The sequence below is a fragment of the Tripterygium wilfordii genome, chromosome 17, assembly GCF_013401445.1.
Source record: "Tripterygium wilfordii isolate XIE 37 chromosome 17, ASM1340144v1, whole genome shotgun sequence".
NCBI lineage: Eukaryota > Viridiplantae > Streptophyta > Magnoliopsida > Celastrales > Celastraceae > Tripterygium > Tripterygium wilfordii.
In genome coordinates, this window is record NC_052248.1 from 8,945,118 (window position 1) to 9,074,144 (window position 129,027).

The 129,027-nt window shown below is 37.7% G+C and overlaps 3 protein-coding genes and 6 long non-coding RNA genes across 15 annotated transcripts; 2 read left to right on the forward strand and 7 right to left on the reverse strand.

The window, feature by feature from the left end:
* Positions 1-22,479: 22,479 nt before the first annotated feature.
* LOC119982126 lies at positions 22,480-25,431 on the reverse strand. The gene is made up of 2 exons (XR_005464279.1): positions 23,544-25,431; positions 22,480-22,836 (listed from the first exon to the last, which is right to left on the reverse strand). It is a non-coding gene; the product is annotated as an uncharacterized LOC119982126 (long non-coding RNA).
* Positions 25,432-25,601: 170 nt separating this feature from the next.
* On the reverse strand, positions 25,602-27,985 carry LOC119982125. Its single transcript, XR_005464278.1, has 2 exons — positions 25,807-27,985; positions 25,602-25,727 (listed from the first exon to the last, which is right to left on the reverse strand). It is a non-coding gene; the product is annotated as an uncharacterized LOC119982125 (long non-coding RNA).
* An 8,366-nt stretch (positions 27,986-36,351) lies between these two features.
* On the reverse strand, positions 36,352-38,177 carry LOC119981695. Of its 2 annotated transcripts, none has more exons than XR_005464224.1 (4): positions 38,020-38,177; positions 37,832-37,902; positions 37,696-37,754; positions 36,352-36,388 (listed from the first exon to the last, which is right to left on the reverse strand). It is a non-coding gene; the product is annotated as an uncharacterized LOC119981695 (long non-coding RNA). The 2 variants fall into 2 exon arrangements; XR_005464225.1 differs by lacking the exon at positions 36,352-36,388 and adding an exon at positions 36,936-37,062.
* A 2,014-nt stretch (positions 38,178-40,191) lies between these two features.
* On the forward strand, positions 40,192-45,398 carry LOC119982659 (protein FAR1-RELATED SEQUENCE 11-like). Its single transcript, XM_038826142.1, has 4 exons — positions 40,192-40,349; positions 40,537-41,546; positions 42,919-43,362; positions 44,497-45,398. Exons 2-4 carry the CDS (start codon positions 40,575-40,577, stop codon positions 45,070-45,072), a joined length of 1,992 nt encoding a protein of 663 aa, XP_038682070.1. The 5' UTR covers positions 40,192-40,349; positions 40,537-40,574; the 3' UTR covers positions 45,073-45,398.
* Positions 45,399-48,498: 3,100 nt separating this feature from the next.
* Positions 48,499-59,856, reverse strand: LOC119982755 (zinc finger CCCH domain-containing protein 19-like). 6 transcript variants are annotated; one of them, XM_038826292.1, is made up of 13 exons: positions 59,747-59,856; positions 59,153-59,290; positions 58,264-58,343; positions 57,445-57,632; positions 55,429-56,323; positions 55,243-55,355; positions 54,496-54,555; positions 52,964-53,014; positions 52,277-52,347; positions 51,700-51,950; positions 50,345-50,461; positions 49,476-49,566; positions 48,499-49,372 (listed from the first exon to the last, which is right to left on the reverse strand). In XM_038826292.1, exons 2-13 carry the CDS (start codon positions 59,248-59,250, stop codon positions 48,844-48,846), a joined length of 2,544 nt encoding a protein of 847 aa, XP_038682220.1. In that variant the 5' UTR covers positions 59,251-59,290; positions 59,747-59,856; the 3' UTR covers positions 48,499-48,843. The 6 variants fall into 6 exon arrangements, with proteins under 6 accessions (XP_038682220.1, XP_038682218.1, XP_038682217.1 ...); XM_038826290.1 differs by lacking the exon at positions 59,747-59,856 and adding an exon at positions 59,428-59,707 and having other exon boundaries at positions 48,499-49,366; XM_038826289.1 differs by lacking the exon at positions 59,747-59,856 and adding an exon at positions 59,428-59,706.
* A 3,791-nt stretch (positions 59,857-63,647) lies between these two features.
* On the forward strand, positions 63,648-73,977 carry LOC119981878. The gene is made up of 6 exons (XM_038825020.1): positions 63,648-63,877; positions 63,965-65,261; positions 65,438-65,674; positions 68,642-68,775; positions 71,872-71,948; positions 72,572-73,977. The coding sequence occupies exons 1-6, from the start codon at positions 63,648-63,650 to the stop codon at positions 73,975-73,977; spliced, it is 3,381 nt and encodes a 1,126-aa protein (XP_038680948.1).
* Positions 73,978-80,083: 6,106 nt separating this feature from the next.
* Positions 80,084-84,541, reverse strand: LOC119982202. Its single transcript, XR_005464305.1, has 3 exons — positions 82,170-84,541; positions 81,643-81,859; positions 80,084-80,385 (listed from the first exon to the last, which is right to left on the reverse strand). It is a non-coding gene; the product is annotated as an uncharacterized LOC119982202 (long non-coding RNA).
* An 18,609-nt stretch (positions 84,542-103,150) lies between these two features.
* On the reverse strand, positions 103,151-104,385 carry LOC119982156. The gene is made up of 3 exons (XR_005464303.1): positions 104,360-104,385; positions 103,347-103,426; positions 103,151-103,203 (listed from the first exon to the last, which is right to left on the reverse strand). It is a non-coding gene; the product is annotated as an uncharacterized LOC119982156 (long non-coding RNA).
* A 16,440-nt stretch (positions 104,386-120,825) lies between these two features.
* Positions 120,826-121,867, reverse strand: LOC119981737. Its single transcript, XR_005464242.1, has 3 exons — positions 121,823-121,867; positions 121,560-121,621; positions 120,826-120,884 (listed from the first exon to the last, which is right to left on the reverse strand). It is a non-coding gene; the product is annotated as an uncharacterized LOC119981737 (long non-coding RNA).
* Positions 121,868-129,027: the final 7,160 nt, after the last annotated feature.

Below are 129,027 nucleotides of genomic sequence, written 5' to 3' on the forward strand. Positions count from 1 at the left end.
ATCTGTCCCAAAACAGTTTTTAAACAACCCAGAATTCCTTGCTTGGATTTTTTCTTTACAGAAGACACCCGAAACAGCCTTAGGAATTCAGGCACAAAAGCAACCAATTGTTGCATCCCTAGTTGTTCCTACAACAAGTTTAACACTTCAAGAATCACAGCCAATTTTAAAACAATCTCCAGTTGATTTAATATCTGCTGCTGAGATTGCTTTGGCCAGAAACAGGTCCTCTGGATCTGCAAAAATTTCACATTATTTTACCAAACCAACATTTTAAAAAGTTATTCTCATGGAAGGAGAATACCATTATGAAAATCCACAAAAAGATGTTTCAAAAATATTTCCTACAAATTGGCAATATATGCCACAGGATTTAAGAGAAACCCAAAAATTTTATGAATTCATATTAGTGGATTCTGATTCAATCTCTATCAAAAAATATCATTCTGCGGATCAAAAAATTATCACTCATTGCACTGTTCAAATTCTGCAAGTCATAACACCCTCCAGCTGGGACAAGATTTGAACAAACCAAAACGTTTTTCTCAAAATTTTGATCCCATAGGATATAATTACTGGGTTTACCAAGAAGCATGGATAAAGGCATTCCTTTATCAAAATGATATTCAAAAACACTCTTGGTTTTTCTATTTTAAAATTAATCAACGATATGATTTTCCATATTGGTTTAACGAATGGTGGAGGTATCATGGACCCGTTCCACAAATTCTTCCAAATATTGTCCAGGAAGGGTTCGATCTTTTCAAAACAAAATTCCAACCCAAAGATAAAATGTTACCACCATTATTATATTTCTTTTCCACATTTGCAATATCATGGATATCCAACCGGGAATACGGTTATCATACTGAATCCAGTTCACAAACTTTTCTTATACGAACTTTTAAATGCAAATGGTGGGATAAATTTAATGCTTACAAGGCTTATCTCAAAAATGTCCTTATATGGCTCTCGCAGCAGCCTTCCCAAAACAAAACTCTTGAAAAGGACCACCAAAATTTCCTTGGTATGAAATCCTTTATCAGCTCAAAACTAGTTTCTGCCAACTCAAAAAATGAATTAGCTAACTTACTTGAAAATACCCTTTCTGAATTAAGGAACCATACCACTCAACCGTCGGTAAGATCGTCCACCCCCAAAACTGATAAGAATTCTTTAAAGAGCTTTAATTCAGACGATCTCCTTGATGATTAAAACTGTTCAAACCCAATAAATGGTTTGGCTATTCCACCACAAAAGGTAGGTGGTAAAGAAATTATCAAAACCGTTGATAGCTGGAGACTTTGCTAAAAAGTTCACAAATCCCATTGGGTACCTATTCAAATCTAGGTTAATGATTTGGCTATTCCACCGCAAACGATAGGTGGTAAAGAAATTATCAAATCCGTTGATAGCTGGAGACTTTGCTCAAAAGTCCACAAATCCCACTGGGTATCTGCAGCAGTTCCTGTCACAATATATGAGAAGACCAAAAAGATGACCAAATAATGAAAAGTTGGTAAAAGCTACAGGACGTCGTCAAGTCTACAGTATTCGGGCAAAGCAACAGGAAAAAGTCATTTGTGGTGAAAGCTACAGCAAAAGTAGGTTAAAGGAAAAGCAAAAGCAAAACAAATCATTTTGCCATGCTCTCTCCATCTATATAAGGAGAAGACATGTAGTTTAGGGGGCGGAACTTCACACAACACAAAACACCTATCTCTTAAAAACCTCCCTCTTCTGAAGTCTCTTAGGAGTTCCTCCGTAGTAGGTTAGTTTTAAATAAGCTTTCATATATGCTTGCATACATATATGTCTGCACAAGTTTACAGACAGATATCATAGATATCACAAGTTGTCTGTAAGAATTAAATTATGCATCAATTATATACATATATCTTTGCATATACATATATGTATTTAAAGACACAAGTATACAGACCTCTCTAAGTCTGTAAGTCTTCAATTATATGAATCAAGATTTAAATTTTATATACAAATAGTTGGCTGGTTCTACCGCCTTCAATTTTCTTATTTATGTTTATCAATTAATTGGCTGGTTCTACCGCCTTCAATTCAATTATTTATGCTTCAATTATTTATCTGCTACCTCCACAGGATGGTTTAACCACCGATGGAAGGTTTTAAACGCTTTTTATTTATCCAATTATGTTTACTTTTATTATGTTTATTATTATTCTGTTTATTGTTAGAATTAATTTTAATTATCTTATTTGTTTAAATTTATTTAGATTTCTTTATTTATGTTTTGTGATAGATCTACTTTAAGATCTATCCTGCTTATCAATTACCTATCTTAGTCTCCTTGCTTAGTCTCCTCTCCGCTTGCCTTGGTCCTTGTCGTTTTGGTATCGGAGCCAGAGGCAAGTCCTTTATCTAGTTAGGTAACAAATGTTTGTCTCGGTCTGGGTTAGTACTAGCCGTGATTTTTGAGAGTGCCTGACGGGTGCATGAGACAGCACTGTTGCTGGTGAGGTGGCGAGGCAGTAAGTCCCAAGGGCGTGGCAGTAAGTCTAGGATCACGAAGAAACGGTCGGGGGCACTCCAAATAATTTGTAGGTTCTGTACCCGAGGCTCGAACATGAGTTCTCTATCTAGATCGATGTCTACCTCCAGCTCAGTATCTGGCGATAGAGTCGTCAACACTGAGGAGATTAATCTTGAAAATTTAGATAGGTCAATTGATACTTGGGATATTCCCCGAGTAGAGATTAACAAAATTTATAACAAAGAATCTAAATTATTAATTTTAAATAGATAAGATTATACAATTAAAACAGAAGAACGTGATGTTCCTCTTTTCAAAAGTCATGAAACAATTAAGTTGTTTACCACAAAATCAATAGCCAAACATAAGGCTAAGTACAATTATCTCCATATAGGATTAGTTCAAATAGGTGTCAAACCCTTAACAAGAGAAGGATTAGATACCTCTATCCTATTATGTTTAAGAGATTGTCGAATGTTAGATTTCAATAATTCCCTTTTAGGAACGGTGGAAACAAGTTTATGTAGTGGTCCAATCTATTTTGATTGTTACCCGAACTTCTTCGTCTCCTTAAGTGATCAAAACCTTTGAGATACTCTCACATTAAATATTAAAACTCACAATTATAAGATGACAAGTGGATCTCTTCCACTTTCACTTATTTATCGAATCCATTACAAAGCTATGTCCTATGCTTTTGGATCAAAAGCGTTGAGACAATCACCACGCGGTGAAACATTATTAATACAAACTGATATAGCTAGATCCAATATGACAATACCAAAATCCATTAAATGGAATGAGGTCACCTTACCCAAAGCTTGGGAATTACAGGAAGCTGTACCTCCCTAGAAAATCGAAAATACAAACTTTGAGTATATTACTCAATCCTCTGACGGAAAGGTCGAAATCACTTTCGGCTCTCGACGTCATTCAATAGATTTACAAAATCTTCAAAGAGGATCTTCTTCAAGTTCCTTTAAACCACCCTTTAGTCCACAAAGTAGAAAGTCTTTTTCTACATCAAGTATCACATCCAAAACTAGACCTCCACCATGTACCTCTTATCGTTCGGATATACGAGGTGTGGATAATTCTAGTACAATCCCAAAACCCTTTTACGATATTCAAAACCCAGAATCTAATACGGATTCAGGAACCGAGCAAAAAGACTCACCCCCAATGTCACCAACCTATTCATAGATGGTGGATAGCTCTGACCATCCTGAATTAAATGTTTTAGAAATTGACGCTGAGTTCGTCATAGACAAAAAATATTTACAAAAAGAATTTTATTCAGAATAAAATACTTTAAAATGTGATTTGTTTCTTACCAATTACAAAGGACAAAAAAGAGAGTCAATTCAAACAAAATATTATGACTTTATGACCGAACAAAGAATCCAATTATTATTCTTTGACTGGTTTGAAATGATTTTCCCCGATGTGGGGAATGATTATTCTTTATCTTTACCTTCGGTAAATACTACCACTAGGGTACAAACGTGGCATGATATGACTCAGGAAGTAGTCATTGAGTCTGAACATCCACCTTTAACCCAACTTAAGTTAGAATACAAAAATACCCCAATAGTGGCTACACCTTTTAAGATAGCAAAATCCGACAAAGAGTTTAAAAACTTAATTGAACAAAATAATTATACAAACCAATATTTATCCACAATAGGACAACAGTTGAATAGGATTGAAGACTATGTCCAAAAACCAATCCTTCATCCTAGTCTGGATAAACCAGTTTTCAAACCCTGTGAAATCCCTCCAAAATTAGTCAAAACTTTAAATAATAACAATAGTGATTTCATAGAAGCTTTAGATAAGAAATTAAATCAATTGCGTAATGATATTACGCAATTCCCCTCTTTACAAATCCCTGACACCCCAAAGGCGTCATCAAAACCAGATCTGCACAATCTTGACAAGATGAATTGTCACACAGACAATTCAGATTTCGAGATCAATAAAATGACGTGGCAGTCTCCCCAAAAACTTTATTCTCTTGAATGCAATATGCTTTCTAGGAAACAGGAATCCCTTCTAGATGAAGAAAACCATCTCAAAACCTCTAGAATTAATTTAGAAAAGTTAGACATATTAAAACAAAACTTATCCCAACAGGATAATAGAATTGAAAATCCAAAGAAAATATCTGATACAGAAAATAATATTTTTCCAAAACTACATTCTGACATTAAAAAGATCAGAAAAGAACTTAAAATTCTTAAAGCCCAAGATAATAGGAAAAGATTTGAACCTGGAAGATACACTTCTTAATCTGTTATCCCAAATCACTAATCAAAAATGGTTTATTAAAATTACAATTAAAATTCAAAACTTTTCTTTTAACACCATTGCTTTAGTAGACTCTGGAGCAGACCTAAACTATCTCCGAGCGGATCTAGTTCCTCGTCGCTTTTTGGGAAAAAGCGATTGAAGAAATAAAAATTGCAAATGGTGAACATTTAAATATTCTCTACAAACTATCTGAAGTTACAATACAAAACTCTAATACTAATTTCACAACCAGTTTCCTTGGGATTAAAGATATTACAAAATATGTCATCCTAGGAACACCATTCCTACAACTCATCAAACCCTTTAAAGTAAAGGATGACGGAATACATACAAAAATTTTAGGAAACAAATTATCCTTTCCTTTCATCCAAAATCCTGTTACAAAAGACATTCATCTATTACAAAAGACGATACATTGTTTAATTACTAATAAAGAAAAACAAGTAGAGTATCTCACAAAAGAAGTAGATACTACTCTCCTAGAAAAACAATTAGCAAAACCAGATATCCAAAACAAAATAACTACTCTCTAAAATCTTTTTGAAACAAAAGTTTGTTCTGATTTCCCCACTACATTTTGGAACAGAAAAAAACATGTGGTACAATTACCTTATGAAAAAGATTTCCAAGAGATTAATTTCCCTACAAAAGCTAGGGGTATACAAATGAACAAAGACTTGGAAGAACATTGCAAAAAAGAAATTCAAGAACTCCTACATAAAAAATTAATCCGACACAGCAAGTCTCCATGGAGTTGTGCTGCTTTCTATGCCAATAAAAATGCTGAGATAGAAAGAGTAGTTCCTCCGCAGTAGGTTAGTTTTAAATAAGCTTTCATATATGCTTGCATACATATATGTCTGCACAAGTTTACAGACAGATATCATAGATATCACAAGTTGTCTGTAAGAATTAAATTATGCATCAATTATATACATATATGTTTGCATATACATATATGTATTTAAAGACACAAGTATACAGACCTCTCTAAGTCTGTAAGTCTTCAATTATATGCAATCAAGATTTAAATTTTATATACAAATAGTTGGCTGGTTCTACCGCCTTCAATTTTCTTATTTATGTTTATCAATTAATTGGCTGGTTCTACCGCCTTCAATTCAATTCAATTATTTATGCTTCAATTATCAATCTGTTACCTCCACAGGCTGGTTTAACCACCAATGGAAGGTTTTATCTAATTTTTATTTATTCAATTCTGTTTATTATTATTCTGTTTATTGTTAAAATTAATTTTAATTATCTTATTTGTTTAAATTTATTTAGATTTCTTTATTTATGTTTTGTGATAGATCTACTTTAAGATCTATCCCGCTTATCAATTACCTATCGGACAGTGATTGTGGCATGATTCATAATTATACTGTCTCTGCTTCTTTTGCATCGCCATGAGTTGATTATTATTTTGTGGTCCAATTCTCTCTCTCCCATTAGGATTTCTGTTGTGCTTGCTCTCTCGGGTATCCGGGTTCTTATTGGGTATTATACCCTACTGGGCTTTATAGCTCAACCTCTTGTCTTTGTTTCCCTTTCAGGTGAGTAAGCAGATGGTGACCAGCACCCCGAGGCGTGAGCGTTGTGCCATGGATAACAATTAGTGGGTTTATGGGTAGGGTTTAGGATTTAATTATAAAGACTTCCACGTGTTTTAATTCTGAGACTTATTAATGTCATAAATGTTTTTTTAAGAGATGGATTTTATATTGAATTTACAATAAATGATTTTTTTAACGAGTTTGCATAGAGTTTTGTACGTTTGGGACATTTTAGTAATTTCGCAGACCCCACTTCGGGACGGGTGGTTACAAAAAGCCTTCAGATCCTTGAATCCTCACAAAAACTTGAAGAGATGGAGTTTTGCTGCCTGAAAACTCAAGAACAGAGTGTGTTTTTTTTCTAAACTCGTGGCTCCCTTTTTATACCCAACTTAGGAGTCCAAAGAAACCTAATTTTAGCCAATTCGGAAAATAGCCCCGTTGGGTACCGCTCGAGCGGTAATGGCCGCTTGAGAGGTCAAAATATAAGCTTCTGTTTTAGAAGGTACATGCTGGGTCGCTCGAGCGGCCATTTGTGCTCGAGTGGTCCTATATGATTCCAATTGCAATTTACTCCTCTCATTGACCTGTATCTTTGCTCCAACTCTTCCTACAATAAAAATACAAGGAACATGAATAACATCAACCCAATTCCATCAAAAATTACTGAGAACATAATGAACTTAAGCACCAAAATGTGATAAAATATATCCACATCAGAAGGCATGACAAGATATGCTATACTAGTGTCTATTTGCCGCTATCAATATTATTATAATATATGTTGGGAGTTTAAAACCCTCTCTTAGATTAAATTCAGCAGGAATAATTGAATTACGAACTAATATAAATGCCAGATAATCTGAGAAAGCCAAATCACAAGCAAACAATTAAGTAAGAACAAAGATAAAAGAGATGAAAAGATGTATAGTGGTTCACCCAATCATTTTGATCTAACAGGCTACGTCCACTTTATTGTTAGGATTCACTATATCACGAATCAATAGTACAAACAACAAGAACTCTCTCTCATAAGGTTTGGCCGCACTCTCTCTAACCCTTTTTGAGGAAAATACAATTAGTGATTGCATACCTACGACAGCTGTCTGAACACTTTGATAACCCATATGGATGGCACACACTCCCAATGACTATTATATCAACAAGCTGTCCGGACACCAACTTTACCCATCCGGATAGAACTTCAAGCTTCCTCGAGCACTTGTTCCAGTATGGGTATCCAATAAGGATACTCAGCCACCAACTTTAGCACACCGTCCGGAAACCCAGGAAGACCAGTCCAGATGGCACTCTGATCGCATTTCAGTTAGAATTGGCTCCATACACAACAATATCAATAAATAAAATGTCCTTTCAAGATAGCGAACGTATTTTTTTGTATAAGAAAGATCAATTGAAGGTCTTATTGATATAATTGAACTATTTCCTTCTATTTTACTGAAGCACTTCTATACTTTCCCTAGGGGTGGCAAAAAATCAATTCCGAATTGATTCCAAGTTGGACAATAACACGTGTATATGAAATATTTACATGTCTGAACGCTAACTCGGATTGTATTTCAGATATATTTAATTGACCAAACCTAGATTGGTTTAAATTCGAACAAGTAAATCGGACAATAACCTGATCCGGGTAAGGGTCCGAACAAGTAAATTGGACAAGATTTCTATATTTGGACCCTAACCCGAATTTTGGACAGATAATTTATGTCCTAACTTGATTTAATTTGGGTCGAAAAAATTTGATCATTCGAATTAGACAGAATTTTGTTGCCTCTAACTTTCCACATATTGAGGACCTTGCCATATATATATATATATATATAGACACACACGTACTTGTTGGACCAAAGGTCCTACATGTTAACTTTGATCGTCCAATATCATTGTGCTATTTGATTACATGTACTATGTGATGAATTTAATGACAAAGTGATTGTATTTGAAATTGGTTTTTATTGAAAGGGTTTAAACCTACTTGTGAATTCACTGATTATTTTTGTATCAAATAAATTCTGATTAAGCTAAAATTTTACAGAGACATTATTTACAACATAATGAACATTTTTGAAGAAGAAATTGATGAGAAATTTTGACATGTACTCATTAAAAATCTGTGTCCTAGTTGCTATCTGAGTTTGGTGTTTAATTGTCTTAAATTGAATAATTATGTGACTCAATGACAATTGATTGAGCTGGAAACTTACATGTACATTAGTATATATGTATTATGATATTCTATGCTTATATTTTAATTTTTAGACTCAACTAACCTGTGGTTCAAGCGTGAAACTCAAAAGAGTTTACAAGCAAATTTTCAAGAAAGTTGAGAGAGACTTCATCAAGAGTTCAATATAAAATGTTTCATTACATATGCAAGACGTGTGATCTATATTAAAGAGGAGGATTCGGTTTCCATGAGAAAATTTTTGACTTGGTGATATTTTAAAGATTAAAAGCAAAAGAGACTAAATGGAAAGATAGTTGGCAGGTATTTGATTTCAAATGACCAAAGACTTACCATATTTGATTGAAACCATTAAGCCAAGAATTATGGAGAATGATATCAAGTCTTAAATTCCTTATATGGTGCACTCAAGTCTGATCTGTGAAGGGAAACAAAATCAAGACTATTACACGTTGATTCTCTAAACTCCTAAATTCAAGGGACGTAGCGGCGGTCTAGCAAGCTATGATTCTAATATGGCAAGCTTGATTAAAATATTTAATGATTCATGCAAGCAAAAGTCAAGATGTTTTTAAAGTGGTGGAGTTGCAAATAAGGAGATTATTCCTTATCAAAGATAAAAACGTTAAAGTGATTGAAGGATATCATATGAACCAAATCAAAGCTATTAATTGATTGATTCATTTGGCTAGAGAAGAATCAAATTACCAAGGAAATCAAGAGGAAATCAAGGAGTCCTTGTGGACTATAAAAGAAGCTCTTGGGACGCCACCAAAGACACAAGAAAAGTTTTTACTATCAAGCATATTCTATTGTTCCAAATAAGAGAGCTATACTTCAGCTTTTCCTTCACACGGCTATACAAATCTCTTAACATTCTCTCATATTCTTCACCTTTAGCTTAGTGCTAATCAAGGTGTGAAGAACTGATCTTTATTGTTATCTTCATCGATTGCCATAACAATTTTAGGTGTGAAGAATCCTATCTTCTTGTGAGCTCTTCTAAACTCAAATTCGATTTTCTATCCGTGAGCCTCACTTTAAAATCTCTTGAGAGTACCTCCTAGTTTGAAGAAGAGTGGGATGGGAACGATCTCTAGAGGTTTATAATCCAAAGTCAGGAGAAGAATGACAACAATCATAGTCTAGTTAATTCCGTTGTAAGTGCCAATATATGGCACATGAGATTAGGTCATCCCTCAAACAATGTTTCAAAATTGAAGAGGAAACCCTTTTGTACAAGTACTACTATATCTAATGAACATTTTGATTTGATCCGTATGGATATTTGGGGACCAAGTCCTATTATTTCTCTTGATGGTTTTAGATATTTCCTAACTATTGTATTGTTGATGATCATTCTAAAGCTGCATGGATATATCTCATGCATTCAAAGGATGAAACTAGAAAATACATAAAAGCTTTTGTTAACTATGTTAAAACACAATCTCACAAAACAATTAAAACTATGAGATCAAACAATAGGAAAGAATTTCAAATGGAGGATTATTACATAACAGAAGCGAATAATTCATCACAAAACATGTCCATACACACCCCAACAAAATGGGGTGGTAGCGAGAAAACATCAACACTTAATCAATATAGCTAGAACACTGAGGATTCAGAGTGGATTAAGTGAGAAATTCTGATCATACTTCCTTCAAACAATAGTATATTTAATAAATAGACTCCCCACTAGAGTTTTGGATAAACACACCATATCAAATTTTATACAACAAAACTGTGAACTATGAGAATCTTAGAGTCTTTGGATGTTTTTGCCTAGCTAAAAGTAATAAACAGGTGTCAAAATTTGACTCTAAAGCTATTCCTTCCATATCCCTAGGATATCCTTTGGGAATTAAAGGACATAGACTACTAGATATTACAACTGATGAGATTTTTATTTCTAAAGATGTTCATTTTATGGAAACATAGTTTCCTTTCAAACAAATTATCTAACTTCACTACAAACAAGAATTAACAGGACGCATTCCTGAAAACACTAAAACTCGCACAGATGATTGTACACAGGCAAAAATTACTAAAGTAAGTGAAATAACTACTAGAGAAAATACTTGGAAAAGAAAGAAACCTGCATATTTATCATATTATCACTATGAAGTAGCTTCAGCATCCTTATTTGTGTGTGATCATCAGCATGATAAGTACTCATCTACAAGTAAGCATCATAACATGTCATCATCTATAGCTAGCAATAATATTGTTTCATGTTCATCTAACATGCATTTTATTGCTAACATATGTAAGTACCAAGAACCTAAAAGATTTCAGGAAGCTTTAAAATACAAAAATTGGTGTATAGCAATGCAAGCATTAGTAGATAACAAAACTTGGGAAATCACAAATTTGCCTCTAGATAGAAAACCAATAGGATGCAAATGGATATATAAGATTAAATACAATGCTAATGGGAATATAGAGAGGTACAAGGCAAGATTAGTTGCCCAAGGCTTTAACCAAACAGAGGATTTTGACTTCACTGAAATATTTGCTCTAGTGGTGAAAATCACCACTAGTAGAATCTTTCTTGCTCTGGCAGCAATGAATGGTTGATCTACTCACTATTTAGATGTGCACAATGCCTTTCTAAATGATGATCTAGCTGAGGAAGTTTATATGAAACTCCCTCCAGGTATAAACATGACAACAATAACCTAGTTTGCAAACTAAATAAGTCAATATATGGTTTAAAATAGGCTTATGTATCTAACCCTGACTAGACTTGATATTACTTCACTGTTAATACTCTAACTCAATATATGAAAGCTCCTACAGACATGTATATGAATGCTGCTTACAGAGCTTTAAAATATATCAAAGGAACCCTAGAACAGGGTCTTCTCTATCCTGTAACTAACATTTTGCAAGTAGTAGGTTTCTATGACTCTGATTAGGTGACATGGATTGACACAAGGAAATCAATTACTGGTTATTGCATAAAATTGGGGGAAGCTCTATCATGGAAATCTAAGAAGCAAAAACAGTGTCAAGGTTCTCTGCAAAAGCAGAATACAAAGCAATGGTATTAGCAACAACTGAACTCTCATGGATTGACTGTTTACTAAAAGAAATTAACATCAAGATGATTAGACCTATGATTCTTCATTGTGACAACCAACATCTATCCACATAGCTACAAACCCAATGTTTCATGAGAGGACCAAACACATAGAGCTTGACCTCCTTTACACAAGAGAGATGGTTGAACAAAGTTTAATCAAACTTACACATCTTAACACATCAGAGCAACCTATAGCTCTCCTTAAGAAGCCTCTCATTGTCCAACGCATCCACCATCTTCTTCGCAAGCTGACCATGATTCAAAATCATGATCAGCTTGAGAGGGGTGACAGGATTTCATGGTGGAATTTAATGCATCTGGTTTCTAGGGTTCGTCTTCGTGCTTATCAATTTTGACTACGAGAGCTTTTGAGTCTTCTATTGGGTTTACGACGCATTACCGGCCAATCAATAATCAATCGTTAACTGACCCAAGGGAGTCGGGTCGATATTGGCAACTGAACCATCATATGTGGGTCGGGCAATGGTTCCTAAAATGTCCAACTATCAGTTGGCCGATAATATCAGCCAACTGACTTTCAAATGGAAATTGGGCCTAAGCCCATATGATGGCCCAACTACTAAACCTTATATTCAGTATTCAATATTTATTTCATAAGTTCAAATGATAATTTGGCCTAAGTCTCTTCTCCAATAGTCCAATTCAATATATAATTGATTCAAATAATTCAATTCAATCGTGTCTTCTAGAATCCTATTCTCCACTAAAACGGTAGAACCTTAGAACTGGCGCAGACGGTAGACCGCAAAAGCAGTGAACTTAGTGAAGGCTTGATCACTTAACTTTAGTCTCGAAGGTAGCACACAGCACCAAAGGTCTGCATTCCACGGCTCGCACTGTCACACTTAACTTCAGTCTTGCAGCTCACAAGCATCACGCAACAAGTATTGGCAAAAATCGACCCATCATTTGTTGCTTTCTGTCTGTAGCTCTTGTTCTTGTTATATAAGTCATGCATTAATTCTTAATTGCTCGAGAGAAGATTAAGAATGGGCCGTCTCAAAAGAACTTCTTTTATGTCTTTGTTAGAGTTATAGTTTAAACTATTGCTGCTTTTGTAAAAATCCTAGGCCATAAATGGAAAGTTGTAAGATACGGCTGTAGATTCATGGACTAATTCTAGTCAAAAGTGGATCTGTCACCCTCTCTCTCCTAAGGTATACCGAAGTGTACCTATATCCACAAAGACGTGACCGGCAGGGGACACCCCATCCCCCGAACCAATTCCCAAACCGATAATTAAACCCAATAAACATAAGTAGAAATAATAATAGTAACAACCACCGGAGTAAATATACAACAGCGGATCAGTGGAATATATCCACTCGATATCAAACCGTGTAATATACACAAAATACAATACCAAAATCCATGCCCATACTAGAATAGTCGGCTCGAGGCTACACATCAGCTCACGCAACCCGTCACTGACCACCATCTCCCGCACCGAACTCACCTGAAAGGGAATAAAGAAGAGGGGTGAGCTACAAAGCTCAGTAGGGCGTAGAAAGAAAACACCGATATCCAAAAAAATATAAGAAATCTAGGAATATGATGCAGAATAAGCAATACAATAAATAAGCAATCATCGACAATCCAATCAGGTAATATAGTAGCCGGTAAGGCTATATAGCACTATAACCACGAACCCCGGCCACCAGAAATCCATAATCCACTCCAAAATCCATAATTCATAATCCGTAATCCATAATCCACCCCTGGACCCACCCTAATCCCCGTAGAGTGTCTCCCAGTCCAGGTCCACACCGAAACTGGATGAGGATCGGATCCCGATAGCATAGCCTACACCAGAGAGCGTCCCCTGTGATGCACTTCATCTCAGCCGGTCTACAGGTACGTACCCGGTCTATATATATATCATCCATCGTAAATCCATATCCAATAAATTGGGCTCCTATATGGGCCCCACAGTATACATCAACCACCTCCAATCACCTCCAACCACCTCACTCCTAAAAACAATCCAATAATCATAATCAACTAGGAATATAAATAAACATATAACAAGCCGCATTTCCACCCCCGGAAACCGACAAAACCACCATATAATAGAGTCCGTGAAACCGGAACTTTAGAATCACAAGTAAGAGTAAGGAAACCCCTACCTGAAAATCGGAATACCAATACCAAGCACGCGTCCCTGATTAACCCCTGACTCCAAAAGTCAACTCGCTCTGAATCTCGATCGGGGTCACCGTCTAAACCGGAAAACATAAAATATCAAAGTCAACTGTCACAGTCAACGGTCAAACAGTATCGAATCGGGACAAACAGTGTAAAACCGGTCAAACAGTGTGAAACAGGGTCAAACAGTGTAACCGGGTCAAACAGTGTCAAACCGGGTCAAACAGTGCCAACCCGGGTCAAACCGGCCAACACACCAGTCAACCGAGTCAACTCGGCCTGACTTGGTCAACTCGGCCGAAACCCATTCAACACTACCGCCGGCGATCCGGCCACCAAAACCGACCAAACCACACACCAAATTGAAGAGCTCGAAGAGATGAACTCATAGGTACCTGAATCAAGCCAAACCGTCTCCGGAATCAGCCGGATCGACCAAAGAAACCCACTGTGGCCGGAAACTTCAAACTCCGATATCTCCCTAACCACAGCTCCGATCGACGTGATTCCACTTGGGTTATACTCGTCTCACTCCTACGCTTCTTTTGGTACCAGCCCTGACCGTCATCGTCATCGGAATCACAAAATCACTGTCAAACCCGTTTAAGAGAGAGAAAGAGGAGAGAGAGAGTGAAAATCGTGAAAACAAGAGGGTGTTTTTGAAAATTTTAAAAAGTTTTGGTATTTAATTAATTAATTCATCTTTTCACTGTAGTCCCTACAGTTTTTTACCGAAATGCCATTGTACCTTTATAAGACATATACACTTATTAAACTTAAAAAAATCATAACTAATTCCATTTAACTCCGATTAAGGTGATTCTTGTCCCAAAAATTTTCTTTTTAAATCCCCCACTTATGAAAAATATTTCCAGATTTTTATCTTAATTTAATTTTTATTCTCCCCAAATCCCGGTTCGCGATCATCGAGGTTCACTCCACCTCGATCAACGCATCAAAAAACTATGAATAGTGTAAAAATCAGGTCAGGGTATTACAGGATCATTATCAGGACATGTGGAGGATTATGTCATTAAGTAATTTAAGTGTGTTTTTTATACAGACATAGCCACACTGGTATTTCAAGCAGGCATGGAGTCGGTTGTTACCAACAATCGATCCATTTTGTAACCGACAAAGTCGGTTTCCATCCATCATCCGACCTATAAAAGTCGGGCCAATAATGGTTTTGAATATATGGAATTGTTGGTTGGTCGGGTCGGGCTAATAATTGATCGATAACCAACCAACCCGACCCATGCCCAGCCCTAATCTATTGGGCTCAGTTCTATCATATCTTATGTTGGGCTTCATCATCATATCATACTACACTAGTTTCACTTAATCTCATACATCTTATTTATTTAGTATTCAAGCCCATGTAGAATATTCAATTGTATTTCTTTAATTCAAACTTTCTTTACATTATTTTAATTGGTCACTTCTTTTTTACCATTTATTGTCAGACTCTATATGTACAAACTCATCCCTCATTTGGGATTCAAGTGAATGAATTGAATTTTGTTTGCCATGCTTTTCTCTCTCTCTTCATCTTCTTCTTCTACCTCCCTCTCTATCTATTCCTTATGTTAATCTCCATTCCTACACAAATCATCACAAACAATCAATTACATTAGAGATTACTAGCAAAATTACTCCTCTATTGCTGATAAGTATGCAAAGTCTAGTGTAAAATCATCGATAGCCCTTCTTTTGCTATACTCATCTTAATAGCTAATGTCCCCAAGGAATCCGAATTAGTGGTTCTTCAAGTCCCCACTCATCGAAGGGATACGTACTATGGAGGTCTACTCACTGAAAGATAACTTCTTCAATTACACTTTCAACATGAGTCGGTATCCAATTGCAGAGTTTGTCAATCAAGGTACAGGATTCCCACCTACTTCGATTATATGTCAAACTAACTTGGTTTATTTCAAAGAAAAAGTTGTGAAGAGAAAGTCTTTCTTTACAATCATTTCAAATGAGAGGTGTTAATACTATCACCTGCTCCTACAGAGTAATGACCAAAGTCTTGGTATTATATATGATATTGTCAAGAACACCATTTGTGAGTTCATAATACAACCAATGAGCACAAGATTATTCATACCTACAATGTAGGAAGGAGTAATGTTTACAATTCCATTTCAAAAACAATGGTAACTAAAGTGTGTATTGCATTTAGAACCTGCTGCTTTGAACGATTATTCCTGTGATGTTGTTGCCTTCTCTAGGAGGTATCATGTATTTGTGCTTGGTGATGCATGGCTTTCCAAGGATGCATGCCACTCTTTCCAAATGTGTTTCATGTTTATACCATATAGTAAAAGCTTGATATGGCCGTCATTCGAGATTATGTTACCATTTTTTAGAGCTTGAAATAAAAAATTTTACTCTTTCTTTTTGTGTTCTTGTTTCTACCATGTAATAAAAGCTTGAAGTTGCATTTTCTTATAATTTGGAATAAAAGTTTGTATTGCCTATGTAATATATTTATGTGATGCATCGATCTATTCGAATTCATTAGTATATTCTTTGTCTTATAATATCCTAAAGTTTGGAGTCATAGTTCATTTTTATTAGTCATTCATGTTCGAGTAGATTTAATATTTCCTCATGTGGCATTGAACTGATAAATTTAATACGTTATCAACGCATGAAATCCTACAACCATAAGTCAGCTGTCATCATCCTACAACTTTCCATCATGTCTTAGATGTCTCTAGCTCTACATCTACTGCGTGAAAACTATTTTATAACTAGCTATTTGCTTAGATTTACTTTTACTAATATCAAGCCCTCCTCAAGATAGAACTCTCAACGATCAAATTAAGGATGAAATATAACAAATTTGGCTAGTAGGTTTTTTAATCCTAGTTACTGTGACAAATGTGTGGTCATTCACATATTTGTATAACTCTATTGTGTAACCACGAGAAAGTAAGCTTGAAGTAGGTTACTTTGATTGGATCTGACTCAACATATCATATTTATCATTTACACGTTGTTTAAATTGTCTTTTATGATTAAGAAAAATAGATAGATTTTATGTCAGTCTTTTCGATAATTCGTGATACATTTGTTAGTCAAGATAAAGCTTGATCTATCTATTAGTTGTTAAAATCTCTCATAGTCACAAAATATTTATCTTAAATAAGTGTTTATCACGTGGTAGTTAACTGAAAATCAATAATCATTAAGAGATTTAATCATGTCATATTATTTTCAATCAACTTATCTGTGAGTGACTTGTTGTATAAAAGCATGACAATTGGGAAAATTTTGAGATCTTGTTCAAGCTTCATGTCTTTGTTTCTTTGTTTTATACTCTCTTGTAATTGAGTGAGAGATCAAATGTATAGGTAATCAAGAGTGTTTCATTGTGAGAGTAAAACACCAAAAACGCTTTCCCCTCGCATAACTGACCCCCTAAACCCCAATGAGTTTATGGTAATTCTTGCAAACTGAGCCTTAAAAATCAAATGTCCAATTGGGTCTATAAATATCAAGTATTAAATGACACATTTGGGCGTGCATCTGTGCTGTAATCTCTGTTACGACAACTAGCAACTTCACTAGAGATGCTCGAAAAGATTTTATCTTTTCGCGTAGGGTCGACCTGTCATGTCACAAGGAATAGGGAGCCCCACTTCCTGCCATTTAATTTACACTAATTATTGCTACTATTGTCTCGCATTGCTAATGTTCTTCCTTTCATTCAGTTTCATGACTCTCGTTTAGCTTGTCCACCAATTCCTCGCCTCTTGAAATAGCAATGATTAACGGGAACGAAGAGAAGGGGGTTTTGTCGAGCTCTGTTCGAAGGCTGCCTAGATTTATCTTGAACGATTGGAATACCCAGGAAATCATCTACGTCTTATCTCAGAATGAGTAAATGATTCGTACAATTGACGGAGATTCGGCCAAAGGATCTGATCGGGCCTTTTGCTATGGGCATGTTAATATTTTTCTTTAATAACAAATCTAATGAGTAGTTTTCATGCACTTTCCCCTCTTACCCTTATGCCCAAATTCTTGCACATTATCCCCACGATCGACATCCGTGAATAAAATGTATTTTGCTTTTTTTTTTTTCAAGACTTAGGGAGATCATGACCAGTTGATTCAATCGTTGAACAACACTTTAATACACTCATGACAAATATCGACGGAGACCATGGTGACTGGGGTGATTCATACCAAGAGTTTTCATGATTATTCTCTCCATACGAAAGAATGATCCTCCCCCATCAGGAAGAGGTGAAAGTGGTAAATTTAGGCACAAAAAACCAAAAGAAAGAGGTCAGGATAGGGAGTGCTTTGGTCGGAAGGTAGAGAAAAGAACTTATCATATTGTTCCATAAACATCTGTCAAAGTTTTCAATTGAAGGTGGTCTGATTTTTTCCAAATGAAGCCCCTCACTATATTTTGACAGATTATGACTATTGTTAGTTTAAACTCGCAGTCATCAATTATGTTGCTTCATTTATTCTCTGTAGGGTATATCATATGTGTGCATAATGATTTGATATTGACTACAGGGTATATAATTTTCCCGGTGTTAGTCTCATTTGAGCTCATGTGTGATGGTGTGTCACATAGTTCTAATTCTTGTTTTTGCATATGTGATTTTTCTAGATAAGATCCGGTTGATCAATTGGTTTTGATCCTGCAATTATCAAAAGGAGGAGATTGTAGGCTTTTTAATCCTAGCTATTGTGACAACTGTGTGGTCATTCATAAATTTGTATAACCCTGTTGTGTAACTGTAGGGAAGTAATCTTGAAGTAGGTTACTCTAATTGGATTTGACTTGTCAGATCTTATCTGTTGCATTACTAATTAGTTAAACGCATGGATTGAATTGTATTTATCATTCACAAAAAAGTTACCAGTATTGGTACATCTAGACCATTTGAACTTAAACATATGGATCTCATCGGACCATCACGAACTGAAAGTCTCGAGGATGAAAAAAATACATATTTGTTGTGGTTGATGATTTTTACGTGAAAAATCCAAAACTTGTGATGCATTCAAGGGATTGTTTCTATTGCTGAAAAATGAAAAGTTGAACGATGATTGTAATTTAAGCAGAATTCGTTTAAATCATGGTAAAAAATTTGAAAACACTAATTTTGATATGATTTACAGAAAACATGGAATCAAACACAAGTTCTCTGCTCTTAAAACTCCATAGCAAAATGACATTGTGGAAAAAAGAACCGAGTATTGCAAGAGTTGGCTAGAACATTGGAAGTTTTGGGCAGAGGCGATCAACACTGCTTGCTACACAACAAATTGTGTTCATATCAAACCTTGTATTAAGTTCACTTGTCATGGACTTTTGGAAGGAAGGAAATCTAGTACGAAATATTTCAGAGTATTTGGGAGTCAATGCTACATCCTAAGGGATCGTGAAAACATTGGAAAATTTGACTCTTGAAATGATGAAAGAATATTTATGGGGTATTTAGTAAAAAGTGTTGATTTTTGTGTTTTCAGTAAGATAACAAACACCATGATGGAATCTTCAAATGTTGTGGTTAATGATGACATAACTAATTGTAATGATGTGTAGGAAGTAGAAAACATTTCCACATTCATCATAAAGGACTCACTTGAGGATCAACAAGAAGAGAATAGTATACAAGCAAGAATATTTCTAATGTCATGCGCACCAAATATTTTGGAAGATCAGATAAAGGAGGAAGCCTCCAAGAAACCTACTTCAAAAGCTATTGAGCCGTGCCGTCTTATCTAGTTAATATAAATCATCCGAAAGATCTTGTTATTGGAGATATGACAGCTCCAATGAAAACATGTAAGCATACTGCTATGTGTCTAACTTTGAACCCAAGAATGTAAAGAAGGCCTTGAAAGATAATTTTTGGATAAATGCTATGTAGTACCCCATTTCAATCAATACTGAACAAGTATAAATGCTACTCGCGACGATGCCCTTCTCGGACTCTTTGATCGAACCCCTTGGGTCAAAGCCTCTTGTCCTGCTAATTGCTTACAAAACTAAGATGTGATCCATCAATCATCAAGCCCAATGAATTTTTATCTCTTCAAAGCAAAGTAGGGTTTCCTGCCAATTTCTTAGGATAGGTTTGGACCACGTGATTAACCAAGTTGGACAAAAAAGGCAACGGGGGGAGGAACAACATCCTGAGGCAGACGGCTATTTGATAAAGGGGATGGCAAGAAAGAGCAAAATGAATAATATCCTTGGGCTTGGGCACGATAGGCGCCAGAGGGCTAATATTGATAGAAAAAGGAAAATAAACAGGGGACAACAAGTTGATAAAAGAGGAAAAGCAAAAGGCAATGAGACAACAAAGGGTATGGATATAAGCACGAGAATTCAACAGATAAAGGAGGGGGTTTTTGGTAAAGAAAGGGAGAAAAATGGGGGACCGGAAAGGAGAAAAACCGAAGGTTCGAAAAGGGAATTCCTAAAGAGAGTCTCGAAGAAAGAAGAGAAACCCAAGGAAGAGGCTACAAGCTTGCAACCTCCAGTCGCTACGTTCAGGTATAATCCGTAAATCGAAGAAGAGGGGTTCTTGTAAAAAAAGGGGGAACACTTTGACAACCACATGATAATACCACGAAAGTGGGAGTCGGATGAAATCTCCAGATCATGCATCATTATTTTAGAGTTGAAACCCTAGTTCTCAAAGGATTCATATACGCATGTTGTTGAAAATCATTCAAGTTTCTATAAAAGCAGTCATTCAAAGATTTTCAAGAAGAAATCATCATCCACCAAACTTCCACTCGACCATTGGAATCCATAAATGAAAATGACGATGGAAGTATTGTCTAGTATTCACTAATGTCATGCGCACCAAATGTCCACTCAAAATAGGCAGAGTTTCACGTGTCACAATTGAAATAATCAACAGTCGATTATCACTTGAGTCGACGGAACAGCTTCATGAAATCATGCCACCGTTTGGGAAAGAGCTCAATTTGGCAAATATGGCAAACACTGGCGAGCATCAACACCTCCAATGAATTCCATGAACCAAGCCGTATCACCTATGAGGTTTTATTGCTTTTTCGAACTCTTTTTTTTCTTCTTAAATCGAATCTGAATCTGCAGATATTATATCTGTTTTTGATCTGTTCATATATGTTATCTGTTTTGGAACTTCAATTAGATAACATTTCATTAAAGACAGATAACATTTTAACAAGACAAATAACATTTTGCAAGCCTCATAGTGAGTATAAGTAGACCTATTTTGAATACAATAAAAATCAGGATGAAAATTCACTAAAAATGCCATAGAATTGTCAACTAAGCCATGAGGGGCGGAGAAGAAACTTCCAGCGACGGAGATAAAGATTCTGACAGAGGTTAGAGATGAATCACGTGCAGGAGGCTTGTGTCATGTTTAAGGATGAAAATGGAGATATTTTAGATAATAAAACCTATATTTTAATTTTTTTTATCCTTTATGGAATAGTGTTTTAAACTTTATGGATTTTGTAGATAACTTTTAAGAATATCCTTATTGGATTAAAAATTTTAAGTGAGGGACTTATCACCAATTTTCCCTTGTATAAAAGCACGACATTTTCTCTAAGAAAGGAGATGGAAGCAATTGAGAAAATTTTGAGATCTTGTTCAAGCTTCGTGTCTTTATTTCTTTGTTTCATACCCTCTTGTATTTGAGTGATAGATCAAATATATATGTAATCAAGAGAGTGTTTCATTGTGAGAAAAAATATCAAAAACACTTGTAAGATTTTTTGGTGGATTCCAGATTAGAAGACACTCACCTAAAGATCCTTGGTGGACTCCAAGGTTGGCTCGAGTTTGGTGGATTTCAAGCAAAATCTTCTCAACACAAATCTTTAGTGGATTCTGAGGTGAACTATAGCTAAGGCAGACTCCAACTGTGTTGAAACATAGATCAAGGTGGGTTGTGTCTCAAAGGATTAGAGTGAGTGAGTCAAGTTCTACCCTTTATAACCTTTTTCATATATAATGGATTGTTTCAAAGATTGGTCGTTATATATACTTAAGGTTTTCTTCCTTTTGGGTTTTCTCGTAAAAATTACTATGCTTGGTTATTGCTTATTATTCTGCATATTTTCTTATTGTTGATTAACAATCTTTGTGATCACACAAACTTTCAGAAGCCAAACAATAAGCTCTGCTATTGGTTATAAAATTTAGAGTAACTGAAATAATAATTTCTTATCTCGCATCATGTTAACCCTGATTGCAAAATAAAACAATAAAAAGAAAATAGATTTCAGGTGTATATGTTGTACATGTTCCAATAGTTGATCATTTGCAAAGGACCGAGAAGAAGACTAAAATGACATGATTATCAAATATAATTAGCATGATTGATAAATGTCTCCGTTTGGTTGACAATTTTGACGGTAGTATATATGCTAGAATATACAGTGATAGTATATATACTGGTATTGTTTGACTGTACATTTGTTGGTATCATATATGTTGTTAAAATTGTCGTGACAAATTATATGCAGGGGTATTATGTTTTTAACTTTGTAACAAATTGAAATAAATAGTAAAATAAATAACAAATCATTTATAATATTAATACAAATTTAAGATAAATATACTACCAGCATAATTACATTGGGGTGCAAATAATTTTAAATAATTTTTATTTAAAAAATTATTAAATAATTATGCCTTCTTTTACCAAGAAGTAAAAAATTGTAATCTAAAGTATAAGGGTAGTATCGTCCTTTAGCATTAAAGTGGGGATATCAATGGTATTTATAGGTAAAATTTGTCTCGAAATTGTCATGAAATTCTAACCCCAAAATTATTTTTTGGGTGCACCACCAGCATATAAAAACTTCTACAATCTTATGCATATTGATACCATATAGGGTATTCAACCTCCTTTTTGTGAATGAAAATGGTCGAGCACTTGAGAGAGTGCACAAGTCTGCCTAGCTTAGCTGAGATGGCTTGCAAATTCTTTTGCCCTTCCTGTTGCAAAAGAGAAGGAAAGAAAAGTGAGGTTATAATGAGGAGTCTGAACTAAGTACGCATGACAACCTTGTGGATAAATTAGATGACACATGACAGGTCAGCATGACACGTGGGATGGAGAAAGAGAAATGTACGTCCAACTTCCAAGAAGCAGTGTGCTAGGAAATAGGTTGGGAGAGGATCTTTCTCACTCACAAGAATAATTCCTCAAGCTAACATTTAAACGTGAAAAAGATCAGGGATTAGGATCAGGATCAAGAAGAATTTGATCCTACCTGTCATGACACTCCATGTCCTACCTACCATGATAGGTAGCATAAAGAGGGATGACTTCCCAGAGACAACCCAAGGAAAGGAGAACGTGAGAATCCCAACAGTCACGTAATACCAGCCTAACAACCATGCATGATCTAAGGAAGTACCTAGATTCAATCCAAAGAGGAAAGACTTCCTAACGACAACTTAGAGATCATGAAGAATCCTCATACCATAATGAAGGATCAAGATGGATCCTCGTATCACAACCACAACGTCAAGATCTCAACCTCAATGTCAAGATCTCAATAGATTGAACAATTGGACTATGAAAATCCCAGCAAATATAATCCACAACACTATAAAAAGAGGATGACCACACTCATTCCAGGTATGCTCTCATAACAAAGACATTTGACTATTGATTTGGTCTGAATAAGATTACTGACTTGAGCATCGGAGTGTCCTCGGGCCACGAAGGGTCACCACTCCCTTTGTTCTTACAGGATTCACAAAGGCTTGCCGCTGCGTCAGCCGTCTCAGTAAATGACGTGTGGATCGTCCCAATTTTTACATCCACAAACCTATTGATGAAAATGACATAAAACAAAAGTGTATATGCATCTCTATCTATTAGATTCCAGAAGAGATGATCATGATAGAGAAGCCAGAAACCCTAGAATCTAGAAGAGATGATCACGGTCATTTTGAAAGAAAATCGATGGAGAATATCCCATATGCAAGTGCCATTGGTTGCGTCATGTATGCTCAAGTTAGCACTAGGCCTGACGTAGCCTATATAGTGTGTGTCCTTAAGTGATATCTTTCTAATCCTGAATAGTAGCATTGAGTTGTTACAAAAAAATGTCATGAGATATTTACATAGAACAAAAGATTACATTTGCGTTTACTGGAAAATGGAGCACCTTGAATTGTTTAGGTTACACATGCTCGGATTTTGCATGATGTTCAGATGATTTGAAATCCACTTCAGGCTATATTCTTATGCAGGCAAGAGTAGTTATTTCTTGGAAGAGTGTCAAGCAAACTCTTCTTGCCTCTTCTACTATGCCGCGACAATGGTGTCGGTATGTTATTTTCGAAGAAAAATAAGAGTTGAAAAGGCTCAAACACCTAGGTCACGGTTGCATTTAATGCGTGTAATAAGCCTTTAAGTCCTAGGTCACCCTAATGGACAAGTTGTAGTCTAGTGAGGGTTTATCTGAGCGATACCCACAAATACTTACCAAGAGATCTACACTTACCTTGAAAGCACAACTAAAGATTCTTAAGTTCAAATAAACAAGAGATAAAGCTAATCCCTCAATTCTCCTCTAGTCAATACATGCAAAAATCGTTGGACAAACCAATCTCAATCCCCTCAAAGATGATCAAGAAATTTTATAATAAGAAAAATATAAGTGCAATTAAACAAGTTTACTTAACAAATTCATACAAGTATAACCTTGTTAAGGACCCTTTTAATGTTCATGAGCTGCCAACCCTATATTACAAACATAAACATAAAAACATTGTAATAGGTGAATGACCTACACAATAGAGTATAGTCTTTAAACCCGACCCGCACATCGAACCGTCAAGGCTGAAGGGTCAAGGGGTCCGAGGTTCAACCGTTATAAAGGAGGTTGAACCACAGATTTTTAATAAATAATAAATATTTATAGTTTAATAGTTATATACTATATATATATATATAATTATACTATATAGCAAGTTAGAGGAGCATACCTGTACAATTCAACCTTAATTTTTCTACAAAAATTTACTAAATTCTATAGCAATAAGCAAATCAAATAAACAATTCATAAACCAAACACAAAATCCAAATTTCAAACACAAAGTTGCAAATAAACAATCAACAATGACCAAAGTTTATACACAAAGTTCAAATCCAAACTTAAAAGTTCCAAACACAAAGTCCAAATCTGAAATTCCAAATACAAAGTTCCAAATAAACTCCAAGCACTACTTATTTTGTTCATTAACTTGAGTTTCTCCACCAATATTCTCAGTGAAAAATGGGATACTCATCTCAACATTCAATCAGTTTTGTTGTGGTGACATATCATCATCATCTTCCTCATCATCACCAATGAAAGCCTCATCCAAATTTATCTCCACATTGTTATCTTAAAAACTTATAATATGTATTTTAAAAGTTTAGAACAATTGCCTTGGATGCTTGAAGATGCATCCAATTCTCTGAATGCTTGAACTTCTTCAATGGTCAATAGAGGAGGTTCTTCTTCTAAGATCCATGAACCATAGGAGGTGAAATTTTCGAAATTAATTGGATCATAGTTCTGACATTTCCAATAATTCGTACCACACATGTAAATTAGATACAAAAATATAAAATAGATAGTTGAATTATTAATCTACAAAGATTACAAATTAACTGAGTATCTTTGTTGTAGCCTCAAATTATATTGAACATAAACCAAATCATTTAGCCGTTGATGCTCCAACCTGTTACTTTTTTTTTGAGTGGATGTGCTCAAAAATACTCCAATTCCTCTCGCACCCTGAGGAACTATAAGTTTGGTTCAGCATACGCATAGTCAACTTTTGAAGATTAGGAGCATAATTTCCATAGTATCTCCACCACTCAGCTGCACATTTGTGAACAAAGTTAATAACATTATCAATAATATAAGTAATTTAAAAGAGTAATAGATTAATAAACTTTACCATGAACCATTTTGTCTCAGTAATTTATGGCAGACTTTCTCCCAAAATCTCCTTCAACGTCTACGAAAATCCTCATCTCTGATGTCAACTTACCACTCAAATCCATATCTCCATAACAGAATTTCTCAATCACATCCAAGATACCAGATTCTATGTCTCTATGCTTTGTCATCTCTTCAATGTTGTATTGGTTACTAGGATTCAACTAGAAACCAACAGCATAGAGATTCTTGTACAATTGACTGTCCCACTGAGAATCTACAATTAACAATAATGGTTGGACCCTTCTCTTCTTTCTCTGAAACCTCCTAATCAACTCATCCTTTGCGCTACACAATGAGACCAAGATAATGTTGGAAACTCATCTTCTAGTAACCTACCAATAATGACATAATTTGAGGCATTATCCGTGACCACCTGTACCACATTTTCCACCCCCGCATCTAGCACAACTTCCCTGAACAATTGAACAACAACTGACTGGTCTTAGAAGCTTCTGAATCAATGGACTTCAAAAAGATTGTTCCCTTGGGACATTACACTAAGAAATTGATTAAGGTTCTGTTATTTTGATCTGTCCAACCGTCAGACATGATTGTACAGCCAATAACATTCCAAATGTTGAGAAAATTATTCACTACCATCTTCACCTCTTCCACAGTTTTACCCAACAATTTAACTCGAACAGCATGAATAGTAGGACCTTTATAACCTGGTCCTATACTTGTTATTGCATCAATCATCAATTCATAAAGTTTAGAGTTAGTGGCATTGAATGAAATTGATGCATCTATCATCCACTTGACAATGGCAAGGTCCACCTTTTCTTTTGCCTCTTGAGATTGCAAGACACTTTTGATGGTTGGTTGAGATCCAGGAGTCGTCCTGGATATGAAGTAAGAATTTATAGGATTATCAACGCTTGTCTTCTTCCATTTTTTCCAGTGTTTGTTCTCTTGCATATCGCTTCTTCAACTTCTTCATCTTCAGCTGTAGGACCATCTCCATATTGATCCTCATAACGATCATGAGATAGCCTTTTTTATTCCCGTAAGATGTAACATTTTGCAACATTTCATTTTGAACCCCAACAGGAACCTTCTTGCATCTCTCAACTCCTTGACCACTAACTCCAGATAAATGGATTTTGAAACGATTAATTCCACCACCTTTAATCTCTTTGAGGCAGTACATACATATAATTATATTCTTTGGTCTTCCAACAAAATTGTTTTCCTGCACATGCTTACAATACCTCCATGCTGGATCACTTTTCCCCCTTACATTTTTGTTACTGTCACTAGCACTTGGGGTTTGGGATGAACATTCAGGATTGGAATTACATGTCATATTATTTCAGACGTTGCTGCAAGAATGTATTAGATAGATATAGAGCATAAGACAAAATGACAGAGTATATGAAATGTATAAGAATATAAGATTGAGACAGAGTATAAGATAAGAAAGAGCATAATACCAAATGACATAATTTCCAACTGTACGTATAATAAATAATAAAAGAGCAAGACCAAAATGACGAGCTAGTTGTATGAGAAAGAGCATAACACCAAATGACATATACAGGATATTTAGTCATTTATATGAGTATAAGACAGAGACAGAGACAGAGTATAACACATGCAAAGAAGACAGAGTTTAATACAGTGTATAAGACATGGTTTAAGAATATAATTCAAGAATTCTACTAATTCGACAAATTCAACTAATACAACTAATTCTCGATCAACTAGTTCAATAATTTAAGGCTGGCTAGTCAGTAGAAAGCTCAGTAGAAAGAAAGCTCAAAACAACAATCAAGAGGGAGATGGGCTCATGGGAGACTGAGAGTGTAGACCGGCGTTGGTGTCTGGTGGTCACTCAGTAGACTCGGTACATGGTTGCCTCCATGAGGTCACTAGAATTCAGTCCTCAGTGAGACGGGAGAGTGGATAGATCGAGCAAGAATCGAGAGGAAGATCGACTCATGGGAGATTGAGAGTGTAGACCGGCGTTGGTGCCTGGTGGTGCCGTGGTAGTCACTCAGTAGACTCGGTATATGGTTGCTTCCGTGAGGTCACTGGAGTTCAGATGGGAGAGTGGATCAGTTATCAGTGGACTCAGCGGAGAGAGAGGTCGAGGCGTCGAGCAAAGGAGATTAGGGCAATTTTGTGTCCATTGAAGCTAAATTAGATATTTGGTCTCAAAATTCATTGACAAAAATAAAATATTCTTTGTTTTTAAGTCATTTTACAACATATGCGGGTTTTCTTTTAACCCGTCGGGTCACCATTTGCGCGGTTTTTTGGGTTAACCCACGGTTTGACACGGGTTAATGCATAAACGGTCTTTTTCCAACAAAAAAAAAATCGCGGAGTCCGCTGTTTCATGGATTTCACGATCTTACTGGCGGGCCGATCCGGTTTAAAAACTATGCAATAGAGTAAAAACCGAAGTTCATGGAAGACAATTTAGAATGGACATAGTTTTGCGAAAGGAAATCACCTACAAGAGTGACGTTAGCATTCACCAACTTTCTTGCTCACCATCGAATCTAACTCATCACTAGGTAAATGGGTTATACATGGTTAAGGGACAAGGTAGGCAAAATTTGAATCTTGTTAATATGTCACAAAGTTATGTACATAACTTGAGCTTTGATCTCATTCCGTTATCATTTTTCACACACTCACATGTAAACACATCACTTCTCTTACTTTGAACACATTAAGACTAAGCATTGCTGTATCTCTCCTCTTTTTTCTTTTATTTTTCTGCAATATTCTTTTCTCTTCTGATATGTCCTTCCAGATAGCATACTGCCCTATCCAAACTTTTTTTATTTTTTTAAATTCAACCAACCATTGCTTTTGAGTAATCCTTTTTCATACCATTGAGAAGCAACACTAACTCGTTTTCAATTCCAAGCTCCTACTTAACCTTGTGATACAAAGGCGGGAAAATTTCCCGATTAAACAGCTCACACAAGGCTTTTTTTTACATTTTTCAAGAAAAACAAGACATTTAAGCTCAAAAACACTCTCCTAGTGATTCATTGGATTCTAGATTCACAAGCAAAAGATAAATATCTAAAAGTCACACTTCTCAATAATCAATTGTAGCGTATCAAAGCTATTGAAAGAACACGCTCAAAGAATACTCATGATACACATTAAAAATCACCCAAATTCCAGAATATATCAATAGCGAATGGCTCAAAGAAAGAGTAGGGTAATAGCGATTTTTAAGAAAAATGGAACATAACTCAATCACGCAAGTGTTTCAAAACCAAGGTACTCGCTCAATTACACATGTGATATCGAAATAGGCCTCAATCATCCTAAAAAATATTAATTAAAGTTATCCCCTTCAATCACAAGCATTGATTTGTCAAAAGAAATCAAAGAATCTACTTTACACTTACAAATTCGATCAAGAATGAGAATTGAAGTTCTAAAAGGTTATGGATCCCTTAGTCATCTACCATACCTTTTCCTAAGGTCAAACTAGCATATATGTATGAAACAATGAAGTATAGAACACCCGAATAAGAGGTACAAAATCTTACAGAACTCTTCAAAAGTAGTTGGAATCGTGAAAAATGAAACATATCCGAAAAGAGGTGATACTAACCACAAATATCCAAGCATGATATGACATATAATTTTTTTTGCAAATTTTTTTAGTTTTTTCCAACGAAACACACCAAAATAAGATAAGAAAACACTACATAACACATAATCATTTCACAATCCCCATTCCCCACATCCAACTTGTATGAGGCATTGTCCCTAATGCCTAAAGATTAATGCACTAGAAAAATAAAATTGTGGAACGGATTGTGAGCACACAAAAATTGAAAAGCAAAACTCATCACACACCTATGTACAAGAGTTAACTGACTATGATACTAAGGAGGAGTGAGATCCTTGAGGCCCCGAGTGTCACACCCCGTCCTAGGAACGTGACTTATTGGCAACGCGTGTGTGCACCCACGTGCCGCCACCTAAAAATCAAGACTCAAATACCATTACTCACAATTATACCAATACAATTTTAAATAAAAACTCGGCAGCACTTCCCCGTATATCGGAGAATGCCTCCTGCATAAAACATAGCAATTTAAAACCAACCAATTTCCATACCACCAAACTAATCATCCAGGGTCTCAGGCCATTACCATCAACAAATCCATATTCATAGACATACTAAGGCCTCAGGCCAAAACTATCCATAACAATACGTACTCATATGTATCTTAATACATATTTAAACAAAAGACCAATTAAGCATCACCACATAAACACCACACCAAAGAAACCATCACAAGTCCAGGCCATCAGCGTCACGATCCTCCCCGCTGATTCGTAGTCGGAGCACTAGCGCTAGTACCTATATCACCTGAGGAGGGGAAAAATAAAACGGTGAGCAGGAGGCTCAGTAGGGATATCGAACAGAAGTCTAAAACAAGGAATAAGGCCGAAATGTCATAAGAAATAAAGCAATGCAACAATATGTTATGTCATCACACAAATGCAATCGGTACATCCAACCGAGCCATGTCGCTAGAGCCAATTAACCGGAACCACTAGCACATGCTCTCACAATTATTTCATACCATGCCACTAGAGCCAATTCACCGGAACCACTAGTTCATGTTCACAAGTACCATCAACCGTGTCACTAGAGCCAAATACCGGAACCACTAGTACACGTTGACATACGTACCAAAATCCAATTCCCCACTTCCACCATGCAACAAATGCAACATCACACATGAATGTTATGCAACTAAAATTTATTTGCGCGCAAATTCATTAAAACATGTGATCAAGAGTATTGACTACTCGATAGATGATCGAGTGTCCACGGGTAATGCATTCAACATTAAACACACAACATAGCAATTTGAGTTCACAATAACATACAAACCAAGGTTTGTTTCCCCTTGAACAAAAAGGCGGAAACTAATGAATTTAACACAATTCGGGTAGCCAATTGTGGTTTGAGATTAAGGGTTAAGAAAATCCCTACCTCGTTTGAGCAAAAACCTCACCACAACTCTAGCAACCACTTCTCCAAGTTCAAATAACCAAATTCATAACATTTACAATCACTTCCCTTCCAACAATATCAATTTCAACACATATATTCACAATAAGACACTTACCTCAGTAAATTCTTCAAACCCTTGCTCAATCCCTTCTCCTCCTATCTCCACACTTCAATCCAAGCTCAAATATAGCATCAATATACATAAACTTTGATTAAACAACAAACTTTTACCCCCCAAACCTCCAATTCCACGAAATCAACCCAAGCCCATAAACCATAGTTTCAAAACCATGGAAATCTTACCTCAATCTTGAAGAAATCTTGAAAGCCAAGCTTATACAAGTTCCAAACCCTTGATTCAACCTTTCTTCTCCTTGATCTCCTTCAAAATCATCACTCTCTCTCTATTTCTCTCTCTCTCGGCCTTTCTTCTGTCAAAGAAACGAGAACAAGTCCAAATTTTACCCATTCAAGTCTTTTAAAAACCTAGTTTCCCGATAGGTGTCCGGACGGCTCCAAAGGGTGTCCAGACACTTTGTGAAGAAAATGAGACAGAGTGTAAAAATGTTAAAAAATTGCTCGAGGTGTCCGGACACCTAGTTGGGGTGTCCGGACACCTAGTTGGGGTGTCCGGACACTTCACCATTTTTTTTTTTGGGTTTTCACATCCTTTCCCCCTTAAATAAATTTCGTCCTCGAAATTTAAATCTTACCTGAGAAGTCGAATAGATGTGGATACTTTTTCTTCATTTTGGATTCCGACTCCCAAGTTGCTTCCTCGGTTCCATGATGCAACCACAACACCTTTACCAATGGTATTGTTCTTGACCTCGCAACTTTATCTTGCCTATCTAGAATTCTCATCGGTTGCACAAAATAGGTTCCGTCATCTTCCACCGTCAATGTCTCCCAATCCAACACATGTGAAGGGTCCGGTTCATATTTCCGAAGTGTCAAAACATGAAACACATTATGCACATTTGACAATTTTAGCGGCAATGCCAATCGGTATGCCACTTCCCCAACTCGCTTCAGGATCTCAAAAGGCCCAACATATCTTGGTGTCAACTTACCTTGTTTGCTAAAGCGTTGCACTCCTCTCCTAGGGCTCACTTTTGAGAACACTTTATCGCCCACCAAGAACTCCAATGGTCTCCTTCTTCTATCCGCATAGGATTTTTGTCAGCTTTAGGCCTTAAGCAACCTCTTCTTAATCTCCTCTACCTTGAGTTTGGCCTCCTTCACAAATTCAAGCCCGGACAACACTTTCTCTCCAACTTCCGCCCAACACAAAGGTGATCGACATGGCCTTCCATACAAAGCCTCAAAAGGCGCCATTCCGATACTACTTTGGTACGAGTTGTTGTAAACAAACTCGGCCAAACGTAAATAATCCTCCCAACTCCTACCAAAATCCATAACACACGCCCGCAACATATCTTCTAGTATTTGAATCGTTCTCTCACTTTGTCCATCGGTCTCCGGATGAAACGAAGTAGACATAGTCAACTTGGTACCTAACGCTTCTTGCAAACTCTCCCAAAAACGTCCCATGAATCGCGGATCTCTATCCGACACAATACTCAACGGAACTCCATGCAACCTCACAATTTCCCACACATACAATCTACTCAATGATTCAAGTGAGTCGATCTTGTTAATTGGAAGAAAATGTGCCGACTTTGTCATCCGATCCACAATCACCCAAATAGTGTCCTTCCTCTTCGGTGTCAATGGTAGTGCTGTCACAAAATCCATTGTGATATTCTCCCATTTCCATTGAGCAACCGGAAGCGGTTGTAACAACCCCGCATGTCGTTGGTGTTCCGCCTTCACCTGTTGACAAGTGAGGCACCTAGCAACATATTTACCCATATCAACTTTCATTCCACGCCACCAAAATTGACGCTTCAAATCTTGATACATCTTATTACCCCCTGGATGCATGGAAAACCAGGAACGGTGTGCCTCCCGCAGAATTTCCTCACGTAATTCTTCATCATTTGGCACCACCAATCTACCCTCAAATCTCACACCACCATCTTCGCCTCTAATCCATCCGGACTCCTCCTCAATCACATCAAATGTTGCATCTCCAATTTGTGCATCTAACACCTTTTGAATCAATGCTAGCCGAACAGAAACGCATCCCAAATACAACCTTTCCTCTCATTCTTGCAATTCCAACCCAAACGAATTTATCAACTCTACAAACTCCCACTCCTGCATAGAAATTGCAGCAATAGTATTCTTTCTACTCAAAGCATCGGCCACCACATTCACCTTTCCCGGGTGATAATTCAACGAAAAATCATAATCCTCCAGATATTCCATCCACCTTCGCTGTCTCTGATTCAACTCCTTTTGTGTGGAGATATTTGAGGCTCTTGTGATCAGAGAACACCTCAAACCTCTCTCCATACAAGTAATATCTCCACTGTTTAAGTGCAAATACCACTGCCGCCAATTCGAAGTCATGAACCGGATAATTTCGTTCATGCTGTTTCAACAACCGTGAACCATACTCCACCACCCTCTCCTGTTGCATTAAAACACATCCCAAGCCTACTTTAGAAGCATCACAATAGACTTGGTATCCCACATTCCTCTCCGGAACAACTAATACTGGTGGAGATGTAAGTCTCCGCTTCAACTCTTCAAATGCCTTCTCGCACTCCTCGGACCATACAAACGGTGTTTCTTTCCGTGTAAGCTGCGTCATTGGTGCAGCAATACACGAAAAGTCACAAATGAATCGTCGGTAGTATCCTGCCAAGCCAAGAAAACTCCGAATTTTAGTAATATTTTTCGGCCTTTCCCACTTCAACACTGACTCCACTTTGGACGTATCCACCGCAATGCCCTCCTGTGTGATAACATGTCCAAGAAACTTCACCTCCGTCGTCCAGAATTCACACTTGCTCAGTTTTGCATACAATTCATACTCCCGTAACGTTTGTAACACTGCCCACAAATGCAACTCATGGTCCTGGATCGTGGGTGAATATACCAATATATCATCAATGAATACCACCACAAACGGTCCAAGAATGGTCGGAGTACACGCTGCATTAAATCCATAAACACCGCAGGTGCATTAGTGAGTCCAAAAGGCATAACAAGGAACTCATAATACCCATACCGTGTTCAGAAAGCCGTCTTCTGCACATCTGACTCCCTAATCCTCAATTGATGGTAACCAGATCTCAAGTCAATCTTAGAAAAGTGTCTTGCACCTCGTAATTGAGCAAACAAATTATTGATTCTAGGCAGTGGCTATTTATTCTTCATCGTAACCCGATTGAGTTGCCGATAATCAATACGCATTCTCAAAGTTCCATCTTTCTTTTTCACAAACAACATTGGAGCACCCCACGGAGAGACGCTCGATCTAATAAACCCCTTTGACTCCAAATCCTTCAACTGAGTCTCCAGTTCCCTCAACTCCGTCGGTGCCATTCGATAAGGAGCAATGGAAATTGGTTTGGTGTCCGAAACCAACTCAATAGTAAACTCTATCTCTCTCCTTGGTGGTATCCCCGGCAAGTCCTCCGGAAATACATCCATAAATTCCTCAACCACCGGTATCGGCTTAGCCATATCGCCACTCGGTGCCGAAGTGGTCAAGCTTGCTACAAGACAATCCGCATATGCATGATTTTCCAGGAAGTGCGAGCATGGCACTCCCTTAGACCCTTGTAATTTAATCACCCCACCTCCCGGTACATTCAACGTAATTTTACGCATCCAAAAATAAATAATAGCTCTATGTTTTGTCAACCAGTCTACACCCAGAATTACATCGAAGTCTCTAAAATCGAGGACATATAAATCCATCGTCAATTCTATTTCACCAAATCTACACACAACTCCTTCCACTATCCCTTCAAGTGAAGTAGTGTACCCAAATGGGGAAGTCACCGCAAACATTCGTGTTATTGGGGACACTTCTAATTCTATAGACTTTGCCAAGGATGCAGTAATGAAAGATGCAGTCGCACCAGAATCAAACAATACTCTCACTAAACAATTTGAAACAAGAAAAGTACCTCCAATGAAGTTCGGATGCTCAGACCCTGTCTAGTGCCCTAAGGCAAATACTCTCCCCTGAGTCAATGCAGGCTGAATCTGTGACTACTGCTGCTGTGTCCTGGTCTGTGATCATCCTCTTCCAATAGAGGCACCTGAGGAAACCGACGGTGCACGAGGGGTAGTAGGTACTGAAGCTGCCGATGAAACCCCAGATCTCTGTTGTTTATCTCTCCTCCTCTGAGGACAATCTGCCCGCATATGGCCTATCTTGCCACACTCAAAACATGCAGGTCCGGAAGTAGTGCACTGGTGCCTAACATGACCCGTCTGTCCACATCGAAAACAAACCCTCGGTCCCTGTTGTGATCCTCTACCTCCCTGGGACCTCTGCCCTCCACTGCTCTGTCCTGCCCGGTTCTGTGAAATCTAGGCCACCCTTGCCTCTGTCCTCTAAAAGCCCCTCCAGTACCACCACTCAAGGATCGATCGCCAACAGTATCCCAATATTTCTTTGAATCTTTATTGATCTGCTCTTGCTGCAAAGCCTCCTCTTTCATATCATCATAGGTAACAATCTTCATACTAGCCAGCGGTGCACCTACATTTGGCATCAAACCTTGCCTGAATCTCTTTGCCTTGCTCTCCTCATCCGGGGCATACATCTTTCCAAATTCATATAGCTCCTCAAACTTGTAACTACAGTCTGCCACTGACACATCCGGTTTCTGTAACAAAGTCAAGAACTCCTTTGCCTTCTCTGTGAGATAAGAGTTTGGCACAAAATGCTGCAGAAATAATCTCTCAAATGATGCCTAAGGTATCCAGACGTCTAGTCATCAATCATAAGCCTTGTCCTTCAGGAAGTACGAGGCTATCATTCCCCGTCTCTCATCCGGAATGCCTAAGGTATTCAGACGTCTAGTCATCTCTCGGATCCAAGTGTGAGCTTTTGCCACATCGGTATCACCATGAAATTTTGGAGGCTCCAATTTGTGAAGTCGATCCACCTCACTTATCTGTCCTGAATTCTGTCAGCCTCCACCGAGGTCTGACCCTCCACCCCACCGTGAGTACCCAATCCCGTTCGTGCCTAAATTACATGTGTAACGTTCTTCATCATCTCCGACATCTCTTTCATCACTTGCACTTAAGCCTCAAACATCGAGGCCATCTGAGTGGTTGTTAAAGTTTGTGTCTGAGTAGGTGTAGCCTCAGGAACCACTCCCTCTCCACTTGTCACATTCACTGCAGGATTCTCTGCCTCCTCAAAATTCCTCATGGCAGTGCGCCGTCCTCGTTGTTGTACCCTACTCCACCTAGGTAACTCAAGGACTATCGCCGTAGCGGGTGCATTTTGTTCACCGCGACCTCGCCCGACTCCTCATCCTCGGCCTCCGCCCCACCTACCACCACAGGTCCTAACACCCTCGCGTCCACGCCCTCATCCACGCCCCTGATCCAGGGACCCGAGGGAACGAACATTCCTACGCGTGTCCATCTACAACCACAACATAAATAACCAACGTTCAATATCATCAAACATACGAGGATTTACGGGATTAGAATACATACCGGATCAGCGGAGGTCATGACGTGGCCTGGACGTACGATACACAACATTCACACATCAAAACACACCAATACTCACACAAATAACCACCCTGGACCCAACCCTTAGGTCCTACACAGAGCCAACCTGGCTTCAATACCAATTTGTCACGCCCCGTCCCAAGAACGTGACTTATTGGCAACACGTGTGTGCACTCACGTGCCGCCACCTAAAAATCAAGACTCAAATACCATTACTCACAATTATACCAACACAATTTTAAATAAAAATTCGGCAGCACTTCCCTATGTATCGGAGAATGCCTCCTGCATAAAACATAGCAATTTAAAACCAACCAATTTCCATACCACCAAACTAATCATTCAGGGCCTCAGGCCATAACCATCAACAAATTCATATTCATACACATACTAAGGCCTCAGGCCAAAACTATCCATAACAGTACGTACTCATATGTATCTTAGTACATATTAAACAAAAGACCAATTAAGCATCACCACATAAACACCACACCAACCAAACCATCACAAGTCCAGGCCATCCGCGTCACGCTCCTCCCCGCTTATCCGTAGTCGAAGCACTAGCGCTAGTACCTATATCACCTGAGGAGAGGAAAAATAAAACGGCGAGCAGGAGGCTCAGTAGGGATATCGAACAGAAGTCTAAAACAAGGAATACGGCCGAAATGTCATAAGAAATAAAGCAATGCAACAATATGTCATGTCATCACACAAATGCAATCGGTACATCCAACCGAGCCATGTCACTAGAGCCAATTAATCGGAACCACTAGCACATGCTCTCACAATTATTCCATACCATGCCACTAGAGCCAATTCACCGGAACCACTAGTTCATGTTCACAAGTACCATCAACCGTGTCACTAGAGCCAAATACCGGAACCACTAGTACACGTTGACGTACGTACCAAAATCCAATTCCCCACTTCCACCATGCAACAAATGCAACATCACACATGAATGTTATGCAACTAAAATTTATTTACGCGCAAATTCATTAAAACATGTGATCAAGAGTATTGACTACTCGATAGATGATCGAGTGTCCACGGGTAATGCATTCAACATTAAACACACAACATAGCAATTTGAGTTCACAATAACATACAAACCAGGGCTTGTTTTCCCTTGAACAAAAAGGCGGAAACTAATGAATTTAACACAATTCGGGTAGCCAATTGTGGTTTGAGATTAAGGGTTAAGAAAATCTCTACCTCGTTTGAGCAAAAACCTCACCACAACTCTAGCAACCACTTCTCCAAGTTCAAATAACCTAATTCATAACATTTACAATCACTTCCCTTCCAACAATATCAGTTTCAACACATACATTCACAATAAGACACTTACCTTACTAAATTCTTCAAACCCTTGCTCAATCCCTTCTCCTCCTATCTCCACACTTCAATCCAAGCTCAAATCTAGCATCAATATACATAAACTTTGATTAAACAACAAACATTTACCCACCAAACCTCCAATTCCACGAAATCAACCCAAACCCATAAACCATAGTTTCAAAACCATGGAAATCTCACCTCAATCTTGAAGAAATCTTGAAAGCCAAGCTTATACAAGTTCCAAACCCTTGATTCAACCTTTCTTCTCCTTGATCTCCTTCAAAATCATCACTCTCTCTCTATTTCTCTCTCTCTCGGCCTTTCTTCTGTCAAAGAAATGAGAATAAGTCCAAATTTTGCCCATTCAAGTCTTTTAAAAACCCAGTTTCCCGATAGGTGTCCGGACGGCTCCAAAGGGTGTCCGGACACTTTGTGAAGAAAATGAGACAGAGTGTAAAACTGTTCAAAAATTGCTCGAGGTGTTCGGACACCTAGTTGGGGTGTCCGGACACTTCACCATTTATTTTTTTTTTTTTAATTTTTTTTCACACCGAGAGTTGGCAACATCATAAAGTCATCGAAGAATGGTATCAAGCATTGGCCATTCACCTTCAATATCTCCCCTTGTCGTAACTTGTCAATGTCACTACTCCGATGTTGATGAACATGGCCAACTACTAAAGGTTCGGTCTTCTTTATCTACAAGTCTCCCGAAAATAAATTGCAACGGTGATTTTGGTTGCCAAACTTTTTTAACTTTTTCAATGACTTTTGGTGAGAAGTGGCACTTAGGAGACTTTTTCTTCCCACCTACTAGAGGCTTCCTTTTCGGCCTTGGTGGATGCAATTGAGATGATCCAACCTTAAGTTAGAAGGCTCTAAATCCTTAATTTCCTCTTTTGCAAACGAAGCTCAACTATCTTTCTCGCCCAATGCTAGCAGACCTTCAATCGGATCATTTGTAAGTTTTATCTCCACATTTTCCTCAACATGATTTTGGATGAAGTCTACTTTCCGAATATCCTCAAACTCACCCACTTGGTTTGACACATTAAAAATGTTCATCTCCATGGTCATATTCATAGAGGACAGTTGCATCACCCCATTCCTACAATTAATCAAAATATTAGAAGTTACTTGGAAGGGTCTACTTAAGATGACCAAAATAAAAGTACTAAAGTTAGGGCGTGGTTGAGTATCTAACACTATGAAATCCACGAAAAAGTCGAATTTGTCTACTAGAACTAGAACATCCTCAACAATACCCCTAGGTACCTTAATTGATCTATCCTCTAGTAGCAAGGTGATTTTAGTGGGTTTCAATTCTCCTAACCCTAATTGTTGATAAACTGTGTACGGTAAGAGATTAGCACTAGCTCCTAAGTCTAACAATGATTGTTCTACCTATGGTTCCCTATGACACATGAGATGTTGGGGCAACGGGGGTGTTTGTACTTAGGAGGACTGTTGTTTTTGATTATGGAGCTTGCTTACTCCGCTAGAAAGGCCTTCTCCTTCACATTCAATTTCCTTTTCACTATACATAATACTTTAAGAAACTTGGCATATAAAGGTATTTGCTTAATGGCATCTAGGAGAGGTATATTGATCTCAACTTGTTTAAAAAGCTCAAACATCTCCAAATTCAATGCCTTGTTGGTGTTCTTTTCTAGCCTTTGGGGAAAGGGTGGCTTAGGGACATATTCCAACTCTTTTCTAGGGTTTAAATTACCCTCAATTGATTGACTTCCTTCATTCTCTCTCTTTTCTTTTCTGTCCAAAACGGCCTATGTCTGTCAAATTCTCGCCCAAGCGCCCTATTTCACACATCCGGACGGGTTGCAATTTATCAACTACGTTCTCAAGGGAACTGCTAGCATCCGTCTAGAAGGTAGATTGGCTTGTTCGGACGGAATCACTACTCATAGATTCTTCTACCTTCTCTTCACTTGATTTTTCATCTTTTCTTCCATTCTCAACAACATCAGTCATTTTTCTCAAAATTTCTTTCTCTACACCATTCTTAAGAGTTATGATTTTGTCAACTATTCGTCCACTCCTTAAGATAGTGATAGAATTTTCTTACTCATGCCCCACTCAACCCCCACTTGAAGTTTCACAATGGTTTGCTTGTTTTGAAAGATTGGGAAAAAGGTTGGGATGTAAATTGCTTTTTTCAATGGAAGTGATTGATTGAGTTACCTTAGTGATTTGACTCTTTATATCAATCGGTTCAATTGTAGAATTGACCGGTTTAGATAAAAACCACCGGTCCAAAGGGAGGCAGGCCACGTCACTGTTTGGACCAGTCCAACCAGCCGGTCCAGTTTTCAAAACATTGTTATATGAAACTCAGTTTCACCTTCCAAACGCGAATTTATTTGTCGTTTTGGGTCTCTGAATATCTAAGGTCGAAAGGGAATTTCTTCTCCTTCCTCCCGCTTTCTCGTTGAGGAATTCTAATTTCTAACCCTAAAATCACACCATCCAGAAGAACACTTGCAGTCCCACTCACAGATCCAACACAGGTATGTATCTTATCTTATTCTTCAACACTCCATAGCTTTATACAGATTTCATAATTCGGTTATTTCTTTGATAAACATCCATTGAATTTAAGAATTCCCGATATATGTCTGTGGATTATGTTATTGTTATTTCGATTGGCTCCGAACTGTAGGTGTTCCATTGATTTTTTTTGGGTATTGGACACAGGTTGGTCTTAGATTGACTTCAATGAAAAGCAAAACAAGATGTCTCAAGAGATGTTGGTGAGTTACGATGATCCCTCAGACCAACCATCTTTGTCCTTGGATGATACCAGCAGTAGCGCAGAGGAATCACCATCTGATACAAGACTCTCATTGGAGACTTGTAATGATCCAATTCCCTATATTGGACAAAGGTTTGCTACTCATGATGCAGCTTATGAATTCTACAGTGAATTTGCCAAGCATTGTGGCTTTTCAATTCGTCGTCACCGGACTGAAGGAAAAGATGGGGTTGGAAAAGGACTTACCAGACGATACTTTGTCTGCCACCGAGCTGGTAACACACCCGTCAAAACTTCAAATGATAGCAAACCTCAGAGAAACCGAAAATCTTCCCGGTGTGGATGTCAGGCATACATGAGAATCAGCAAGACCACTGAATTAGGAGCAACAGAATGGCGGGTGACGGGGTTTGCTAACCACCACAATCATGAACTTCTAGAACCGAACCAAGTTCGTTTCCTTCCTGCTTATAGAACCATATCAGATGCAGACAAGAGCCGGATTCTTATGTTTGCCAAGACGGGAATTTCAGTGCAGCAGATGATGAGACTCATGGAGCTTGAGAAGTGTGTGGAACCAGGGTATCTACCATTCACTGAGAAGGATGTGAGGAACTTGCTCCAGTCATTCAGGAAATTGGATGCAGAGGATGAGAGCATAGACTTGTTACGGATGTGCAGAAACATTAAGGAGAAAGATCCCAATTTCAAATTCGAGTACTCCCTTGATTCAAATAACAGGTTGGAAAATATTGCATGGTCATATGCATCATCAATCCAGTCATATGAGATATTTGGAGATGCAGTGGTATTTGATACAACACATCGCTTGACTGCATTTGACATGCCACTAGGGATATGGGTTGGAATAAATAATTATGGCATGCCTTGCTTCTTTGGTTGTGTGCTTCTCCGAGATGAAAATGTGAGATCGTTATCGTGGGCATTAAAGGTAACAAAGAGAAATCCTTTCTTCAATCAATATGCCTTGCATTTCTCATGTTGCCACCTTTTTATTTTAGCTTGGTAAGGTCAAAAGCAAAATGATTGGGACCTGGTACAAAACTGGTCTGAGAACTGTATCACCAAGTAGCTAAACAAACTAGGGCAGCTGGCAGAATATGGTTTGATGAATGCAATAAAATTCTCTATTTGTACTTATTTATTTGTTGAGTGTATAGGTTCTTTATTGGAACAGCAGCAATGGGATGAAAGCCAATTAAAATAGATGGGAAGCATGATTGCTATGGTAATAAAAAAAATACATTTATTTACAATTGTGTTGCCACGAAACCAAATACAATGTTTGTTGATGCATCTATCCTTTAAAACTTTGGTGGTGATTCCTCCACATCAAACACCCTTTTTGTTTCTTCCTCTCCAAATTATCCGACAGAACAATAGGGATGGCTTCTACCATTTCTGTCCTTCAGATTTTCTGTCATATATCCAAGCCTTGAGCTCGCATCCACTGTCTTAGTTGCAACCCAAGCGATGTTCCACAACTTCAAGCCAAGCAATGTTCCTCATGGTCCTAGCCCACTCTCAATAAAGGGTCAGATTCTACGTCCTTTTCTTGAAGTGACCATCTGTTGGATTGAGTTGTTGCGCTTGTCTGCAGTTTATCAAATATGATAAATCTTCCCCATGATGCTTTCCACATTAAAAAACCCTCCTTGGTAGAACCTCAGGCTAAATGATTGCCATGGAAAGCTCCTTTTATCTGCTGCTTCAATCCCAAAGAGTATTGTAATAGATTTCTACTGAGGTCGCCTCATATCTTTTGTTGCCAATCTATGTAGTCTTCCAAGTGAAACTTCAGTTTGGTTTTGTAGTTAGATGTCAAAAAACTATTCACCTCTTCTGGTTCCCATGTCCCAACCATGGAATATTTTGTGAAAACGGCATTCCAATTCCAAGTGCCATCACCATGGCATAATTTCCATCCACCATAGAATCTCTATTTCTGGCAAGACCATACAAAGTATTAAATTGTGCTATCAGAGAGTTTGTGCTCGATCATCTGTCATACCAAAAAGACACCCTCTCTTCATATTTTCTACTACCCTAACGCAAGTTCATATAAATTTATGTTAGAGTGTTATAATGGTTGGGGATTACATCAGATGTTTTACGACGAATATTGTGGTGGTTAACTTGTATAATTTCAGTTGAGTTTTGAATTAATGCGAATAAGCTGCTTGCTGATATTATGGCTTCTTTGTTGATAATTTGATAAACTTGGCCTGTGTCTTCACACATATCCTACTTGAAAATTTCTGGTGTTCCGAAATTTATTGTTGCTCTTGTCTATTTTCTGTAAGGCATTCCTTGGATTCATGAATGGGAAAGCTCCACAAACAATATTAACTGACCAGAATATGTGTCTTAAAGAAGCTATAGCCATGGAAATGCCAACGACAGAACATGCACTTTGCATATGGATGATTGTGGCAAAATTCCCATCCTGGTTTAATGCTGTTTTGGGAGAACGATATAATGAGTGGAAGGCTGAGTTCTTTCGACTCTATAATCTAGAGTCAATTGAGGATTTTGAACTAGGATGGAGGGACATGATCGATTCTTTTGGGCTGAAAACGAACAGGCACATCATCAACCTGTCTACCTTACGAAATCTCTGGGCATTACCTTACCTGAGAAGCCATTTCTTTGCTGGACTCACCTCCGCTGGCCATTCCAAGTCAATAAATGCTTTCATCCAACGGTTTTTGAGTGCTCAAACCCGACTTGCTCACTTTGTGGAACAAGTATGGTCTTTCTCCTTTGCAATTGCTTTCATATCAATTTGAACTTTTTTATATCATTTGCTCAATATATATTTTTTTGTGCATGATTGGTCATTGCAGGCACAAAATGTGCTAACATGAGGTTTGGCATTTTGGTGCAGTAATAAATATTCAGCTAGTTTTTAGATCTCGGATATTCATGACTCCATTCTTGGTTAGCTTTTGAATGGATTTTACCTGACCAAAGTTATATATTCTAAAAAATCTAATAGTCAGAAGGAAAAACTTGTCCAGTACAGAGTTAATGTTCTCTTTAAATTGATCAATTTACTCTTAATTCTCTGCCATTTATAAAAACAAAGAATGGTTTTATATATATGGACAATCCTAAGAAAGTATGATGCTAGCTTCATTTTATTTGAACTGACGCCTTATCTGGGTTTATGTAATGTGTATCTTTACACATTGGACGATACCCAATCAGAAGACAAGATTCCCTTCAAAGCTGGTAGCATCTCAGCCGGTTATCTTTTGAGTTAATTTGGCTGAAATTATACTACCAGAAGGTGTATATTTATTGTAAAACAAGTATCAATGTTTAAAACATGCTTTTTTTTTTGAGAATTATTATTAAAGATTGTACTCTATAGAGAGAGCAAAAAAGGAGGAACTGCTTGGTCTGGATCCTCTTCAGTTCCAGTATTTGTTTAGGGTTTGGGGATACATAATTTAGGCTTAGACTCTGTCAACATTTAAACAATTCTTCCAGATGGGATAGGAAATATTTCTTTTTTATACGTTACTGACTGTAAAAAGTTGAACTATGCTTGTAACTTTGGGATGGCTACCATTTCTTATCTCTCTTCATAAGTTATTATATATAACAAAAGAAAAACCTTTGCAACCTGTGCTTTTCGAATTACTTCTTACTCTATATAGATGAATCCTCATGCCCTTTGACCAGCGAGCTTTCTTCTTATTATTTTGTTTACACACGTTGTCATGTAAGTGGATGCACTTATGCTGAAATTCGACAATGATCCATTGATTATTGAAAAATTATCTACAGTCTAATATGAATTTTTACCTTTCTTTTTATCCCTTGGAAGTTGTTGAAAAATATTCTCTTGCTGACATAGCTTTGCAAAAAATCAGGTAGCTGTCGCTGTTGATTTTAAAGATCAAGCTGCAGAACAACAAACGATGCAGCAGAATGTCCAGAACATTTGTCTGAAAACCGGGGCTCCTATGGAATCCCATGCTGCTTCAGTCCTCACTCCATTTGCCTTCTCTAAGCTCCAAGAACAACTCGTTTCGGCGGCCCATTATGCGTCATTCCAGATGGAAGATGGTTTCCTTGTTAGGCACCATACAAAAATTGATGGAGGTCGGAAAGTTTACTGGGTTCCACGGGAAGGCATGATAAGTTGTAGCTGCCATCACTTTGAGTTCTCTGGAATTCTCTGTAGGCATGCCCTTCGCATTCTTTCGACAGGAAATTGCTTCCAGATACCAGAGAGGTATCTTCCCCTTCGTTGGCGCAGGATAAGCAACCCCGCTGTCAAGCTTCTTCAAAGTTCTCCAACTGGTCACGGAGAAAGAATCCAACTCTTGCAGAGCTTGGTATCGACCCTTGTCACTGAGTCTGCTAAGTCAAAGGATAGACTAGATCTTGCGACTGAGCAAGTTTCGATCTTATTATCTCGTGTCAGAGACCATTCAGTTTCATAACCTGCTATAAGAGATATTTCCTCCATTCACAGAAATTTATGACAAGGGAAGAGTTTAATTAGTTAGAGCTAGATCAGTAGAGCTCAACTTAGTGAGGGCTGGGAATTGGCTTGCGAGAAGATCTTGGGACGAAATTTCTTCTTTCTTTTCTTTTTTGGTAGTTTTAGGGTTTTAACCCATGCAAGCAGGAGTTGAATATGTTGCTATTAAAAATCCTTTGGCTTTCCTGCTTTAAGTACGATCAATGGGGTTCATGAGGATTCTGATATGTACAAATATATACATTAAATACATGGGTAAAATACAGGGTTAATATCACTTTTGCACACCGAAAGATAATTAGTGTTTCAATTTGCACATCATTGTTTAAAATGTTTCAAATTGGTCATTCGGACAAATTTTCCCAATGTGGGATAGTCAAACTGTCTATGTGTCACACAAAGTCAACTTTTTATGCTAATGTGGAGTGACATTTGTCATGTGGGATTTTTAAAAAAAAAAATATAATGACAAGGCAAAATTGACATTTCCCATTTGCTCCATTTTCGGTTTCTCCTTTCTATACTTCCCCTTTTACATTGAACTTCTGTTACTTTCCACCACCTCCACCCTGTCCTCCGACCTCAAACTCCTCCCCAATTGCAGAAATTTGCCAACCCACACCTCTAAAAGCACGAACTCCTTATCCTTTCTCCAATTGGATCCCGAATTACCATCCTCGAAGGATGATTTCGTGTTTCTCACAGTGAGCGAGTGTTAGAGTCCTAGTTGGGCGAACAGTTCACTACTTCCAAGGTTGCAGATCTTGGGAAGCCGTTGAAGGAGGCATAGATTGGGTGGTTCATATAATACATATAAGTGAAAATTGAACCGATTGGTTATGCTAAGTTAAAAAAAAAACCCGAAAATTTGGTCAGCTTTTTATTTATCAAGACAAACCGATCGAAATTATATATTTATAAATATTGAAAATATAAATCCTTTTTGGACATTAGTCTTTCAATCTTTCTTTGCTTCATTGGGTTATGGCTATTGGATGTCTATTAGGTGACACTATTTATGCCTTATGGCCATGGGCCAAATGACTATTTAATTTTTTACATATTTAGCTAGTATACTAAGTTAGCGTATCAAGCCTAAATGTTTGACCCAAAAATCGAAAAACCAACCATAATAATCGAAAATCATTAGGCGGTTTTCATGTCAAGATAAATGTGACCGTTGGTTATTGATTTTCTATATCTAAAAAAATAGAAATTTTGGCCTGGGTGTTCCAATGTAAAATAACCAACCAAACCGACCGATTCACACCCCTAGTATAAATGCTAGAGAACAACGAGCTTCTTCTGAACAACTTAGATTTGTTAGAAGAAGACTGCGAAAAGGCCAGGATCAAAATTGTTGCTTATAAATAGCGAACTGCTCGATACTACAACAAAAGGGTCCGAGAAAGAAGATTTAATGTTGGAGACACGATGTTTCGAAAAGCTGAAGCAGTTGAAAAATATCCAAGCAAACTCAGAGAAACATGGAAAGGTCCTTACCGAGTAATCAAAATATTACTTGATGGGAGTTATAAAATTGTAGACCTTTTAAATTGTAGACCCTGAGAAGCCGGGATAGATGAGATTATGAAATGCAGAGAACTCCGAAGATACGATATTTAGGATTTTTTTCTAGGAAAAATATTATCATAGTTCTTTTCCTTATAATTTAAAAGATAGTTTATGTTCAGTTTTATGTTCAGTTCTTAAACATTAATAAAAGGAAGTTTTCTGACAATGGTCAAAAGTTCAATCATTCAAGCTTATCCATTGTAACTGGGAAACCATTATGAGTTATAATGACCATTATTGTTTGGTTCAACCTTACAACTTGAAAAATATTATTGGTTACAAGGTCCGAACATAAACCTACCTCAAGTTACAAGGACCGAGCAAACATACATCTCGATTCAACCTTACAACTTAAAAAAAGGTTACAAGGTTCGAACTTAAACTTACCTCGGATATAGCCTTACAACTTGAACCAAGTTACAAGGACCGATCAAATTTATAACTCAGTTTTTCTTACAACTTAAAATTCAAGTTACAAGAATCAAAGTCCTACCACCGATCTTACAAGTTAGAAACAACTCTAATTGCAAGAACTGAGGAAACTATTCTTACAAGAGACAAAATCTCAAATAGGTAAAAAATCAAGTAATGATTAAGGACGAGAAAGAAATATGAGATAAAATTTATTACAAAAATAGATTGTACGAGAAACGACCAGAGAGATGAGAGTTATCAAAAACTAGATGAGGCATTTTCGAGTGGAGGCATTTGATGTTGGTGCTCCTCGGAGGTATTGGTAACAGGTAGAGCAACAATAGCCTCGATCGATCGAATCATGCATCCGGTACATCAAGAACCTCGATTGAGGGAGGGATTGGCATTCTCATCGTCCACATATTGTTAGCGTGAGTCAACCAAAGTTAATTTACTTGTGTTCCAAGAATGTTTTGGTATCTTTAGTTGATTTGTTTCCTACGGGAACTTCTCTTTGTAATAGTATTTATATCCTCCTTCTTATATCAACTTCAACATCATCATCAGACCCATCCTCGGGAAGAGCATTTCTCTCCGATGCTTCCATGTGAAAATATATCACATTGAGCTAAGAAGCCAACTGAAAATAAAACAAAAGCAAATTAGTCATCACCAAAGACAAAGTCAAATAAAAACCAAGGAATAATCAGTAGTAACCTCCATAAACCTTACGGACAGAAGCATGGTGAGCTTAAACCGAGAAGCCTAAGTAAAATCCTCATCAGAACAAAGTGGTGGATGGTAGGAGGTGTGAAATGAACCACAATTTCTTAATCTATTAAAACATCCATTATCAGTGTATATTAGTCCTTAATGAGTTCACCATCTTTCCATTAACAGGCTCATCAATTGCTTAGGAAGGCTATGAAGTTTCACATGCAGCACGTACCTTAGAGTGCCCATGGTACTCTCTACTCAAAATATCCCAAGCTTGTTTTGCACAAATAGCACCATAAATACGTGGGAAGATGACCTCCGCTACAGTGGTTTGAATGACGAGCAAAGCTGTGTTCTCCTTCACCCTATTCTCATCAACAACAGCGATTTTGGAGGACCCCTCCTTTTCGGTAGACGCAGCCACATCCTCATATCCCGTGAGACAAACAGGGCAACCCATCTTAATGACCTCCCAGAGCCCTTCGGACTCGAAATAAGTGCAAAATAGAGTAGACTAGTTATCATACTACTTACCCGTGAAGATGGGAAGCCTACTGGTTATTAGTTTAACTAATTGTAATACACCACAAACCCTAGACACACAACTTGAGGGACTACTTTTTGATAAAACTGCAATACAAAGAGCCATTTTAATAAGAAGACATTAAGACATAATAAATTAGGAGAAAACAGCATCAACTTTAACCTAAAAAGCTCTGGAGGAACCGAGCGCATTGTACAATTAAATGGGGGATAAAAGGTATTCCGTGGGGATATAACATAACTATATTTCTCCGGTTTAGGTGCTGTGAAATCCATCTACCATATATAGTTTCACTTAATTTACATTTTATAGCTCACTGACCACAATAACAAAGTCATAATTCCTTGAATAAGCTGCTAATGTATCTATTCTGCTGCTTTCTTTACTTTCACTTGGTTCTCAACTGTCTTTAAGTCGCAATCAAAAAGCATTGAAGTTCTTCACAAGAAACTGACAGTAAGAAAGGCTTGAAAAAGTTCCCTACTTTCGAATTGCATCACCAAGTAAAACAGCCTCTTCCTGGCTCTGATCAGTTTTCCAAACCTTATGCTTTAGTGTATAACGGCTAGTATCATTCCATTGTTTGAGCACTGACATTGGATAAGGACCTATTTTCGTACCAAGTGGTGTCAAACAGAACCATTTAGAGCATTCCGGGTCCTCAGCTGCCAGTTCTCCATCATCGCTCAACTCGATTAGCTCAACTGTTGATGCATTCTCCGTCTTCATGTTCTTCTCTTCAGCATCTACTGTGTGACTTTGGATGATGCCTTGGCCTTGAGGGGAAAGATTCAGAGACTGTTTTGGTAATGTTTTGGTAGGTGATGCCGCACGGTAGTTCTTTTTAATTTCTTGTCCAGATTGACACTTGTCCAATTGAAGAACAGGTGCTTGAGGGGCAACATCGCAAGACTCTGAAGGCAGATCTTCAGAAAAGGATCCGTCAGGTTTGAGTTTCCTTCTTCTTGGGTACGTCTTCCCCAAGCCTTTTTCTTTACTTGATCTATGGCTACAAGAAAAATATGGATACACATCAAAGGAAGATATCAATGAAAACAGAATCTAGAATGAAACAAGGACACAACATTTCCAAAATTGTGAACCATTCACACCTGCTGAAATCCATTGCTGGAACTGCATGGAGTTGGACCTTCTGTTCTCTTAGACCTGCAATGCACTGATGATTTGCCTCTTGTGGAGTCCCTGCATTATTAGCAAATAGCAATAGGTTTGACTCTTCAAAAGGTGTTGCTTCTCCTTAGAATATAAGTCTACACATACCCAAGAGTTACATATTAGTGTTCTTCTATCACATCATGCATCTAGCATAATATCATATTATCATGTAGGTAGTGAATATAATCTCTCTTTAGTATTGGATCAATTCAAACAAATATTTATGCAATATGAATGTTTTGCACCTTCTAGACCTGAATTCAATGTCCTACATACAAGTTTTGCATATAATACCGCGCATGCAAGTCTGTTACCTCCTTCTAGCTGATGTTCATTGACGCTATTACATACATCAATTGACATGAACAAACTTCCTAAATCCTAAATCGTAGAAAAGAAAAATCTAAGAATTACTACTAACAAGTTAACCTTATGATGGGTTTAACGTTCAATCCAACCAAGGAACCAGATATATAACACCAGGCATTGACATCAATATGTGCATAATCACAGTGCAACATGCACATGAATGTATTCAACTGCACAAACATACCAGATATTTGTCCACGAGATCATTGGGCATCACCCTCTTGGTCATTGTAACGGAAATTCAAACCATGTGCACCTTCATCCATTGGTCTGGATGATTTGTGAACATGATTCCTTTTAGTTTTCACAGAAAAATAAATTTTTTTTTGTTTGTTGATAGTGAAAGGCACTAGCATTCATAAGGACCTTGACTCTTGCGGTAAACCAACTGCATACAGCATATAAATTCCGGCAGTACTTCACACTAGATTCAAACCTTTTGTGTTGTTTGCAGGAGACTCTTCATTGCCAATCTCTCTATTTTCATTAGCTTTACAAGGAGAATTTGATCCAATATCTGGAACGAAATCTTTAGGACGAATGTGTCCACCTCCTGCAGAAATATGTACTAGTCAGAACAATCACGCAAGATGTTCATTTTTCTTTTCAGTTAACCACATTACACACCAGGAATTGGTAATTGCCTCAAGCCACAATGTCATGTTCTACTTCAGTTGAAAAATAATATCAATGAGGAGAAGATTTTTCGCCTTTTAGACTTATGCCTTTCTTTCCACTTCATTCTTAGAATTTAGGTCTGAGAGGTTCTATTTAAACAGCAAAACAGTATTTCATATAAAATTTTCCAAATACAAGAAAATACGAAGTCCCACATAAATTTAAGTTATAATACACAATCATGAACTTGATTTTCCGCCTATGGAATAAGCACACGGTATCTAACAGGAATAAGCACACAGTATCTAACAGGCCATCTCGAATACACTGCAACAAAATTCCAGAGTGTATTTATTTCTTATCTTGAATAACTTCAGAATTATTAAAAACATCACACACAATTCTAAAATTCCAAGCCATGTCTTCTTTAATTGAGTCATTCTTTTATTTTTTTATTTATGATTTCATTATTAATGCTAGTGATGACAACAAATAGTAGGTATTGTTCCATAGGGAACTACACCCAAAACAAACTTATTTTACAACCACTCGATTTCAGCACATAAGAAATATCTAATAGTTGTGTGCAAGGAACACGGAACAATGCATATCTGTAAATTCTATGACGGTCCAGAGTCATCATTTCACTATCAAGTGAAGCAATAGAAACTACCAAAGTAACATTTTTGAATGAAAATGATTTTCATTGCAAGGCGCCAAGGGATGCCACCCATAAAACTAGAAAAAGGTTTGGACATAAGAAGATAGCCAGATTACAATCAACCTAGGTGCTTCTAGCAATGATAACAAAACCAGAAATTGTCAAGGACCCAATCAACTGTAAAAACATCAAAGAGCTCTAGGCCTAGTGGTTAGCCTGCCACATAGGAATTGAGCCAGGATCTCTCATGCTAATAATAATGATAATAAGAAAACCATAACTAACCAAAAAAATAAAATTACATCAATATGCCAGAATCGGAAAGGTCCAAAGAGAAACAGGAACTACTCAATATTGTCAAAATTCAGAGTTGTCACATACAGTGTTCATATCTATTATCCTATTGCTTAACACAAGATAGGGACAAATTTAACCTATAGAAACAAACAATTTACAAACATATCATATGCAAAAGAAAAAGATGTTCATATAAGACTAGAAGCTAAGAAAACCTGGGGCACCTGTCTCGCCTTTGGGCCAGTATGAATCATTTCCTTTCAAATCATTGCTGCTGGTTTTATAAGCCAATTGGACAGCCGATTTCAGTGAATCACCATACTCATACTCATCTTTTCTTTGAGAATCCTCATGAACAGGTTCAAGATCTTCAATTTCTGCAATTATTACTGGAACCTCACTTAGCAACCGCGATTGTTCTGCTGGTGTTTTAAGTACCATCTGTCTATCCATATACTCATAGAGAGTACACAGAAATGCAGGTTAAGGATTGCATTACCTTTAAGGAACAAACTAGCACTAATTATCATACTCATGGAATTCAGTGTGTAAACATATGCTTAACAATACAAATGTTACATCTTAACAGATTGCTATTTCGGACACTAGATGGTCTGGGTTCCAAATAACATTTAAGATTGTGAAAAAAGTTCCGTTCCTTTCTTTGGCCACCAAAAGAGCTTGAACTGCTTCTTTGGCATTGTAATCGAAGCTACAGTCTCTACAGACTATAAATAATGACCAAAAATGAAAGACAATAATTTGTAAGGAGACTATAGCACCAAAGGATATTCTCTTCTCAGTCCCTTCTCATTTGCCCGATCAATGCGCTTTTGCAGTAGAGTGAGCTCTCTCTTAATTGACTTCCATGAAATTTGGTTTTCAAGTCAATCCAATGTAGAAATATCAGAAGGGGTAAAAATAATTAAAGACTTTGACTGTAGAAATGTTTTCAGGTCCTAAAACAAGGAAACCAATGCAAAGACTTCTAAAGAATGCAATTGAGAACAAAAGTTGTTTGGGAATATCCTCAGATTAATACAATGTCATGGCCAGATTTTTTTTCTAGAAGAATTTCGCACAACAGGTTATCAGAATACTGGAGTAATATAAATTGCAGTGAAATTAAAATTTTACCTAAAAGGGTATCAAAACAATGGCTTTGTTTCGAAGAGTGGGAATACATATAACCTTGAACTATGCAGTGTTGTTTGCTCAAGTCCTTGAGTTGAGTTTTAACCTTAGACTTCAGTCAATAAAATTCTGGGCAGCGAATCAACGTAGATACATAAAAGTTATCGGTGATCAATTTCTTCAGCAACATTCTTTTTTTCATTTTTTGTTAGTAACTTTTTTTCTTAGTTAGCAACTCCATATTGATGTTTGTTTCATGCTTTGAAATCTATCTGTCAGACTTCTAGAGTGAACCTCTAAACTAATTAACTGAAACCCTTACAATGTTCAATCAGGGATACTTACATGTTTCGTAATATCCTCATGTAGACTTCTGGCTTTCTTTTCAAGCTCCGCCTGCCAATTCAGTAGCCCAGCTAATCGTTAGGCAAAAAAAAATTTCTTTCATGATTTTCCTCCACTACTGTTAATTTAATTGAGGAAATACCACTCTTTTGCAATCCATACTGCAACATGAAATATCACCACAGCAGATGGAAACTATCCAAATCCCAACCCCCCTAGTGAGAATGGAACCCTAAACCTCAAGGTCCTGGGCAGACAACCTAACCAACCAGGCTACCTCCCATTCTCATGAAATATCACATATGGTATTACCAGATACATATGTGTGAGTTAAAAAAGGAACGAAAGGATTGTCAAAAGAGGCTACAACTGCTCTCTTTTCGGAAAAGAAAAAGCAATTACAATTGGATTCTCAAAAAGAGTGGAATTTTTATCCTTGCCACCAGGTAAAACTCCCTATGTTTTTGGTATATTGGAAATATTCATTTGAATCAAATTCCATACTTCGGTCAAGCAGACAATTTTTGTTCCTGGGTTAGCAATCACTTGGAGTTGGAGCCTTTTTCAGTAAAATATACAATTCAAAAAAAAAACAAAACAAAACAAAAATAGGACGAAAGAATTGGATGATTACTAGTGCACTCATTTGGACACACCCTAATCCAAATAATTTCAATTTAACACGAAAAATATGTATAAGGATTAAAATATATCATTAGAACTTACTTTTGCTGAGACAAAAGTAAATTAGTCCAGTAGGAATAGTATCTTTTATAAAGTTGCCGGAAATTATCCCTTTTTCAAAGTAGTGTATGTTTCTCCTCTAATGCATGATACTTCAACTGTTGCTAAAGAGGGTCATTTCTTGGTTTGGTTCTTCCTATAACACATAATCTAGGGCTAGACACAGTCAATACTGTATTCTTATTATATCTTGCATTTACAGGCTTATCTTCTCGGCTGATCAACTGTCAATATCTTCAAAACAAAACATCAATATCTTGATTGTCAGTCGTTAAAATATATATAAATGATGTCAAATGCCCCAACTCAACAAGTTAACTTATTGGGTTGAATAGTAAAGTAACTAATCTTAACATGTTATCGTAGCATAAGATTTTGAGTTCAAACCTTAGCTTCAGCAATTTACCCATTTGTTGTTGCCCCAAGTGTGGGCCTTTGTGTGTGTTATTCATTTCCCCAAGTGTGGGCCTTGTGTGAGAGTAGCTCTAGTGTTGAGCCACGTTTGTTTTGTGCGTGTTGTGCCGTCGGATTGTCCAGTGCACACATGAAGGAGAGTGTTAGAATATATATAAATGATATGAAATGCCCCAACCCAACAAGTTAACTTATTGAGTCGAATTGGGAAAGTAACTAATCTTTAATTAGTTAAATGGCACTGTACCAAATGCTTAATTTTCTGAAACTTTCAAGAGAAAATAAGTATAATACTAATCAATAAAGCACAAGTGCATTTTTGAACTGTCCAAAGGTCCTTAAAAAAAAATTGCTTGAGCAGGAACAAGACTTACAACAGTTGGCCTCCTAATCAGCCCATTTTTGAGTCTCTGACACAATTCCTCACATTCTTCCTACAAAAAAAACCATAGCAATGCAGGAAAATAGATTTTCAGCAATAAGATCTAAGCAAAAATAGAGAGTAGAATGTACTGAACAAGGGATGATAAAATAAAGGGAGTCTCTAGGTTTTGACAACCACTGAAATTCAATATTATTGAACAATAATAGCTACTTACAAGAAATCTTATTTCTATCAAAACTTCCCTTATAAAAAAAATACTTACTTGCGTACTAAAGATTCTGATCAACTACCGACTTTCACAATGACTAGAAAACAATAAGACTGTAGGCATTTTACTGGAAAATACAAGAAATTTTATTGCTCACTTTTATACCTTCGGCAAATATTGGTATCTCTAAATTGGGAAACACATTATTTAACAGGGAAAGTTTCAAAAATATCATGTGAAGATACAGAGAGCATATTCTCCTTCAAAAATCATAGCTTATGGATCAAGTAACTATTTGGCAGAATCTGACATCTATAAACTCCAGACAATTGAATACAAGAGAACTTACAGTGACCAGCATAACCAACATAATGATTAATGATTCTGCAAACTAATATAATTACCACTGATTTATAGAAGAAAAAAGTTTGAATCATTGTATCTTTATTTTTTTTTTATTTGTGTGCTCATATAACTGTAACTTAAAAAAAAGCAGGAAAAGGAACTGAAGCTTGCAATGTTATTTACCTCAGTAAAATCATCATCAGACAATGTGCAGATGGGTATATCTTTCGGCATAATCGAAACTTGCAGGAGAATATCTGCATTTACTTCACCATCTCTCACAGTTCTCTTTATGCCTGCAATTAAGCAATTAGTAATTTTAGCAATTAAGATAGAAATTGTACATATATAGCCATCACTGACAATTACCTGTCACTTGTAAGAGCTGATGAGAGTTTTTCTGTAAATAGTCATTGGGATCGGATTTGACTCTCACTAGACTCCCCGACACTTTCACATCAAATGTTTGGGGTTGTGTTAACAGCTCCTCCACTAAACTCCTCCTCAAGTACACAAGCTTGAAATTTTCTACGACCATAGAGGCAAAGCAGCTTCGTTGCACATTCTGAACTACTTCCTTCCTCAGATTGTGAAATTTCGTATTTGACTTTGAACAGTGTCTATTACTGACAATTAAGAGATTTTCAACCTTGTCTTTTGAATTGCATTCAAAGTTATAATCCGATTCCTCCATGTTCTCAGCAAAATGGGCATTTAGTAGGTTATATATGCCTTTTCTACTCATTGATTTCCTTCCTAGAAGAGTATGCAGCTTTGCATCACAGATAACTTTATTCTTTTTTTGAGGGTCAAAAAGATTGTTCCTTTTGCAGTACTCAGACACAATACTAGTGACATCATATTGTGATAATACCTCGGAAGTGTCTCTACCCAAGGAAGCAAGGAATTCAAAAAGCTGTTTTGATCCCCATCCAACAAACTCTTTTTTCTTTGACTTAACCTTTCTTTCCATGCATGACTTACCCTTAGGTCCCTTCCTTTTGTGGTCTTGCTTCTGTTTGTCCATATCACTAGATTCATCATAATCAGATATAATATTTTCATCTTCAAAGTCACTAAAATCCTCTTTACCTTCATAAGCTTCATTTAATTCTGTGCCAAGGATGCAGTTTTTGCCCCTATTAAGTAGGTTATATGCAGAGTGTACATGTTCCTTAGTCAAACCTTCTTCAACCTTAACTATATCCCAGTAACTCTTGAATAAGAACTCATATGTGTCTTTATCATTGAAGTCTATCTTTTTCTGTAGGTCAGCAATCAGGCAGCATGAAATCAAAAATGGGAAATAATATGACAAAATCAAAGCCCCACATATTCGGGGAACCAAAAAGACAAAACAAAAAGGAAAAAACTCGATTAGATAAGCAGGAACAAGACTAAGAACATTGTTGATACATATGGTGAGAATACAAAATCAAACTTTTCTATTTTGGCTAGCCAACTAAGTAATATATCAAATCTCCATTAGAATTTCACATATATATAATATATATGTGCATGTGTGTCTATATATATATATATATATATACATAGAGAGAGAGAGAGAGAGAGAGAGAGAGCATCTGAGTTTAAAACAAGCACCATTCTGCAGTAATGTGTGGTCAGGCTGGGTATAGTTACTATCAAAAAGAACCTCCACAATATTGTAAAGTCTTAATCATACATGGAAAGAAGAATAACATCCCAAGAAAAAGAAAATTGGAAGGAAAGCAGAAGGGTATTAAGAAAAATGCAGGGAACAAACAACTCCTCCCAACCCACCACCCAAATGAGAATAACAGGGAATAAAAAAAGCAAAAAGAACAAAAGAACCCAACATTATTAAAGGATTTAACAAAATGTAGCAAAATCCTCACCCATTGACCGTTTCACAAACGATTAATGTATTTTTTGAAATAACAATTTTTATTCTTGCCTTATAAGCTAGTCTTTATATTTACACCTTTTATCTCAAGCATTAAACAATACTCAATTAAGACCATAGGGAATATAGCGGGAGGGTATAAGCTAAGGGATTTTCCTTTTTTCTCATTGCTTGGGAAAGTAATAGCTAGAAATACCCAAACATGCCAAGATATTTATATGGTAACAACCACAAAGTAAAAGAAAATTTTACAAAGCAACCTTGATTTTAGTTCTATTAAACATTCAAATTAATACTAGGAGACGCAAGAAGAAATTATCTCCAGTGAATGAAATTTGATTTCAGTGCTTCCATTAAAATAGTTTGTATGAGTTTCTGCGCAAAACTTATTCAGTACCGTAGATAGTCCCGGTGTATTTCATTGTTCATACCAAGAAAGGCAATAGGTCAGAGAACTATCACACTGGAAACATTATTAAAGATTCAGAAATAATCCATACCCCATCAAAGTCAACATCCTTCTTGTCTTCAATAAGCAAAGCCAGCGTCAGACAGTAATTGCAGAATCCTCCTTTTCCTCTAGCTAGTGCGAATTCACCAGTCCACAGACAGTGGCCACATACAGCTGATGGACAACAGAGGCAGTGGAATTTCGCTGTTCTACGGCAAACGTAGCAAAAATGCCGATCTGACAAGCATATAGTCATCTCAAAAGCCAGTCAATAAAACTGTAAAGAAGAGGTGGAAGCATGAAATTTAGTTGAGAAAAGGAAAAGCCAAGGTGATAGAACATTTTACAGTTTTAAGTTGATCAGGTTTTTTGTGGCAATTATAGTACTCATAGTCAAGCTAAGAATGATGGAAAGTTTACCTTTCGTTGCAGTGAATCCAATACTAGGTTTAAACCATTAACACTTCTAAAAGGAAAAAATATGATAAGTAGAGTGAAAAGAGTTTGTATCTAAGATTCTTTATTTAAGGAAAACTAGAGTGAAAAGAGAATCCGAAATCTCACTTATGCATGTCCGACAAGCCAAATAATTAGTTTAAATATTTTAACACATCCTTTGGAGGCATATGTGACTCATCCTCTCCATCAGATGCCACTTCCAAGTAGAATGTGTAACAACTAAACACATACATTAACTTCAGAATAACTGTGACGCAAGAAGCCTCCTGCAGAGCATCAGGTGATTTTGCCAGTTACTTATGAGACAAATTTCGTTGACTGCACAAAGTGCACTGAGATGTTTCTTGCAAACATATTTTGGCATACACTTCAGGATGTGATATTTTGAAGATCGTTATTACCAACTTACCACACAGCCAGCGCCCTTCAGCCTCCAAGAACGAACTGTCTCTTTCCACACATGGTGGATGATATGCCTTCAGACAATCCCTATGGCATTTTAAATTGTTATAACACACAGCGTCAACTGCTTAAGAATGTTTAAACATAAATTTTACGCAGGAAAAAAAATCCACCAACCACCCATTCATAACTCGTAGCTCCATCTAAAATTGTCAAAACAAAAAAAAGAATGGCATGGCTTTGTTAACTAAGACAACTAACAGTAAGAGACTAATCTCTATCAAAAAAATAAAAAATTAAGGAGCCCATTTTTCTTTAAATGGAAAAAAGAACTCCAGTAGATAAGTCATAAGACCAACCAATGAGTTTAGACGAGAAATATAAAACACATATGTTGAGTTGCCTCTTATTAACATTCTTATTAAGTGTGTAAGAATGCTAACTTGTCAATTAGTGCCTTATACACGATTTAGCTCTGCAACTATCATTCGCACTCAATTATTCACGGTACTTGTGTTATAGCTAGTGGAGATAGGGTTGAAGTTGAGTTTGTTTCTTGAAAAATGATGAATGACCTGAGAAAAGTATAAACTATAACCCAAAGGCAAAGCCAATCTTCACCATATTCACTTTGATGATGCAGCATTCAAGATAACCATGAAATCCTCATACAGCATGTCATCTGCATTGCAAATGCTACACAAGCATAGACATAAACAGCAGAACCCGTAAATTGGGAAAAGGGATTTCAATACTGGCTTTGAAGGCTTCAAAACTAAATCAAATAGATTTCAAAGATGGTAAGCTTAGAGATGTTATTTTTCATTCCCTGAATGCTAGGAGGGACATGAGTTTCTCACACATAGATAGTTAATTAGAATATAGAAATAACTCACTTGTAGTCACAGATCCTGAGTTCTCCCCCATCTTTGCAGATGAAACACCAATCCTCTGCAATCTCCTCCTTCTTTAACTTCTTCCTCGTCTTACCCATCTTCAAAAAGAAAAGTCCCTTGATCTTTGCCACCCAACCTCTTAATTTTTCAAATGTTCAACCAACCACATCAAAATCAGAAAGAAATACTAACCAATTTGAGAAAACGAAAGATAGCAACACAAAGCTCATTTACACTTCCAACTAAATTGTAGTTTAAATATAAATGCCCCTTACATGCATATATACACATGCATATACATCTTGACAATCAAGCACCCAAAAGGCACAATGCGGCAATAGTTTTACATATTAAAAGAAATGAAACTTGCTCTCCGCAAAACCAACCATCGGTGTCTCCATAGGAGAAAAGAACAAAAATCCACTTGAGGAAAATGAAAAAAAAAAAAATCATAGCTTCGGTAAAAAGAAAGACTAAAACGCAGTGCGGGTGTGTCTCTAGAGACCCATTAGGTTTCTACAGAACTGATAGTTGTGCTTTCAAATATGAGAAATGAACAGAAATCTAGTTGAGAAAAATGAGAAAAGAACGTACCTTTTGCAAAGTCAATAACTACAGGTTTTCTGGCTTTTCTCTAGAGACCTATTAGAGGTTTCACTGCAAGAACATAGCCAAAGGTGGTGCCTTGGATTCTTAAAATGAGAACTAATTATCTTTTATTTTTAAAAAGGTCATTTGCCCAAAATTTTAGGTAAGAGAATTTGAGGCAAAAGACACTCTCTCAACAAAAATGACCGATCACATTCCACTAATAACATGAGAACTACTTCAAATGGATATTTCAAACACTGAAAATTACAAATCACGAACACCAAACTGCGTCGAACTATGCCGAATTACACTGGGATATATTTGAACAGACTAAACAAACAACCACAAACAATAATTCTTGATGTCGCTCAAAAATAGCTCCAGTTCTGAGAATGTCATGAGGGTTAAGACCAAGGGTGGGATGATAATCTACAAACCGAGACCTAAACAAACCACGTTTATTGATTTTATATATAAGTATTGATCTAATTCATATATTACAACAAAATAACACAAATAGAAAATTTAGATTAATACGTTAACGTAAGTATATATATTTATAAATGATTGTGTATATAAAATGATAATGTATATATATAATGAGGGTATATTTTATTATGATTTATGGTGCGTTTGGTATAGGGGTAATGGGGTGTAATGGTTACAAGGGTAATTAAATTTTAAGTTTACTTGTGTTTGTTATGTCAGTATAACTTTTACTCCTGTAATAAATTTTAGTAATTGAGCTTATTTTTTATACATAAAGTTTACTAGTGGGGGACCTGGGTAATAAAAAGTAATAGGAAGTTTTACTCCAACCTATTACCCATTTAAATAAAAAATTCTAAAAGCCCATAAGTTATATATACACATATATATTATATATATGTATATATATGTATATATATGTATACATATATATATGTATATACATATCGCATATGTATATCTATATACATATACACAAACACTGTGCATAAGTGTATATATACACATATACACAAACAGTGCATGTATGTGTGTGTATTATATATATATATATATATATATATATATATATACATATTTTATACATATAAAAATAAATATTATATTATATATATATATAGTATACATATACACAGATAGTGCATGCACTGTCTGTGTATGTGTGTGTATTATATATATATATATATAAATAAATAAAGTCGGGCTCGGGCCGGGCCAAAATTGGCCCGAGGTGTAGGGCTTCGGGTTGGGCCCGACCCAAAAAATGGAGCCCATGCCCGCCCAAGGGGTCGGGTCGGGATGCCCAGGCCCCGTCTACTTTCGGGTCGGGCCGGGACCTAGGCCCGAGGGTCAAATGGTGACCCCTACTCTTGTGTTACATCTTTGTCATGGATTTGAATGTTATCAGATTATTTTGTTGAAATTGTTAACAATTGTTGTTATATATGTATGTCTGGCTGTGTGTGTATATATATGCATATGTATCTATATTTTTAAAATTTTGGTACATGATAATCGTAACAATAAAAAAAATAACATAATCTCACTTTTTTCTAGTTTGGTTCATTACAATAATAACAAACAAGGGTAATGGTATTACACCAGTAATGTATAGTTGTAACAAACAAGAGTAATGAATTCTTGGGTAAATTTTATCATTCTTTACCAAACAAGGGTAACACTTATTCTCCATAATTATTATTACCCTTGTAACATTTACATGGGTAATAAATTATACCCCTAAATTCTTACCCCCATACCAAACGCACCCTTAAGGTATATTAGAATAATGCTTGAGACCCCCAAAAGTGACCCCAAAAGACCCCCTTTTAATGTGGAGGGTTGGATGTGAAGTGGGCCCTACATGTATGTTTTTAATCAATGGCTATTTTAATGCCACATAGATTTGGAGGACTTTTGGGGGTGATTTTTTGGGGGTCTCTAGCATTGTCCGGTATATTATACTAATTGGTTAATATTGAGTCCTATTTGTAGATATAAGTATGTCAATTAATCTATTAAAACATGAAGCTTTATAAAAAAAATACTCCCTCCATCTCGTAAAGATAGTCCTACTTTATTTATTCGTTTGTCCCAAATTATAGTCTTGTATCATTTTTTTAGAATATAATTAGTTCATTAGTTTCCTAAAAGACCCCTATTTAATGTGCTTTGTTATTACAGTATTAATTAGGGTAATCTAAGTATCAATTAGGGATGTATTAGGAAATATGTGAGTAAAATTGAATGTTGTTACTATATTAATTAGATTTTCTTAATCTGTGTGAAAAAAGAAGTAGGACTATCTTTACGGGACGAAGGGAGTATTATTTTATACACACTTAAGGTGCTTAACATTTAAAGCACCGTATTATAGGGATTTTAACGGCGGTTATTAGACAATCTTCATTTTTGTTTCTAGTTCACGACGCTCTATTATAATGTTGCTAATTAGAAAAATAAATGACGACAATTTTCAGGTTGAACATCGAAAAATAATGACGCTTTTTATGTAAGTGCCGCGCGATAATTCTCGCCATTTTTTGCCACAAAGTATTTTACAATACAACGATACTTTCTGATGCAGACGCTGATGGCTTGGCCATGTGTGATGAGGATGAATTGGCTTTGCAATTCATGGAACACTTCAATCGTACGAAGGCCACGAAGATTGGACATGGCTAGAGCTGTGATTAATTATGCCTATATTTTATTGCTATATATCTTTATTTGTTAAGCAGGTTATTTTAGTCTTTTGAATTGACTTTATTAAGTCTCCTGCGTGGGACTATTTAAGAGAACATATTTAGGGTTTGTGGTACTTGATTATTATGTAAAATTAATAACAGCCGCTTGCAGCGCTGATTTATCCCATATACCTCAATTTTGTTGATTAAATTGGGTTGTGGAAGAGCTTGATTCTTGCTTGTGTGTTTGGACTTCTGCGTCCTTAATCTGCGCTACATTAGTTGGTATCAGAGCAGCCATGGTTAGAGGAAGAGGTCATGGTAGGCGATTGCCAATAGAGGAGATATATGAGCATGATGAAACGACACAAGAGGAACAACTGAATGCATGAGTGCGTAGAATGGAGGAGCACTGAGTTCATTTGGATGAGCGACTAAATACCATCACCGAGCAATTAGTGACGTTGGCAATTGACCGTAACCAAGAAGGACCCCAGAATCTCCAGTACACCGAATATGTGGAGGATAGTAGTGAAGGTGAGGGTTTGGAAAATCCCTTTGTAGGCGTTGGTCAAAGAGTGGAAAGACAACAAATCCAACAACACCGTGAAAACAATCGGTTGGAGTCAGGATTCAAATTGGAAATTCTCGAGTTTCAAGGGTGTTTGCAACAAGAAGAATTATTAGATTGGATAGCCACAGTAGAAGAGATTTTAGATTTCAAAGGGGTGCCTGAGCGTCGTCATGTTCCTCTGGTGGTAGCACAATTTCGCGATCGTGCTGCTGTATAGTGACAACAACTCAAACAACAAAGACAACATAGAGGAAAGCCAAAACTAGTTAGCTGGAGCAAATTAACCAAACACATGAGGAGTGCATTCTTACCATTCAATTACTTGAGGACTTTATATCAACAACTTCAAAATCTACAGCAGGGGTCCCGTTCGACTGACGAATACACCACGAAATTTTATAGTTTGATCACGCGAGTCGACGTGCATGAATCTAATGATTTATTTATCGCTCAATATATTGGGGGAATGAGGCAACTATTTCAAGATTCCCTTAATTTTCTGGATATTATGACAGTAGCCGAAGCACACCAAAAGGCTTTATATTTGGAGTAGGCTTTTGCCAAAGGACCGTGGCCCAAGGATAGTAATACAAGTGGTAGAAGTACTGCTAACAATGGCTCAGCACCACCACGTGGGAGTGGAACACAACCGGCCATGAGTAAGGGAGCTGTTAGTACACCCCATAATCATGGCTCGACATCTCAAGTAAGGTGCTTCAAGTGTGGAGAGCAGGGTCACCGTGTCATTGAATGCCAAAAAAGAGAGAAGTTTGGTAAAGGTCTTTTTGTGGAATCTGATGAGTACGAGGCAGGCCTAGGAGTGGATCTAGATCTAGAACCAATCTATGATGATGATGCACCATATGGGGAGGACACATGTTCAAGGTGACGAGGGTCCGATGTTAATGATTCGGCGTGTGTTCCTCGCATTATCAACGGCAAGGTATGCCAACTTATCATTGACTCCGATAGTTTTGAGAATGTAGTTGCTGAAGAGGTAGTGAGGAAAATTGGATTGGTGACTGAAAAACATCCTGTCCCATACAAGCTTTCTTGGCTGAAGAAGGGATCAGAGGTGAATGTAACCAAACGCTGCCAGGTTCCATTCTCTATGGAAACGCAATATGTTGACAAAATATGGTGTGATGTGGTCGCCATGGATGCATGTCATCTTCTTTTGGGTCGTCCCTGCCAATTTGATCGCCGCATGGTGCATGATGGAAAATTAAACACCTATAGTTGTATTTTTGATCATGTGAAGATAGTTTTGATGCCAGGAAAGAAAGTTCCATCCAAAATAATTACGGAGAGTAGTTCCATTATGTTGGCTCGACAAGACTTTCTTGAGGAAGTAGCTGAAACAGGATTGGTGTTTGCCTTGGTAGGCAAAGAAACCATGGAGGGAACAGTGATACCATGCATTGTCCGTGAATTGCTTGCTGAATTCTCAGACGTCTTTCCCGATGACTTATCGTTGGGGCTACCACCATTGCGTGACCAACAACATCAAATAGATTTGATCCAAGGAGCTAGTCTCCCGATTCGTCCTTACTATCGTATGAGTCCAAAGGAGCATGAAGAGTTACGTCAACAAGTCGAAGATCTGTTGTTGAAGGGATATATTCGAGGGAGTCTTAGTCCATGTGCAAATCCAGCACTTTTAATGCCAAAAAAAGATGGCTCCTGGCGAATGTGTGTGGATAGCAGAGCTATCAACAAGATCACGGTGCGATGTAGATTTCCCATACCACGTTTAGATAATCTACTTGATCAATTGAGTGGTGCCAAAATTTTCACAAAACTACATCTGAAGAGTGGTTACCATCAAATCCGTATGCGACCCGGAGATGAATGGAAGACAGCCTTCAAAATTCGTGAAGGATTATATGGGTGGTTGGTGATGCCTTTTGGTCTGTCTAACGCACTCAACACTTTTATGCGGGTCATGAATAAGATATTTCGGCCATTCATAGGTAAATTCCTCGTAGTTTATTTCGATGATATTTTAATATACAGTACCTCTACAGATTTACATCTGTTCCATCTTAGAGAGTTCCTTGGAGTTTTGGGAAGGAAGGGTTTTATGTCGTTTTGTAAAAATGTTCATTCTTGTCCGAATCAATTTTGTTCTTGGGATATGTTGTTTCCAGCCAAGGGTTATCTGTTGATGAATCAAAGGTTACGATTGTATGACAATGGCCAACTCCCACCACGATTCAGGAAGTCCAGAGATTTCATGGGCTGGTTTCTTTTTATAGAAGATTCATTCGTAATTTCAGTACGATAACCGCGCCAATTACTAATTGCATGCGTACGGGCAAACTTGTTTCGTCTGAAGCTACTGCCTAAGCATTTGAACTGATTAAAGCGCTATTGACCACTGCCCCAATATTAGTGCTTCCCGATTTTGCTATTCCTTTAGGGCTGCATTGTGACGCTTCGAAGGTAGAGATAGGGGTCATACTTAGTCAACACGGTAAGCCCGTCACTTATTCTAGTGAGAAGTTAAGTGGTTCCAACCTTCATTACAACACTTACGATCTAGAGTTTTATGCGTTAGTACGCGCCTTGAAACATTTGAGTTCGTATCTTGCCTACAATGAGTTCATCCTATTCACAGATCATGAGGCATTGAAACATTTGAACAGCCAGGACAAGCTCTCTTCCCGTCATGCACAGTGGGTAGCCTACTGATGTGCCAAATATATACATACATTTGTGCATCCTTTACACATGAGTTCATCCCATTTTGAGTAGATTAAGAATTGATATTGCCTAAGAAAACTATATTTGCATATTGTAGGTGCCAAGGCAAGAAAGGGAGGAAAAGAGTGTAAAATGAAGATTTGGAGTCCAGAACTGATTTCCGATCGATCGGACCTGCCAAAATACCCAAAAACTCGTGGAGATAGATTATATTTCAGATCGATCAGAAATATTCCCGATCGATCGGAGGTACTATTCACAGCACGCGTAGTTTCGTAAAAAAAGTTCCGAATTCACGTGTTTTTAAGCCAAAATGACCCCAACTTGTTTTGGAAACGACATAAGAGTTTGAGGAAGTATAAAAGGGCAAAAAATAGGGTTTTGGGAGAGTTCTGGGAGCTGGGTTTCATTCTACCATCATTGGAGAGCTTGGAGCCACCATTGGAGCTTGGAGAAGAAGAGGGTCTACAAGAGAGTTTTCTCTCTCCTTTTGTAGTCTAGTTTCTATGGTTGATTTCCTTTGTTTAATGATGTATTATGCTTCCATGAGTGGCTAGATTTCTTACTAGGGTCTTGATGTAACCAAACCTTAAAGATTCAATAAACTTGGTTTCCTTATTTCTTGATTTCTCTCTCTTGATTGATTGTCTATGGGTGTGATTAATGCTTTTGAATGTTTGGCCATCATTCAATTGATTTGTTGCCTAGATTGAGACCGGAAAGAGATATCTAGGGTTTGCCTCAAGCCATAGATGACATAAGGTGCATGAACCATAGGAAAATTGGTTTGTGACTTATGCAATCGCTAAATAATTTCCATAGTTCTTAATGAGTTTTTGATATATTAATTCGATTGTTAGGAATAACAGGGATTTATATTGAAAACACGTTTGATGTATCTAGGAATAGAACATTGAATAGGTTGGGAAAGCGATTGTCATTATTGAGAGATGAATTAGGGATCAAGGGACCAAGGGAATTGAATTGGATAGGTGAGGTGATGTAAAGTACCCTACTGCTTTCCATCTTTGATTATATACTTGTGTTTGATTTGTCTTTGTTCTTTTTAATTAGTTTAGTTAAAAATCAAAACCAATCTTGAATCCTTTTTTCCCAATTTGCATAATTGTTGCTTGTTTGACATTGATTTCTATTGCCAACACATCCCTAGTGGAAACGATAATTTACTCATCTCTTTATTACTTGTGCGATTTGTGCGTTTGCAATTAAATCCATATCAAGTTTTTGGCGCCGTTGCCGGGGATTGAGGCAATTGTTTTTTTTTTGTGTCAAATTAGGCTTTCAATTGTGTTAATTGGTTTTTATTTTTCTGCAGAAATTCTTTCTCTTGTATGAGCTTGGGGAGCCATTCTATTAATCCGGAATTAATTGCTATTGACTTGGAGATTGAAAGGACTCTTCACAATCTTAGACGGGAGCTTATTAATGAAATGGAAGGAATGGGAGACAATCAAGGAAGGGGGAATGTTGGTGATCTTGGTGGAGCTTTAAATGTGAATGATGGTAATGGTAATGGTGGAGGTGCTAATGGAAAAAATGGTGGTGAAGCGGTTGAAAACCCTCCTAGACAATTTGATCCTCGCTCTCTTAAGGATTGTGCTAGGCCTACTTGGGATACAAATCCTTCAAGCATCTGCTATCCTCCTATCAGTGCTACTAATTTTGAGATCACGCCGGCTATCATCAACATTATCTCTAATTCGATGGTTTTCTATGGTCTTCCTAATGAAGAGCCCAATGTACATCTTCGCTCTTTCTTGCATGTGTGCACTACTTTTGGGATTAACGGAGCTTCCAAGGATGTTATCTTGTTGAGGTTATTCCCATTTTCTTTGAGGGACAAGGCTAAAGGGTGGTTGATGTCCTTGCCTCCAAATTGTATTACCACTTGGGATGAGATGGCGTAGCAATTCTTGGCAAAATTCTTTCCTCCAGGCAAGGCGGTGCAAATTAGGGCGGATATCATGTCCTTTGCCCAAAAGGATCTTGAATCATTTTATAAGGCTTGGGAGCGCTTTAAAGGCATTATTAGAACATGCCCAAACCATGGACTTTCGGAATGGGTCGTGTACCAAGCTTTCTATAATGGATTAAGCATGCATACTAAGGAGACTATTGATGCGGCTGCAAGAGGTTCTTTTATGACCAAAAATCAAAAGGAGGCTAGGGAATTACTTGAAAAAGTGGCCAAGACCACTAACTCTTGGTCCTCGATGAGGGAGAATCCAATACAAGGGGGAAATTGTAAAGATGATGAAGTTATGTCTACCTTGGCTATTATGGCAAAGAAGATTGATGCATTGATGCTAAATCAAGCTCAAGGGGTACATGCTATGCAAAGCACACATTCCTACATTTCTTGTGATTATTGTTGTGGACGCCATCCTACGGGGGAGTGTCTTATTGCTTCTTCTTCTAACTCTAGTGAGCAAGTGAACGCCATTGGTGGAGGTAGTTTCGATCAACCCCGCAATGATCCTTATTCCAATTTCTACAATCCGAGGTTTAGGAATCACCCCAACTTCCTTTGGAGCAATACTCAAAATGTGCAAAATCCTCAACATCTAGTGCAGCCCCAAGAGAAGAAGAGGGATACTGATGAGATGTTTTCAAAGCTAGCCGGAGGCCTAGATACACTTACAACTCATACCTCCCAATTTATGACAAGAACGGAGCAATACATGAGCAAAACCGATGCCACTCTACAAGCTCAAGCAACTTTGATGCAAAACTATGGAACGTCCATCCGGAATCGTGAGATACAAATGGGGCAAATAGCTAACACTTTGTCATATAGAGAGAAAAAGGTACATTGCCAAGCCAATCGAAGGTGAATCCAAAAAGGAAGGAGAAAGAGAATGCATGGAAATCACTCTTCGGACTACTTCTGATCTAGATGCCAAAAAGGTAAAAATTTTGTAGGAGAAGGAGAAGTGTAGAAAAGAAGCTGAAAATTGTCCAGGGGACATTTCCGATCAATCGGACCCCATCCCGATTGATCGGCCAGTTCCAAAAAATGATGAAAAGTCAAAAAATGGGAGAAATGTGCCTACGCAGTATGCGATTGAGCTGGATTGGCCCGATAGTTCTCTTCCTGCACCTCCAGTCAAACCTTATGTGCCTCCAATTCCATTTCCTCAAATGTTGAAGAGCACTAAGAAGAATGATGATCAATTCTCTAAATTTTTGGAGGTATTCAAGAAGCTTCAAGTGAACATCCCCTTTGCCGAAGCTTTAGAGCAAATTCTTTGCTATGCCAAATTCATGAAGGAGATCTTATCCAAGAAGCGAAGATTGAAGGAGCATGAAAAAATACAATTAACCGAAGAGTGTAGTGCCATTGTGCAAAGGAAGCTCCCAATTAAACAAGAAGATCCGGGAAGTTTCACAATCCCGTGCACTATAGGTAACACTTTAATTGAGAGATCCTTGTGTGATCTTGGAGCTAGTATCAATTTGATGCCATTGTCAGTTGTGAAGCAAATTGGAGTGAAAGAGATAAGTCCAACCATGGTGTCTTTACAAATGGCGGATAGATCAATCAAATACCCGCTTGGCATAGTGGAGGATGTCTTAGTGAAGGTGGGTGATCTTATGTTCCCCTGTGGATTTTCTTATCTTGGATATGGAGGCCAATCCCACTACTCCCATAATCTTGGGAAGACCATTCATGAGCACCGGAAGAGCTTTGATTGATGTTGAAAAAGGGAAGCTTACTTTAAGAGGTGCGGGAGGTGACCAAATCACTTTTAAAGTATTTGGAAATAGAAGGCAAGAGGAGGTTTCTCAACAATGCCTCCAAGTGGAGCATATTGACATGGTCATCCCCGACACTCTTGAGAAGGAAGCTCCATATATTCCGATGGAAGGTTTCCTATGCCAATATTCAAAAGTTTTCTCAAGGCAGCCTCCCAAGCTGAAATTGAAGTTCAAAAGCCTCAAGTTGAAGATCCCAAGGAGAAGAAAAAGAAGAGGAAGAAAAAGAAGAAGAGGAAGATCAAGAAAATGAAGAAAAAGGCCTATCCTAAGGAAATGGTGGTGATGAAAGCTTATGCTCCTTGCATGGCACCTAAGCAATCAAATGTCAATCTTAAGAAGCCATCAAGGGGAGTGTACACCACAACCCTGAAGGATCCCGGTTGAATTCACAAAGGGAAGTTGGGCTGAAGACTTTAAACCAGGCGCTTTTGGGAGGCAACCCAGGTTTTATTGTTCTATCTCTATCTTTTTATTTCTATTTTCACCTATTCCATGCATTGAGGACATTGCATATTTTAAGTGTGGGGGTGAGAATTTAGGTTTCTAGTCTTCGTAAAAAAAATAAAATTTTTGACTTCAAATGCCTTATGCCATGTCACTCTTGAGTGTATTTGGATGAATTTTGTGATCTTTGAAGCATTGATGGATCTTGCTATGAACATTCTTTCCGATTGAGTTTTCCTATCTTGAAAATTATTTTGTTCATTGTGCTTTTGTGAATATGGAACACTTGATTGTGGGGTATGAAATATGACTTGACTTTGGCATTTGTGATTGTTTGAGATCAATTTGATTCTAAGTAGCATTACTTGAGCAATGAAAAAAAAATAGAAAAGAGAAATAAAAATTGTGTTTATGAATAAATGGTTTCTTTCATAAGTTTTCTGCTGAGTAATCGGGCCTTTTGCCTAGCAAGCAATGAGTTTCGCGTAAAAAGGTAGGAAATGAATGTTAGAGTACCTTAGTGACTAGTTTAACCTCGTAGCCTTTTTGACTCGAGTAATTAGATCCGTTGGGGTGTCTTAACACCTAGTGCCCTAAGCCAACTGGATTGGGAGTCATTGGTCGAAAGCTCATTACATGGGTCATTTAGAACGCTTAGGGAGGTTGAGCATTGCACAAGTCACCTTTGAGAAGAAAAAGAAAGAAAAAAAATGTGAATAAGAATGAAGTTTGAATAAATGCTCATTGTATTTGCTTTTTGATTCTTATTATTCTTGGAAGACTTCATGGCCATTGTTTAGTCACTTTGAAGCCAAATATCAAGTGAAATCCATTATGTGCATCATTTCTTGAATTTATAAGCAAAGTGGATGAGATAAGATTCTTGAAGGAATGCTTTTATTGGTTTGAATGCCCTAATGTTTGGTTTGTTAGTGTGGATAGGGTTGCAATTGTGAGTTCATTTTATACTCTTGTTGATGGCATGAATTTTGGCATTGAAGTTGTTTAATGTTTGTGGGTATCATTCTGGTAAACCCTCAGGGGACACAACTCCTCCTACTAGGGGCACCGAGGGGTTTAAAGGCTTGTGACACATGCTAAGTGTCATCGTGAGCCCTACGAAAGTGGCATAGATTAGTTGCTTATTTAGAGTAGGTCTTAGTTGTTTTATTTTTCATTTGAGCTTAACGGAAAATACTCTTTCCCTCCTTTATTCATTCTCAATTTGCTCGAGGACGAGCAAAGGTTAAGTGTGGGGGTGTTTGATGTGCCAAATATATACATACATTTGTACATCCTTTACACATGAGTTCATCCAATTTTGAGTAGATTAAGAATTGATATTGCCAAAGAAAACTATATTTGCATATTGTAGGTGTCAAGGCAAGAAAGAGAGGAAAAGAGTGCAAAATGAAGATTTGAAGTCCAGAACTGATTTCCGATCAATCAGAGTCATTCCGATCGATCGGAAATATTACCGATCGATCAGAGGTACTATTCACAGCACGCGCAAGTTCGTGAAAAAGTTCCGAATTCACATGTTTTTAAGCCAAAACGACCCCTACTTATTTTGGAAACGACATAAGAGTTTGAGGAAGTATAAAAGGGCATAAAATAGGGTTTTGGGAGAGTTCTGGGAGCTAGGTTTCATTCTACCACCATTGGAGAGCTTGGAGCCACCATTGGAGCTTGGAGAAGAAGAGGGTCTACAAGGGGGTTTTCTCTCTCCTTTTCTATCCTAGTTTCTATGGTTGATTTCCTTTGTTTAATGATGTATTTTGCTTCCATAAGTGGCTAGATTTCTTACTAGGGTCTTGATGTAACCAAACCTTGAAGATTCAATAAACTTGGTTTCTTTATTTCTTGATTTCTCTCTCTTGATTGATTGTCTATGGGTGTGATTAATGCTTTTGAATGTTTGGCCATCATTCAATTGATTTTTTGCCTAGATTGAGAGCGGAAGGAGATATCCAGGGTTTGCCTCAAGCCATAGATGAAATAAGGTGCACGAACCATAGGAATATAGGTTTGTGACTTATACAATCGCTAAATAATTTCCATAGTTCTTAATGGGTTTTTGATATATTAATCCGATTGTTAGGAATAACAGGGATTTATATTGAAAACACGTTTGATGTATCTAGGAATAGAACATTGAATAGGTTGGGAAAACGATTGTCATTATTGAGAGATGAATTAGGGATCAAGGGACCAAGGAAATTGAATTGGATAGGTGAGGTGACGTTAAGTACCCTACTGCTTTCCATCTTTGATTATATACTTGTGTTTGATTTGTCTTTGTTCTTTTTAATTAGTTTAGTTAAAAATCAAAACCAATCTCGAATCCTTTTTTCCCAATTTGCATAATTGTTGCTTGTTTGACATTGATTTCTATTGCCAACACATCCCTAGTGGAAACGATAATTTACTCATCTCTGTATTACTTGTGCGATTTGTGCGCTTGCAATTAAATCCATATCACCTACATGCAGTAGTTTTTGTTTGTTATAAAACACCAATCTAGCAGCTTCAATAAAGTAGCTGATGCTCCTTTGTAGTTGATAAGTTCCTTCTACCACTTGACTTTTTGCCTGCGTTCTTCGTAGGTGTCAAGTGTGTAGTGTTGTCTTATCCTGTTATTGGTTGTAGTTGAAAATAAAGTAGCTGATGGCCTCAGTCACCGTTCCACTTTGGTTAATAATATGCAAGTTCAGGTGTTGGGTTTTGATTTGTTGAAGGATTTATTGGCCGTTGATCCTTATTTTGGTCCTATTATGGTTTACTTGAAGACTGATCCATATTCAGATTACGTGTTACATGAGGGCTATTTGTTTAAAGGAAACCGATTGTGCATTCCCGACAGTAGCTTGCGATTGAAGATCATTCAGGATGTGCAAGGTGAAGGACACGTGGGCCGTGATAAGACCCTCCAACTTATCGGGGATCGTTATTTTTGGCCAAGCTTGCGTAAGGAAGTCGCTCGTTTTGTGGAATCCTGTCGAACGTGTCAATTGGCTAAAGGCAGTGCGATGAATGCAGGTCTTTACCTGCCACTACCCATTCTTGACGGGCCATGGTCTTGCGTCAGTATGGACTTTGTGTTGGGACTTCCTCGAACTCAGCGGAGTCATAATTCTATTTTTGTTGTGGTTCATCGCTTCTCTAAGATGGCCCATTTCATTGCATATAGGAAGACAATGGATGTTGTTCATGTTGCTCAGTTGAACTTTCATGACGTTTACCATTATCATAGGCTGCCATTGTCAATTATGTCGGATCGTGACACACACTTCTTGAGTTATTTTTGGCATTGTTTGTGGCGACTTTCTTGCACCAAACTCGAATTCAGTAGTGCTTACCATCCCCAGACGGACGGTCAAACGGAGGTTGTTAATTGTTCATTGGGGTCCCTGTTACGTTGTCTTGTAGGAGAACACTTGAAGTCCTGGGATCAACAGCTTTACCAAGCTGAGTTTGCTTACAATAGGTCCACTAATCTGAGTATCGGTTTCAGTCCTTTCCAGATCATTTATGGTTACTATCCACGTGCCCCCGTTGATCTCACACCTCTCCCCGACCTTGTTTGTCCCAATATTAAGGCTGAGGACTTGATGACGCAACTGCAGCATGTTCATGCTACTACAACCCAATGGCTGCAGGAGTCTAACTCCAAGTATAAGCTTGCCGCGGACAAGAAACGTAGGGTTGTTGAATTTTCTGTGGGGGATCTCGTATGGGCTATTTTAATGAAGGATCGCTTTCCTCCTGGGGAGTATAGCAAATTGGTTGCCCATAAAATTGGCCCTCTGGAAATTATTGAGAAGAATAATTCTAATGCCTACCAGCTGAAGTTGCCCAACCACGTGAAGACGTATGATGTGTTCAATGTTAAGCATTTGGTGCCTTTTGTTGCTTCTCCTTCGCTCTTGTCTACTGCTTTATTGTCAAGGATGACTTTTTGCCAACCCGGGGAGGATGATGCAGACGGGATGGCTTGGCCCTGTGTGATGAGGATGAATTGGCTTTGCAATTCATGGAACACTTCGATCGTATGAAGGCCACGAAGATTGGACGTGGCTAGAGCTGTGATTAATTATGCCTATATTTTATTGCTATATATCTTTATTTGTTAAGTAGGTTATTTTAGTCTTTTGAATTGACTTTATTAAGTTTCCTGCGTGGGACTATTTAAGAGAACATGTTTAGCGTTTGAGGTATTTGATTATTAATTAAAATTAATAACAGCCGCTTGCAGCGCCGATTTATCCCATATACCTCAATTTTGTTGATTAAATCGGGTTGTGGAAGAGCTCGATTCTTGCTTGTGTGTCTGGATTTTTGCGTCCTTAATCTACGCTACATCACTTTTGTTTAAAACGCTGATACTGAAACATTTTCACTACGTCTTTTGAAGCATCACAATTGTATTCTAGTTTGACGACGCTTCTTTAAAAAAAAGTCGTGAAAAAAAAAGCGTCAGGGATTTTTGAAAAGCATCAAGAAAAAGTGTCGTCAATGATGTAGTTTCTTATAGTGAAAGACTTTCAAGAACTCCACTATGTATCCTTAAGGTCCTTGTTGTTAAGGATATGCTGATGTTTTCTCTCCAAAATTCTATTTTGTTGTGGAGTATAAGGACAGTTGATTTGATGTTGTATCCCTTGTTGCATAAAAAATTCTGACATGTCAAACTCTAAGCCATTGTTTGATCTAATAGTTTTAATATTCTTATTGAATTGATTCTTGACAAAATTGAGAAAACCTTTTATATACTCTCTGGTTTGAGCTTTTGATGTCATAAGGTAGACCCAAGTCATCCTAGATTAATGATCATTAACTATGGTAAAAAAAATATTTGAAACAATGGAATTAGGACCCCATATGTTCATGTGGACTAAATCAAAACTGGTGTACTTTTTGTCCGACATATTTGATTTTGATGATATTAAAACATTTGTAAATGACATTGAAACAATAATGTAATATTTGATTTATAAGAATTGAATTTAAACGAATATGTCTCATTGAGTAACTTATATGATCACATGCTTTAAGTGAGGCTTATGCCTAATTCTATGAGAAGTTAACATCCATATATGCTTAATATAGTGCTGGAAAATCAGTTTTGAAAACAAACAATAATCGACTAAGTTAAGGCTTAATCTTTGATTATTCATAATTTAACTGACTTAGGTCCAAATGGCATAAAACTTGAACCACACATCCATGAGAGTTTAATATGTGTTCTGGGACTATAATCATGAAAATTTAAGTGCATCACATATATATTTGGTCATATGCTTAAATTGCACCAAAACTATGTTTAACCTAATTTTGTGCATATGTGTTCTTTGTGAACGTGGTAAACCAAATGAACTCCGATTGAAATGAAACTTTGTGTGCACCTTAGTTTCATCATTATGAACATATTTGACTAGGGATGGTTTAAGATAAAAGGTCATTTACACTGAGTTTATAAAATGACATTGGGTATACACTTAGAATTTATCGGTTTTTGGTGACCTATTTGATTCATTGAGTGATCAAATGACTCCCGATTGCTATGAAATTTTATATGGACATTCTAATATGTATGAAATGATTTATCATGCAGTAATTTGAATTTTTTGAGTTGTTTTTTGAATATGATTAACCTATGCGCTCTATATGAAGCTCTTTGAGCTTACATGCAATTGGCCTAGGATATTTTGTTGTAGGTTAATCATCATTGTGGTCAAATATCACTCAGAATTCAGTATGCTCAAGTGAATTCAAGTCCAGTTTTCAAGAATGAGCTTGGAACTTTAGAAAACCATGAAAAATCCTTTGTTTGCCAACCTTCCACTAAGGTTAATATTTGAGTTTATTGGAACTGACCTTAGGGCCATTTATTCTGGACAAAATTGAAAGGAAAATGTTAATCTTCCATAGATATTTTGATCCATAAAACTCCATAATCTACTTGACTGTACACATAAGATGCCAGGTAGATATTTTGTCAGACAAAACTCTAGCAGTTTCTTTTACTCCCGCTCGTTCCTCCCCCTTCTTCCTCTCGATACACCCGTTTCTTTTGTGAGACATGTACATTTTCTCTCTCTTCCTCCACTTTCTCTGTCATGATCTCTCTCACGTGTTTCAAAATATCCTTTGATTTACTTTTTCTCTATCATGTTTATCTTTATGTCATATTTACTTTTCTCTCTCATATTTTTCTTCAACTCAAATTTATTTGTTTTCCCCTCTCTCCTACTAACTTATAATCTACAACCTAAATGTATCTTTTTCTCTCTCCAAGAGAGCCATGCCAATGCATCAATCAATGTGTCAGTATGATCACAATAATGTAATTAGAAATTATCAATGTATAATTTCAAATTGAAATAATATAATTTATCCACTGGTGTTTGATCATCATCCAGACTGTTTATAAGATATAATTAAAACAATATAATCAAAAATTATAAATTTATCAAGTGTAATTGAACTTGCAAATAATGTAATTACATATATATTGCCAAGTGCATCAAAAGAGAAAACAAATTAAATTCACTTTGATATTTGTATGTTTTGAGCTTAGTCTTTTGTATGATTCCATAAATTGTTATATAATTTTGAGAAAATAACTTTTAATTACGACATTTGAGTAATATATTGTGAACTATGTAAGTATGATCACAATAATGTAATTGAACATATCAATGTGTAATTACGCATTGGAATAATGTCATTATTCACTTGTTTTGCAATTAAAAGTTATCATTGTAATTACGCATTGAAATAATGTAATTATTTACTTCGAATAGATATTTGAACGTTCAGAGAAAGAATTACATATATATTATCAAGTGCATCAAAGGAGAAAACAAATTGGATTGACATTGATATTTATATGTTTTGAACTCAGTCTTTTTGATGATTTCATATATTGTTATATAATTTTGAGAAAATGATTTTTAATTACGACGTCAGAGCAATATATTGTGAACTATGTAAGTATGATCACAATAATGTAATTGAAAATATCAATGTGTAATTACGCATTGGGATAATGTCATTATTCACTTGTTTTGTAATTAAAAATTATCAATGTAATTACGCATTGAAATAATGTAATTATTTACTTTGAATAGATATTTGATTTGAGAAAATAAATTTTAATTGCGATATTAGAGCAATATATTGTGAATTGTGTAAGTATGATCAAAATAATGTAATTGAAAATATCAATGTGTAATTACGCATTGAAATAATGTAATTATTTAGTTCAAATAGAGATTTGAACGTCCAGAGAAAGAGAAGAGCACCCCAACTAGCTTTGAGGTAAAAATAACATAAGTACCAAATACAAAAAAAAAATCCACAACATCAAAGACTCCAAACACCAAAGCCACAACATGAAAGACCCCAAATAAATAAACCCATAACATGGAAGATCCGAAATAAACAAACCCATAGCCAGCCAAGAAAGAAAAACATCAGTCCACCCAACCCAAACAAACCAAGCTGTGAAGATATGCCTATCTCAATTTACACAGGTCTTAATTACATTGTTTCGGTTGATAATTACATAGTAGATGGCCTTTATTACATTGTTTAGGTTGATAATCACACAATATCTAGCCTCCAATTTACAAACCGATTCCCAAACAAAATCAAATTTTTGTAACAAAATCAAGATCTTGACTCTACAAAATCAAATGTGTTCACTATTCTCAGTGATAATCTTAAACAAAATCAAATTTTTAAAAAATTTGACACTCTCTTCTCTTGCGTTAAAAGATCTCACTTTTATGGATCTTCAAGACCGTCACCAACCTCCAATAGTGCTTCTCCACGGCTTCCTCATCACCATCTAACAGTAGTGTCGTCATCTTTCTCGTCACCGGATCTATGGCATCATCTACAGAAGATGAAGAGAGAGAGAGGTTGCATGTGAAGAGTGGTTGGAGAGAGAAAAAGATTGTAGATGGAGATTGGTTGAGAGAGAGAAGGGAAAGAGGGAGAGAAGAAAGAAGTGAGAGAGACATGAGAAAAGTGAGAGAAATATATTTCTCTTTTTGATTTTTAAGGATTCCTTCTATATTGGGTTTCATTCCACCAATTTATGTTTGGTTATGTATGACTAGTGTTACCAAATTGAATTGAAGATTGCTTATGCCAATTCAAGAACTGATTTGTGCATGGTGGTGTAGAGTTTGGACCGAGTGATACACATTTGTTCAACATGGAAAAGCTATACATCTAGCATGATTGTGGACCTTGTATATGCATGAAGCTGAGTTGGAAATATGCTTGATATACTATATGTATACTGTGTAAAGCCAGCTCAAACATTGGATGGAAGTTTCAATACTTGAATTCAAGAGACAAAGCATGTAGCCTAAAAGTTAGGTCGAGGAGTTGCCACGTCCGTCATTACCGAATTGTACAAACAATGGAGTATAGCTGGAAGCTCTTGTAGCCTTTTTCCAGAAATGTGCAGTGTTATGTTTGGCCTTTAGGGAGACAAGTCTTGAGCTAAATTGAGTTGAATTTTGAGGCATCCAAAACAAGGCATGCGGCAAGGACAATTTGGAGAGAAAATTAAAGCCAAACAGCTAACCTGTGAGCGGTCAATATTTAATGCTGATATCATCTAATGGTTCATTTTAGGAGCCGCACTTGAAAGTTGAGATTGGAGAGAAAGTTTGATCCAAGGGCCATGTGCTTGACAACACCAATTTGCAAAAGATATTTTTGAGACAAAGGACAATGGAAATGGCTGGTCTTTCAAAGGCTAGGATTTTATGACATGATCATCCACTGCATGAGTTTAACTGCTGCAAATGGAAGGTCAATATCAGATTTTAGAATGCATCTAACGGCTACAATTATGAGAAGCATAAGAGACAAAAGAGGGGTCTCTTCCTCCTTTGTTCCTTGGAGAAGCATATTGGGAAAAATCTTTTGAGAGGAAATTGCTATCGAACTACATCAATCATCAAGCTTCATCATCAATTGAAAGATCTTCTCCAAATTTAAGTCTCTACATTCATGGACTTCTCACTACTCTTACTTTTGTAAAAGGGAAGTTCCTATATCTTTTAGGTAATACATACTTACGTCAAAACCTCTCTTGTTCCTAAAATCATATCCTACCCTTGAGAGTGTTATTGTATTCTTGAGAGTTCCACACCAAATACTTTAGTGGTAGCTTGTAAGAAGCATATTCTACAAACATTTCAAAAGTCCCTTGTGAAGGGCAAAGTGTATTGTTGAGTTTGAGGGTGTGCAAATAACCCTTGTGTAAGGAGTTTTGAAGAGCTCTTAAAACCTCACTTTAGTGGATTTGGGAAAAGTCTTAGGTTGGTGAACCTAGGTAGTAGACGTAGGAGAAGGGTTTCCGAACTACTCTAAATCACTGTGTTGATCTTGCTTACTTATTTGCTTTTACTTGCTTCTTGTTTATTTGTTGAAATTTCTAAAATCACAATCTGCTCGTGCAAGTTACCCTAGCTAGGATTCGAATTTGAAGATGAAATTTTAGTATATTATTATTTCAGGTGTTGTGAAATTGCATATAAAATTTTCGTGTGATTTGGGTTTGATTTGCTAGGTAAATTAATTGAAAATATTTTGCTACGCAAATTCTTGTTTGAATAACATATTTGATGTTACTTGATTATTTGATAATTTGGTATTCATTTCTCATTGTATCACATATTGCATTTGAGTGAAATTTGACTAGGACACATATTATAGACCTAATTTGTGTGATAAGTGCTATTTGATTTTATCTAAGTCAAATTTGTATAAGGGGATTCCTAGTGGAATTTGGGGACACAATTCACCCCCCTCTTGTGTTGAGCTCGATCTTTCAAAAAAAACTAGCATGGGACCCGCGCTTTGCAGTGGGACCTATGAATTTAAATAATTAGTTGGTTATATTTTTTTTATTATTGGTTTCATAGGAGTTTAAGTATTTTATTTGTGGTCACCTTTTAGACGGATGCTTTATTGTTTTTATAAAAGGCAGATGTAGTTCGATAGATCTAATTATGCAAATATTTACTTCCCTCCATGACCCGTGTCTCCCTCAGGTTATCATGGTAAAAATATTCTGAAAAAACATATTTTCATGTTTATCAAACATATGAAAATGCTCAGCATACAATCATCTCTTGAAATTCACATAACTTGATTTGCAATTTAACAATGGAGATAGAATCTACATTATTCTCATATGTAATTGGTAGGTTGTCAAAATGGCGGCAAAGGAAAAAACCACGAATCTATTGGAATTTGAGTAGACAAAAAAAATGTGGATTAAGCTACTCAAGACTAATAAGTTAAGTTATTGCATCCTCTACAAAATAATCAAAGCACAAAAACAAAATTGGGAGGCAAAATCTTCTCCGCTTTAAATTTTACGGATGGCATAACAATGACATGAAGCCAACTCTTGAGACCTAAAATTGCACCTGTAAGAATAGTCATGAAAAGCATTCTTACTGGGATGGATGAATTAGCAAAACTCAAACCAAGAAGAATAAAAACTACATTGCGATACCTTGGTTGCTATCATGGGATAATACATAAGTTTAGTAAAGCTATATATCAAAAGACGACATTTATGACTGAGTGACATGGTTGCATACCCGATGCACAGACAAATGCAGAATTGTCTCCACTCTTGAACTAATAAAGGAAGCTAATATTCCTCTAAAGAACCACCCTCATTGACTTATACCTGAATACAAATATGCTTAAATGTTAGAGAAACATCCACAAACTAACCCCCCTCTTTTTTTGGTTCTAACTGGTTAAGATGTTGCGTTGATTGATAAACCACCATGCTATAATATTAAAGCAGAAGGGTAAATTAATCACATTTTGAGCAGTTTATAATAAATTGCTTTGTAATCCCACTTATGATTCTCCACCATTCCTTGACCATCACCTCCCCCCGCCCCCCGAAAAAGTTGATATTAAAATTCAGTTTATAACTCTTTTATCTTCGTAGGTTAAACATATGATACACAATCTTTGAAAGACGACCAACATAGCACAAATAAGTATATAGAAACCAAATAGTAGAACACCAATGTAAGTTTCCGAAGGCAATTGATCTAATGCGAACAACACCCATAAATCTCTAGTTGAAGAAAGAAAGAAATAGAAAAGAGGGGGACCAAGATTGGAAGCACTGACTAAGAAGCGAACCAACCAGTTAGTGCTTATAAACCAACACCAACTTCAATCTACAGTTTCCTCCAAATCTTTTTTCTTCTAGATGCTTCCAGATATTATAAAAACATGAACAATTATACAGTAACAAGGAGAAAGTAAGCACAAACCAAAACAATCAATTAATAGCACCCATAGCAAATCCCAATTCACAAAGAGTGCATTCAACAAATTTCAACACAAGATCATAGAAATAGTCAAATTGGAAAAAATAATGCAAAAAATAAAATCCATCACCACCCCAACTCAACGCAAAGAGAGCATTAAAGATGAAGAACATAATTCCAGGATGAACAAAAATCCACTCAAGATTCTACAAATTTTGTGACAAAATTATAATCCCGATAATAGTGCAAGGAAATCCAGCAAACGAAGGTGCATGTATCAGTCAGGGAAGTAAAATGTGAGATGAACAACAACTGAAAACAAAACCCATCAACCCAAACGGAAGTAAAATATGAGATGAACGACAGTAGAAATTGCATACCTACTGAAGAGGAGGTGAAACGTAGGTCCACAACTTGAAGCCAAAAAGCAAAACAATGAGAAACCCGTGAAAAGGAGACTCAGGTTACTTCAGATAACGTAAGACAAATACCTCAAGCAACAAATAAAAGTCTAATAAACGCAATGGCAAACAACTTGTAAACAACAACAACTCAACCCAAAGACGAACCTGAGGTGAGCCAATGCAGTTGGGGGTCAGACCTGAAAATAATGAATTACAACAATACATTCAGTTATTGGGAAAAGATTTAAGATTATAATATGAGAGCAAATATATAAAAAACAAAGCAGGAACACAAAAATATGAGATAATCTCTCTCTCTCTCTCTCATATACACACACGCACATATATTCCATTGTACAGATGTAAAGCAATAAAAGAAAAAGGTGACATAAATTGCAAAAGCAAAATGATTTTATTAACTAAAAATAAAGCAAGAGGGACAATGAGTTAAAAAGATTAGCATAACAAAAAGAAACTGCCTGTGAGTCTATGAGTGATGATGCATACCAAGGTAAGGTATCCCTGTTCCTTAGCTGTCATTTTCCGGAAATGTTTAGCTTGTCAATTCATTGTGTCATTGTTATGGATAAAAATTAGACTGCAAAGCATCAAACAATTCTATTTAATTTACCAAGCAAGCATCAAGTCATGTTGCATATAGTACTATAGTGACAAATGACGCATCCTTATATTAAGAAAAACACGAATCATGATGCTCAAGCGAGTAACAGTAATTTAAATTAAAATTTCAAAACAATAATTCACAACAGGATCAAAATTCCAAATGCAATCGCACAGACAGAGATTACCTTTTGCGGAAGAGATTCGTGATAGTGGACATAATTGAAATTTGAGCATTGGTACTCGAAGCAAAATAGCAAAGACATAGATTACCTGAGCAAAGGATATTTGTGGCGATGGACATGATTAAATTTGAGTACTGGTACTTGAAACAAAATAGCAAAAACAGCGGTAATAAAAGCATTTGTGTTACAGGGTAAAAACCCACAAAACATTATGATTGCCACAGCTGCCTGATGGTACCAAACCTATTAACCACGCCAGTCACCCACAGCAATTCCAACCCTCAATCCGCAGCAAATTGAGCACTCCAGTCCATATCTACTGGAAGGCCATGCTGTCGTCCCGTAACAAACGAAGCTCATGCCAACAAATCGTAGAAAATCGAAGCTCACACCAAGAACACATAGCAATTCACGGACACAAGGAATGAGGAAGTCTGAGACCTAACCAGTTACAAACCTAAATGCGTGAAGAAGAAGGGCAGACCCAATGACTTGCGAGATTATGAATAAAGATGCCCAGAAGAAACATAGAGAGCTGAATCAAAGGAAAAAAGGAATGCTAAATAACGCCATCAATTGAAGAATAAAATTGAAACCTCTAGCATCTATTTAATTGTGGGAAATTCATTGAGTACGAAATCAGAACAACATATGCTTATCATTTTTCATAAACTCACACTACTAAGAACCCATAACAAAAAGTCAAGAAATGCTTAATTAAAGAACTAACTTGTCTTTCACAACTTAATGAAAGCCGATTATATTACTCTCTACGCAGTTCAGCTTGTAGCGTGTAATAGTCTCATGAGCACCCTGATATTGAACGACAGGATTCCCACATCAAGCATCAATAGGCAAAGCAAACTTTAACCTTGATAGAGTAACTAACATGGAGTACTCATGTAGTTCAAATTACATTAATTTCACAAAAGCATAAGAGAGAGAGAAAAACCCACCTCGTAGAAGCCGCAATAAAACCCATCTTGTGATTTTGCAGATGAAGAGAGATGATGTTTCGAAGAAGAGAACAACAAATATTACACTCTCTCCTTGATTTTTCAAATACACGGAAGTGGTAAGAAAGTTGCAAGCCAATCAATGGTATTTGACAACTCTTGGTGAAAGCAAATTTAAGTAGAAATTAAACAATAATACAATAAACAAATTATGAAAGCGAAACCATGACCCAATGAACTGACCTGACAAACAAAGAGCAAATGCAACGGTGGTCGTCGAAGAATAAAAATGGGGTAGTTAGCAGCTACAGTATGTCCAGTGAGAAAGAGAACTAAGTGAACCTGTAGAAAGAAACACAAGAGCATAGTATAGACTAGACACAAATTTCTTAACAAACACTACAGCAAAAAATGAGGAATACACAGTGAAAGAGCACTAATTAAGCAGACAATATAAAGCATCACTAAAACAATCATTGGCTTGACCACCAAATTAATAGTATTTACCTTCGTTGGGTGCTTAAGTCAATACTTACTGTAGATCAAATGCACGGGGCATAATAAGAAGCTAAGAACACGATGACAACCACCACCGAGAACACATCGACAGATACGAACCACAAGTTTTTTTTATTCTGTTGAAGAGAAAACCCACACCCAGTTGAAATTAAACTCTTAAAAGTAATCAAGTAACTTCAATTGAAATTTTAGATGTGTCCAACTACACTGACCGTTCACAGAGCCCGTCGATAGTTTGAAATTGCGTCTCCGATGATAAACGATAAGTAACATCTGAAGTGGTCTCTGCACCTAGAGGGAGGCCATCAAGATGGGGAACAGAAATTGGTCACGTTGAACACTGCAACGCTAACACGATAGAAATACTGAAGTCCAAGGACAAGAAACATAACCAAAAAACAACGACGAAATCAAGATATTCGTCGTTAGCTGGGAACGAAGGAAAGAGTGAGCTAATTCTGATGTGAGCAGACGAAGCAAACGATGAATCCAGGACGCTCAAATTAAGCTGAGCGAAAAAAGTGGGAATCAAAGCAATGAAGACTGCCATCAATCCGAGCTCCACAGACGAAGAAAAGTGGGAATCAAAGCAATGAAGACGTTGACATCAATCAATTGCGTGAGTTGATACCAGATCATGAACCGTAGATCTGAATGGAATGAAACGAAAGGGAACTAGCCCAAGAATGTCGACGCTTGGCAGATGCATGCACTGGGTAACCGGACTCCCCCACGATAACCACACGTGAGCGTGAATCACAAATCGCTAAACGACATATCACTATAAACTCAAAGCGTCGACGTTTTGCTCCGCTAGTTGTTGGATAAAAACAAAGCCAGTCACGCGACTACACAAAACCAAGCGGACTCGCCACAGGAGGACTCCTTTTCTATGAACTTTATATATTGTAATTGCTTTGCTAGAACGTACGACTTAAACCAAGGATTTGTTTGGAAATTCTTGTACTTTTTAGTTTCTAAAACGATTTTGAGTTTAGATTTTCGAAAGAGTTTTAAGAAATAAAAAAATGTTTTAAAAATTTATTTAGTTCGTGTTATTCGCAAACTATTTTCTTAAACAGAAAACAAAAAATTCACTTGGCCAATGTTGTTTTTGAAAAAACAGAAACATAAAATGAGTTTGGATGGATGGGTTGTCAAAACACAAAACACAAACAATATATACTATAATCATATAGTAATCTATTAATAATTTTTAAAACAAATATCCATAGAGTTAAGTTAAACATAACATCGAGCGTGCTTTATTAGAATCAAGTAGACTAAACATTTGTTGTGTTACAATGATCCAACCACATGAAATTAGCTATATAGTCACGATATTCAGACATGATAGTAGCTCCTTGATCAGTCAAATCGACCATATTATTATTGTTGCTTGCACTTGCCCCGTTGAAGTTGAAGGTTGAATATCGAAAGGATCCATATTATCCTATGTAGGAAAAAGTAGATCGTATTGTGCTTGTTTGCGTAGGAAATTATGCATTGCATAGCAAACAACTACTATTAGTCTTTGTCGAGTTGGCGGGTAGGGGGCATCAATTTTAAAATTGGGAAGTGACCGGACCTCTATTTTGAGGTCCTAATACTATCTAATTAGGAGGTTCTAGTGTTTATAGTAATTCATTTGTGTTTAAATAAAGTAATTTTACCCTTATACATGTTTCCCGTTGGTTCTGCAGGAAATCGGGCTTAAATGACTGAATTGGGCAAGTTGGAGCACTTTTTGGGCACTTTTTGCTGTGAGGTGTCGGGACTTAGATTATGAAGATATTCTTGAAGACTACAAGCTCCAACGGTACACTAATCTATGGCCGAGATTGAATTGTTTTGAATTATGAATGGATTAGATTACAACAAGACTTGAAGGGTTAAGATGATCATTTAAAGGTGAATCCAATGGTTGTGCATAAGACAACATTCTTGCTTGCAATTTTTGACTTAAAAGAAGATCTTACTTGATTTTTGGAGTCAAAGATGGCTGCAAGTTGCTACACATTTAAAAGGAAATTGTTGGAGATACCAATGCCAAGATTTGGTGCAATTTTGATCAAATGGTCAAAGATGACAAAATTGTTGGAGATACCAAGGTCAAGATTTGGTGCAAGTTTAATCAAATGGTCAAAGATGGCTGCAAGTGCACATGCCAAGATTTGCACATGTAATTGAAGGTCGAGATTTGAAGATGGAAAAAAGATCCAATGGTGGAAATCACAAGAGCTTGGAATCAGACCTTGTTCGGACAAAGTTGGAGGCATGAAGCGTCCGGACACCCGTCCGGACACCTACGGCGAATCTGCAATTTTCTGCACCGAAATTTCAAGGGCATTTGGGGTAAATCATGTATGTAACCAATGGGAAACGATTTTATAAGGGTAGTTAGGTATTTTCTATTGTAAAAAAAAGAGAAGAAAACCCTAAGATTTGGTGGGCTTCCGGACAATTCATCTCTTCCAACTTCTTGCCTCCATTGTTTCTCTCTATTTCTCTCTCTAAGTTTTTCTTGGTTTCTTGTGATTTCGTGTGTAGACATTGATTTTCATCTATAAAATTGATGTTTATGTCCATTATGATGAGTGGCTAAGTTCTCTTTCTAGTTTCTAGTCCCAAACGGTGGGTGCTCGGTTTCGATTACTTAAGTTATGCTCAAAGAATCGTAGCTTCGATTTCTCTCTTTTAATTTCGTGATAGTTGTGTGATTGGATCTATGGGAATGACATATTTGCTTGTATTCTTGGATTGTCTAGTCTAGGGATTGCATCTAATGTGTTCGATTGAGAATTGTTAAACCCATTGCATGATTTCCTTAATTAATTGAGTTTTTCATTGCATAGCTATTAATTATGTGTATTGATGATGGGGTTTTGGGTTAAATTAGGAATGTGCATGGGAGAGTTATGGTTAATTGATCTTTGAGTGTGAAACTAGGGTGTTAGCCAAGCCAAGCCCCAAGGGGGAATATTAATTCATAATATTAGGTGCTTATCCCTTTGCGTTCATCGTAGATTAAGAGACCCGATGGCCTACATGTATGAATTGAAGTCTTATAACCCAATTCTCTTTGCATATGCATGATTGATAGTATCACACAATGCATTGTGTATGGTTGTGTGTGTTTGCAATGATACCTTGAGTATGAGAACCGAGTAGCCAACGGGACGGACTAGAGACTAGGTTTTTAATTAATTGTTTTAAATCCAATTTGTGCTTACTTTGATTACAAAATCGCTCATGCTACCGAGTCATTCGGCCCATTTCTTTTACTTGCTTTTATTTGATATTCATTGTGTTTATTAGTGTTAGCTAGTCATTTGCATATCATTCACTTCAAATTTGCATTGCTTCCTCATGGATCGATACCGGACTCACCGGTTTATTACTTGACGATACCCTACACTTGGGGTAAGTACACACACACACTTTGGTGTCGGTCAAGTTTTTGGCGCCGTTGTCGGGGAAGCGAGTGTCAAAGACGAAGTTGGGTGGCTTGTAGATTCTAGTTTTATGCTATTAAACACCATCAAATAAGGAAGGAGCACGGTCACGCTTCAAGGGTAACTTCGTTCCTCCCTTTTACTTGCTTTGTAGAGTAGTTGATTTAGTATAGTTGCTGAAAAAAAAAAAAAAATTTGTGAGGAGAACTTGGCGGATGGGGCTAACTTAGATTCCTGTGGGCGATGGATGCCACCTTGTTTGCTGCTTGGTAGTGATACGTTGTTTAAGAGAGCTTTGTGCATTTTTATCACTACTTGCTACATCTTGGTGTGTTATTGTTCCTAAGGTTGATTGTTGCTCTATTCCTATCCTTGCTCTTGTTCTTGCTTAATATTGTTCTTGGTTGTTCATTAATTGAAAAAAAAAATAATAAATAAAAAAAAAAAAAATCTTGTGTTACTTGACGTGGTTGATTGCTACTTTTGTGTGTTACTTGCTATTGTTCCTTGCCATCATGTCTCAACCTAGAGATAATGTTAGTGGGCATGGGTCTAATAGAGATGGGATAAGTGGTGATATAAATGTGAGTGATGCGGGGAGTGTACGTGGGGGTGATATGAATCTTGATGCATTGCGTCGTCTTTTGCAACATGTGAATATTGATGAGTTGATGAATCCGGTGCAAGGGCAAGATGTCCAAATTGGCAATGCCCAAAATTTGCAAAATGTTCAAGTTGAGCATGCTTTGCAAAATGCACCTCAACCACTTCAACAAGACAATGCGGCGCAATTTGCCCCACAAAATGTCCACCCACCTATGTATTATCAAATGCCACAAGTGCCACAATATGCTCCCTTCGGACAAAATTTACATGCACCTCCTCCTTTTGACTACATTCATGCACATGAGTACCAACCCTTTAGGCAAGCACAATCTTCACACCAATGTATAGCTCCACCATCTTACCAACCATGCACCCCACCCCAAGAGAGATCACTTGAGGATACGCTTCAAATATTCATGGAAGCTCAATTGGAGGTTAATCAAAGGAGATTTGAATTTCGTGAGCAAACCAATAGAGCCTTGGAAGATTTAAGAAGCCAATTGACAAAGATCACTCAAACATTAGAATTTCAATTCGAAACTTCAAGTGAGGGGTTGAATGTGCAAGAACAAGAACAACCCATCATTACCTCAAGGAGTGGGATAGTAATTGACAATACCATGACTCCTAAGGTAAGTGAGGATGAGAAATTAGTGGAAGAAGTGGGTGGTGAGGTGAAAAATGTTATAGTTTGTGATAGATCATGTCGAGACAAAGACAATGCTCAAGTTGAAAAGGTTGAGGAAAAGAGCGAAGATAAGAGAAATGAAGAGAAAGAGGAAAATAAAGTGAGAAAAAAGGGGAACAAGTTAGACCTTGGGAGGGAAATTGAGTACGTCCCTAAGCTTTATATTCACTCTCATGTTGAGGACAAATTAAAGTTGACACTTGCACATGATTCAATTGAGGTTGTACTAGCATTGGTTGAGAAATGTAGTAAACTTTTGATTGAGGGAGATGCTATGAAAGGAGTTTTGAAATCCTTAACTATTTACGGTGTGGGATTTTTGTCCTCTCTTTTAGGAGCTTTAGAGCCTTCCCCACTCAAAGTTGAATCATACCAAGTGCCTCCTCAAAAACCAAAAAAAATACCTTTACCAAGTGGATTTAAAAAGTCCTCTAAATGCTACTTTGCACAGAAATTTTTTACAGAAATTAAAAAAGTATGGCGTCCCAAATCCCAATTACAATTTTTTCCATGTGAGTTTCGGGAAAAAGGGACCGAATCATGCGTGGTCCGTCATGTTCTTCAACATGGGAGTAGTGATTATGAGGATGTTCTTGGGATCTCAAGGATCCCAATTCTCCCATGTGTCATGGTTAGACTCCACCCTTGTACCATAGTATGGTTGTGATTAGTTTTGATTTGATTTCAATTTTGGTGTGTTTTTGTATGTTCACAATGCATCTCACAATTTGTTCTTGCCTTGTTTTTTATTCTTGACATTGGGGACAATGTCTCATTTAAGTTGGGGGGTGAGTGAATTGTGAATTCATTGTGAAACTTGCTTTATTTTGATGTGCTTTTGTGAATATTAAAAAAAAAAAAATTAAAATTAAAAAATAAAATAAAATAAAATCTTGTTGTGTCATGCTTGGATAGTGTGGTTGGTATTAACTTTTTCAGGATACGCTTCGTTTCTCATGATTCCGATCACTTTTGAAGAGTATGGTATGATTTCCTACCCTCTATTCTATTGTGTTATGCTTTGTTGTTCATACATGCTAGATGGACTTTAGGAAGGGAAGGGTAGATGCTTTTGGGATTCACTACCAATTTCAACGTTAATTTCTTATTCTTGTTCGAACGTGCAAGTGTAGAGTAGGTTTCTTGATTTCTTTTGTGAAGTCGAAGCATGTGATTGAGTAGGATGACTATGATCAATCTTTCTTGGGATGATTGGGACCTAGTTTGATATCAAAACTGTGATTAAGTGGGCATCTTGGCATTGAAGCATATGTATGACTACGTTTTTGGATCATTTTGTCTGGAAAACTACCTTTTATCCCTTCTCAATCTTTTGAGCCATTCTTCCTTGATATACATTGGGTTCTGGGTGATGCTATTCATTGATATTCATTTGACATCTTATGTACGTGTTCTTCAATAGCTTTGCATCCATTACATTTGATTACTGAGAAGTGTGATTTTTGTATTTTGCCACTTGCCTGTGAACTTAGGATTGAATGATTCATTAGGTTGAGAGATTTGAGCTTAGCCCATTCCTTTGTGAGTGATTATAAGCCTAAATTTCTTTAAGACTTTTTATTTCACTTACAAGCCTTGTGTGCACCACTTCCTTAAATACTTTCCACCTTTGGTTGCAAGGTTGAGTAGGAGCTTGAAAAAAAAAAAAAAAAAAAGTTGGTAGTGATAATACCCTTTCTTATGTTGAAAAAAATTGAGGGTTGTTGTATAAACGTTGTTCATTTTCGAGAAGAGAAGAAAAATATCAAAAAAAAAAAAAAAAAAGGTGTATGCAATAAAGTTAATCCTTTGTGTGTAAAGGATGAGAAGTGTTTGAATTTGTGGTACAATGGAAGGGGTGACAAAATGAGAATTTAGCTCACATGTTTGAACTTAACCTTGCAACTTGTTACCTAGATCCAAATTCTTCCTACCTTGTCCCATGACCACATTACAACCCAGTTAACCTTTTGATGAATTTGATCCAAGGTAAGCAAGTGAGTTGGTGAATGCATTAGTTGCTCTTGTAGGTGATTTCTTTCTCAAAGCTATGCCCATCCAAAATTATCTTTCATAAACACATACATTTAATCCAATTGTATAAGTCATTCACTTAGCACAATGCTTTTATGTTTTTGTGTACATTTGGGATTGGGGATTTATGAACACCAAAAGGTTCCATAACAAGGTTTTACTTGTGTGAATGTGTTGAGTTGCCTTGCGTGATTGCACATATATTTTACATAGTATAAAATGTTCTTGGTCATCTTTGAGGAGATTAAGATTGGTTGTCCAAAGATTGGTCTCATTGATGAGTACCGATAATTGAACAATTCAATGAGAGTACGTGGTGCTCTACCTCGATCATGATAATCTTGTATTAGATACTGACCTCCTCTATATGACGATAATAAGTTGACGGTGCAAGGGTATCTAGCTTCAACAATATAATATTGGTTTGCATATTGAAAATTTTTGGTATTAGTGTACGTAATAGAAAGTATAATTATAATAAATCTACCTAACAATTGACTAAAATTTATGTTGATACTTTCAATTGGATGTGTAAAATTATTTTCCGATCTTGTAATTGCATCTAGAAAGAACCTGGAGTCCCAGTAAATGAAGGTAAAAATCATATTAAAATTGTAGGCACATTTGACATTTTGCGTCCCAACTATTTTTCTTCCTATGCATACAGTTAATATTTCAATAGGAGCCCATGCACTTATATGTCTGCTATCAATGGCTCCAACACAGTTCTAAAAAGAAAAATAGCAACTATAAAAAATAAGAAGAGAAGAACCAACTAAATTTATTGCAACGATGATGATTTGGGGTTTACCTTGAATTACGAATAATATTCTGTGTTTTGCTTGTATTGATCCAAGTGTTCCGTTGACCCTTGTTTGATGAGTTCCTTCCCTTATCTACAAACTGCTTTCAAAGTTTTAAGAAAATGACATGTATGGTCCCTCGAATCGTCCAAAAGATTATGTTACCTTAGCTCCTCATGTAAGTTGTAATGACCCGTCTTAGAGAGAGGTCTGCGAAATGACTAAAGCAACCTCGAGTACCAAATTTTTTTGCCAAAATCCTCAAAATGCATTTATTATTAAAATAAATAATAGAAATATTCAAAACAACCAAACAAATTAAATATGCGAAAGTTTAAACGACAACAACCTAGCAAACACTATCCATAACCCGGTAGATCCTAGTATCCATGTCACCATGATCACGTCGCTTGATGCTGGTTGCCATCTACGAACTCACATGAGAGTGGGGAAACAAAAGAGAGGGTGAGCTATAAAGCCCGATAGAGGTAAGTACCTAACAAGATTCTGGATACCTATGTGATAGATATCCGAGCGAGCAGCAGGCAAACAAGCAAAATAAACAACGAATATTGAATCGAACGAAACAACAGAGAGGGTAGAGTAAACATACTGAATAAGCGAGCAAATAAAGTGTAGAATAAACTACCGATACCAGAGGCAAGCTAGTGTACCAATGATAATCAAAAGACAAGAAATAATGCAGATGAGCATGCCAAGTCACAACCAACCATGCATAGCAATATATATATATATATATATATATATATATATGCAGCCCAACTACTACATCCAACTACTATCAACCAACACAACTACAAAGTAGCCCAACCACTACATCCAACTACTATCAAATGACAAACAATCTCCACAACAAGAGTGCCCACTAGGCCGGCAATTGCAACAAGACCCACTAGGCTAATCAACAACAAGACCCAGTAAGCCTATCTCAACAATAATAAAAGCCCACTAGGTCATCCGGCAATAACAAAGCCCACTAGGTCATCCAATAGCAACATGACCCACTAGGCCAATCAACAACCACCATGGCCCACTAGGCCAACCAACTAATACTAACAACCACCATCGACAATCCCTCCAACAATCCAATCAATCCATCAACAATATAATGAATGAATTTCCAATAGATGACCCATGCAACCAAAACGATTCAAAAACTAGTTTAGAAACCAATCGAATAAGATAAATAAACTACAAGGATAACAAGATCAAAACCGACAATTGAATATAGAAGTAGACAAACAATCAGGTACAATCAGCAATAATGAAAAGAATTTAGCAACAATGCACTATTGCACCGGTGGGATCAGCATGATGAGATGGCGCCTAAATCGGCCAGATCGGTGTCTTCTTCGAGCAAGTATACCGCGACTTCGTGTTGAATTTTTGGCCATACCAGCAACTGGTGGCGGCTATAGACGGCTAGGTAGAGTTCTTGGCTACCAGGTGCTTTGGTTGGGAGGAACATCGACCCCCCTGATGGCCGAGCGATAGTGATTGATTCCTGACAATAGGCAACACGAGTGGGAGAGGAGAGAGTGGAGAAAGAAATAGATTTTAGGGGTTTTTCGCACAACTCCCGAGGCAGAGAGATTAGAGTTTTATTTTATTTATATATTTTCAAATTTTCTCTATTTCTATTTTTAACCGCAAGTTTCAATCAATCATATTTTTACGCCTATAGTTTTATTTCATTACATTCTTGCCCTTATTTCCAAGTTTTCAATCTCCCAAAATTTTAAAATTTAGTCCAACTAGACCCCTCCAAAATTTAGGGTTTTACATACGTGCATGAAAGAAACCCTATCCAAACGAAAGAGTTGGTAGCAAATAGTTGATAATCCATTTAGCAGTTTGAAGACATAATTACAGTCAAATAATGAGGAATTGTGCATAGTTCTACTTAGATGACGCTCTTCTTGATCAGCAATATCAAATTGGAAAAGTAACTCAACGAGGTCTTGTTCATCTGAATCTTTTGAATCCATGTGCTCATGTATTATTTGGCAAACAAATGCCCACGGAAAAATGGGGGAATAGTGTAGCATGGTGGAAGTTTGAAGTACCACCATACAATGAGATCAATTTATAGCGTTGAATTTATAAGCGGGGCTCAATTTAGTAGCTCAACTATGCACCCCATGATATAAAAATACAAAATGAGCACTGTGTACTGACATTATGCATTAACTGCCCCCAACCACAAGCATCAAAAAGGAAAGACCTGGCTTCAGTTCCTTTACACAGTGGTAGGACCTGCATTGTACAATTGATGCACCATATTATATAATTGAAAGGCTCAAACCTAGATCTTTATGACATATCTGTCCACATACAACCAAATAGTCCGTACATACTACCATTGTCCAAATATAACATCTAGTCAAATTTTAAAAGCATAGTTAAGGCTAGATCAAACCAAAGTATCAGATAGAGAAATAAATCTCTACCTAAATTAACACACAATAGTTTTAACATATAGAAAACATTCAAATGACATTTCAGACCCAAAGATACTGCCAACCAGCTGCTGCCAACCCACAAGCTCATCAGCCAGCCAGCCATCCCTTAGCTCGCCCGACATCTCCTGAAACATCTTCCTCCAATCTGGATCCAGGAACATCTACAGCGCCATCACACTGACCTCCACTGGTGAGGGCAAGTCATTCAGAATATGCATATAGGCAGACGATGAATCATCGGCTGGTGTACTTGTAGATTCACAACTTGTGGTCTTCAACCTCTCAGCCTTTGCATTTTGCACATTAACAAATGCGTGGAGTGCCTCGCTACTCATCTTCTTCGATTCCTTCCTGGCGCCTTTGTTTAGTGCCGCAGATAGTCTTCTGCCTGGCACCTTTGTTTTGTGTACTTGCGGCCTTGCTTCTGTTTGTCCATATCACTTGACTCATCATAATCAGATAAAATATTTTAATCTTCAAAGTCACTAAAATCCTCTTTACCTTCATAAGCTTCATTTAATTCTGTGTCAAGTATGCAGTTTGTACCCCTATTAGGCAGAGAGTGTACATGTTCCATAGTCAAGCCTTCTTCAACCTTAACTATATCCCAGTAACTCTTGAATAATAACTCATATGTGTCTTTATCATCGAAGTCTATCTTTTTCTGCAAGCTCAGCAATCAAACAGCATGAAATCAAAGTGGGAAATAATATGACAAAACCAAAGCCTCCACATATTCGGGGGAACCAAAAAGACAAAACAAAAGGCAAAAAACTCAATTAGATAAGTAGAAAAAAGACAAAGAACATTGTTGGTACATATGGTGTGAATACGAAATCAAACTTGTCTTGAAACTTAAATGAATATTTTGGTTTGCCAACTAAGTAATATATCAAATCTCCATTAGAATTTCACATATATATAATATATTGTGCATGTGTGTGTGTGTGTATAGATATATATATATAGAGAGAGAGAGAGAGAGAGCAACCGAGTTTAAAACAAGCACTTCTGCAAACATCCCAATTTTAACTTATTGCAAGTCAGTTAACTCTATTAAGTAGGCGGAAACCGCTCCAGCAAAGTGTGGTCAGGCTGCGTATGGTTACTATCAAAAAGTACCTCCACAATATTGTAAAGTCTTAATCATACATGGAAAAGAAGAATAACATCCCAAGAAAAAGAAAATTGGAAGGAAAGCAGAAGCGTATTAAGAAAAATGCAGGGAACAAACAACTCCTCCCAACCCTGAAAGCATCTTCTTGTCTCTGCTGCTTGCTTATCTTCTCCGCTGTGCACAATTCTATTTTAGGTTTTATTCTCTTCACGGGCCTCCTACTTGCAGGCCTTTTGTTTATCTTGTTATTGGAGTTCATGCCTTATAGTTATGTTTTTTATTTGGGTTCAACCCTTTATTCTCCTTATTGGGTCATACATGTTTGGCCCAATACTAGTTTAATATGTTTTAGTCCTTTTCAACTGTACGACAAGTATGTACTTTGTCTTCCATTTATGTCTGTCTTTGTAGCCGTTGTGAGATACTTTTGAAATGAGATACTATTCCTTCTTCATCCTTCTCTCAACTTGCTCTCTGAACTCTTCTTCTTTCTCAATCTTTTGATCTTGCATACCTGCAAATACACAAAGATATTTTGTTAATTCAAAATATAATAAACCCACCAACCAAATGAAAATAACAGGGAATAAAAAAGGAAAAAGAATAAAAGAACCCAACATTATTATTCAAGGATTTAACAAAATGTAGCAAAATCCTCACCCATTGACCCTTCCACAAACGATTAATGTATTTTTTGAAATAACATTTTTTATTCTTGCCTTTTAAGCTAGTCTTTATATTTAGACCTTTTATCTCAACCATTAAACAATACTCGATTAAGACCATAGGGAATATAGCGGGAGCGTATAAAAGTAATAGCTAGAAATACCCAAACATGCCAGGATATTTATATGGTAACAATCACAAAGTAAAAGAAAATTTTACAAAGCAACCTTGGTTTTAGTTCTATTAAACATTCAAATTAATACTAGGAGACACAAGAAGAAATTATCTCCAGTGAATGAAATTTGATTTCAGTGCTTCCATTAAAATAGTTTGTATGAGTTTCTGCGCAAAACTTATTAAGTACCGTAGATAGTCCCGGTGTATTTCATTGTTCGTACCAGGAAATTAGGCAATAGGTCAGAGAACTATCACACTGGAAACATTATTAAAGATTCAGAAATAATCCATACCCCATCAAAGTCAACAGCCTTCTTGTCTTCAATAAGCAAAGCCAGCGTCAGACAGTGATTGCACAATCCTCCTTTTCCTCTAGCTAGTGCGAATTCAGCAGTCCACAGACAGTGACCACATACAGCTGATGGACAACAGAGGCAGTGGAATTTCGCTGTTCTACGGCAAACGTAGCAAAAATGCCGATCTGACAAGCATATATTTCATCTCAAAAGCCAGTCAATAAAACTGTAAAGAAGAGGTGGAAGCATGAAATTTAGTTGAGAAAAGGAAAAGCCAAGCTGATAGAACATTTTACAGTTTTAAGTTGATCAGGTATTTTGTGGCGATTATAGTACTCATAGTCAAGCTAAGAATGATGGAAAGTTTACCTTTCGTTGCAGTGGATCCAATACTAGGTTTAAACCATTAACACTTCTAAAAGGAAAAAATATGATAAGTAGAGTGAAAAGAGTTTGTATCTAAGATTCTTTATTTAAGGAAAACTAGAGTGAAGAGAATCTGAAATCTCACTTATGCATGTCCGACAAGCCAAATAATTAGTTTAAATATTTTAACACATCCTTTGGTGGCATATGTGACTCATCCTCTCCATCAGATGCCACTTCCAAGTAGAATGTGTAACATGATGTAGGGAGCACGTGGCCTTATTGTACAATTAACAATTCAGCCCAACAGTTCAGCTTTGTGTTTTTGTAGCCAGCTTAGCTTTTTGTCCTTGTCTAAAAGCAAGGCTCAAGGTGCTGCACATTGTCCAAAAAGTTGTGCTCTTTTGTCAGCCTTGTGTTTTGTAGCCAGCTCAGCCTTTTGTCCTTGTCTAAGTGCAAGGCTCAAGGTGTTGCGCATGGTCCCAAAAAGTTGTGCTCTTTTGTCAGATGTTTTTCTAACCGTTGTAGTTTTAAGTTTTTTAAGTGCGGTTGTTGTGGAAGTCCAGCAGTTTTTGCTTATCAAGAAATCTCCTAAGAGATTAGTTTGTAGTCTTTTCTTACCTTACCTTGAAGAATAGTCAGTGCATTTTCATTTTCATTTTGAGAGCACTCGTTCATGCTGGTTTTGTTTCTCTTGTGCTGGTTTCGTGCTAAGTAGTGGGATTAAAACGTAATAGCTCCATCCAGTTCCTCCGGGAGCTGCACCAAAGTGGTATCAGAGGCAGGTTGCTCATGTGCACTCGGAGTGGGCGACCTTACTTGCCCACAACCATGACCGATCCAGCACGTGATGAGGCTTTACTGGAGCTTAGCCAACAAATCCAAGCTTTGACCTTATTGGTCTCACAACGACTTGATATCTTGCCATCCAATAGTGGTAAAAAACCCTCCTCCTCCACGGCTGTACCTGAGATCACCTCCAACGTTGGTGGTTCGCATTTGTTTCCGCCAGAAGAATACAGTACTCCATCTCCACCCTCTCGTGGCCCCAACCGCAACCATACTCACCAACTTGACACCAGTTTTCTACAACGCCGTAGTGATCCGGCGGATGAGGTAAAACGGCTAGTTCGGTTAGATGTGCCAGATTTCTGGGGAGATCTTAACCCCACTACGTTCCATGATTGGCTCATCTCGGTGGAGGACTATTTTCGTTGGTATCGGATGCCGGCGGAATGTAAGGTGGATTATGCTGTTATGAAACTCAAGGGAAATGCTCGAATCTGGTGGCTTACTATCGAAGAACAGGCAGCGCGCTTGGGTAGACCTGCTCTTAATGAGTGGACAGAGATGAAATTTCGTCTCAAGGAAAAGTATATGCCCACTGACTATGTGGATGCCATGTTGAGAGAGCTCTGGGGATTAAAGCAAGGTTCCGCATCGGTTACCACTTATACTGCCTGTTGGCAAGAGTTGACTATCAGAAGTCAAATCATTGAACCTGAACGGCAAGCCATTGCCCGTTATCTAGCCGGTCTGCGTGAAGAAATCCAATATGAACTTCTTTCTAGGTCTCTATCATCAGTCGATGCGGCGTTCCAAGCGGCCCTTAGAATGGAAGCCCATTTAGCTCATCAAAAGCGTCCTTGGCTGTTAGCATCATCGAACTCCACCCCTTCTCAGGGGCGAGGTAACAACGTCAATTCCCATTTTTCTACTAACAATTAGACTCCTCTTTCAGGTTCTTCATCTAGGACCCCACCCTTTCCAGCCTCTCAGGATCCTCGCCGACGAATGGGAGATGTCAATCCGGGCAGCTGTTTCACTTGTGGGGGCAAGGGTCACTATTCAATAGTCTGCCCAAGCAAATCCACCAAACTGGGTCTAGTATGTGAAGGTGAACCTCTCCAACAGGAGGAACCAGGGGACACTATTGCTAGTGAACCTGAAACTGAAAAACCGGAGGAAGAATATTTGGAAGCCTCCCAACTTCCTAGTTGCATAATTCAACCTATTTTGCTTGGGGAAGCTTCCTCAGCCGACCCAGAATCGTGGCTAAGAACTTCTATCTTTCATACCCGGCTCGAAGTCGGCGACAAGGCCATCGATACTGTGATTGACAACGGTAGCGGAATGAACGCTATTGCAAATGGGGTTGTTGAGAAATTGGGTCTTGCTATAGAACCACATCCTAAACCCTATAACATCAGTTGGGTGGATGCTACTTCTAAGCCCGTTGCGACCCGGTGTCGTGTTCATTTTTCCCTGGGCCCAAATTACGTTGATGAGACCTGGTGTGATATTATCCCTATGACAGTGTGTCAACTCTTGCTTGGAAGACCCTGGTTATATGATAGGAGAGCTCAATATGATGGATTTCACAACTCCTACTCATTTCTCTTCAAAGGCCGCCATATCACTCTCCAATCAACTCGGCCTCCACCGCGGCTTCTACCCACACCAATTGAGAAAACAGAGGTCTTAACCGTAACTCGCAGTTCTGACATTCCTCAGGATGTTCCAATGATATTTCTTCTTTTGAGCAAACCCATCATCATGGATGGGAATACTCCAACTAGTGAATCTGGTTCTCTTCATGAACTACTTACAGAATTCCAAGACCTCATGCCAGAAGAATTGCCAGATCAGCTTCCACCCCTACGGAGTGCCCAACATGTTATTGATCTAATACCGGGTTCTTCGCTACCTAACTTGCCCGCGTATCGAATGACTCCCAATGAGCACTTGGAACTCCAGCGGCAACTATCACAGCTGTTAGCCAAAGGTTTTATTAGAGAGAGCTTATCTCCTGTGGCAGTGCCTACTTTACTCATTCCCAAGCGGGATGGATCTTGGCGTCTTTGTGTAGATAGTCGGGCAATCAACCGTATCACCGTCAAATATCGGTTTCCCATACCAAATTTGGAGGACTTGCTTGATCAACTTACGGGGTCAACCATATTTTCCAAAATGGATCTCCGTAGCGGGTATCACCAAATTCGGCTTAAACCCGGTGATGAATGGAAGACGGCCTTCCGTACTAAAGATGGTTTGTTTGAGTGGATGGTCATGCCCTTTGGCTTGACTAACGCTCCTAGTACCTTTATGCGTGTGATGACCCAAACCTTCAAACCCTTTTTAGGAAAATTTTTGGTCGTTTACTTTGATGACTTGTTAATATATAGCCGCAGCAAGGAAGAGCATTTGGAACACCTTCGCTTAGTTTTTAAAACTTTGCGATCTCATTCTTTCTTTCTCCATAAAAAAAAATGCTCTTTTCTACAACCTTCGATTAATTTCTTGGGTTTTGTGATATCGCAGGAAGGACTTGCAGTAGACCCTGAGAAGACTCAAGCCATCTCTGCTTGGCCGACTCCACAGTCCTTCACTGAAGCACGCAGTTTTCACGGGCTTGCTTCGTTCTATCGTCGTTTCATTCGTAATTTCAGCGCTATCACCTCACCAATTACAGATTGTCTTAAGGGTAAAGTGTTCAGATGGACTGCGGCAGCTACTAAGGCTTTTGAGATCATAAAATCCAGACTGGTTTCCGCACCTGTCCTACATCTGCCAGATTTCTCCAAACCATTTGAAGTTGCTTGTGACGCCTCTATTACGGGTATTGGAGGAATCTTAAGTCAGGAAGGCCACCCCATAGCATTTTATAGTGAGAAATTAACCGAGACTCGCAAACGGTATTCTACTTACGACCTTGAATTTTATTCTCTCATTCAAACTCTGCGCCATTGGCGACCATACCTTTTGCATCGGGAGTTCATTTTGTTTACAGATCATGACTCCCTCAAATATATCAATACACAAAAAACTTTGAGTTCTAAACATGCTAGGTGGGTAGATTTCCTTCAACAGTTCACTTTTGTTCTAAAACACAAATCTGGACTGGAAAATAAGGTGGCCGATGCCTTAAGTCGGCGTGTTCACCTTTCGACTACTTTTTCTATCACTTCCACAGGCTTTGAGCATATCAAAGACTTGTATGCTAATGACCCTGATTTTTCTTCGATTTGGACAGCTATTACTAATGGTGTTCCGAGGGACACCTCTGCTATTTCTTTTGTCCTACAGGATGGGTACTTATTTAGGGACAACCGGCTTTGCCTACCTCGCGGCTCCCTGCGAGACTTTGCTATCAATGAACTCCATTCGGGGGGCTTAGCAGGACACCTGGGCCGAGATAAGACCTTGGCTCTAGTCGCTGACCGATTTTTCTGGCCTCAACTCCGAAGAGATGTAAGCCGCGTGGTACAACGTTGTCGCACTTGTGCTCTTCAAAAGGGTACCAAATCCAACAGTGGCTTGTACACACCTTTACCCATTCCGCAACGGCCTTGGGAGGATATTAGCATGGATTTCATCCTGGGATTACCTCGCACAGCTCGTCACCACGATTCTATCTTAGTGGTGGTGGACCGTTTCTCCAAGATGTCTCATTTCCTTCATTGTGCCCGCACATTTGATGCTTCCCATGTGGCCTCCATTTTTTTCCAAGAAGTCGTCCGTCTCCATGGATTACCTAAGTCTATCACAACTGATCGTGATGTTAAGTTCGTATCATATTTTTGGAAAACATTGTGGATGAAGCTGGGTACTAAACTCCAATACAGTAGCGCATTTCACCCACAAACGGACGGGCAAACGGAAGTCACTAATCGCAGTGTGGGAAACCTCCTACGTTGTCTAGTGACTGACCATATGTCTTCATGGGATTTGGTGTTACCTCTCGCGGAATTTGCTTTTAACAACTCTGTCAACAGATCTACAGGTAGTTGCCCCTTTGAAATTGTTGCAGGCCTTAAACCCAGGACTCCGGTTGACTTGGTTCCATTGCCCGGGGGCCAACAAACTAGTGGCGAGGCTCTGGAATTGGCCACGCACATCCAGCAAATCCATGCCGAAGTCAAGCAACGCATTGCGGCCTCCAATATTGCCTACACTTCGGCAGCCAATTCTCGCCGCCGACATGTTGAATTCCAACCAGGGGATTCTGTGTTCATTCGCATACATCCTGGGCGTTTTCCTCCAGGTTCCATCCACAAGTTACATTCCCGCCGAGCTGGTCCCTTTTCCATTCTTAAGAGGTTGGGTTCTAATGCATATCTCGTGAATTTGCCTCCGGAATATCGTTTCAGTCCTATTTTTAATGTGACCGACCTGACCGCTTGCCATGAGGACTCTTCACATCAGTCTGCTCAGCATCCTACAGTCCCAGTTCACGATCTTCTTGGTTCCCCTAGTGCGAACCTTCCGCTAGCTTCCCTCCCAAACACCTCTAATGAAACCCCTCACCTGATTGTGAAACGTGACCATGTCACTACTCGTCGTGGAGGGTACTGGCGTTACCTGGTATTGTTTTGTAATAGGCCTATTTCAGACGGCGTGTGGCTCTCCGAGAATCATCTTCGTCATTTTTATCCTGCCCTACTGGATCAATTTCTTCAGTTGAACTCGCCGGAGTCGAGTTCTTCTTAGGGAGGGGTAGTTGATGTAGGGAGCACGTGGCCTTATTGTACAATTAACAATTCAGCCCAACAGTTCAGCTTTGTGTTTTTGTAGCCAGCTTAGCTTTTTGTCCTCGTCTAAAAGCAAGGCTCAAGGTGCTGCACATTGTCCAAAAAGTTGTGCTCTTTTGTCAGCCTTGTGTTTTGTAGCCAGCTCAGCCTTTTGTCCTTGTCTAAGTGCAAGGCTCAAGGTGTTGCGCATGGTCCCAAAAAGTTGTGCTCTTTTGTCAGATGTTTTTCTAGCCGTTGTAGTTTTAAGCTTTTTAAGTGCGGTTGTTGTGGAAGTCCAGCAGTTTTTGCTTATCAAGAAATCTCCTAAGAGATTAGTTTGTAGTCTTTTCTTACCTTACCTTGAAGAATAGTCAGTGCATTTTCATTTTCATTTTGAGAGCACTCGTTCATGCTGGTTTTGTTTCTCTTGTGCTGGTTTCGTGCTAAGTAGTGGGATTAAAACGTAATAGCTCCATCCAGTTCCTCCGATACCACTTTGGTGCAGCTCCCGGAGGAACTGGATGGAGCTATTACGTTTTAATCCCACTACTTAGCACGAAACCAGCACAAGAGAAACAAAACCAGCATGAACGAGTGCTCTCAAAATGAAAATGAAAATGCACTGACTATTCTTCAAGGTAAGGTAAGAAAAGACTACAAACTAATCTCTTAGGAGATTTCTTGATAAGCAAAAACTGCTGGACTTCCACAACAACCGCACTTAAAAAGCTTAAAACTACAACGGCTAGAAAAACATCTGACAAAAGAGCACAACTTTTTGGGACCATGCGCAACACCTTGAGCCTTGCACTTAGACAAGGACAAAAGGCTGAGCTGGCTACAAAACACAAGGCTGACAAAAGAGCACAACTTTTTGGACAATGTGCAGCACCTTGAGCCTTGCTTTTAGACAAGGACAAAAAGTTAAGCTGGCTACAAAAACACAAAGCTGAACTGTTGGGCTGAATTGTTAATTGTACAATAAGGCCACGTGCTCCCTACATCATAACAACTAAACACATACATTAACTTCAGAATAACTGTGACGCAAGAAGCCTCCTGCAGAGCATCAGGTGATTTTTCCAGTTACTTATGAGACAAATTTCGTTGACTGCACAAAGTGCACTGAGATGTTTCTTGCAAACATATTTTGGCATACATTTCAGGATGTGATAGTTTGAAGATCGTTATTACCAACTTACCACACAGCCAGCGCCCTTCAGCCTCCAAGAACGAACTGTCTCTTTCCACACATGGTGGATGATATGCCTTGAGACAATCCCTATGGCATTTTAAATTGTTATAACACACAGCGTCAACTGCTTAAGAATGTTTAAACATAAATTTTACGCAGGAAAAAAAATCCACCAACCACCCATTCATAACTTGTAGCTCCATCTAAAATTGTCAAAACAAAAAAAAGAATGGCATGGCTTTGTTAACTAAGACAACTAACAGTAAGAGACTAATCTCTATCAAAAAAATGAAAAAAATAAATTAAGGAGCCCCTTTTTCTTTAACTGGAAAAAGGAACTCCATTAGATAAGTTATAAGACCAACCAAATATATGAGTTTAGACGAGAAATATAAAACACATCAGTTGCCTTGCCTCTTATTAACATTCTTATTAAGTGTATAAGAACGCTAACTTGTCAATTAGTGCCTTATACACGATTTAGTTCTGTAATTGTCGTTCACACTCAATTATTCACTGCACTCGTGTTATAGCTAGTTGAGATAGGGTTGAGGTTGAGTTTGTTTCTTGAAAAATGATGGATGACTTGGGAAAAGTGAAAATATTGATCTTGATTTGTATAAGTTGTAATGTTAAATTATATGTATACTTGTATATAAAGAATTCAAAATGACATACACAGGGAATCTCTTCCGAATGTAATGAATAGTATAAACTATAACCCAAAGGCAAAGCCAATCTTCACCATATTCACTTTGATGATGCAGCATTCAAGATAATCATGAAATCCTCATACAGCATATGTCATCGGCATTGCAAATGCTACACAAGCATAGATATAAACAGCAGAACCCGTAAATTGGGAAAAGGGATTTCAATACTGGCTTTGAAGGCTTCAAACTAAATCAATAGATTTCAAAGATGGTAAGCGTAGAGAAGTTATTTTTCATTCCCTGAATGCTAGGAGGGACATGAGTTTCTCACACATAGATAGTTAATTAGAATATTGAAATAACTCACTTGTAGTCACAGATACTGAGTTCTCCTCAATCTTTGCAGATGAAACACCAATCTTCTGCAATCTCCTCTTTCTTTAACTTCGTCTTCCTTGTCCTACCCATCTTCAAAAAGAAAAGTCCCTTGATCTTTGCCACCAACTTCTTAATTTTTCAAATGCTCAACCAATCACATCAAAATCGGAAAGAAATACTAATCAATTTGAGAAAACGACCAACTAAAATATTGTTTAACTATAAATACCCCTGATTGCGAGATACATACATATGTACATGCATATACATCTTGACAATCAAGCACCCAAAAGGCACAATGGGGCAATAGTTTTACATATTAAAAGAAAGCAAACTTGCTCTCCGCAAAACCAACTAACGGGGGTCTCCATAGGTGAAAAGAACAAAAATCCACTTGAGGAGGAGGGGAAAAAAATCATAGCTTCAGTAGAAAGAAAGACTAAAACTCAGTGCGGGCGTGTCTCTGGAGACCCATTAGGTTTCTACAAAACTCAAAGTTGTGCTTTCTATATGAGAAATGAACAGAAATGTAGTTGAGAAAAATGTTAAAAGAACGTACCTTTCGCAAAGCCAATAACTACAACTGGTTTCTAGCTTTACTCTAGAGACCCATTAAAGGTTTTACAGCAAAAGAATAGCCAAGGGGTGGTGCCTTGGATTCAAAATGATAACTAAGTATCTATCTAGAAGAGTAGAAGGTGATAATCACTTGCTGATGGTTTAGTTGGTGTTGGCTCTATTTGGCTGCAGATGCCAAAAAGATCACCCGTGCCCTTTGTGGAGATGGGATCAGACGGTTGTAGGTGTGTCAGAGACTTGCAGTCAGTCTCAAAGTGTAAAAACAGAATATATTGTGATTGCACTGATGATCTAACTTTTTGAACCAAACTATTGTAAGGAGAAAGGGTTTAAATCATGGTCTCAACATGAAAACTCCAAGGAACTCTAGATCCACTGAAACGCGCTTCACTAGATAAATCAGAAATGAATGAAAATGTCAGAATGTAACACTTCATTGATGAACAAAGATGTCAGAATGTAACACTTCATTGATGAACAAAGATGTACGTTGAGGTTGGAAAACAAGAGTGGGTAAGAACAAAGCTTAAGAACAAGAATATTAATAGGAATGCTTGAGAGCTTGAGCGTTTGAGAGCTTGAAAGTTTGAATACTTGAGAGTTTAAGCCGATGAGCTGAGATTTGTGTTTGTGTTGATGTGTGTGTCATTTATCCTCTTCTCTTCTTGCTTTTATATTGCATCAATACTTTCATGTAAGCTAGAACTTCGCCCATATCAGCTAGAAAAATGGTCATAACTGTCATGACTGCAGTGACCCAAAATTCACTCCATTATGCTCCATCTTCTTCAACCGTCTCTTCTGGAAGCTCCATGTCTCCAGAGACCCTCTTCATACTGTTTAATTCATGCAGAATGTGGCTCTCCATGATGATAAGCAATAACACAACCAACTTCCTTGGAAGTATTGGAAGCAGGAACAAACCCATGTTTATAGGAAGTTAGGAACAAACCAATAGTTGATTTTATCTCCATGATTTTGCACCTAATACGGGCCAGATAAATCACTTATTAACAGCCTATACCATGCAACTAAGCTCGGCCCAAATAACCTCACTCTGTCCAGCTCGTGCGACCAGATTGCAACCCAACCTCCAACGTGTCTGTCAAGCCCATATTCTGACCTTAGCCCGACCCACAAGCCTGCACAAATATGGTGTAAACATTTGCCCCCCACGCCAAACGGGTTGAGACCTCATCCTGAATTGGTGTAGATAATTCAAATTTCAAATTGACCACATTTACTACAACCTCATCCGTTTGCAGCTTTTAAGTCAACTCAGAGGCCCTTGCAGTAAAGACTTCTCTTGAACCCTGGACAAGATAATTTGAAATTGCTGGGACTCGACCTTTATTAATATAGCTTATCTTTCCTTGATACATAACAATTGATAAGCTATTGGGCCATATGTTGGCCCTAAACTACATTCATCCTTGTACAGAAGGATTCCTTTCCCAAATAGTGGGAAAGTATCCTTTGAGATATTTGCCATTGATAAACTTTTGGTGTGGTTGACCTTCTAGACTGCTGAGCCAATATGAGTTTCCTTTCAATACTTTGTGAACCTTGAAAGGTCCCTCCCAATTAGGTGACCATTTACCGAACTCTCAGTCTTTGATAACCAATGCTAAGATAGCCTTCCATACTAACTGACCTTCATGAAAGGTATTCTTCTTTACCCATTTATTGTAAGCCCTAGCAATCTTTTTCTTTTGGACCAGCATTCTATTGAAAGTCTGAATGCAAGCTTCTTCTACCTGTTCCAATTCCATCACCATTGCCTTTGAATAATTATCTGCGGTTATGTCTTTTCACCCTTAGAGAAGGAATGACAATCTCCATTGGAAGCACAACATCATTTCCATAAGTCAAATGAAATGGACTTGTGTGAGTACTTGACCGTTTTGTCGTTCTGTACGCCCACAGTACTTCTGGAAGAATCTTGTGCCACACTCTAGGATTATCGTCCATCATCTTTTCTAGCATGTTGATGATGACTTTGTTGCTTGTCTCGGCCTGACCGCTGGCCTGAGGGTAGTAAGGAGTTGAGTTGATCAACTTGATTCCAAAATCTTCAGCAAACGATTTGAATTCTCCCCCAGTAAACATGGTACCTTGGTTAGTTGTGATTGACTCAGGGATCCCAAAGCGGTAAATCAAGTGTTCCTTGATAAACTCCACCATATCGCTCTGCTCTACTTTCTTTATAGGAACGGCCTCAACCCATTTTGTGAAATAATCTATTGCAACCACGAGAAACCCATGATTTTTAGAAGAAGTGGGATAGATCTTACCAGTTATGTCAATGACCCATCCGGGAAATGACCATGGCTTGACAATCGGATGGATGTCAACCGCTGGAATTCTCAGAATGCTTCCGAAACATTGACATTGGTTGCAACCCTTTGCATATCTGATGCAATCTTTCAGGATGGTTGGCCAGAAAAATCCATGTTTTCTTATCAACCACTGCATCTTAATTCCAGCTGGAAGAGCCCCACATAATCCTTCATGTATTTGTTTGAGTACTTCCATGTTTTTTGTGAAATTCAAACACCGTAGAAGTAAGCCATCAGACCCCTTTCTGTAACATTCACCTTCGATCAGGACATAGCTTTGAGCCTGCACTATAACGTTTCTGGGTGTTTTGAAGTTAGGGTTCTTCAAGTACTCCATAATCTGCTGCCTCCAGTCAGCTGCCAGATCGTATACATTCAGTACTTCTACTGGCATTCCTCTTTCTCTGATTGACGGGTGTAAACGTTTCTCTACTAGAATAATCTTGTGTGTAAGATCTGCTGACATCCGTAATCCTGATGTGGTATGGGCCAATTCATTTGCTTCCCAATTATCTTCTCGAGGCAGATGATTGAGAGTAACTTCTTCAAATTCAGCAAGTAACTGAACGGTTGCAACATAGTATGGTGCTAGTGCAAGGTTGTTGCACTTGTACTCTCCAGTCAATTGTTTCAAGACCAGCTGTGAATCCCCCATAACATAGATTTCTTGTGCACCAAGTTCCTTCAGGATCTCTAGTCTGATCAGAAGAGCTTCGTACTTTGCCTGATTGTTAGTATAGTCAAAGTCGAGATTAAAGGAAAGTGTTGATTTTGTACCTCTAGGTGACTCAATCACTATTCTTGCTCCTGCTACCTGGTCAGTACTTGATCCATCAAACTTCAGGATCCAAGGGGCTTCCTGTGAAAAACACACAGACTGCACCTCTTTGTCTAGCACTTCTACTATCTGGTGGTCGGCCAAGAAATCTGCCAAGGCCTGACCCTTAACTGCTTTCTGAGGCTTCCAGATCAAAGTGAGTTCTGTTAAAGCCAAAGACCACTTGCCTACCCTTCCTTTCAAGAGTGGCTTTGATAGCATGTATTTCAACAAATCGGTCTTACATATAATGTAGACCTTAAACCTGATAAGATAATTCTAGACCTTTGTACAAGCAAAATATAAAGCTAGGCACATTTTTTCCACAGCAGAATACCTGATCTTAGTGTCGATCAGCGATCTACTCAGATAGTGATTGCATGCTTCTGACCATTTAGATTATCCTGGGCCAACAAGCAGCCTAGAAAATCGTGAGATGCTGATAGGTATAGCTTTAGCGGGATTCCTTGTGCAGGAGGAACCAAAACAGGTCGCTTTATCAAATATCCCTTAATTTTGTCAAAGGCCTATTGATGCTTCTCCTTCCAACTAAAAGTTTCTTCAGCCTTTAGCTTTAGCAAGTCTGAAAAGTCCTTGGTCTTTCCTGCTAGGTTAGAAATGAACCTTCTCAAATAGTTTACCTGGCCTAGGAATCGTTGAAGCTCTTTCTTGGATGTTGGGACTTTAGCTTCCATGATAGCCTTTGCTTTGTTTTGATCAACCTCGATCCCTCTTTGGTGTACAGAAAACCTAGAAAATTTCCAACCTTGACACCTTTTGCACATTTGAGTGGATTGAGCTTTAATTGATGAAACCTCATCCTTTCAAGACTTTTCCTCAAGTGCTCAATGTGGTCTTCTGCTTTCCTGGACTTGACTACAATGTCATCGATGTAGACTGCAAGAGAGTAGCCTATCATATCATGAAAGACTGCATTCATTGCTCTTTGATACGTTGCGCATGCGTTCTTCAGACTGAAGGGCATCACTACGTACTCATAGGTACCAAGAGCCCCAGGACACCTGAATGCGATCTTATAGGTGTCCTCTTTAGCTAGCATAATCTGTTGATATTCAGTGTAACCGTCCATCAAAGACAACAGCTCATTTTGGGCAACATCATCGATAAACATATCTGCTACAGGCACCACGAAAACATCCTTAGGTGTAGTTGCATTCAAATCCCTGTAGTCTACGCAAATTCTGATTTTCCCATTTTTCTTAACCATCGGTACAATGTTGGCCAACCATTCGTGAACCTGACTGGTCATATGAAGCCTGCTCTGAGGAACCTCTGGATTTCCTCTTTAACCTTCAACTCCATTTCAATTGAAAATCGTCTTGGAGTCTGTCCGATCGGATTACAGTCAGGATAGATAGGAAGCATGTGCTCGTCTACATCATGACTTAAACCTGGCATTTCATTATAATCCCAAGCAAAACAATCTCGATACTCACTCAGTAGTTTGATCATCCATACCTTTAGATTGTTGTTTAGAAGTTTACTAATATGTAGGCCGAGGATCCTCCTTCGTGCCTTGATCTCTTCTAGGGAATCCTGCACTTCAGCTTTCGAATCTTCTAACTTTGGTGGTGCCTTCTTTAAACCATCCGTCTAAATCTCATCACCTTCAGGCACCAACTCTTATTCTTCAAAGATCATTTCTGCTCTGTTCTACTCGCATGTTTGATCTCCTGCTAGTCTATCTAGTGCGGCCTTCATCTAGGCTTTTCTGACTGAGGGCAGCACTATGCCATTCTCTTCTAGGGAGAAAGAAATCAAGGAACTTCTTTAATGATCGAAACTGAGGTCGGCCTATATGGCACAATTGCCTTTGGTCTGAGTATCTCCTTTGCTCTTTTCAGGCCAAAATTGAATTCTGTCTAGGATGCAGACAGATATTTTGGACCTCCTTCATTAGTATAACCGAAGAACTTTATCGGTCCCATGTCTTTATCATAATATCCAGCTTCTATATTGTCTGCATTGGCTTTGAAACGGCTTTCTTCCGCCCATACCACCTCCACATCATTGTCTTTCCAAAAAAGTAGAAATTGATGCAAAGAAGATGACACATACCAATTGGTGTGTATCCAGTCCCTGCCAAGTAATGCATGATAATTGGCTTAAGAGTTAATAACAAAGAATGCAGTCAAAGAGGTCTTACTACCTACAATCAATTGAACTGGCAGCACTCCTGCTGCTTTGGTGACTTCTCCAGTGAACCATACCATTGTGACATCTGTTGGGATTAGATCGTCCTCTGTCAGTCCAAGTGAACTCAAGACCATAACTGGCATTGTGTTGACAGTTGACCCGTTGCCCACTAGCACCTTTCTAATAGGACGGCTATTCATTTGAGCTTGAATGTACAGTGGGCGAATGTGTTGGGTCATATCGTAGGAAGGTTTCTCGAAAATCACCCTTTTAGGCTTATCATAGTCAACGGTCTGGATAATAACAACACTTTGACTCTTCTCAACACCTTTCCCTTTTGTTTTAACTGACTCGGCTGCTTGCAAGTCTCAGGTGCTTGATATGCAAGTGGTAGCATGATCGCATTGTATTGATACTTGACAAGAATAGTTTCTACCATGAAACAATCCAAAGTATGGCCAACCTCATTAGAAGAGCTACCCACGGATTCAACATCTTCAATTGTTTGTCTGCCAAGATACTTTCTAGGTTTGGCCTCCTCTGGTTTAGGCTTAGTCATCCAAATTTACTGAATGGACTTGATTGGAGGAGCCTGATATTCCACCTTCATCAAATACTTGGATGGTCCATCCCAGTTGACCGAGTGATGAACTTCTTTGAATTTCTGGTGATGTTGCTCTGGATAATACAACTCCCATCGTTTTATGTGACCTGCTGCTCTGAATGCTTCAATTCTATACTTGACAGCGAGATTTTGCCTCTACAGTCCACGTTTCTGAGTCTGAATTAACGGTAGAGTGGATTTTCTATGATGCACCCGATGCCACTTTCCATCATGGTCAATTTTTGGAGGAATGACATATCTTGGGCTTTGGTTCTGCTGAACATCTTTTCATGGAAAGCTTTGTGTAAACAAAATCTATGCATCCTTTGGCTTACGTATACTTTTCGGTCTCCATCCAAGCTTTTGAGTCCTTTCCCGATTGACCTTCCTCTCATATTGAATTTTGTTCAGCAAATTCCTCAAGTCATCCTTGACTGCATTGATTGTTGCTACGGGTGGGAACGGATCCTCTTCTATCAGCATAGTTTCCTTGTCTAGAAATTCAATGGTTCCCTTCTTGATATTTTCCTGTATCACATTTCACAAATCCCAACAACTAACAGTAGGATGTGACCAGAGATCATGATACTTACAATATTCCTTGCCCTTCAACTCTTCTTTGGTAGGCATTTTGTGACCAGAAGGAAGCGATACAAATTTTTTCGCAAGAAGGAAGTCAAAGATCTCTTCAGTCTTGATCGTATCGAAGGTATATTACATCCCATTGTTGGTTGATTTCTTCAATCCGAGTTTTGGTTTGGTCATAGAAGGACACACGACAGGGCTTGCATTCTTGACTATCTCTGCAGTTTCCACATCGTGCAACATTTCTTGATAGTTAGTGCCTGCTGAATTCTTTCTTCTTCGAGACTCTTCCTTAAGCAAGTCTTCATACTCCGCAACCTTGGTTGCAAGTTCATAGAAATCTCAGAATTCCATACATTGAAACTTTTTGCGAAGCTCTATATCGAGACATTGCTGAGCCGTCTCCATGTATTCAATCTCAAGAAGGACAATCTTGCATCGATTTCTCATCTTTTTGAATCTAGACAGTTCAACAATGCACACTTCTGGCTCGGCTCTGAAGAATTGGGTGTGGAAAGCTCTCTCAATCTCTCTCCAAGACCTGATAGAGTTTCTTGGCAGTGTGAAAAACCATGTGAATGTTGGTCTGGTCAAGGAATTTGAAAAAAGACGAAGTTTGAAGTTGTCAAAGTTCTCAAAGTTGGCAAGCTCACCGCAATGGACAGTGAAACGTCCGATATGCTCAACAATATATTGGATTTCATCAACTCCAGAGAATAAGGTGAATTCTGGAACTCTAAATCCTCGAGGGTATGGATTCTCTCGATCAATGTACTCCATGTATGGCTTGTGATATTCAGGACGCCCCACTTGTCTGAGGCCGGGTCCATAGAGTTCTTGAACAACATTTATGACTGCATCAACATCTACAGGTGGAGCTTGAGCAGTAGGATTGTTATTATTGGTTAGCTCATTCCGCTGGTAGACTGCAGGCAAGACATTTGGGTTGGTGTTTGTAAAAACATGTGATTGCATCTTTGGTGTTGGTAACCACCCAATGTCGACCTTAGCAACAGATGGCATGGTTTCATTCCTCTTATGAGGTGGAGTGTACCTTGAATGATTTTGTTGATTTTGGTCGTCGATTGAATCCTGGGATCCAAACGTATGCCCCCCGAGTTTGGAACTGTTCTACTTTTCCTTTCCATCCTTAGCAAGTATCTCCTCTGGTTCGGCTAAAATGGATGAACAAGCAACTGTCTGCATTGCAGTCTATATCGAATTCTGTAATGTGACAATGAGCTTGGTTTCCAACTCCTTTAACTTTGCATCCCATGCATTGGTCTGCATAGCTTGAACTGGACTTGAAGGCCTATTTGCAGTGGCCTGCACTCTTGGTGGTGAACTTTGATGAAATGGCTCTCCTTTAAAAGTTGGTAATGATTGATTGAGTCCTACGGTTATTCGATCTCCTTCAGGGAGTTCGCTTCCTATTGCAATATCTTTATCATCTTGATTGTAGTCCCATTGGGTGTGCCAAAAAGGATGTTGGTTCTATTTGGCTGCAGATGCCAAAAAGATCACCCTACCCTTTATGGAGAAGGGATCAGATGGTTGCAGGTGTGCCAGAGACTTGCAGTCAGTCTCAAAGTGTAAAAACAAAATATATTGTGATTGCACTGATTATCTAACTTCTTGAACCAAACACTTGTAAGGAGAAAGGGTTTAAATCATGGTCTCCATATGAAAACTCCATGGAACTCTAGATCCACTGAAGCGCGCTTCACTAGATAAATCAGAAATGAATGAAAATGCCAAAATGTAACACTTCAATGATGAACAAAGATGTACATTGATGTTGGAAAATAAGAGTGGGTAAGAACAAAGCTTGAGAATAGGAATATTAACAAGAATGCTTGAGAGCTTGAGCATTTGAGAGCTTGAGAGTTTGAGCCGGTGGGCTGAGATTTGTGTTTGTGTTGATGTGTGTGTCATTTATCCTCTTCTCTTCTTGCTTTTATACTGCATCAATACCTCCATGTAAGCTAGAACTTCACCCATATTAGCTAGAAAAATGGCCATAATTGTCATGACTAAAGTGGCTCGAAATTCGCTCCATTATGCTCCATCTTCTTCAACTGTCTCTTCCGGAAGCTCCATGTCTCCAGAGACCCTCTTCATACTATTTAATTCATGCAGAAAGTGACTCTCCATGATAAGAGGAAACTAGACAACCAACTTCCTAGAAGTAGGAACAAACCCATGTTTATAGGAACAAACCAATAGTTGATCTTATCTCCATGACTTTGCACCTAATACGGGCCAGATAAATCACTTATTAATGGCCCACACCATGCAACTAAGCTCGGGCCAAATAACCTCACTTTTTCCAGTCCGTGCGACCAGATTGCAGCCCAACCTCCACAAGCCTACACAAACATGGTGTAAACAGTTGGTAAATATTTTTAGGGTCAAACCACACCGTCTTGTGCATCCTGGATTTTTTTAATTAGGAGCAATACACTTGTGGCTAAGTGCTATGTTTGTGGTCAAGGGACCAGGAGACTTTGCAATTCGTTTTAAATTGTATAATTAACAATTTGAATTCAATAGTTTGGGTGGGGTGCCACATTACACTACATTTTTTTTGTTATTTTCAAAATTTGTCTTGACTTTTTCTCCACCATTAGATGTGAATTGTAGACTCTAGGAAATTGCGGAGTCCCCAAATCCATCGTTAGGTGATAAATTTTTATGGGAGCCTATATCGAGTGTCCAATTGAGGTGAGTTCACCCTCAATTTTTGAAAAAAAATTATCAAGTATAACACTAAATATCCAAACCTCAAAATAAATGGCAAAAGAGTACTTTTCATCCCTCAACTATTGGTCGGGTTTCGTTTTCGTCCCTTAGCTCTATTTTTTCCCTTTTTTCATCCTCCAACTATGGGAAAGTACCACGTTTATCCCTCGATTAAATCCGGCCATTGAAAAATCCTACGTGGTATCATATTGTTCGTCAGATCAGGTTTTTCCCAACCTCAATCTCACTTAAAAAGATGAAAATGATACTTTTCAATAGTTGAGGGATGCAAATGGGAGAAAAAAAAGCTTAGGGATAAAAATGAAACTCGCCCCATAGTTGAGGGACGAAAAATATCTTTTTGCCCAAAATAAATCCATTTATTTTTAATACAAGTATTAGTAGTTTTTGTAAATACTTTATTTAATAGTTTTTTAAAAAATATATATACTTGGAGTTTTAGAGATTTAGTTACCCAAATGATCAAACCCCAAAATAAGCCCCTTATTTTTAATACAAGCCCTTTGTAGTTTTTTTTTTTAAAAAAAATTATTTTGTAGTTTTTTTATGTATAGTTGTAGTTTTAGAAATTTGGAGGTGGAAATTAGATTGCAAGACTTCATAGACATATTAATGTGTGGATTTTTTTATTATTTTTTGTTGGCACATCAGTAAATAATCCTAAAAAAATTTCAGCGGCGCTGCCCCCGAACCCTTGTCAAACTTTAGCCCCCACCTATAAATTGCTCATACCACCACTAACCAAGCTCACATTCAAGCTTTTTTCCTAGATCCACCCTTGGACAAGACAAGCTTGTATGGTGTGGTTCTCGATTACAAAAAAAAGGGTGAAAATTTCTAATGTTTTGTATAGAGAATAAAACTGGTTGAGATTGCAATTGCATTGCATTGCATTTTAGGTATAAAATAAATATTTAAGTTTTTGTTCGATGTCTTTTGTGCTAGACAGGAGATATCCAAAATACGGCTGCTAGAAATAAGAGTGTTGGGGTTATGGATAATGTGTGTTAAAGTGTGCTAGGATTTCCTGTCAGCCTAAAGGTTTTGATAAACATTTGCACCAAGTCTAACCCCTTCACGAGACAAATTGTATGCAGATAGGGAACACAATACTACTGGCTCGAGGTTGCCTTCGGAGAAAAGGACTTAAAATTCATGTCGTGTCAATCTAAAAAAAGGAGATAGAATACAATCACAGGAATGAAAAGGCTTCTATAGAGATCAAATGAAAAAAAAAACACATTGTTGGAAAGTATCAGGAATTTCATTGAAAATTAATACATCTTGGAATGTATTTAGGCAGGCTTTACAATCTAAATCGAAGATATAATTGTGGATGCTTTGAAAAGTAAAAGAAAAATCTAAACCTAGTTGGCCTAAGCCATGCTAATGTTCGATTTTGTATAGCAATAAGAAAGTCCCACATTGGAAAAGTATAGAAAGAAAGAGTAGTTTATAAGTGTGAACTTAATACACTTACTAAATTGGATAAACATTCATAGATGGGCTTGGGTTGCATGCTTGGGCTATATGATGGGTATATATATATCAAAAGATTGGCCTTGGGCCTTGGGGTCTCATTGACTTAAGAAATATTCTTTATTTTTTTTCTATCCAATTACAGTTTATTTTTTATCTTAACAGTTATGTTTGTCTGAAGAGTTGTGTCTGATCAACACAACTTCTCTGTGATAACTGCTTGTAAACTGCTTCTTTTCTATTCTATAAATACAATAAATAACATGAGTTGAGGACATCAGAAACTCTGACATTCAAACCTTCATCACAAACGTTTTGATCTGAGAGAAAAAGCACCCAGTAAATTCGCCAGGACCAAGAATCAAGTGCTCGATTCTTGGCTACAGATTGTTGAATCCTGGTGGCAGACGCTCATTGAACTATAAGCACAAGAGTAGGGGCGAATTTCTGCTATAGGACATAGCATTACGCTATCCTCAATCTCAATTCAAGTTAGTATTTTGATTGTATTTTGATTGTATTTATTTTGTTCTTTATTGTAATTATTTAGTTTTAATAAATTCTTTGAATATAGTATTCTATGCACTGTCATTCCTGATTATTTCCAACAGCTAATTGAAAAGATAAGTGACCAGAGTCATTGCCTAAGTAAGCAGTAAAGATTTGTAGACGCTAAGTCTATGGTTGACACGGGGTGGTTGTAGACTTCTCTTCCTTCTTCTTTTATACTCTTCATGGTGACCATGGTGATCTTCAACTCATGTTCCCTACGCACGTCCTTGATATGTGCAAATGTGGAAAGTCATGGGGAATTGCCTTCTTGTTTGTTGCTCAGGTTGTTAAGTCAAAACTCTCAATAATCTCAACCAACTCCTGAAAATGGGGATGATGGCAGCATCTCCTCAACCATGCTCATTCTTTAGGGTGGAGATGAGCGCTCTAGGAGGCTGTTGTATACGCCACCTTCTTAATTTGTAGGTTTCGTGCTTGAATTTGTGAAAACATGGCTAACAGCCGCCATTTAATTGATACTTCTTCAGAGTATAGGACGAACGCGGTCTTGGCCTCTCAATGTAGAGTAGTAGTTGAAAGCGTGTTCGAAGGAATTCAGGGACGTAGACCTAACAAACTTCGACTTCTCCTGAAATTTTTTTTAGATAATCCTACTAAAATCTCGATTGTTCCTCAACAAACTGATTTTGAAGAAGATAAACCGTTAAGACAAAAACTTTCTCAATTGTAGCCTTTTGGACACTGATTTTTAGATAACCCTGATTTCCAGTAACTGATCCCTGTATTTCAGGTTAAAACCCACTGGAAAACATGCAAAATTTAAAGACTTTGAAAATAAAAAGCTCCTTCCTTTGTCACATGTCACCAAGAGATTGGTTGTTCATTGTAAAGTGTGGGGCCCAAATTGCCACGTTTCAGCTGGTGTATTAGGATTATTTATGGTACAAACAATGCCCTTTCAAACCTTCCTCTTTTAAAAGACAAGGATTTGAATTTTGACTTTTGATTTTACCCTTAAATGTGCACCCCTTCAAATTTTAAACGACCTCTCCAGGCGAATCATTGAAGTGGCATACTGCCAGCTACCTTTACTACTTGCCTTTTCACCTCCACAAGAATTCTGACGGAGTTAAAACAATTTACTTTCCTTTTGCCTTTTCACCTCCAATCTCTCTCAAACCCTTCCTTCTTTCCAAGCTCTCCTCTACACTATACTCTGCAATGGCCAACCCTAGTTCTAGCCACCGTGACAACAGCCTTGGAGTCCAAGTCCAAAAAATCATAGTGGAGGAAAAAAATACCCATTAGCGTTTACCCTCATCTTCAAGTACCAATTTCTATCTTTGGCCTTGAGAAGTTTGGCTTGGCTCATTTCCTTGTTGGTTCTTTCCCTGAATCTCTCTAGTCTTTCTACCCTCTTTACGGTCAAATACTTCTTTTCACCCATCCTTATGCATGGAACACCTATTTCAAAACTTTCCCAATCCATCTATGACCCATAAAGGACCCTGGTATGGCCAATGGTTGGGACACCTTTACCCCTACCTAGAGAACTCATTAAAAAAAGTTAGGCATTCATGATTTCTTATTGATTGGTGAGTAGAAAATCCATGTAGATAAAACTCTTCTTTGTGCCTTAGCTCAGTTTTGGGACATAGAGACCAACTCCTTCCACTTTCGGGTTGGGTTCATGAGCCCTACCCTACAAGACATGGCCTTCATTCTGGGCTTCCACTTTGATGATCCAGAAGCCAACAACACCACTGATAAGATCTCCTTCTCCTACCCCAAGGTTTGGGACATGTCTTATTCTTACTGGTTGAAGACATATGCCAAGTACAAAGAAGTAGTTTCTGACTTAACAAGTTTGTTTTCTACGTCAGTTCCTCTAAAATAGCCCAAGACTTCACTAGGCTGGCCCTATGCTAGGCCTATCGTGTTGTATACTCTTTCGCTCTTATGGTACTGGCTCTTGTCTATCATGTTATGCGGTCTTTTATTGAATCCAGCTTTGAAAGCTGTCCTGGTCCCCTCTAGATCATACAGTTGTGGCTATAGACATATTTTAGGAGTTCAGAGAATACCTGGACCTTCCTAGCAAGATTGGAGATAAATCTTCTGAGAGAATTGATCTGCCCCAGGAATCTTTGAAGTTCCTTGTTGTTACTAGAAGGTTGTGCTTCAAGAACAATTCTGGCTATGTTCTTGTCAACCTCTATGCATTTTGATGAAGCAAAAACCCTAAGAAATTTCCAACTGAAACTCCAAAGGCGCACTTCAAGGGATTCATCTTTAAGCCATACTTTCTCATTTTTTGCCAATCCTTGCCTGAGATCTGTAAGGTGCTCCATGTGAGAAAGAGATTTAACTACAGTATCATCAATGTAGATTTTTTGACGGCCCAACATGTAATGGAAGATGGAATTCATAGCCCTTTGATATGTGGCTCCTGCCTTCTTTAGGCCGAATGGCATAACTATCCACTCAAACGCTCCAACGATAACTGGGCACTTGAAAGCCATTTTGGGTATATCTTCTACTGCTATGAAGTTCTGTTATATCATGAATGTCCATCCATGAACGATAAGACTTGATGTTTGGCCGCTCGATCCACTAGCATGTCCACAATAGGTATATGGTACTCATCCTTTGGCTTAGCAAGGTTTAGATTCTGGAAGTCTATGCAAGCTCGATTTTCCCATTCTTCTATACTATAGGGACAATGTTAGATAACCATTCCACGTATATTATAGTTCTAATAAACCCTACTTTGATTCTACTTAGAGAAGTCTCTCCAGCTCTTTTTTTACCACCAATTCCACTCCATTTGACATCTTTCTAGGGGACTGCTTATGTGGCTTGTAGCTTTCTTTTATTGGTAACCGATGCTCCACCAGCTCTCTAGAGAGGTCTGGTATCTCATTGTACTCCCATGCAAAACAATCCTCAAACTCTTCAAGTAGTTGAATCATTTCCTATGAGTTGGCTGATGTATAATGGTCGTGGAGACTCTTCCGTTCAAAGATTAATTTCATCCAGAGGATCTTGAACTTCAGCTTTTAGGTAATCTAACTTCACTGGAGCTGCTTCAAGTTCTTCTATCTGGATGATATAATCTTTTGGTTGGTCTTTGTAGAGACCAATTCTATTCCGTTGACTGGGAAGTTTGCTTCGAACAAACTCTCCAGGAATTTTTTGCTAAGTAAAAGGTCATCTTCTACATGGTGACCTTCAAGGCTTGAGCCTACTCACCTTCTGTCGGTTTCTCAAGATCATTGATTTCTTGTATGATAGAGGTAATTGTCCTGGAAATTATGGTAATTAAAGGGCCGAACAGCTTAGGGTAGATAGATTTTAGCCCTTTCAACTGTTGTGTTTGTCCAGCCTTATCACTCTGGATTCTTGTCTAGCTTGATCACTTATATGTCATTCTCATTTCAGAATACCATACACTAGTGTAGAAATGATGGAACTGCCATACAATAGTGTATCCAATCCCTTCCCAATAGGATATTGTACGTTGAATGTGAATTTATCATAAAGAATGGAGTGGTCATGACCTTGTTGTCAATAGTGAAGTTTACAGCCATAATACCTTGACCTATAGATATACCTTCTGCAAAGTTTGATATAGTAGCATTAATGAAAACTAGCTCATACTCTTGCCTACCAATTTTGTGCATCGTGGATTGAGGTATCAGATCGACTACTGATCTGTTGTCTACTAAGAGCCTATTAATTAACACTCTATCCACATGGCCTGAAAGATAGATGGGCCGCAAGTGCTGGATCATGCTAAATGTTGGTTTTTCAAATATGACATAAGATGCTGCTTCTTTTTTTGAATTTGCAGAAGCTTCTTCTTGAACGATCTCTACTGGCTGGTTTCACTGAGAAACCCTTGAAGGAGATCTCTCAGATTCATTTTTTATTGACTTTTGGCTTTCTTATTTGATTGGCTCTTTCAGAATAGTAGCAATTGCTGGCTAATCCATTCCAATATCTCTAGGCAAAACATAAATCATGTTGCAAGAGAGATTTTCGGAATACCTATGGTGTAACGCCCCGACACGGAATGCGTTACTTTTGGTATCCTCTTAATCAATCTCCTAATTAATTCAATCATTAAGTCACCGAAAATTTCAGCAGCACCTCCCCTATTACGGAAGATGCCAACCTGGAGTAAACGCGCAGTAATATCACAAATATATTCACAACTTAGGTAGGGCCTCCCGCCATCTAGCAATTCATATCACAGTTAAATTCTCAAGTCTAAGCAGGGCCTCAGGCCACCTAACAAATCATATCATCAATCAATTTTCAAATCTAAGCAAGGCCTCAGGCCACCTAACAGTCACACATAATTTCTCCACACAACAACATATATAATCAACATCCAACGCAAATAGCAATCCAGCAAACATAAGAAATCGTCAGGAAACAAAGTCCACCAACCCGGTTCGGGAGTCCTGATCACAAGGAGTACCCTCCCAACCGTCCATCCCACCATCGAATAGGGATATCACACAATATGTCTCAACTAAGAAATATAGGTACGACAAAATAGTAATATCATAATCATAGTTCAGGACTATCTAGTCCTATCACTCTCCAGGGGTCTATCCATGTCACGAACTCTCCTCCTGATCCGCGACCCTGGTACCGAAACTAGACTCACCTGCGAGGAGGAAATAGGGGAAAGAAAAGGGTGAGCGAAAGGCCCAGTAGGGAATAATAAAGAGTAAGTGAATAACATAAAGTTGAAATATTAGAGAAAGGTACAAATGCAACAATATAATAGCTAACATCATGTACACCAAACACAAGTAGATAATCACACCATACGAGATCCTAACTTGGCCCACCGGCATCCCTATACATATCGGGACCCTGAACAGCCCAACGGCATCATCATATGGTGTTTCGTACCCATATGGAATCCTGACTCGGCCCACTGGCATTCCTGTACTTATAGGAACCCTGAACGGCCCAACGGCATTCCACATTTCACATTTAACACAACTAGGAGATATACGGGGTCCATACCCGACATCTACTATGCAATTTACAATGCATGTCCAACATGGTTATGCAATAGGGTATACCTACAACCTACATATACATATATACTACATGATGCATGTTCAAGAATGATTCATGCTCAATGGAAGATTGAACAAATAGGGTATGCAATATAACTCAAATCATACAATGAAGAAAACACAAAGTGGGGTTGTTCTCCCTTAGGTACAATTAAGGCGAGAACACATCATAATAAACAATGAGAAAAAAATAAACGTTCTTAATGGGAGGACATATTCGAAGAGAATAGCAAAGGGTGGAATTTCCCTACCTCAAAGCGAATTGCAAATTCTTACCACAAACGCAACGTATACTCCACGTAAATTCACTAACCTATTCAATAAAATAAACTTCATTAAATTTCCATATTCACCAATCACTCAAGTCTCACATTCCATATTTTAAAATTCAACCCATTTCTTAGAAATCCACATTCTACCTTAAATTCAAAGGTTAAACAATCTAATCCCACCATATATTATTTCTCATGTCAACCCAACCCTAAATAGAACAATTAAAATTAATAACACTTACCTTGAAGCTTGTTAGTGTCTTCAATTCAAGAAATCAACCTCTTCTATTGAGTTGATTCAAAACCCACACTTGACTCTAGTAATACAATATGATTAGAGTCTAATTTGAGCTATTGAACAAAGAAAACTCCCAAAAAATAAAATCCCCAAAAACCCACTTATACCCACAACCCTAAGTTCAAAAATTACCTTAATATTCCATTTTCTTGTAAGAAATTGAAGCATGTGTGTGGTCTTAGAGAGGAGAGAAGCAAAGCAACCTTTCCCTTTTTTTTTTATATATATAAACGTTATCGGGTGAAGGCGCAGGTTTTATATTTTATTTCTTTTTTTTTTGTTTTTTTTGTTTATGTTATTATTATTATTTTTTTGTTATTTTACTTATTTGACCCTAACTTTAATTCAATTATTCTTTAAACCCTAATAACATTCTAACTTCATCCCATAATTTTTATTATTTTCCACAACTAAGTCTCATTTATTCATTTTATTTTTATTATTCTATATTTTCTTTCTTTTTTTATTAGAACGGGATATTAAGTATGGTCTGTAGAAGAGTTGTCATTCGTACCCCCAAGCCCCTCTCCTCCGCACAGTAGGCTGCCACTTCAAGAGTGTTATCTATTTTAGGTAAAAAGTGTTTATCTTCTGAGGTACCTATTGGTTTGAACTCTTTTATTGAAACCCTCTGTTGGAGATTGAGCTGCTTGCCTAAAAAGACACTAAAAATTGATCCCACCCAAGGCAAGGATAGGAAGTCACCAACAACAACTAAACACCTTGATCAATAGATTGCCTAGCTTGGATCTAGTCAGACCCTCTAAATGGTTGTTGAGGATGCTTAGCAACATTCTGCTCCTTCTATCATTTCCTTTGTAACTTTCTCTTATGATTCTTGGTAAGAATTGGTTTATCCTTCGAATGTTAGACTTTTACCCAAACATTAATAGGTGAAGGACGTTGATGGACTAACCTATCTTATGTTCTTCTGGCTTCCTTGATCCCTTTCCCGTTAACATCCTTCCTAAAAATGTTAAAGCCTTATGAATTTACATTCTTTGCATTGAACTTGCCCCCCGAGGCTGAACCTAAGCTCAAAGCTTCTGATTTATGGAAAGGAGCCTTCAATCCCTTCCCTGGAGTTGGGATGAATCTTCCTTCTTTGTGCAACCTACCTCTAATTGAGTAGTACATGCCCACATTCTGAACAAAACCTTGGTCTTCTAGAAGGTCTCATTGGTTGACGCATCTATGAAAACTTTTGGTTATACCAAAATTCTTTGGGATTTGGTATTTGGATAGGAGGTATTTGGTGTATGCCTAGAGGTCTGGCCTTTTGAACATCTTCTAGAATCACCTTCTGTCTTGGAGTTGATCTAGGCATTAGGCCTATATTGACTAAAACCATTTATGTTCCCATCTCTGGAGGAAATGGATTGGCATCCACCTTATTATTGGTTTGGGAACAATGAAATCTCCTCTCTACCTGACCTGAATTTCATTTCTGAAAGCGACACTATAATTGGTAAAATGACTTCAAGAATTGTGGAACTTATAGTAAGTCTTCTTCGGGATTTCTTTTTGGAGGAGAAATTCTATGCCCAAGTGATAACTTGATCATGTTATCTGCTAGGAGGCAATCAAAGATCTTCTCTATCTTGGATACATCATAGGCATAAAACTTTGCTGATTTGGATGAACTTGTGGATCCTGGCTACTTAGGATGTTCTAACTTGACAATGTATTTGCAGACGTAGGACTTCTTTCTTAGAATCTTAGCCATAACCAGTTCCTGATTGAGTTCATTTTCGACATTGGCTACCATGTAGTTGGAGTCTCTATAGTAGGTTCCTTTGATCGAGTTGGCCATGTCTTGCTCCTCTTTAAGGACTCTTTAATAGCGGACAACCCTAGTAGTTAGGTGAGATAAATCATGGAAGTCTAAATCATCAACTTCTTCTGAAATTGAACGAGCATGCCTTTCACTGCCAATGCTACCACCTCTCCTTCTAGTATTTCAGTATTGCATCTAAGTCTGGCTTCTTTGAACCTGGTGAGGAAAGACTCAATTAGCTCTCCTGAAAATTGAGTAATCCTTGACAAGTTTGCCACTGTGACGTCTAGTTCTTCTTTATATAATTGCTTGTGGAAACTTCCTCCATCTCTGCCCATGTGTCAATAGAATTAGTAGGTAACTTAATGTACCAGGAGAAAGCTATACCCATGAGGGAGTTCCCAAATAGCCTGAGTTTGTAGTAATTTCCAAACCAACTTCTCCACACTGAAAGGTGAAACAGGCTATGTGCTACAAAATTGATTGAGCATCCTTTCAAGAGAAAAGAGAATAATCAAGAGGTTTGAAACCTCTAGGAGTGGAATACGGTATACTCTCATTGATAGGGCTTAAAATGACTTGAATAATGTTCATGACTTGATCCCTATTCATCGCCTATTAAGATTGACATTGGAATCATCTGCGATAGATGGTAATACTGCTTATAGCCGAAATGACCCTGCCTTTAGCTCAGCCTGAGGATGAGGTTGGTAATGCTGCTATTGTGGCTAGAAATAAGGTTTCCTCTATGGTTATGCAAGAGGTACGACCTAAGGGAGCCTCTAGTTGGTTTCGTTTATATTCCTATGCTTATTCACCCTTGTTCCCAAAAGAATAGTTGTGCTTCCAATTGTGGGAACAACAGTTGTTGGAGTTAATTAGGTAATGCCAGAAGACATCACTTGAAAACCTTTTTCTTGCATTTCAAGGTTCAGAACATTTTGCACAGGAGCCGAAGGAATAGCTACAGAAATTGGAGTTGAGTTGGTCACAACAGGATGGCCATTGCTGCTATTAGGATTCAATGAAGATTGGCTTACCTTCACCATAGTAGCTAGCTCTGTTAGAAATTATAGTGATGGTTGAGGTAGAGCCGACTACTGAATGGACTGTTGAGGGGCAGAGGCTAAAAGTGCAACTTACTGTGAGCCATGCATTGATTGAAGAACTTGCCAGAATTCCTAGGAATTCCATTGAAGAGCTTCATGATTCTACAAGAGACTCTGCTAACAAGATTGCTACATATTCTTGCATATCTACTCTATGGTCTGTGTCAAACTATTGTTTGCCAAAGAGATTTCTCGGCTTAAGAATTTGACAAGAATGAGAATTGTATTTCCTTCTCCTTCATCTTCGACAGAACGGGTGGTCTAAAGAATATTATGTGACTCCCTTGGTAAAGAGGTGCAGACGAATCTTGAATCGGTTCACCTATCGTTGCTTTTCTAGTTCTCTTGGAAATGACTGCAAGTGATTGACACTACATGTCCCACTAGGTGTGTCAAATATATGTTCGATGTCTTCTATGCTAGACAGAAGATATCCAAAATCCACGTCGTTGGGAATAAGAGTGTGTGTTCAGTTTGCCAGAACTTGCTGTCGATCGAAAGGTTTCGATAAATGTTTGCACCAAGACTGAGTTCTTCATTAGACAGATTGTGTATGGACTGAGAAAACAAGACTGCTGGCTCAAGGTTGCCTTCCAAGAAAAGGACTTAAAATCCGTGTCATGTTAATCTGAAAAAAAGGAGATAGAAGACTATCACAGGAATGAAAAAGCTTCTATTGGGATTAAATGAAAAACAATACATTGCTAAAATGCATAATGAATTTCATTGAAAAGGAATACATCCTGGAATGTATTTGGGCATGCTTTACAAGCTAAATCAAAGACATAGTTGTGGAGGCTTTGGAAAGTAAAAGACAAATCTAAAACTAATTGGTCTGAGCCATGCTATTGAAAAGATAAGTGACCGAAATCATTGTCTAAGTAAGTAGTAAAGATTTTAAGACGCTGAGTCTGTGGTTGATGCGAGGTGGTTGTCGAATTTTCTTCATTCTTCTTTTATACTCTTCATAGTGACCATAGTGATCTTCAACTCCTGTTCCCTAGGCACGTACTTGATATATGCAGATGTGGGAAGTCGTGGGGAACTGCCTTCTTGTTTGTTGCTAAGGTTGCTTGGTCAAAACTCTCAATAACTGCTACCAACCCCAAAAAATGGGGATGATTGTAGCATCTCCTCAGTCGTGCTCCTTTTGTGGGGTGGATGTGAGCGCTCTAAGAGGTTGTGGTATACTCAACCTTCTGGATTTGCAAGCTTCGTGCTCGAATTTATGGGAACATGGCTAACAATCATTATTCTATTGATATTTATGCATGAAAGGTCATAGGAAAATATCTTCTTCTTTGGAGTACAAGACGTATATGGTCTTGGCCTCTTCCTATCATGTAGCAGCTGCAAGCGTCTTTGAGGGAATTCAGGGACATAGGGCTAACAAACTGTGACTTCTCCTGGACTATCTTTGAGATAATCCTGCTAAAATCTTGGTTATTCTTCAACAAACTGATTTTGAGGAAGACAAACCATTAAGACAAAAAGTTCCTCATTTGTACCCTATTGGACTTTGGTTTTCAAACAACTCTGATTTCCAATAACTTATCCTTGGATTTCAGATTAAAACCCACAAGAAAACCTGCAAAATGAACAAACTTTTTAAAGAAAATTTCTGCCCTTGCCACGTGTCACCAAAAGGTTGGTTGTTCATTTGCAAAGTGTGGGTCCCAAATTGCCTCATGTGAGCTAGTGTATGAGGGTCGTTTATGATACAAACAATTTTATATAATATATACATAAAATTCGTTTTTTCAATATATGTATATATTTCTATATTATAGTAATAGATTATAATATAGTTAGTACCAATAAGTTGTCATGTAAATCACATAGCAAATTGAAATTGCAATCAAGTGATATGGATGTTCGTTTTTTGCCTATGTCAGACGTCTTCTTAGAACAACCACAATGGTAGTTTTTTGCTGGGGCATGAGTAATGTATGGAGATTTGTGATTTGTTGATGTGGCTGTGCCAACAAAATGTACTGATACAATGGTGTAAATTTGTTGACTTTACTTTTTGTGTAATAGAGGTGAGACCTAATATTAATTTTAATGTAAAATGTGTGTGTGATGTGAAGCCCCCTTGTTAGAGCAAACATATGGACATGGCCAATGTCATGCCCACATCCATGCTCCAAAAAAAATGGGCAAACAAATTTGCTCCATTGGAGCTTCTTTTTTGAGATGGACCATTAAAAGGACACTCCATGCCCTATTAAAAAGTGACCATTATAATTTCTCTTACTTCTATTTTGGGTGTGGGGCCCATTGTTTTGGGCCCTAAACCCATGAATGAAATGGTAATGCCTGTAAGTTTTAAGTATTAGAGCCTTGCTTTCTCTATATACAAGAATTTTCTCACGCGAACTTAAAATGCGAACCTATATTTTCACCGTTGATTTGAAATATATGGGACCCAAAATAGTAGGCTCCACTTTTCATTTAACTCATCCATATCTTCAAAAAGTGGTGTATATATATAAATATATATCGAGATTTCTCTTATGCAGACACCCACACATTATATCAAATTATGCACCTCCATCTCACTATTCATTATTTGAAACACATGGGATCTGAAGCAATGGGTCCCACTTAGCATTTCACCTTTCCTCATCTTCAAAAAGTAGTGTCCATTTTAAGTCCGCATGGCAAAAAGAAATATAAGAATAGAGTACCAATAAGTTATCATGTACATCATATAAATTTTTTATTATCTTTTAGTAAAGAAATTTCTTATCAACTATCGCTATGTGGAGCAACATATAAACTCATTTCAGATTTTATGTATTGTCTATAGATTTAGGTGATTGTTTTCCTCATCACCTTTTTTTATGTTTAATACCATTTGTACCGAAAATGACCCTTACATATTTACTGACAAGTGGCCACTTGAGTTCTACACTTTGTAAGAAACAATCAACCTCCAGCCGACACATGGAAAAAATAGGACATTTTTATTTTTAATATTTGTTTATTTTACAAATTTTCTGGTGGTTATTGACTTGAAATCCAAGGATAACAATCAACCTCCAGCCGACACACGGAAAAAATAGGACATTTTTATTTTTAATATTTGTTTATTTTACAAATTTTCTGGTGGTTATTGACTTGAAATCCAAGGATCAATTGCTAGAAATCAGAAGTGTTTGGCAATCAATGTCCAAAGGGCTACAAATGAGGAAATTATTGTCTTGATGGTTATCATCTTCCAAATTAGTTTATTAAAGAAGAACTGAGATTGTAGCATAATTATCTCAAAGGAGGTCCAAGCGAAGTCAGAGTTTGTTAGTCCGATGTCCCTGAATTCTCTCAAACACATTTCCAGCTACTACAAGACACTGAGAAGCCAAAGCCATATTCTCCTGCACTTTGAAGAAGAAGTAGGCTTCCCATGTTCAATTGTGTAGGAGCATTATCCAGATGGCAACTGTTAGCCATGTTTCTATAATTTCGAGCATGAAGCTTGCAAACCAGGAAGGTGGAGCATACCACAACCTTCTAGAGTACCCACATCCACCCTAAAGAAGGAGCATAACCAAAGAGATGGTGCCATCGTCCCCATTTTTAGAAGAAGGTTGCGATTAACCCAATCACTCAAGCAAGCAACAAGAAGGTGGTTTCCCATGATTCCTCACGACAAAATATGTGTGGGAAATGCCAGGAAAACACACGAAGAGTTGTCACCATGATCACCATAAGCACTATAAAAGGAGAAGGAAGAAAGGTCTACGATCACTATGAATGAACCACAAACTCAGCATCTTCAAATCTTTACTGCTTACTTAGGAAATGACTCTGGTCACTTATACTTTCCATTAGCATGGCTCCGGCCAGCTAATTTTAGATTTGTCCTTTACTTTTCAAAATCTCAGTGGCTATGTCTTTGATTTAGCTTGTAAAGCATGCCCCAATGCATTAAAGGATGTTCAATGAAAATCCTGATGCATTCCAGCAATGTGTTATTTTTCATTTCCGTTCAATAGAAGCTCTTTCATTCCAGTGACAGTCTTCTACCTCCTTTTTTTCAGTTTGACACGATACGAATTTAAGATCTTTTCTCGAAAGGCAGTCCAAGCCAACACCCCTGTGTTCTCGGCCTCCACACAATCTGTTTGGTTAAGAGGTTAGACTTGGTGCAATCCCTTATCAAAAATCTTTGTACTGACAGTAAGTACTGGCACACTTGAATACACATCATTCATAACCCAACCACTCCTATCCCCAACAGCCAGATTTTGGATATCTCTT

What these genes read in the sequence shown, in the direction of transcription:
- LOC119982659 (XM_038826142.1), top strand. Translation starts at nt 40,575, where the DNA reads ATGTCTCAAGAGATGTTGGTGAGTTACGATGATCCCTCAGACCAACCA. An exon ending in CGTTATCGTGGGCATTAAAG is followed by an intron (nt 41,547 to 42,918) that starts GTAACAAAGAGA and finishes ATTTTCTGTAAG; the next exon opens with GCATTCCTTGGATTCATGAA. An exon ending in TTGCTCACTTTGTGGAACAA is followed by an intron (nt 43,363 to 44,496) that starts GTATGGTCTTTC and finishes GCAAAAAATCAG; the next exon opens with GTAGCTGTCGCTGTTGATTT.
- LOC119982755 (XM_038826289.1), bottom strand. Translation starts at nt 59,453, where the DNA reads ATGTATATGCATGTGTATATATGCAT. An exon ending in ATGCATGTGTATATATGCAT is followed by an intron (nt 59,291 to 59,427) that starts GTAAGGGGCATT and finishes TGAAAAATTAAG; the next exon opens with AGGTTGGGTGGCAAAGATCA. An exon ending in TCAGCTCTTACAAGTGACAG is followed by an intron (nt 55,356 to 55,428) that starts GTAATTGTCAGT and finishes GCTTAATTGCAG; the next exon opens with GCATAAAGAGAACTGTGAGA.
- LOC119981878 (XM_038825020.1), top strand. Translation starts at nt 63,648, where the DNA reads ATGAGTAAGGGAGCTGTTAGTACACCCCATAATCATGGCTCGACATCT. An exon ending in GGGGAGGACACATGTTCAAG is followed by an intron (nt 63,878 to 63,964) that starts GTGACGAGGGTC and finishes TGACTCCGATAG; the next exon opens with TTTTGAGAATGTAGTTGCTG. An exon ending in GGGAGAAATGTGCCTACGCA is followed by an intron (nt 68,776 to 71,871) that starts GTATGCGATTGA and finishes TTTTTTGCCTAG; the next exon opens with ATTGAGAGCGGAAGGAGATA.